At 31.7% G+C, this 144,179-nt stretch overlaps 13 protein-coding genes, 2 long non-coding RNA genes, 2 other non-coding genes and 1 pseudogene across 23 annotated transcripts; 13 read left to right on the forward strand and 5 right to left on the reverse strand.

Moving 5' to 3' along the window:
* The first annotated feature begins 2,268 nt into the window (after positions 1 to 2,268).
* On the forward strand, positions 2,269 to 3,024 carry LOC129307761 (mini zinc finger protein 2-like). The gene is made up of 2 exons (XM_054948637.1): positions 2,269 to 2,295; positions 2,465 to 3,024. Exon 2 carries the CDS (start codon positions 2,516 to 2,518, stop codon positions 2,738 to 2,740), a length of 225 nt encoding a protein of 74 aa, XP_054804612.1. The 5' UTR covers positions 2,269 to 2,295; positions 2,465 to 2,515; the 3' UTR covers positions 2,741 to 3,024.
* A 9,657-nt stretch (positions 3,025 to 12,681) lies between these two features.
* On the forward strand, positions 12,682 to 13,637 carry LOC129309641 (gibberellin-regulated protein 6-like). Its single transcript, XM_054951296.1, has 4 exons — positions 12,682 to 12,828; positions 12,912 to 12,953; positions 13,043 to 13,076; positions 13,181 to 13,637. Exons 1-4 carry the CDS (start codon positions 12,757 to 12,759, stop codon positions 13,360 to 13,362), a joined length of 330 nt encoding a protein of 109 aa, XP_054807271.1. The 5' UTR covers positions 12,682 to 12,756; the 3' UTR covers positions 13,363 to 13,637.
* Positions 13,638 to 20,261: 6,624 nt separating this feature from the next.
* Positions 20,262 to 25,249, forward strand: LOC129309243 (probable arabinosyltransferase ARAD1). 2 transcript variants are annotated; one of them, XM_054950724.1, is made up of 3 exons: positions 20,262 to 22,056; positions 22,470 to 23,010; positions 24,808 to 25,249. In XM_054950724.1, the coding sequence occupies exons 1-2, from the start codon at positions 21,088 to 21,090 to the stop codon at positions 22,989 to 22,991; spliced, it is 1,491 nt and encodes a 496-aa protein (XP_054806699.1). In that variant the 5' UTR covers positions 20,262 to 21,087; the 3' UTR covers positions 22,992 to 23,010; positions 24,808 to 25,249. The 2 variants fall into 2 exon arrangements, with proteins under 2 accessions (XP_054806699.1, XP_054806698.1); XM_054950723.1 differs by lacking the exon at positions 24,808 to 25,249 and adding an exon at positions 23,727 to 24,347.
* Positions 25,250 to 29,864: 4,615 nt separating this feature from the next.
* On the forward strand, positions 29,865 to 32,210 carry LOC129309534 (protein EMBRYO DEFECTIVE 514). The gene is made up of 2 exons (XM_054951140.1): positions 29,865 to 30,337; positions 31,746 to 32,210. The coding sequence occupies exons 1-2, from the start codon at positions 29,948 to 29,950 to the stop codon at positions 32,070 to 32,072; spliced, it is 717 nt and encodes a 238-aa protein (XP_054807115.1). The 5' UTR covers positions 29,865 to 29,947; the 3' UTR covers positions 32,073 to 32,210.
* A 2,213-nt stretch (positions 32,211 to 34,423) lies between these two features.
* Positions 34,424 to 36,901, forward strand: LOC129309450 (pentatricopeptide repeat-containing protein At3g47530). The gene has a single exon (XM_054951032.1). The coding sequence runs from the start codon at positions 34,688 to 34,690 to the stop codon at positions 36,605 to 36,607; it is 1,920 nt and encodes a 639-aa protein (XP_054807007.1). The 5' UTR covers positions 34,424 to 34,687; the 3' UTR covers positions 36,608 to 36,901.
* Positions 36,902 to 39,201: 2,300 nt separating this feature from the next.
* Positions 39,202 to 41,220, forward strand: LOC129309791 (GDSL esterase/lipase At1g74460). The gene is made up of 5 exons (XM_054951508.1): positions 39,202 to 39,489; positions 39,803 to 39,933; positions 40,044 to 40,283; positions 40,374 to 40,623; positions 40,722 to 41,220. The coding sequence occupies exons 1-5, from the start codon at positions 39,252 to 39,254 to the stop codon at positions 40,964 to 40,966; spliced, it is 1,104 nt and encodes a 367-aa protein (XP_054807483.1). The 5' UTR covers positions 39,202 to 39,251; the 3' UTR covers positions 40,967 to 41,220.
* Positions 41,221 to 46,819: 5,599 nt separating this feature from the next.
* LOC129310112 (uncharacterized) lies at positions 46,820 to 47,599 on the reverse strand. The gene is made up of 3 exons (XM_054951966.1): positions 47,441 to 47,599; positions 47,292 to 47,347; positions 46,820 to 47,202 (listed from the first exon to the last, which is right to left on the reverse strand). Exons 1-3 carry the CDS (start codon positions 47,523 to 47,525, stop codon positions 47,077 to 47,079), a joined length of 267 nt encoding a protein of 88 aa, XP_054807941.1. The 5' UTR covers positions 47,526 to 47,599; the 3' UTR covers positions 46,820 to 47,076.
* Positions 47,600 to 59,538: 11,939 nt separating this feature from the next.
* Positions 59,539 to 61,602, forward strand: LOC129309247 (cyclic dof factor 3-like). The gene is made up of 2 exons (XM_054950729.1): positions 59,539 to 59,856; positions 60,449 to 61,602. The coding sequence occupies exons 1-2, from the start codon at positions 59,701 to 59,703 to the stop codon at positions 61,487 to 61,489; spliced, it is 1,197 nt and encodes a 398-aa protein (XP_054806704.1). The 5' UTR covers positions 59,539 to 59,700; the 3' UTR covers positions 61,490 to 61,602.
* Positions 61,603 to 68,996: 7,394 nt separating this feature from the next.
* LOC129307930 (uncharacterized) lies at positions 68,997 to 72,504 on the reverse strand. Of its 3 annotated transcripts, XR_008592512.1 has the most exons (7): positions 72,346 to 72,503; positions 72,047 to 72,240; positions 71,800 to 71,966; positions 71,385 to 71,492; positions 71,081 to 71,175; positions 69,917 to 70,079; positions 68,997 to 69,093 (listed from the first exon to the last, which is right to left on the reverse strand). It is a non-coding gene; the product is annotated as an uncharacterized LOC129307930 (long non-coding RNA). The 3 variants fall into 3 exon arrangements; XR_008592510.1 differs by having other exon boundaries at positions 71,081 to 71,492; positions 72,346 to 72,504; XR_008592511.1 differs by lacking the exon at positions 71,385 to 71,492 and having other exon boundaries at positions 72,346 to 72,500.
* An 11,530-nt stretch (positions 72,505 to 84,034) lies between these two features.
* On the forward strand, positions 84,035 to 89,605 carry LOC129309292 (vacuolar protein sorting 38). Of its 3 annotated transcripts, none has more exons than XM_054950808.1 (6): positions 84,035 to 84,450; positions 85,528 to 85,734; positions 85,877 to 86,057; positions 86,219 to 86,367; positions 88,163 to 88,390; positions 88,861 to 89,117. In XM_054950808.1, exons 1-6 carry the CDS (start codon positions 84,271 to 84,273, stop codon positions 88,888 to 88,890), a joined length of 975 nt encoding a protein of 324 aa, XP_054806783.1. In that variant the 5' UTR covers positions 84,035 to 84,270; the 3' UTR covers positions 88,891 to 89,117. The 3 variants fall into 3 exon arrangements, with proteins under 3 accessions (XP_054806783.1, XP_054806782.1, XP_054806784.1); XM_054950807.1 differs by lacking the exon at positions 88,861 to 89,117 and adding an exon at positions 89,213 to 89,605 and having other exon boundaries at positions 84,038 to 84,450; XM_054950809.1 differs by lacking the exon at positions 88,861 to 89,117 and adding an exon at positions 89,213 to 89,605 and having other exon boundaries at positions 84,309 to 84,450; positions 85,506 to 85,734.
* LOC129309294 (low affinity inorganic phosphate transporter 1-like) lies at positions 86,894 to 88,302 on the forward strand (annotated as a pseudogene).
* Positions 89,606 to 93,460: 3,855 nt separating the features above from the next.
* On the reverse strand, positions 93,461 to 94,644 carry LOC129310100 (chlorophyll a-b binding protein 4, chloroplastic). Its single transcript, XM_054951952.1, has 3 exons — positions 94,367 to 94,644; positions 93,859 to 94,274; positions 93,461 to 93,763 (listed from the first exon to the last, which is right to left on the reverse strand). Exons 1-3 carry the CDS (start codon positions 94,582 to 94,584, stop codon positions 93,627 to 93,629), a joined length of 771 nt encoding a protein of 256 aa, XP_054807927.1. The 5' UTR covers positions 94,585 to 94,644; the 3' UTR covers positions 93,461 to 93,626.
* Positions 94,645 to 98,813: 4,169 nt separating this feature from the next.
* Positions 98,814 to 98,886, reverse strand: TRNAA-AGC (transfer RNA alanine (anticodon AGC)). Its single transcript has one exon. It is a non-coding gene; the product is annotated as a tRNA-Ala (tRNA).
* Positions 98,887 to 99,572: 686 nt separating this feature from the next.
* LOC129310233 (small nucleolar RNA R44/J54/Z268 family) lies at positions 99,573 to 99,658 on the forward strand. The gene has a single exon (XR_008593070.1). It is a non-coding gene; the product is annotated as a small nucleolar RNA R44/J54/Z268 family (small nucleolar RNA).
* Positions 99,659 to 102,592: 2,934 nt separating this feature from the next.
* On the forward strand, positions 102,593 to 103,237 carry LOC129307997 (uncharacterized). Of its 2 annotated transcripts, none has more exons than XR_008592523.1 (2): positions 102,593 to 102,733; positions 102,869 to 103,237. It is a non-coding gene; the product is annotated as an uncharacterized LOC129307997 (long non-coding RNA). The 2 variants fall into 2 exon arrangements; XR_008592524.1 differs by having other exon boundaries at positions 102,884 to 103,237.
* A 2,987-nt stretch (positions 103,238 to 106,224) lies between these two features.
* LOC129309717 (thioredoxin-like 1-2, chloroplastic) lies at positions 106,225 to 108,028 on the reverse strand. Its single transcript, XM_054951400.1, has 4 exons — positions 107,530 to 108,028; positions 107,272 to 107,448; positions 107,000 to 107,164; positions 106,225 to 106,912 (listed from the first exon to the last, which is right to left on the reverse strand). Exons 1-4 carry the CDS (start codon positions 107,761 to 107,763, stop codon positions 106,667 to 106,669), a joined length of 822 nt encoding a protein of 273 aa, XP_054807375.1. The 5' UTR covers positions 107,764 to 108,028; the 3' UTR covers positions 106,225 to 106,666.
* Positions 108,029 to 123,708: 15,680 nt separating this feature from the next.
* LOC129310018 (2-hydroxy-palmitic acid dioxygenase mpo1) lies at positions 123,709 to 126,819 on the forward strand. Its single transcript, XM_054951826.1, is given in 5 exon segments — positions 123,709 to 124,295; positions 126,198 to 126,260; positions 126,349 to 126,382; positions 126,385 to 126,419; positions 126,508 to 126,819. Coding segments are annotated over 5 exon segments (591 nt in total). The 5' UTR covers positions 123,709 to 123,953; the 3' UTR covers positions 126,625 to 126,819.
* A 15,248-nt stretch (positions 126,820 to 142,067) lies between these two features.
* Positions 142,068 to 143,622, forward strand: LOC129309030 (NAC domain-containing protein 100-like). Its single transcript, XM_054950375.1, has 3 exons — positions 142,068 to 142,257; positions 142,343 to 142,620; positions 143,092 to 143,622. Exons 1-3 carry the CDS (start codon positions 142,068 to 142,070, stop codon positions 143,620 to 143,622), a joined length of 999 nt encoding a protein of 332 aa, XP_054806350.1.
* Positions 143,623 to 144,179: the final 557 nt, after the last annotated feature.

Genomic DNA, 144,179 nt, shown 5'->3' on the forward strand with positions numbered 1-144,179 from the left:
CAGTACAGTTTTATTTTCTATCCACAAAAACTAGAGAATGATATCAAATATGCCTTATTTAAACGATCTCTTTTCTTTTCCTTGATCCAATCTATTAATCTGGATCATGTAATAGTATAGAAACTTTAATTAATTAATAGAAAAACATAGCTATTAGTCCTTGTAATTTTATCATATTTTGTTATTGGTTTTTGAACATTTTTTCTTTAATTTTGGTCCCTATAATTTTTTTCTAGTCTTTTTATTTTTATATATATCTAAAGAGATGATGATGCAGAACGAACAATATTAAATTAAGGCATTTGATATATAAGATAAAAGATTTAACCCACAATGACTGCAGTTTACTTTTTGATGCTAACAAGCACATTAGTTTTCGTCAAAAAGCAATGGTCTTTTTTTTTTACCTACTATTAATTCAAATCGTGTTTTAAACATGTTAACATCCTCATTAACATTGTTAGTTATACATTAGATAATTTAACAATGTTATTGGTGCCATATCATTATTCCTCTGAACATATTTAAAATAAAGGGATTAACATTAAACAGAAAAATTAAAGAATTGGAACATCAAAAAAATATAGAAAGACCAATAACAACATGCAATAAAAATATAGGAACCAATAGTTATGTTTTTCCTTAATTAAATCTCACTTTTGAATATGATATTATATATAAACAAAAAATTACACAACGAGTGAATATATAAAATAATTTGTTCTTCTCCCTTCATAATTATATTAAAGACGAGAAATTTTATAATTGAATACACAATTTTCTTTCTCTAAAATTTTAAATGCATGCAGTTAATTAGCTATCAAACTTGCATAGCATATATCTCATCAATATATCAATATACATAATTTATAATATAAGTAACATAATTCACAAATTATAATATATTATAATTTCCCAAGATTTCATGCATTAATATGTGAAAAACTTGTCTATTTTATCTTATTTTATTTTTCTAAAAGAAGTCATGTGGAATATAAAAATGCGAATTGTTTAAAAATGTTTAAAAGCAACCTTCTAGAGATCATAAGCTTATTTTTTATTTGTATTTTATTGTTGAGGCAGGTAAGACATCAATTGTTAAAGACAAATTTCTCACTCATCTCAAGCATGTGCTCATCTAACATAAGATCTGAACCATTTAGATTTTTCTCTGGATGGTCCAGATTACATCTAAATAAAATATTATTATTACATATTATATTTATTAAAAGAAAAATTTATTAAAATTACAAAATAATTTTAATAAATTTTTTTATTTTAACATGATCTAGATTTAATTTAGATAGTCCAATTTAATATTAAAATTTTTATAACTGATGTATATTAATTATTTAGGTGTAATTTGTATTATCCTAAACTATGTAGAGTATATCTGGATAATCAATATACATTAATTATAAACATTTTAATATTAAATTAGACCCTCTAAATTAAATCTAAACCAGATTAAAAATAAAACATGTATTAAAATTATTTTATAATTTTTATAAATTTTTATTTAAATAAATATAATGTAATATAATATAATAATAATCTTTGAGATGAGCATGGAAACTGGACCTGACAAATTCGGGGTTATGGTTCATATACACACACTAATTTGAATCTTTTATATATATGATATTGACTACACAAGTATATTTATGATAGATATATCGAGGTATAAAAAAAGGTAATATATAGAAAAATTGCAAATCATATAAGGGTCATGTTTTTTTGTCCTTTTTAAACCTCTCTAAATACATGATTGTAAAACTGACATACTCTCTCTATTTAAAAATGTAATATATTTTTTGAGGAGTTGAATATTAAAAAATCTAAGACATTTTTAATCTTTTGAAATATAATTATTACTTTTTTTAAAAAAAATGTCCCTATTGATGAATGAATTTATATTTATTGTAAAATGTTTGATAGAGATAATATAAAAAGATAGAGTTAATTTGAAAGTAAGTAACTACTTTATTAAGGGTTGAGATTTAGTTAAAAATGCCTCACATTTTTTAACGGAGGGAGTATGAATTTATTCATGAACATTAATTACTTAAGGAAATTATTATATATTCAATTGAATGGTCTAACTTTAGTATCTACTATGGTTCCATGAGAAAGAGATGAGCAGTTGAGAATTATTAATTCAGAAATCACCACTTCCACAACCTATTGCTGATGTGGCGTGCGATGATTGGGTGATGATAAAACAAAACTACTTTGGAGAGTCGGTGTCCCATTATGCTCCTAAACAACCAGAGAGCACCAAAAAAGGTTGGTAAGGTAATGCTGCTCGATTAATTTCTTCTTCTTCTTCTCTTGGTCATAGCTGGAATTAAAAAGTTTACATGCTAGCTGGGTTAGGGTTAGGGTTAGAGTTAGTCACCAACAAAGCACTGATATGTATATATAAACGATCATTTAAAGAATCCTTATTCAAGTGTTATTTCAGCTGGTAGTACTGCATCATATCGAGACTGTGAGAGAGAGAGAGAGAGAGAGGATGAAGAAGGTGGTGACAAGAGTTGACGACGCAGTGGTTTGGAACATTCGATACGGAGAATGTCAGAAGAATCATGCGGCTTCCATGGGAGGGTATGCTGTGGATGGTTGCAGAGAATTCATGGCTAGCTCCGGCGAGGGCACAAGTGGGGCTCTCACTTGTGCGGCTTGTGGCTGCCACCGCAATTTCCACAGAAGACACGAGCAAGTCGAGGGTCGTCTGTGAGTTATCTCCTTCAATTCTGCCTCTCAACCCAACTAATAAACGCAAACACACCCACTTAATTATTATCTTTATTTATACACGTTTGATATATAGTTGTTATGCCTTCATAAATTTGTGTGTGGGAATTATCTATGTATATTGTTACTTACTGAACTTTAATGGTCCCGATCTTGATCACTTCCTTGGTTTCTGAGTGGGGATTGTACAACAGATTCCATTCTTGATTTCTTGTCAAGAATTAATTGATATATATTATTGGATGCTTCAGAGTTCTCAGAGTTTAATTTGTTTTTGTAATCTTCTTACACACACACACACATATATATATCCAAGTGATCTCTATTCTCTCGTAATTTGCTTTTTCCATAGCTTTCACAGTTTCTTCATCTTCTTCTTCTCTTCTTTCTATTCCCTTTTTTTTTAATTCATGTTTCGCCACAGATACTCGGTGCAAATTAATGTTAGATGATCTTAACTAGCGTGTCATCAATTAATTGGAAACCATACTGGTTTTTTAAATTTCCTGTTTTTTGGGCACTGGATCGATCGAGGAGGGAACCCGTTCATCTTTTAGATAGGGCAAACATATTTCCTTGTAGATAGTGCCCCTCACTCCTTTGATTGGAGAATTATACCCATTATACTATGTAATACAATTATCTTTGTCAAGCTTTTGCGGATACAAGAAGCTAGAAGCTTAGAAGCGCAAGCCAAGAATATAATTTTTTTATCAATATACCGAAATCGGATATATATGTGCGTCTTTCATTTGCATATATTGCATATATACTTGATCATCTAGCGACGTGGATTTTTAACAGTTTGAAACAGGCATGCATTTGAGATAAATTTATATTATATATATATATATATATATGTCAGTGTCAGAAAGATTTCTCAAACCAATTATAACGTTATGGAATGAGCGGCTTTTATAGTTTCACTTCTGCAGGATAGGCATATCCATAGCGTCTTATGTTCTCTCATTGGCAAGAAAACAGGTTAGGGTCTATATATATATGTATGTATGTATACATGTATCTGACGAAGAAGATAATTTATCCTTGTCATAAAATCATTTAGCATTTGATGAAATCTATTATAATTCCAAGCAGCAGGCCCACCTGGATCCCATCATGTCCGGGATGCATATTAGTTACTTATATATTAATTAAAGTTGTCTAAAGGTTGAGCCGAAAATTTTTACATATAGTTGACAAGTAACTGGTCTCTCTTTTTTGGCTGGTCAGTGGTATCAGTTACAAACAGCATTAAATAAATGTTTCATAAAAGACAAAAAGGAGAGCACAATGATGCAGATTCATTAATATATAGTTGGAACTGGAAGTGGCAAGCACCTCCACACAATCTTTTGCCTCATGATGTATGGGCATTTGAATTGATTATTGCTTGTTTGATCGATAAAGCATGCACATAACACACAGTTCAATAAATCAACCCAACTCATCTGTTAATTTTGATTTTGTGGGAGATATATATATATATATACACACAATAATGTCTATGCCGTTGATGAGGAAACTGAGTGAAGTCAGGCCAAACAACAACCAGTGAATGTGGTAGATGGCATTATTTTTCAGATGAGCTCTATTGACTTTTCTTTAGAGTAGTGATCAAGTAGTCTGTACAGGGCGGCCGTCAAGTATATATTTTAGAAGATATTCTTTATAGGGAGTGGACAACATTGATGGCAGACACAAGCAATTAGCAACTTAGTCACCCCACCTTTGTATACGGGGATATATATGTTGTAGGGTCCGTAAAAGATTGAAGTGAGCAAAAGACTGCTAAGTATTGAATCATTCGTGTGCATGATTCATGTGATGAGTCCCCTGATTAGGTATAGAAGCATGGTTGGCCTAAAAATATTTGTCTATGACATGTCTGGGGAAAGATGAGCGTGCTTGTCCTTGTTTTGTTGCTGATTCTCACTTTCTGCTGTACGTTTCAATTTGGCCATTCTGCATGTTCATGAAAAGCACCGGAATACATATGCACCCAAATTCCTTTTGTTGAGCTCTCAGCTGTGTGTTCTCCACTATACATATATATATGTCCCATCGTTTATTTATATTAATTACTCTACAAAATGAACTATATTTAATAAGCAGCCAATTTTCCAGAAGTGAGCAGTACTGCATCGTGGACTATAATTAGCTAGTTAACGAGATATATATTGACACTTCTCTATGATTCTTTACTCTCTAGAGTTATACAGCGATATTGGATGAGAAATTTGAATTAGATGTAAATATATGGATATGATGAGATAGATGGGATCTGTTATTTAAGTTTATTAGAAAAGACAGAATTTTCAGTTCCCATGGAAAAAGAATCTGCAGTAGTGTATGATACATGTGCCATGGAAAAGAAATATTGCTACTACTTGCATTTTGTGTGCGTGTGTAGAGAGAGAGAGAGAGAGAGTTTAAAGATGTTTTTCCTTTGCTTCATCATAAAGTTTTTTTTTTTTTTTGGGTACAATCATAGATTTGTTGCAGTACCTAGCTAGGAGGTTTCAATGTTTTGAGCGCGAATAATATCACCGGTATACATATGCTGATATGAGATTCATCTGTTGCGACACACTCACTGATGAATTAGCTTCAAGGGAAAATGAGGGCGGATTTTAGTTTTGGATTGTTTATCAGTTTTTGCGAATAATATGGGCGGATTAAGTTGTCGATTACTTTCTAATTAATGTCCAGCCCTTTGATTAGTCACACACAGCGATAATTGAAATAAGATGATCATGTTCAAACTTTTTTTTTTTTAACATGTCGCGGCCTTCTTCTCATATTAATAGCAAAGAGTAAAAATTACATCAAAGAAGGAACCCCATGAAATCAACAAGCTAAGTGATAAGCAAAATATTTAAAAGAAAAGAAATCGGAAAAGTAATAAAATGTAAAGCAATGTAACGCACACGCACATTTCCATTTCCTATAACATATATAGTTAATGACATTTACTGATGTGAGCATTAGCTAGTTAGTGTCTTCCTTGCCTTCCCTTCTCTCATGTGGCACTTGACCAGTTGACCTTGATCTCACGTGGGCATGTGCCTAGTAAATTAATTAAGGCAGCTAGCTATTGCCACGTATCATTAATTAATGAAGGTTTGTACAGTGCGGCCAGCCGGCTGGGCCCTAATATTTCGGCTTTCACGTTATCTGATTTTTTTTAAAAAAAAAAAAAAAAATCCGACCTTAGTAGTGACTTGTGAGCTATAAGTACGGGTGATGCATTGCTGAACGTGGGTTTGGCTCCAGAATTGCTGCGCACAAAGCAGGCCTTAATAGGTATGCAATAGCCCCAGCCTAATCATTATTAAAATTGTCAATATAATTAGGGTTTAGTTTAGTTCTGTCTGGTCTTAATTAGGACTATATGAGATCACGCCTTGCTGAAAGCCTTCTTAGAAATGGGACGTAAATTTCTTAATTGGTCTGATATATATTTATAAGGCCTTAAAGCTCATTCTAAGAACTTAACCCGGTTATTTCTACCATATATATATGTATATATAGCTAGACAATCTTAAGGGCTGAAAGATCTTAATAAATTTGAGATATTTTTTTGGGCCATTGCATTAATGTATAATATTTTGAACGTTTGTAAACACATATATAAACTATACACTACAAAAAAATGTTGCTTTTGGGGGTCTTTTCCTGCTTTAGATTAATTTTAAAACACCCCTAAAAGTGATTCCGGGTTTTACTAAAAATACTACCAAAATAGGTGCCGCCACTACTTTGGCAACGTTTTCCTAAAACATCGAAAAACCACAAAAAATGCTTCTTAAAGAGGCTTTTTTTTTTTTTTTACTGAAAAAACCTCTAAAGAAGTCATTAAGCTAAGGAATCTTTAGAAGCGTTTGTTAAAAAAAGCCCCCCTTAAGAGGCATTTATGAGCAAATGTCATAATTCTAAATGAATGTCCATTTTTTGTAAATCCTTCCTTATTTGATATTGATTTTTTGACTTTTCAATCTCATTCAGTAATATAAAGATTAAATTGTCACATACATTTTTTTTTTCAATATGCATGACATATAAATTGTGACGCAACAAATTGTTTGCCCAATATGGTAGATTAAATAAAATACTTTTCTTATGCCATTGTTGAATGTCTTCACTATATGTACCTCAAAACCTTTTGGCTAATGAGCCCGTCACATTATCTTTTTCAAAAACATTATTAATATTATCAATTTGTTTCAAAATATCCATGCCATTTAAAAGAATAAGAGAATCTTTACGCTCATGGCTTCCATCAAATTTAGCTCAAGCTACCCTAAATTTGTAATTATGATCCAAAAATTGACAATGCCCCATAAAATAGCATTTTCAACTATGAGGAAGTCTATAAAAAATTGAATCAAATTTCCAAGACGGGCAAGCTAATCCTATGTGTACATTCCAACCAAATAATGTCCTTAAGCTTAGGAAATCACTAATAGTCCATATCAAAGCCGCACGCAAATTAAAAACTTCCTTAGAGTATGAATCATAAGTATCAAAACCAATGTTCCACATATCTAACAATTATTGAATTAATGGTTGTGAGTAAAAATCAATGTCATTATCAAGTGCTCTGTTTCTAAGAATAATCATCACTAAGATGAAAAAACTTTGTTTCGCACACATCTATAATGGAAGATTATATGGCATGAGAAGCACTGGCCATATAATATAACTTGTACTCAATGTCCCAAATAGATTAAAACCATTTGTAGCCAAAGCTAGCCTAACATTTCTTGTGTCTGCTGCAGATTTTGGGTACAATTTGTTGAAATGCTTCTAGGTCATAGAATCCCTCAAATGTCTTAACATATGATCATCACTTCTTTCATCATAATGCCATCTCATATGTTTGGATGTCTTCGATGACATATACAACCTCTGTAAGCATGGTTTTAATAGAAAATATCTCAAAATTTTTGCAGTTTTTTTCTTTCCTTTTTTCCACTTCTTCAATTTCCATGTGGAAGTGTTGCACTTTTACACACTTCAATGTCTTCATCAGGACTCCTGCATAATATACAATTATTTGGACACATATCAATTTGGACCCCAGTAATTTATTTATCTTTTTCCTTGCTTCATAAAATGATTTTGGAATTTTAGCATTTTTAAATATATCTGCTAATAATTCAAAAATCATGGACATTGCCTTATTATTGATTCCACACAAGCACTTGAAGTGATATAATTTTTTCAAAAAAAAAAAGATGTGTATTTTTCAGACTCATCAAACAAAGGTTGCTCTCCCTCTCTTAAAAAATTCATAAAAATTTCTAGTCTCTTCATCCATTTGATTCAAAAATAATGAATCACCACCAGCTACTTCTTGAAAAATTGCCATTTCTTGTGGCTCTTCAAATGCATCATGAATTATATTAATGATGGGATTTTTCTGTTGCACTGGGGATAACATTTCAATTCTTGCTTTTGAACTTGCTAAGATATCTACACATTCATCTACCCTATTACATGTCTCCCCATGCATTGCCCAGAATGTACATCCTTGAGGAAATTATTTTAACACCAAGTGCTCTCGAACATCATTTCTCTGATGCCATTTTTTAAAATTACATTTTGGACATGAACAAAGAATGAGTTCAACTCCATCTTCATGTGACGTTGCACAATCTAAAAATGTTTCAAGTCCATTTAGATATTTTTTCAAAAGTTTGAGGCATATTAATCTATGATCTATCCATCACTGAAAACATTTAAATTTTATGAGATTTATATCCTGACAACAATAAATTCTACACATTAAAAATATTTATTTATAAACAATATTTTACTTATTTATAACTTAAATTTTTACCTAAATTTAATTTAATATTACATTTAACTAAAATCACTTAAAATTAAAAAATTGAATATCATCAAAAAAAAATAAACACGCATTAACTAAATGTATATTAACTCCATCATCTATTTATTTTGAGCAAGTACATAATAATATTAAAATAAATAACTATATGGATAAAAAATTTAAATTTAATCATAAAAATTTTACTAACATGGACTCACAAGCTTCCTTTACAAATATTTTGAGTAAAATATTTCAATAATCTGCAAATTTTTAATTCAAATAATCAAAAAAACCATATAATAAATAAAAATTTATGAAAAAAGATTCCAACAAAAAAAATTAGGCAAGAAGACATACTTTGCGCAAGTAATTTTCATTTGCCCGCCTTTTATAAGCCAACGAGTAAACACCCGCTTCATACATAGGGGGCGTTTGTAGAAAAATGCCCCCATGGCCGCATTTATGTTTGAAAATGTCCCAAATGTTACAGTTTTTGAGGCGTTTCAGTAAAACACTTTAAACAAAATGTCTCTAAAGTACACCTTTTTTGCAGTGATAGAGCTCTATCTAGTTACTAAAATTGTTTCTTAGAGGATCGACCAAACTTACTATTTAATATGATTGTGTGTGCAGTGTGAGAGAGAGGGGGAAGCGGAGTATGGTCTTTAGATGAGATGTTAAATGGAAGAATATTATTATGATCACAAATTAATTGTTTGGATTAATGCAAAAAATAATAGCGTGCAAAACTCAATAAAATATTAATTACTCTTTCCGTTCAAAAATATAAATTATTTTTTAAGGAGTTAGATGTTAAAAAATATAAAGTATTTTTAATCTTTTAAATTATAATCATTGCATTTTTTTTTTCTAAAAATGCCCTTCTTTAATAAATCATTTTATATTTGTTTTAGGGTCAAACACCTTATTAAATTAAGATAAATATAAAAAAAAGATTAATTTGGAGATAAATAATTATTTTTTTAAGAGATGAGATTTTATTAAAAAATTTTTATATTTTTAAACGGATGGAATATATAATTGTGGCTATTCCCACATTAAATAGAATCAACCATTAAGTTGTAACAACTTGGGAGTGACTCTCATCTTTTTCTTTTACTTAATGGATTCAATATCTGGAACAAAATCAAATAAACTACTTAATGCACTCATATTTTGTCACATATACTCTTATCGTTACAAAAGATCATAGACAATTTTTACACCTAATAAGAGAAACTCTTTTATATTTATGTAAGGTTTAAAATAAGTCGCGGTTTGTGAATGAACAATAAGGCGTCTTCAAAAATTGTGCTAACGTTCATGGGCCAAAGATGGAAGTTTGCTTCAAATAAGGCATTGGACCGTAGAATGAACCACTGGACTGACGAAGAAGCCCATTTACTGATTTGGACTCAGCCTTATTCCTCTGTCGACGTAATTTATAGATGCCATCACAACTATTTGTTTTTTTTTTAAATTTTTTAAAAAGTAAAAAACATCATCATTATTTTCCATTAATAAATATTTGTTTTAATTTCATTTTGTCCCTGTCATTTCTATCCTTTTAACATATGAACATACCCTTGGTGCAATGTTCAGGTATTTCCCGCCTTGTAATTCAAGATAATGCAGATTCCTAATACTCTTAAAAAGAATCAGGCTCATCAGACTGAAATGTATGCAGATTCATCTAATCTAAATCATATATTATAAAACACTTTGAACGTGTTATTTTCTCCGTCAAGCTTAATCAATTTTTTTAGAATTTTGTTTCCGAGGATAACATTTGATCGTTCTATTCTTTTAAAACGATACGATATTACAGCAAAAAGAAAAAGAGCCTAGGAAACAAAAAAAAAAATCTAATTTAAAACTTGAAAGGCAAAACACAAAGAGATCATGAGTTCAAAACACTTTATCATTTCATCCGGATTTTGAATTTCTACTGCAGTAAATAACATTTTACAGTAATTTAATAAAAAAATAGTTAAACAAACTCAGATTATAACATAATTGTAAGAAAATAGGAAAACATAATTATTTATCCCTCTAATTTAAGCATGTTTTAGTATAAATTCTTATATTTTTTTTTTTTTCATTGCCTGAGGTCCTTCTAATTTATTTTATTTGCAACATGAATTCCTCTATTTTTAAACATGATAAAAAAGACCATGATAAGACACAATAATGTTAAATACGGTGACATGCAATTAACGCTGTTAATTTGTGTTCAGTTGAATTATAATTCAGCTTATTAACGCCATTATTTATCCTAGTGTGTATCATGTTTCAAACTGTTGAAACATAATTTTACTTCTACACAAAGATTAATGTTGTTTGTTTCGGGATCATAAATGTGTTTTTCAGAGAAAATATATGAAATATGAAGGAGATAGAAAAGCTGCGTGATGGGATGTCGCTCTCACCGCGTCTCCCGACTCCCGCACATGCCATCCTCTCCCCAATTATTAACTCTTGGAAATTGATATTCTCATGACGCAACAAAAATTATTAACATCATTTTAAGGACCCCGAACTTTAGTAAAAAGTTTCCGTTATCATTAATAAGGAGAAAAGTATAACAGAAATTTTAAGTTTTTTGAAAAAAATAATAGAATATTTAAAATAATTAAAATAGTATTAATTCCTGGTTTAAATGTTTAATAGCTATCGTTTCACAGGCATACCCACTTTATCTTGGAAGAGGGGGCTTTTTTTTTTCATCTCCATCATTCAAATTATATTATTAAATAATTTTTTTAAATAATAAAATTAATAAATGGTGGGAATGAGAGAAGTGGAGGCAAAAAAAAAAATGAAAAGGCTCTCGCTCCCTTTATCTTGTTCCTCAGTGTCATCCTGCGCTCGTTAAAAAACATGAGGTGCTTAATCACAAATCTAGACGGCTCAAGTGAAAATTGAATTATTTTATATTTAATTTTGAATTCGGACTGTAGTAATTAAATTTAAATAATGCATGTCTCACTATAACGATGATCACGTAGTACTTATAGTGGTCATCCGGTAACAAGCCCTGAACGTAGTGGTCGAACCACATTAGGTTAAAGGGTGCATTGGAAAACCTTATAAGTATAGTATGTAAATTTTACAATTTTACAACTTATACTCTTAATATTTTGTGCTTTTATAAAAAAATATTTGGGTTAAAAAAATTTTTTTATATATAATATTTTAATAATTTAAATAATATATGAGAAACATATTTACAACAAAAAACTATATCAACTTGATCGATGTAATTTTTATAAATAAAAAATAATGATCAATCTATTTATATTATTAAAATTTTAATTTTAAGATAATTATTATTTTTAAAAAATTATTAATTTTATATTAAATTTTTTTGTACCCTAACTCAGCTTCAACACTGATTGAATGGGAACTCCTTCCATGTGCTTTTTCCATGGCTTCATGACAGCATCACATGGGTGGCGCCTCAGCAGACAATGAAATAAGGTCCAATCAAAACTCAATACTAGTTTTGGAAAAATAATGAACTCTTGTGGCGCACATGATTCTTTTTGTTATCTCATCCACAAATCGATCATCCATATTTTCTTTGATATTATTTTTTAGTTGGTTCAGATACGAGCATTGTTAAGCGCATCCACAAATCGATTATCCATATTTTCTTTGATATTATTTTTTAGTCGGTTCAGATACGAGCACTGTTAAGCGCAATTGAAGATAAAGCAATTCTCCCAAAAAGGGTTTTTACTATTCATATGAACCTGATCTCAAAGCCGATTGTATTCCTTTCAACTAAAACCAATAAGTACTTGCTTGCTGTTTTCCTATTAACATTGTAATAATTGTTTGTACCTTTAATAAGAGTGAAATATAAAATCAGAGTAAAAAAGAGCACATGGCAATGTCGCGTCCAGTAGATCCTGGCTTGAGACATGAATGTTTTGTCGAAGATGGAGGGCCCCAGCGTGAAGAAAGTGCACATGTCAAGTAGTGCAGTTGCGGGAGCGGGACAAAGATGGGGGGATAAGATGCCCACCACGCGTCCAATTATGGCATTCAAGTCTTAAAATTGCCCCCTTCCTTCACTCAACCACTGATATTTATAGCCCACCCCGCACTCTGTTTCTGCACACTTGATTCACAAAGAGTTTCATAGCTTTCTCTTGCAAATGGCCGTCGCGACCAAGCTTGCGTGCTTACTGTTTCTAGCGCTCCTGGCCATTGTCATGATCCCACCCCAGGTCCATTATTTTTATATGTCTCCATTCTCAGTATTCTCAACACTTAACACAATCTAAGACGGCCTTCTTCCTGATTTGTGCAGGTCATGGCAAACAATGCAGACCAGCCACACGCTTCTCTCACCGTAAGTCCCTTCCTTAATTCCTCACCGAAATTCAATCACACTACTATTCCGATATCTGATACGAGGGGTGATGCATGTATATGTTGCAGGGGAACTACGGACCTGGCAGCCTGAAGAGCTACGGTAAGTAAGCTAGAGCTAGCAACCATATGAATGACACTCACAGTAGTAGCGATGAATGTTAATTAATTTAAGATAGATGAATGGGTGAATTGGTTATTGATTAGAGTGCCCGGGGCAGTGCACGAGAAGGTGCAGCCAGACACAGTACAAGAAGCCATGCATGTTCTTCTGCCAGAAGTGCTGCGCCAAGTGCCTGTGCGTCCCTCCCGGCTTCTACGGCAACAAAGCCCTCTGTCCCTGCTACAACAACTGGAAGACCAAGCGCGGAGGCCCCAAGTGCCCTTGACTTCTTTCATTTCTCCATCTACTCTTGAGCCGTATTTATCACTCGGCCTATCACTACGTCCCCATTTTCTATGTTCACTGTGCTCTAGCCTTTTTCCAAACGCCCCCGGCGTTTTTCTATTCACAAAGGGCCTCAAGTTCTATTCGGGCCGACTCTCACACCCATGGGCTCATGTATTTTACTACACCCACCATCATTTTAGGTCTGTATTCAAATTTCAAAGGGTTAAATATAGTTATTTGGATGGACAATTTTATGTCCTGGGTGTCCTAAAAGACTGCACTGTGATTAGCTCGCTTAAAAATTTAAGTTTATTTACTCCGTTTTTTCCCAACAATTTTACTCACCATGGGTGTCGGTGGTGGTTTTGGATCTTTTTTGGTTTTATTTTCCCTAGTCTCCTGTGTTCTAATTAAAAAAATTTCAAACGCCTAGGAGTGTACGGGATCTTGTTCCGATCCAGTTCCTAGGAATTATAATCGATATCGTGTCCTGGCCATCAAAAAGATCTTTTTTTAAAAAAAATAAAAAATCCATCAATTTCAATAATAATAATAATAATATGAGATATAAAATTTATAACAAGATGTAATATTCACAAGTTACCCACATTGTAACTCATCTTAGACCTCGTGATATTTGAGTTTGAAAATCATCAGTAAAATCTAACCTTTTTTGCCTGCCTTCGTTGGAAAGAGTGGGAAGCCAGGCTAATGAAAAACAAGAAGGGAATCATTTGATGCTCCATGACGTCGCCTTTTGTGCGCGCTAGGTTAATGAAGCTTTGGATCCAATTAGTGAAATAGACATTGTCATTAATACGACTAATCAATATCTAAAAGATAAATAAAAAAGATTCTCCGTTCCAGAAGTTTGCTATTATATAATCTAGCAGTGTGAGACAAAACTCACGGGCTCGTGAATTAGGAAGTAAGAAAGTTCCTAAACATGCTTCCTTTTGACGAGTACTTGCATAAAAAAATCACATACCACAACTCGTAAATATCAAGAAAGGGTCCCCTATGCCTAGCCAACTGATCCCAGTGGATGATGGCCCATAATATCAGATAACGACAAGAAAAGGATTATCGGGTGGCGCGTAAAAATAATATGAACGGTGTTGCTCCCAAAAAAATTGAAAATTTTGTGTGTGTGAACGACGAAATAGGTAAAGACAGCGGGCTAACTGTACAGGTGTTGTGTCCATTTTCTGTGTGAACTAGCTGAAAATATTCAATGTTCAAAACCCATTTATTTATCTTTCCTCAATGGAAGAAATATCAACGGAGAATGGTGCATGGTAACCATTAAAATAGGGCATTGATATTTGACATATAAGTCCTACTAAATGAATTTATTACATTAAAGTTTTTATACATTTTTAATAAGAAAAATGGGTGAAAAGGACCTGGTTAAAACCAAAATTATTCCAAAAGCTAAATGTACTTAAAGGATCAAGTTGAATCTTTCATTCATTTAACAGTGTTATCATTTAACCAAAATGCCTTTATCTTAAACAAAGAAATTTAAAAAAGAAAGCCACCATTTCTTCGCACGATTTAGAGAAACATAAGAGTTAAGAATGTTGTAAAATGGTCCATTGTGAGGACGAACTTGACCGAGCAACAACGATGATATAAGGTTTGAACAAGTCGTGAGTGACAATTTTTCAAAAAAACAATCCCATTGGAGAACCAAACCATCGAAGAACCAGAGAGCCGAAGCGATGGTCAAGTAGTTGTGACGCGTGGTGTCAACAAAGTAGCAAGCAGTGGTGTAAGAGGACTTGGTCGAATGAGGTCAAGAATGACTAGAAAGTAGTGTGCATCTTCTTGATTGCCTCAAAATCAAATATTCTTCATATTGCACCTTTTCTTGAATATTGCGTCTCCTCTTGTTGAATCCACTCTCCATTGTCGAGTTCAAAAACATATTTAAGTTTGTTTAATTATTCTTTATTTACACTTTTTTACTTTATGTGTGAAATAGTGACTAGCTATTTAAACTAACTCTGTTAAGTCTCCTATTCAACGAAAGATGATCTTTTCATAAATACATTTTAAAATATAATCACTTTTTCATTCAATCTTCTAAAGGGATTCCTTAATCAGCATTTTGTTGTAGCTCATTTAAGTTATGAGATGCATGTAAGAGCTTTTTGACTTGAATTTATTTTTTTTCCTCTTTAGAAAAAACCTTATGCTTTGATGTGTATAAAACATTAATGAAAACTAGTGGCCATAACAAGTGGGTCATTCAAGCATTAATACATAATAGAAAAATATCATTTTCGACACATAGATGAAAAGATGGATGTAAATCTCATAAATAACACGAGAACATTAATAACAACCTAAGAACATTAATAACAACTTAAGATTCAACAGGCTCATTTTGAGTGTGTAACATGCTTAAAGTTTACAGATACCTCTTACTTGACATGGCTAAAATACTCATACCTTAATTTAGTCACAAAAGAAAATTAGCAGTGTGAGCATACCCCTAAAACTATCAACTTGAGTGTCTTGTGGAAACCAAAAATCTTTCCTTTACTATCAAATGTAGCCTACCACTTATCTAGCTTAAGCATTATGTCTATGTTTACTTGCTCCATGCAAATTAAATAAGTGATTTTATATATTAGCTAAAAAATGCAGTATTAATGACAATAGATAAACAATAATGTAATTTAGTTTCTATGAAAAACAACGATCCCTTATATCTTGATCAAAAGATGCAGTGAATTCTCCCTTAAATGACCAATGCTTGTATATAAAATTAAGAGGAAGATACAATATGCAATAGCATTAATTTATGAAACAGGGTGCTGGAAAGAAGTTAAAATCAATTTTCAATATCTCAAGTTTTAAAACAACTTATTGTTATAACCCCACATATGAAAGCAATAACATTTTCAAAAGCTAAAAATATGAGATACTAAAATACTATTGAACACTTAAAACTTATAAATAGAGATAATAGAGCTGTTTAATCCCTTTGCATGTCAGATGTAATGCTTTTCTTTTAAAGAGGGCATGTGAAGAGTACCAAATAAAAACCATAAAAATACTTATAAATTCTTAATATTAGAGGCTTTAAATTTTAAAGCCAAACATATGCACTGAACGAGAGTTGCTTTTGCGATATTCATTTGGAAGCATTCATGAAAGTCTCATAATGGTATTGTCATCCACTATTTCCCAACACTATGTTACACATAAAGTAAAAAAGTGCAAATAAAAAATAATTAAATGAACATAAACCTATTTTTGAACTTGACAATTGAGGGTGGATTCAAAGAGAGGAGACCCAATATTTAAGTAAAGGAGTAATATGAAGAATATTTGATTTTGAAAGAATCAAGAAGATGCACACCACTTTCCAGTCGTTCTTAACCTCATCTGACCAAGTCCTTATTCACATTGCTGATTGCTCCTCTGTTGATGCGATCCGTCACCATTACTCAACCAATGCTTTGTCTCTCTAATTCTTCAATCATCTGGTTCTCCAATAGGGTTGTATTTCTCAAAACTTATTACTCACAACTCGCTCATTCCTCATATGGTCATTGTTGCTCTATCAAGTTCGTCCCTCATTACCGACCATTGCACAGCATTCTGAACTCTTATATTTCTCTAAATCGTGCGAAGAAAGGAAGAAGAAAGGGTGGTTTTCTTTTTCAAATTTCTTTATTTAAGATAGGGGCATTTTGGTTAAATAATAACATTGTTAAATGATAAAAGATTTAGCTTGATCCTTTAAGTACATTTGGTTCCTAGGACCAATTTTCATTATAACTAGGTGTTTTTCACCAATTTTTTCTTTTTAATATTAATTTTCTTTACCAAATTACCATATTACCCATAATTTGAAATTACACTGGAACTCAATGACAAGTTGTGTATAAATTTATGATTTTGTTTATGATTGGTGACGATTATAAGTTCAGGAGTCACAACTATTTTTTTCCAAATAACAAATTGGTTTCAAAAATTGGAGCTTAATGACAATTTTAGCATAATAACTAACAACTTTCATTATACGTAATGATAATTACCATCTCATCCGTGATAAATACTTTTAAAAAATTCAACTTATGAATTGTAAGGGTTGGTAGTCATCTAGAATCCAATAACAAGTTTTGTGCAACAATTAACAACTTTTATTATGGCTTAATGGGAAAAACTGCCCAAGAAGTTTTTTGAAATGAACATTGGATATTCTTACCTTTTTAATTGGAGTAATTTTATCTCGAAAGTGTTAATTAAAAGTGAAACAATTTTGTTATTTTTCTAACATTTGACTAACCAAGTATTGAAGACTTTCATGTGGCAGTAAGGGGGGGGGGGGGGAAGCTTTCCCCTAAAGCACATTTGCTTTCTCATGAAGCATCATGAATTTTCCAATCAAGAAAAAGTGAAGCAATCTGAAAAATACATCATTGTGAATTTTTCAATCTCAAAATCGAGTAGGCTATGGATGCCCTCAACTTCGTCATCTCTCATTTTTTTTTGGTGGGATTTTTATCATTAGTTCACCATTGTAATTTTTTCATTAATTGATTGTTCGAATTTTATGTTGGATTGATGCTGGAGCACCGTCATTTCTACGCATCAGACAACGGCATTCCCAAATCTTTTTAAATCAAATAAACATGCAACTACATTCATGCAAAATACAAACAGATTAAAAAAAAAATTCAAGCATCTAAAGGGAGAGCCCAAACGTGACATGGGAAAAAAAAAGTTTACCTTGAAAGCTAATTTGACCATAAATCACACAGAATATCATAAGTAGAAAGAGAGAGTGTAAAGAGAAGAGGTAGCAAGAGGAAGGAGAAGCCTACCTGCGTAAAGTTTTTAGACAAAAGTAAGGTTTAACGATCAACAATTAGTTAGATTAAAGTGAGGCAAAATTTCTCCCTTTCTTTAAATTTTGAAATAAAATTACTCCAATTAAAAAATAAAAATACTTGGTGCTCATTTCAAAAAAAAAACTTTTAAAGCATTTTTATTTTTTTAACCCTTTTATTATTATCAGTGGCGACTATAAGTTTAGCCATGGTATATAATTAATTTTCAGAAATTGAACTTCTTGGTTTAAAGGATATAGAGTCACTTGGAGCTCATTAACAAGATGAGTATAAGGAGTAACAACTTTAATTATAACTAATGATAACTACAAGTTCGGTAATTATAACTATTTTTGGGAACTTAGCAGTGACAACGGTGGACAGTATGATATTTTAACGAGAAAAATTAAAGTTGATTAAAATTTTAATTTTCTAAATATTTTCTTATATTTTTAATTGTGCGCTAAGTGTAACAAATATATATGATTTGATGTATTTAGAGTATTCTCATTAATTACTTAATAAGATAAGGATATAATTTTTAAAAAATATGTAACATATGTTTAATGCCTTATATTTTTAATCAAACAAACTTTTAAAAAATATTTTATATTATAGCTCAGTTAAAGTATCGCCAATGGATTTAAGAACTTCAGTGCACTTAGCTCTTTTGGTGAGATCTATATATCAATAGTGTACATGAGTGGTCTTCATATGTCATTTGTCCAAATGTTAATAAAAAATGCCCATTTACCCAAAAATAAAATAAAATAATGAACGGGTTGATCTTTAATGAATCCTCACGGCGATGGTACGGATTTCACTTCGTCCAATGGCACTCGCTTTTCACTTACCTGCACAATCCTTAATAAGGTAAATCAACAAATTTGACTCTGACACTTGACATCACGTTGCGAAAAACTCTTGAATTAACTTCATAAATTTATTATTTTTATATTTTTAATTTATAAAATTATATTAATTAATTTATAAATTTAGCTTAGATGAAAATTAATTAAACTTAAGGGTTAACTCTTCAAGTTTATAACTTTTATATTTTTAGTTTATGAAATTGTATTAATTTACTCATAAATTAAGACATGATGCAATCTATTAAACTAGCTAAACTTATTAATTTTTAATTTTTAATTGAGTTGAGCAAATTAGGTATATACCATATAGAACTTACTTTATAGAAGCGATAGGGCACAGTTTAAAGAAAAATAAAACTCAAAAAGTAAAAAGTAATATTAATAAAAAATAATAAAAATAAGTTGTCCCATTTTAAAATTTTTATGTTGAGTGTGATAATTTATCAATATAGATAGATTTAATTTTAATAATTTATATTTTAAATATATTTAAATCAAATTATGGTTATATTTTATATTTTAATTATTTAATCATATATTTTTAATGATTATTTATTAATAAAAGTAAACTCTCTTCTACTTATATTTTTATCATAAATTTACTTAAACTCACATATTTGACAACCTTGCTTAACATTATTGGATACGATCCACTCTAGTCTTAAAATTCAAGCTTCTTTTTATTCCTTCCTAGCAAACAACCTAATCAAATTTTATTCCCAACAAGAAAACTTTTTAAATAGATTGAATGCAACACAACATTTATAATATGTTTAATTAAAATTTTTTAAATCACCTAAATAAAATTTTACGTAACATTATTTTAATTAATTTTATTTTTATAATGAAATGCACAAGTCATTTATTACCTTTTCTCTTTCTATTATCATTGATATTATAATTAATTTATATTTAATATAATTTAAATATTATATTTTTATTAAATAAATTATAAATGACATACATTCAATCTATTTCTCTCCCGACAAAAGCATTAAACGGGATTTTCTGCCTTAGAATTAAATTTGAAAATATTACTCTTGCAGCAATTAGCGGAAAGAATTAACTCAGTTATTAAATTAAATTAGTATTTAATTATTTGATAAAAAAAGGAAGGCTAGCGGAGACTAAGATAAATCTCGAATTCAACCACGCGATTGAGTCATCTGTGGGCCTGCACCTTTGTCAGAAAAGTCAATTCCTTTCCTCTTACCGTGTCCCAGAGCACGACGATGGAGTCGCGTGGTTGAAACTGACGATCATATATCTGCTTGCGAGTTGCGAGTTCGTCTTCACCCATTACGTCTGGTGATTAATTAATGAGTACCCAGATGCAAAATTTATGCATTTATCACCTCGTGTTCTCTCTCCCACCTTATTGATGTTTACTTCTGCCCTCTTCAATGTCCCCAGCAACATTTTCTTAGGTTTCCTGTGGGCGTGCATCTCTTCCCCTATATAGAGGGTTTGGACGCTTTTCTAATATTGTTGTAGTTCCAGAGATTGTTAGCTGATTGCGTGCTCACTCCATCTGATAAGTTCTTGCTTTCCAGGTTGCTTCTTCATTTTCTTGTGCACATCTGTTGCTGGTTCCGATGACGCGTCAATGCAGACTGAATAAATTTGAATTTCTGGGTCGTCCTGGTCATTTTTTTAAAACATATATCTGTTTTTTCTCTTAATTAAAATAAGGGACCATTTCCCATTGTGCTATATGTGGCAATTTGTTGTGAATGTGCTGCTAGAAATCGTTGTCACTAAAACATAGAGGGTTTAACCGCTTAAGAGCCATCAATGGTTATGTCGTTTCGTATTTATGAATTGCAATTTAAGAGTTGCTACTGCGAAGCCATCGCCCTCCTCAGTTGAAGCTCCTACGTTGTGTATTCGGTTCGTGCTCTTCATTCACTGTTAGAGAACATAAGATCTAACTATTTTCTGCTGCTTTTTGCCTTGCTCTCTGCTGGAATCCCAGAAACTTACATTCCTTGTTTTTCAAAAATGTCAGAGAAGAACATGGTTCCATCAAGATTAATATTTTGTTTGATTGTGGTTTCTATGTTCCTTTTGGTCATGTCTTCGATTTTCCTCCTTCAGTTTAGTGATCATTCGTTCATACCTAGATCGGTGTTTGAGCTTATTCTGGTCAATAACACATCATTTTACTTCAATCCCAATATCAAGAAGGAGGAAAATATACTTCCTCCCTTCCCTGCTGGAGACAAAAAAATTCAAGCTCAAAGGCCCGGGGATTTGGACTGTCAAATTTCCAAATCAAGCCAGAAACTGAGTTCCATAGAACTACAGAGAATTATGCCATGTGACCCTGCTGGGGCAATTTTGAGAGTGTTCATGTATGACTTGCCTCCTGAATTTCACTTTGGGATATTGGGTTGGAAGGGAAGTGAAAGCCAAACATGGCCATTGGTGGATGACCCGAAACTAGTCCCATCATATCCAGGTGGACTAAATTTACAGCACAGTCCAGAATACTGGCTCACCCTTGATCTCCTGTCATCAAACTTTGCAGAAGTTGTCCGACCTTGCACTGCAGTTAGAGTGCTTAATTCAAGTGAAGCAGATGTAATTTTTGTTCCGTTTTTCTCATCTCTGAGTTACAACCGGCTCTCTAAGATTCAAGGGGATGAGAAAGTTAGCATGAATGAAATGTTGCAAGAAAAGTTGGTACAATTTCTTTTGAGCCGGGAAGAATGGAAGCGTTCAGGAGGAAAAGATCATCTCATTGTAGCTCACCATCCTAATAGCATGCTTGATGCAAGAACAAAGCTGGGCTCGGCCATTCTTGTTCTCGCAGATTTTGGAAGGTATCCTGTTGAAATAGCGAATATAAAGAAAGATATTATAGCACCCTATAAACATGTAGTAGGTACCATACCAAGTGCTGAATCATTTTCATATAAGGAGCGTCCCACTCTCTTGTATTTCCAAGGGGCAATATACAGGAAAGATGTGAGTATTTTCCATATTCTTTTTATCAGTTTAATGCATTATGACTTCATCACAAAAAATCTCTAACATTGACTTTTGTTATTATCTCTTGTCCTGTTTTGGCCAGTAATTGTATCTGGAGTGCAAAAAAGATTTTTAAAAAAGCTTTTGCTCTTTGCATAATTTGGCAGGGAGTGGTCTTTGACATGACATTAAAGCCTCTGTGGCTAAGTAATTGGAGTTTGATCCTTGTCACCTTCATTTCTTGTTTTTTCAACATTATCGCTGTTGAATTATTAATAATTTTATTAATTGTGTTAGTGATGCCGTTTTACCAAATTACTATGCATATCAATTCTATGGTTTACTAATTTTAAATCTGCGTGATAAGAATATATTCAAATTGATTTAATTTTGAAGTGGAAACTCTTCAGGGAGGAATTATTCGCCAAGAACTGTATTATCTTCTCAAAGATGAGAAAGATGTTCATTTTGCATTTGGAACCGTAAGAAGAAATGGTGTACGTGAGGCAAGTCATGGAATGACCTTATCTAAATTCTGCTTGAACATTGCTGGAGATACCCCATCCTCCAATCGTCTCTTCGATGCTATAGCGAGCCACTGTGTTCCTGTGATTATTAGTGACAAAATTGAGCTACCATTCGAAGATATCCTGGATTACTCAGATTTCTGCTTATTTGTCCGTGCCAAGGATGCTGTGAGGAGAGGCTATCTGCTGAATCTGCTTAGATCAATCACACAGGAGAGGTGGACTGAGATGTGGGAAAGATTGAAGGAGATTACGTTGCACTTTGAGTATCAATATCCATCCCAAAATGGGGATGCTGTGAATATGATTTGGCGGGAAGTTGCACACAAGGTTTCTTCCACAAGGTTTGATTTGCACAGGAAGAACAGATACAAGAAATCTCAGCTTCTTGTCAAGACTGACTGAAATACTGAGGTGTTCAAAGGTTGATGCATTTTTTATTTTGGTTTGTCATATTTTCAACCAACATTCCTCCATTTTAACTGTTCTTAGTTGAAGTCCCATTTTTTAGTTGTAACTTTAGTTTTGAGAAAGCAAATAAAAAAATTGGATCATTTTTTTTCCCCTCACAAGGGCGTGGAAGGTGAAAACTTGTGAAACAGGATTATCAGCCATTGTCTTGCAGGCTTTTCATTATTAGTATCGATCATCTTGTATACAAAAAGTCTTAATTTTTAAACCCGTGGAAAAACCTAGTTTGTGATTTTGTTGATAAGCACTGTGTTAGATTGAGATGTTAGCAACTGCCTCATGAAAGAGGTCGACAGAGGCAAGATCATATAAACACACACACACACACAGAGCCTTGTCATTAGAAAAGAAAAGTGCACTATATTTTGTATTTGAGAGCTAACATGATCATTAACTATCCAGCTATTTGTACCTATAATTGGTCTAACACTATCATTATGCTAGCGCAAAGATGGATTTCAGCTAGCTGATAGATTCATGGTAAAAACATTGTAAGAAAAAGAAAACCGTAGAAACCCAACCAACCTCCGTCAGAATCCTTTAAGCAAAGAATGATGTAACTCGCCCGTCATTTCTCTGCATTGTAAAAGACAGCAACAACAGCTTGTCACCATCTGTTATGAATAGGGTCTGACCCTTTCCGAACTGTTCTTTTGTCTGATTGATCAGGATCGAAGGTCATTGAAGGTGCAGGTGCCAATTCCATCTTTGTTTGCAAATGCTCTGTTGCAACACCCTTTAGGCTACGAAAACTTCCAGGAAGCGGTGACTCCTCCTTGTTCCATTTCAATGCAAGATTCTTGCTTGTCAGGCTACAAACTCTGTATGGTTCAGAAGCTAAAATCCCAATACAAAATAAGAGAACCAACCCTCTGAAAGTGAAGAAACTCATCCTTCTGTGAAATGGAAAATGTTGGAGGAACGGAAGCTTTTTTGTTTAAAGCAATAATGGAGAGGAGCTGGATAGCTTGAGTCAAGTGTTATTGCCAATGCCTGTAAGAATAAGCCTGAAGTTTATCTTCTACGGGATTTGGGAGGATAAAAGCATAAAGCAGGAGAATAAGAAGGAGCAGAAGATGTAGGGAAGTTTTAGATTCGCCTCAATCATAAGCATGCTCTGGAAGCTGATATATAAGGCTGTTTTAGTCGACTATGATAGGTTTGAACAAAAGTGTTGATTGGAACAATATCCTTGGGAAGACAAGTATCTTTTCATTCAGTTTCCCTACATTCCTATCATTTGCCTTGCTCTTTTTTACCAAACAAAGACCGAATCCTCCTTCTCTTGAACACTTTATTAGCTTGCCACGTCACTGAACTTGCTGACATGTCCTTGTACCATATCCTTAAGACAGAACCAATAACTCTCTGCATAATGCTTAATTGAACCAGCAGTGCCTCTGGATTTACTATTGACTATTGGGAAAACAATTTTTTTCCTTTTTAACATGATATAAGAAAACTCAACTAGCGTTTTGCAGTCAGTGTCGCGCCTAATACTAGAAGATTCTGACTGGCTAATTCTTGAGAGGCCTCTTGTCTTTACCTTTCTGAGTCCATACAACTATATGAATAAAGGAGAATCTTGAATGTGTTCCATGAAGTTCTCATGACCCACTAAACTCTGTTGTTAAGAAAAGTTCTATAGATCTTGAATTTTTAAGCCGAAACTGTTTCTTTTTTTTTTTTTTTTTGCTGGTTTTGAGGATTGAAAAAGAATAGCAGGGAATTGATATTTTGCTTTATTTAGGTAAGAGGATGAGGCCAAGTATGCGGGTGGTATGGGTAAAAGAAGCAAAAGGGTGTCTATGGGAAGAGAAGAGAGGGAAGGAAGGCATTAAAAGTAGAGAAATAGGGAGAAGGTGGGGAATAAGAAGAACAAAACGAAGCAAGGAGTGGCTTTTGCGTTGCCAGCAGCAGCAGCCAGCACTTTCTTTATGGGTAAACCATCTTTAGAATTCCAAGCTCTACTCTCCATGCAACTAAAATACACTTGTCCTGGTTTCTTGTGCTTAATGGACCTCCTTTATGCTTTTATTTCCTCTCTTTGGATTGCTTAGCCCCAAACCTTCCCCGTTCAAAGTTTGAAACATAATGTTTCTTTTGCTTCCAATTTGGTCTCTAAACTTCGGATTTGAATCCTCTGCAGTGCCTGTATCATACAGTGCTCAAGTGAAGTTTTAAAACTAACACTTTTATTATATGTTTATATTTTTTCTAGTTATGTAATAAAATTATTATTTTCCTGATTAGCTGTGAGCACTGCACAAGTATTACATGGGTGAAGATTGATGATCACTAGTTCACTATTCCCTCCTATCCTAATTATAAGGGAAAGATATTAACTACCATTCTTTAAGAATAATGAAGTAAGTTAATTTTATCTCATAATTAAGACTAGAGAGTGGTAACCTAATACCTACCCCTTCTTTTTTTTGGTTTGTTTTTACAGTCATGGATAGTTCCCATAAACTAGTAAACAGATGTGTGTGTGTGTGTGTGTGTGTGTGTGTGAGAGAGAGAGAGAGAGAGAGAGAGAGAGAGAGAGAGAGATCAAGGGGTAAATCTCATTCTAAGAACAGAAGCATGGACTGGAATAGTCCTTGTGACCTACCACTTTAAGAGCTGTATTAAAGTAAAAGAAATATCTGACTGTTTTCTTTTAAGTTAAAAAAAGTTGAAAATAAAAATGAATGCTGTGTTGCTTTCCCGAAGAACCAACACTGCCAAATCAGTACGATTGAAGAAACTATTGTGTAATGGTCAGGAACGCAGCAATGTTCCAATGATAGCACTGACTATAATGCTGACCAAGAAAAATAGAGACATCTCATTTAGTGTCCATATCATAATGCTAATTAATAATTAAAACAAAAGAAGGCAAAGAAAGTGATGCAGCATGACTTTTATATTTTGTTTAAAAAATAATAAAAATTAATGATGATAAAAACATAATCACAAAAGGATCACTTCTTCACCTTCAAGATAATCATATCTTTTTTATTTTTTTACCAGCTTCAAGATAATTATAACAATCATGTTGTCACAGAGCGTGGTGAAAAATGTCTAATATATGGACTAGCTGCTATGGAACAATTAAAATATTCTCACGAAGCTCCGGCTTGCCATTGTTAAAAAAAAGAAAAAGTTGCCATGGAACATCTTAAATGTGCTAAGCTTATTACAAAAAAAACAAAAAAAAACAAAAACAAAAACAAAAAATCTAAGCTTGTTGTGGACTGAAAAAAAGTCCCAAACCTTACCATTCAAGCCCTTGGGTCCAACGACCAGCTGGCGGGTATCTCTTCAATGGGCCGAATTGTTAATTTATTTTGCTTTTTGACCTATAGTCAAGGATGTTCATAAGACAGGATGAAATCCAGATATCTTTCTCTCATGTCTTATTTTAAAAAATAATTAGGATTAAATTTCAGTCTCATTTTTCATCCTGTCCTGTCTTATTTTGAAAATCATCTCCTCTTATTAGGAATTATGACTAGATCAGAACATTTTGCTAAAGTGAAAAATGTTGGAGAAAGTCCTAAATAACAACATTCATTAAAATATTAAATTATATAGCTCGTTAAGTTTAAAATTAAAATAATACAAGTATACATATCACAATAATTTAAAGTAAATTATTAAATTACATTAAACATGACATCAAGCTTAGAACTTAAAGTTAAATATACATGAGATATAACACATTATGAATTTATGACAGCAATTACAAATGATCTCTAAGCTACAAAAACAACAGTGGACTAGTTAGGTCCAACATCAAGTCATTATTATTCTTCTTTAGTTGAGATATTTAATGTTATTAACTCTTCCAAAAATAAAGTAAAAAATTTGATATAAATAAAAATTATTAAATATATATATAAGAATAAATTATGTCAATATAATTAATATATTATATGAAAAAAGAGAGATTACCTTACACTACTTGCTCTGTGTTATTAAAATTATCAATACTAAGGACTTTTAGTTTCAAATATGAATTGCAAATATTGAAAATATAATTAATGTAATTTACTAGTTATATAATTAATATAAAAATAAACTATGTTAATATAGTTAATATATTTAATGTATAATTTTAAAAGAAAAATAATATATACATCTATAATATTTAGGACGAGATGGAACATCTTGAGGGCAATTATGTGTCTTGTCTTATCCTATTCCATCTTGAATCTCTTTCTCGTCTCATCCCATAAAGTCATGTCCCACTTTTTTAAAGCAAGGATAGACCTTTTTCAATATAATCGAAACAAAACTGGGTTGATCGGGACAAGTTCAAAGTTGAACATCCCTACCTAAAGCAAAGGTTATCTCCCTCAAGTTAATAAAGGAAAATGGTAGATTTTTCTCAATTAAATTACTAAACATATGGGTTGAAATTTAAACATCCAACTACTTGCTTTTAAATGATAAAAATATTTATAACACATGTCAACTTTAATTGATATTTGTCCATCATTTTATTTGCTCTTTGAAATCAATACGTATATGTTAAAAACCAAAGTGTTATAGCTTGTGCAGCACATGAGTTAGGTAGGGTTGAGTTAGGCCCCTATTTGATGCCCAACTCAAAGTATGAACAGGCTATACTTTGCAATTAACTACTTAGCCCTACTCGTGAAATGTCTAAGCATTTTGAGTTGGGCAAAATAGGCTATGCAATATTGAGCAACCCTACTCATCACATGCACAAAAAACTTCACCAAATCAAACTTAATAAACACATAGTAAAAAGATGAGCATTTGGGGAAAAACACACACACACACACACAAATGCCACAAATTAAAAAAGAAAGAAGAAAGAAACCTACTTGTAAAATGGAAGATATAAATAAACATAATGAGGTATTAAATGTAACCGAAACACTAATATGAGCTTTAGAAAAAGTTATCTATATGTGTAATTTTTGTAACAAAACCATAATTTCAACGGGGGGCAAATCTTGCTTCATTAACTAAACACACAATTTAAGATTAACATTTGATATTATATAAAAAAAAAGATTAACATTTGATATATACAAAAAAAAGATTAACATTTGATATATACAAAATAAAGATATTATAAATATATTGTTTGAGTTGGATAGCATATCTTGCTTGTTGCTCAGCTTGACCCGACCCGAATACTAGATCGGTTCAAGCATGTCTAAATCTTTGTGTTGCTTGAACATAATAAAGTATTGAACGTAATTGAAAGATTAATATAAATTTTGAAAAGTATGAGTTATGTATGTAATTGTTTTCAATAAAACCATAATTTTAATGGGAGGAGTTAAGGATTATTTGAATTTATGATAAGTTCTCTCCCATGTCATTGACACATGGTTTAACATTAACCTTTGATATATAAAAAAACAAAGATATTATAAATATATATATATATATTGTTCAAGCACGACAGCATGCCTTGCTTGTTGCCTGGCCAAAATACTGATATGATCTAAAGAAGCCCAAATCCTTTTGGATTACCTTTTTTTGGGCTGAGCTTGGTAAAATCTTATCAGGCTACACTGAGCGTCTCGCGCAACTGAGTTACATGAACAGTCATACATTTTATACTGTTAAACTACTTGTTAAGCTATTGATTTCCCTTTGCTTGTCTTTACAAAATATGCGTCCGCATTTGCTGCTCATCGTTTGTGATGACTCAGGCCAGGAGAAATCCTAGCCTTCTATTTCAGCCTTATTTAATCCCTGCCGTTCATTTAAATTAATTTTTAAATATTTTTAACATTACATTTATTAAAATAAAAAATATAAAAAATTTTAATATTAAATTTGAACTATTTAAAATATATTTAAATGGTTAATTTGTAAAATTTATAAATTTTTTAATATTAAATTAGGTTATCTGTATTATACCTAAACTGTACAGAGTCTATCTGTATAATCAAATTGTAAAAGTATAATTTTTTTAATATTAAATTAGATTATTAGATTAAATCTGTATTGATTAAATTGGTAATAATTAAAATTTTAATTTTTTTTATATTTTTTATATTAATAAATGAAATATTCAAAATATTTAAAATTAATTTAAATGAACGGTAGGGATTAAACAAGACTAAAATAGAAGGCCAAAACTTTTCTTGATCTGATGGGCACCGAATGCGGACGCACAAAATATAGAGCACACACACACATATATATATATCCGTACCGTACAGTGATTCTAGATCTTGAATAAAGCAAGTTATCTTGAAAGTTAAATACCGCACCTGCTCACATTTTGAACTCGTTATTATTAGCACTGTTGTTCATCGTCTTGGACATGCCTATGTTTTTTTAAAATATTTTTACTGATGATATTTGAATTGAGAGACATTTTTTTGATATCTAGCAATAAGTGTTTAAGCTTAAACTTTGTTGCTGAAAAATTATCCAGAACAATCAACTCCATTTCAAGTTAGACAGTACTTAAATATAAATAAGTCAATACTACATGATAAAATATGATTGCAAAAACTAATATAGTACATATTTTATCCTTTTTAAATAAAATGAAATAATATTTTTAAGCTAAAAAATAAAATAAAAAATTAAATTTATAAATCTATAATGCTAGCATGTGATTCTTGTATTTCACACGAAATTTAAAATTTTCCACTATTTTATTGTTTTTTATAAGACCTATTTATTTTTACTGTTTTCATCTATCGATTTTTTGTATTTGTATTTCATTTAAAATTTAAATCCGTTTTCGTCGTCCGACCCGGAAGTGCGCAAAAAACCGAACCTAAAACCAAAATCCCTTAACTGCCCCGCGTTCTCCTCACATCTCGTCCCCACGTCGTTGTGTTCTATTTTCTCAGGGCTCTGACGAACTTATTCTAGGGTTTTACTGTAAACCCTCTTAAGTCATGGCCGAAGCAACTGCAAAGGAAGCTGAGGAGGTCAACACTGCTGCCACCGTAGACATGGAAGTTGAGAACACTGAATCGCCTCAAAACGCGGGGGACAAAGGCGGCTCTGAATCCGATGGCACAGATCCCGTGACAAACGGCGAGTCCAACCTCAAGCGGGACAGGGAAGAGGATGAGTCCCAGGAAGACGACGATGGAGTTTCCAAGAAGCCAAAAATGGAAAAATCAGTCGAAGAAGAAAGGTTGGAGAAGTTGGAAGGTGTCGAGGAGGAGGAGAAATCGGGTCCTGTGAACCTGGGTTACAAGACTTTTGGGTCTTCCGTTGAAATATTTGACTACTTCTACAAGTTTCTTCATCACTGGCCTCCTCATCTGAATGTTAACAAGGTATTAGCAGTTGGCACATGTGTTGTTTCTTCCCCCTGTTTTGGTGATACGAAAGCGCAATATATAGTTATATGCAAAGATGAAAAATTTTTGTATGTTGTCTTTGTTGGCACAACATGCACAGTTAATTTACTAGCGTAAGCATTTGATTAATCGAAGTTATAAGATAGTGACCGGAAAAATTATCCGGATTATGTCGTGCTGCAGTAACTGTGCAAGTTTTGTTCTTTGATGGTAGACTACATGATAATGGGTGCCATTAAATTTGTCAAGTACCTATAGGAAGATGATTTAAAAAAAAAAAAAATCCAAGCTCTTTGAATTGAATATAACGAAGGCGCTTCACCTGCGTTGTTTGGAGAGTTTGGAAGAATCTGTAATGGAGATGTTCTTCCACTGCTCCCCTGTAAATTTGAAGTTCTTTCTTATTATCTTTCACTCCTTTATGATGTCTTTTTAGTTTTCAGGCACTAGTACGAGACGGTTTTTCTTATTTCTATAATTGGGACACTGAAGAACCAGAGTATTTTTCTTGACACTGATTACAACTTGCTCTAGGCATTAAATTAAAATAGTTCTTTAGATAAATAAAAAGGACAATTTTAGTATTGCCAGATGCCAGCCAAAAAAATTAGAGAGCTTCTCGCGGATTAGTGGTTGGAGGAATCCATGGTATTTAGCTTATTGTGTGGCAATTGGGAGAGCTCATAAAAGTGGGAGGAAATGTGGAGGCCGTGACTCGTTATACAAAATTTGTTCTGTTGTTACTTCAAGCTTTTGTTTCCTTTCCTTTCCTTTCCTTTTTTTAAGAGACGTGATATGTTAAATATCTCGATTTTGATCACACTTGCATTTTTATGATACTGATGTATTTATCTGAAATTGTGTACTGAATTTATTATATTGATGACGGTTCTTACATTTTCCGCTAAATGTTGGTTTGAAGAATTCTTGCGCTTCCAGTATCTGAAAACTCTGGCTCTATCCTTATAATCATCTATAACCTCAAAGCCAACCTCCAGCTTCCATTCAATTTGGTGGCATTTTGTGCAATGTTAAACATCCACTGTATTGGGGTTATCCTTTATAGTAGGTGTGGGCATCTGCGAATGCTTTTCTTCTTGTTGCAGAATTCTCAAGTGTTTGCCATCTTTGGTGCATCTATCACAGAGCAGCTTGATTTAGAATTCAAGTTCTTCTCTCTGTGGGAAACGTTTTCTGAGCAACATTTTAAATGGTTGTTTTTAATTTGATGCATGTATTTGCTGAATGCTTTTCAATGTACTGCTGAGTGGCAATTCAGTTTCATTTCATATGTGCATGTCAGGATTGAACTATGGTGCCGTAGCCACTTCCTGAATTCGCTGAGCTTAGCTTACTAATTCTGTGCTTTTTGTGTTGTGGGCAGTATGAACATACAATGCTGCTGGAATTGCTTAAGAAGGGCCATTCAGAACCAGATAAGAAGATTGGTGCAGGGGTCCGCACTTTCCAAGTCCGTAACCATCCTACATGGAAAAGCAGGTGCTTCTTCCTCATCAGGGAGGATGACTCCGTTGATGATTTCAGCTTCCGGAAGTGCGTAGATCATATACTTCCGTTGCCGGAAGAGATGCAACTGAAGTCTCATGTGAACAAGATGTTAGGTGGTGGAGGAGGAAAGGGACGCAGAGGAAGAGGTGGTGGGAAAGGAGGCGGCCGGGGACATGGCAAGGGAGGGAAGTTTAGGCGCTGAGTTGAATAGATGGTAGTCGGAATTGGTTTCCAAGAGTTGAAATGTTTGCTATATTTCCAGCTTGTTTCGTTTTTCCTTCTGATCTCTTTGTTGACTTTCGTAGTTACGCAACTTAAATCCCTGCCCTTTGCAATTTGACTCGTTGCTCCAACTCCAAAGTTCACTCGAGAGCTTCGAATCGGGGGTTTTTATCTCGACAGAACTCAAAACAGAAATAATTGTACAAGTGTATGTGAGGGGGGTTAAACAAAAGGAAGAATTACATTTAAGGACTGTTCAAAAAAAAATTCTTCACAAATAAGGATTAATGATTTTCATTTAAAAAAAAGTCACGTTTATATTTTAATAATAATTTGTTAATTTTATTAATTATTAATTGCAAATAAATTTTTTTAGTGCTTTTAGATGGATTCTCTCACTGAAAAAAGGATGATAAAATACACACGTGATGGAATAATATTCGATTTATGAAACGCCTTCGCCTAAACGTTGAACGTGGGCCACAAGACTTGGCCCAAATGAACAAAAGAAAGAAATTAGAAAGGAGAAATAAGGGACAATAAATTGCCATGAAAATCAGCTTAAGCATGTCAACCATAGTTTGGTCCATCGCATTTTAGGCCCCAGATATGAGTCTCAACAAAAAACAATTCATTCTTTTGTTTTTGGGCTGGGGTGCCGAGAGGGACGTTGATTGGGACTTTGAGACTCTTCACTTCAGATTTTTTTTAAGCTCTATTTGGCAGAAGGTACTGAATTTTAAGGAATTGAGATTGAGGTTGAGAAGAAATTTTAAAATTATGTTTAGTATGTGATAGGATTAAAAAAATGACTCAGATCGAACTAAAAAAGAGAGTTAAAGATTCAACTGCCCTCATTTTCTTCCTTCTACTCTTCCATTCTTCCTTGCTGTCATTGTGAGCTGCATCTCACTTGATTCTTCTCCCTCCTCCTGCATCAATTTTCTCCTTTCAAGAACTCTTTTCCCCGCTACTTTACTGATCGAACCTCTCATTCATTTTCCCTCTCCATGGCAAATGGAAACACTGAAGCCCCCCAAGAAAAATGTGACGCCCGTCGCCATCAATGGAAATGCTAAAGCTCCTGAGAAGAAAAGCATCATGACCCTTGCTGAAAATGGAGACACTAAAAGCTCAAAGAAGAACAGAATCCAGGTTTCCAAAGATCTGGAATAAGAAATGCAAACGAGATCCATGGTGAACAACCCTATTATTTTAATGCCTCAGGAATAACCCATGGTTTTAATGCCTCGCTTTCGATTTCAATTTTGCAATCAACATTTGAATTGATCTCACCCATCACCAGATCCAGAACAAGAAAAGCATATTTTGATTTCGTCTCGCCGTCTCTATTTTGTTCTTGCTCGCATCAAGGTCCATTGTTGCGGGTCTTCGTCTCACCCATCACGTATTTGCTATTGCTTCCGTCGAAGTCGTTACTGGCAAGGGAGGAAGTTGTCGCCAGAGTCATCCATGGTATGGTGAACATGCCGAGCAAATAAGGTGAATGAGAAGGTCAGCTCATATGTGGGCATTTTTTGGAGGACATTTTTGATCATGAAAATTTCAATTTTAAAATTAATTTTACAATACTAAAAAGGCGATAAATTTTGAGTATTTTCACATAAATAGAACTAAACAATCCAAGTATTAATGAATATTTTATACCAAACATGTCAAAGGCATTATTATTTTAACCCAATCCCAGACTTTACCTTCCAGTGATGGTTGCCAAACGGGGCCTCAGAGTCAATTGCTTGGATCATTCCTATTTACACAACTACGTTGCCTTGAGATAAAATTCATTTCCATCTTATAATTTTCTATTTGGCAAATGAGACAAATGTAAAAGAGTAGTCTTATTGTGCTAGTCTTGTGTTAAATTTCTAGCCCAACAATGACAGAAAGGAAACAAAAGTGGTAGCATCTGTGTGCTAAAAAGCCAAAAAAAAAAAAAAAACTGTTTAAAAGTGTATTTTCTGTTATTTGTTTTGAAAAAAAATTAAAAATTATTCTGAAGAACTAAAAATAAAATAATATCTTTTAAATATTTTGTCACTATTTATTATGCAAAACTGGATAAAAGACATAAAATATCATTCTTTTATTAATGACAATTACACTAATAAAATAAATTATTATTTCACTGTTTATTTTACCAATTTATATTTTTTTAAAATAATAATTGAAACAGATATTTTTTTAATTTTTTGTTTCTAAAACTTACTCTAAAAAATTATTTTAAGAACATGAAAACAGAAAACAGAAGCCATCAGGCCCTATATATCCGTCACAATTCACAAAGCATGTGAGATTGAAGGAAGTTAGCTCTGAACCTTCGTGAATTGGGCCATTATTGATGGGCTAACGTCATCCCAAAAGCCTATGAAACATGAGGTCTGGAATTCTCTGGAGCCCACTGTGGCACTGCCCAAGCGTCAAGATGCTTAAAAAACGTTTTATCACAAAAAAAATAAAATGAAATGGAGATGCGTGAAAACGCTGTTGTGTAGAGCAGAACGCGCTTGGAAATTGGAATCGTCCTAAAGGCTAAAACGCCATGAACAAATTTGGCGCCCAATTTCGTCGCCGGCAATGTTACCCAGCCTCCTTCTCTCTCACCGTTTAGTTCCTGCCGTCTCCCACTCCCAACGCCATTTCCTTCACATCTCTCGGCCCCATCAGCTGAACCCACCAAATCCTCCAATCGAAACACCGCCTTATCCTCACCAGAATAAGAATCATCCAAAACCCATCTCAGTCCCTGCCGGTAACTTCCAGAAACACCTCGTGATTTCTGCATTAAAATCTGTCACCCATGAGACCCACTTTCTCCAAATACACGCTCTCATTGTCCGTGCATCCCTCCTTCAAGACCCTGCAATTTCCCTCCCCTTCTTGTCCTGTGTTTCCCTCCGGGGTTTCTTTCCGGATCCCTCGTATTCCCGCCGTTTTTTTGACCGAATTATCAACCCTTCGGTTTCTCACTACAACATCATGATCAGAGCATACTCTATGAGCTGTTCTCCTGAACAAGGCCTCTATTTATATCGAGATATGAAAAGACGTGGCATTCTTCCAGACCCATTGTCCTCTTCTTTTGCTGTCAAGGCTTGCATTAAGATTCTTCATCTTCCTTGGGGGGTTCAGGTTCATGGAAGTATCTTGAAACATGGGCAACGATCAGAGAACCTTTTGCTGACAACTCTCATGGACCTGTATTCTCGCTGTGAGAGACTGGGTGAAGCATGGAAACTGTTTGATGAGATGTCGCAGAGAGATACTGTGGCTTGGAACGTCATGATTTCTTGCTGCATTCGTAATAATCGGGGCCGGGATGCTTTGAGCTTGTTCGATGTTATGCAGGGTGAAAGCCATAGGTGCGAACCCGATGATGTTACGTGCTTACTCCTGCTTCGAGCTTGCGCCCATTTGAATGCTTTGGAATTTGGGGAGCGAATTCACGATTACATTACAGAATATGGCTACGGTGGGTCTCTGCGCTTGTCTAATTCTCTCATATCCATGTATTCTCGATGTGGTTGTTTGGATAAGGCTTATCAGTTATTCAAGACAACAGAAAATAAAAATGTGGTTTCATGGAGTGCGATGATCTCTGGTTTGGCAATGAATGGGTACGGGAAACAAGCTATGGAAGCATTTGAAGAGATGCAGAGAATGGGGATTCGTCCAGATGATCAAACATTCACGGGAGTTCTCTCTGCTTGCAGCCATTCTGGGTTAATCGATGAGGGAATGTCACTTCTTGAGCGTATGAGCATAGAATTCAGAATAACTCCCAACATCCATCATTATGGGTGCATGGTTGATCTCTTGGGGCGTGCCGGTTTACTTGATCAAGCCTATCAGCTTATCATGTCCATGCAGGTAAAACCAGATTCAAAAATATGGAGGACCTTGCTTGGGGCTTGTAGAATTCATGGACATGTTGGTCTAGGCGAGCGGGTAATTGAGCATTTGATTGAACTGAAAGCTCAAGAAGCAGGGGATTATGTTTTGCTACTAAATATCTATTCTTCGGCTGGTCACTGGGAGAAGGTAGCAGAAGTGAGAAAACTAATGAAAGAGAAAGCAATCCAAACCACTCCTGGTTGTAGCACAATCGAAGTGAAAGGACAAGTACACGAGTTCATTGTGGATGATGTTTCACATCCAAGAAAGGCTGAAATTCATAAGATGCTGGGTGAAATCAATCAGCAACTAAAGATTGCAGGGTATGCTGCTGATCTGTCATCTGAGTTACATAAGTTGGATGACAGCGAGAAGGGGTATGTGCTATCTTGCCACAGTGAGAAGTTAGCTGTAGCCTTTGGGGTTCTGGTAACTCCACCAGGCACAAAACTGAGAGTGGCCAACAATCTACGTATATGTGCTGATTGTCACGAGTTTATGAAATATTTTTCTGGAGTTTACAACCGTGATGTGATTGTAAGAGATCGCAGTAGGTTCCATCATTTCGGAGGAGGACACTGCTCCTGTAATGACTATTGGTAAGGACATGCTGAGATATGTGAAACCAATGGTCGACCAATGGAAACTTGGTGGCGGGATAAGATTTATTCCTCATGTTTTCATTCCTTGTGGAAATGCCGACAAGTTGATTCTGGGCAAGCAGCTTATGTCTTTGGTGATGCTCTGAGGATGCATTCCACCGCACGGATACCAACTAGACCAAGTAAATTGTGAAAGGCTCACGATTATCTGAAATATGAGACTTGGTGGCGGCTTTAATTTTTGATAAAGGTTATGTCAAAGATATTTACTTGTTGAAAAATTTTTAAGTGGAGAGATCTATATTTAAAATTAAGTATTTTATAAGCAAAATAAGTATTTTAATACTTTTTCTTATATAAGAAAAAAGATAAAATTATGCACGATATTATTGAAGATTCACGCTTATTTTTAATGATAGAGATCCTCTATGAACCTGAAAAAATCTTCCCGTTGTAGAGTGGAAGTTTGATCACTTCCCGGTGGCCGTAGAAAATTAATTTCATTACTTCATGTTATTTTTTAAATAGAGAAATGCATAACTATATTTAAGAGAGAATTATGCTTGAGTTAAGGATTTACTTTTCAAACCACAATATAAGTCATTTTTTAAAAATTTTGTTTGATTTAAAATATAGATCATTATATAAGTGTTATATACATACATATATATATATATATTCAATTACATCCTTATTGAATAATTAATGAAAGTGTTTTGAATAAGTCAAATATTATATATTAATTACATTCAAAGGTATGATTGTAAAGATGCAAAAAATTTTTAAAAATCAAGATTTTAACTAATTATTTTGATAAATATAAATTAGTTAACAATGACTTATATTTTGATTTGGAAAGAAACTCTTATAAAAAGCTTGGCTGAAATATTTTAAAAATCATGATTAAATTTTAGTAAAACAAGAAAAGTCTCATTTTGCATCTCTACAATCATATGTAAATTTGAATAAAACTTCCATTCAAATAAAATAGTAGCTCGATAACCAAAAAAGTTTGAATTTAGTGAAAAGAATTAGTCCTTCATAATATGATGAATCATTTAAATCCTTGTTGAAAGAAATATCACATTTAGCCCCCCAACCAATAATTTAAAAATAAAATCAAACTGAATGATTAGACTGCCAACCAAAGCTATTAACGTCTTGGTTTGGATCAAAAAATTATTTTCATGATTAAGTAGGATTGGACCGAAGTTAAGCCACTATTAAACTGAAAATCAGAGTTGAATAAGAAATTAAAGTAGTTTTCAGAAAATCAAACAGTTTTAAACATAATATTAAAAAAAAGCTTAAAAATTTAAAAAATAGAAAAAGTAAAAATTAGATCCTACTAAAAGCCAACTTTATTTTTGAACAATTCATATGAATAAAATATGATTTGTGATAATTATATATGCAAATATAAATACTTTTTAGTCTGCTCATATCTAATTTAACCAAGATCTACCTATATTTAATAAGTTATAAAATTATAATTTATAATATTATTAATTTACAATCATGCTATGTCATTTTATTAATATACTGTTATTTTTTTCTTGTATTTATTTCATATATATATATATTTAATATTATTTTTATTTAATTATTATGTTATCAGTTAGACCATTGGTTCAATTCAATTGGACCATGTAAATCGTGAATTTTTAGCCTTTCCAATTCAATATTAGAGCCACTTTTGAAAACATTGCACCGTGTCTTGAATATGATTATTTCTAACAAAAAGATACCTATAAATAAATAACTCAATAAAAAGGACCCCCCACTAAAAAGAATGGTAAAAGAATATAAACGTACAGTGAGTAAGGATTTTGTATTTATATATATTGTATTGTTTATTAGTTTAGGTGATTTTGTAATATTTTTAAAAAGAATTAACAATGATTCTTTAAAATTTTCCATTAAATGTGAGATTAATTTTGATCATTAATAAAAAAAGTAATTTTACAAATTTTAACTAAATTATTATACATATGGGAGGGGGGGCCTTGAAATTTCCCTTGATTTATGTGGGATGGCATATTTTGATGGTAGGAAGAACTAGTGGACGACAAGGTGATATAATAATTTATACTCAAGAAGCGGACGAGTTAGGTGACTTACAATAACAATTCCCCCAAATTGGATTCAACGTTTCTGTTGAGAATTAATCGATTCACCACCTCCTAATTTACCCAATTTCAAATTCTTAAGTTAGAGGTAGTAATCAACATTAATTATAATTTCATTTTCTTAATTTAAGTTGAGGGGTCTCAGGTTTTGTGAAATTAGCTTTTCGCAGTTCAAAACCAAGGTGATTCCCTCAACAATTCAAGTCCTGAAATTAACTTCCTTTTGTTGGTCCAAAAAGATTTGAATTGTCCTCGAGGCTTGATCATGTGCATTCAGGTGCGTCAATGATTTGATATCCAATACTTTTGGAATTTTTCTAAAGAAAAAAAGGAAAATTGTTAGAGTAGTTGCGAGTTGGTTTGACTGCGTATGATAAGTTGGGTCATCAAACGATCTACTTCTCATTGCGTCACTTAATCGTACCCTTTATATGACACATTGAAACCATAACTAGACATTGAAACCAGCAACATCAAGAACCTTTGAGAAGAGCCTGGAGAGATAACTAGACAAATATGAAGCTCAGCGTGGGGCTAGTTTTTGTAGTAATGGCCATTTTAGGAAATGAGCTCGAGGTATGTCACTGCAAGATTGTGCAATTCATATTTGGAGATTCCCTCTCCGATGTTGGAAACAACAGATACCTCTCCAGAAGCCTTGCTCAGGCAAGCCTCCCTTGGTATGGCATTGATTTTGGCAATGGTTTGCCTAATGGCAGATTCTCTAATGGCCGCACTGTTGCTGATATTATAGGTAACCACTTTGCACTTTTTAGCAGCATGTTTGCTACAACTAAAGGAAAGTTGAGTAAATAAAATGTTGCACCTTGGCTAACAGTTCTAACCTTTAATCTATTATAATTAGCACATTTTTGAGTATAAGTGCTAACTCGTTTTGGTTTCAACTTAAGTTCATAAAAAGCGAGAAAATTTACTACTATTTTTACTCATTTTCTGTGTATCAATGAATTACAAATTCATGTATACAGCTACTGCAAGCTCTAGTTTAGTAATAAGGTTGTTACCGAATTCAGATGACCATATTGGCATTGATTCTGTGCATTCAGGTGACAATATGGGACTTCCTAGGCCACCGGCATTCTTGGACCCTTCTTTAACAGAAGATGTTATATTGGAAAATGGAGTGAATTATGCCTCTGGAGGTGGTGGCATCTTGAATGAAACTGGCAGCTATTTTGTAAGCCAAAAAGATAACCTTTTCATATTCTGTGTGTGCTAATACCATTTAACACTATCATTAGAGAACACCACATTGAAACATGTTGGACAAAATGATGGAACTTGCAGATTCAGAGATTTTCTCTCTACAAGCAAATTGAGCTGTTTCAGGGTACCCAGGTGCTAATCAGAAACAAAATTGGAAAAAAAGCAGCAGATGAGTTTTTCCAGGGAGCTCGCTATGTGGTTGCTTTAGGGAGCAATGACTTCATCAACAACTACTTGATGCCTGTTTATACTGATTCATGGACATATAATGATAAAACATTTGTGGACTACTTGATGGGAACATTAGGAGACCAACTCAAGGCTAGTTAATTTTACTTTTTAACAACAAAAATTCTCCTTTTCTTTGTTTCTTGAATGGTTTTAGTACTCATGTCTGTTGTCTCTGTTTAGCTTCTGCATAGCTTAGGAGCAAGACAACTGATGGTGTTTGGGTTGGGACCAATGGGCTGCATTCCCCTCCAGAGAGTGCTCAGTATTTCTGGGAATTGCCAAGGAAAAACAAACAATCTGGCTAAGAGCTTCAACAAAGCTACAAGCAAGTTGGTAGATGACTTGGTTGCTCAACTTCCTAACTCAAGCTATAAATTTGGGGATGCCTATGATGTTGTTGACGATGTTATAAGCAATCCAAGCAAATATGGTCGGTGATCAACATGTCATGCATATTTTTCAGTAAGATTTACCCATGGCATTGTGATACTAAATATTATTGTCATTGGAATTACATTTGAATTGTAGGATTTGAGAATTCAGACTCGCCCTGCTGCTCCTTTGGGAGAATACGACCAGCGCTGACGTGTCTACCGGCGTCGAGGCTGTGCAAAGATAGAAGCAAGTATGTCTTCTGGGATGAGTATCACCCCACAGACAGTGCAAATGAGCTAATTGCAAACGAGCTAATCAAGAAATTTGGATTCTTGCGTGTCGATCAAACAAATGCTCCTTCACCTGCACCTGCTCTTGCTCCTTCTCCTGAAGATTAACAAAAATCACTGTTGTTGCTTGTAATGGAAACAAACTTCTCTCTGTTCCTTGACCTGTTTCTTACCCATAATTTTGTTGTTATGTCTGCGTGGTTATAAAAAATGCAATTTAGTTATACAAGAAACTTGCTTGTAAGTTGTATGTTCAATAATGCTCCCTTGCAATAGCTACATTGAAGTATGACTGTACATGTAACTCTCTGTACTGGGGTGATTCGTGCCCTTTTTGAACCACTTTAGATTTTTCGTGCCTATACTACTTTTTCTAAAACCGAAGAAGCATGAAGCACGTGTTTAGGAGGAGAACTTGTATGATTACACAGAAAATATAAAGTTTTAAAAATTATGGCTGTCATGGATTTATTGGATGGAGAAACGTGCAGCGAAGGAGTCTAGCTAGTGAAGCATATAGTATTAGGGGTGAGCAAAAATGAATGGAACCGAATTGAATTAAAATTTATCTATTTAATTTGGTTTATTTGTCTTTTCAATTTGATTCAGTTTTTTTTAAGAAAAATTTTGGTTGATCGGTTTAATTCCGTTTGAAAATTTTTAAATCAAATAAACCAAATTAATCGGATCATACATATTTTTCCTTTCATATTTTAAAAAATGTGAATAAATTGTTTTATAGGTGAGTAAGGAATGTCTTTCTACCACTTGCAATAGGAGTATTTTTTTTTTGTAATGTGATATTCTAATTTTTGTTTTTATAATTTAATTTTTAATATAATAGTACTGAGTTTTATTAATTTTACATGAATTGGATAAAAAAATTACTATTAAATACAATAGTAAGGCATAAGATTACTATTTTTTTGTTGGCCTTCAATATCAAGAAAAAAATTGGATAAAAAAATATATGAATAATTAGACTTCATAAATCTAAATCAAAGCTAATTAACCAAATAAACTGATCAAATCAAACTATTATAATTTGATTCGGTCATGTATTTCAATTCGATTCGATTCAAATTTTTTATATAATTTAATTGATTGGTTTTAGAAAAATTAGAACTGAATCAACCGAATGCTAGTATGCCAATTGCCAACTTTTACTGTTTTACTGTTCTAAATATTACTCTTTACTTATCATGGCATCAGAGAAAACTATAGACACATTAAAGCTGATGAAGAAAGATTCAGACATAGGCGGGACAAGAGGTTCATTTTGTGAGACTAGGCAATAGGCAATTTCTTTGCTTTGATGTTTGATAAGTTTTTTTAATTCTACCAAACGTGTCAAAGACGCCAACTTTTTGTGGCAAGTGCAATTGATCTTTCCATCTGGCACTTCGCATACGCGCTCAGGTGTCATCAATATTATAAGCTCATTGGACTGCAAAGAAATTGTGAATATCCTGATTAGAATCTGATCAGCTATTAACAAGTACTGTAGCCTTACAGGTGTGCTCTTCCTGTATTTGTACTGCATGCCTTACATTTTGTATCTCCGCAGCATCAAAATCTTCAAGCTTCAGTTGTTCTGATAATCTTATAGACAACAATATAACCATATAACATATGGTTAGATGCATTGTCATTGCGACCAGAAGTTTGGTTTAGTAGAAAAGGCTAATTTTTTACAACATGGTGAATCTAGTTTTTTAAATTTAATATGTGATCCTATTTCAAATAAAATTAGCTCCAATAGGATGACATCCATGTACAAATAAAAAAAAGGAGAATGGCAATGAGGACTCGGAAAAAAAAAAAGAAGAAGAAGCAGTGAGGACTTAAAATAACTAAATGTTCATCTATACACAAGTTTAAGTTTGGTAATTTAGTTGTGCATAAATGAACCTTCAATTGTTTTGAGCTGTCACTGACTTTTTTTACTTCTAGGGGCCCTCATTGCCATTTTTCCTTAAAAAAATATATATTTTACCATTGCTTTAAAACTAATCTTTTATGAGCTGACATATTTTTCACCAAACCGATGATGAAGTAAATTAATGGCGAGAAGTTCGTTGGTAATAACTATAGAAGGCCACTCATTTCATGATATGCCACAATGAACAATAATTTAATGACCTGAAAAGCCAGATACTTAGTATAGGCCACAGGGGTCAGCCAAGCACTATACAAATGTCAATTTTCCACAACTTTGGTAGATTACTTTTCTCAATTCTCCACTCAAACATACAAAATATGTAATTATATATTTGTATGTATCTTCAAAGGGTTCCAATTGGGTAAGCAATAATATGAATGATTACGTTAAACAATTTGGATTAGCTTCTAAAACACTTGGTTTGCAGCACACCTATCAAACTGTGGGTGGACAAATGGCATTTCAGATTTATATTTCATATCTTTTCGGCCCAAAGAAGGGCAAACATCAAAAGCTATTTGTCGGCTTATTGCCAAATGCATCCATCACTTACACACACACACACACACATATATATAAACATCAATTATTGCAAATATTATTTTATTTAAGATCTTTTTAAAGTAACACTGGACATGTGTTTGGCACCATAAATGTCCCATATCTAATCAAATTCCATAGCTTTTGTTTGGAACTGTTAAATATCATCCATGATACTGAAATTTAATTCTATTTTGCGTTTTCAATTTTTCTGCTCCTTTTTCAAAATTAAAATTTGGATATTTTGATATTTTAATAGTTAATGTGTAAGGGGTAAAAAACGTCACCAGTAACAGCAGAGTAAAAATAATGTTGAATTGAGTATATTCTAACACGTAACAAGTTCAGTCCGATGGTGGTTTGTCTTTTTTTTAATAGTTATCAATTATTGTATATTTTGTGTAATCTTACAGTGTGCCAAGGTTATTGTTTGAAGTAAGTAGAAAATGTTACTTTAAAAAGTGGCGAAACCTATTTCACTTCAAAAGATTATATATTCCGGATCTTATTATAAAATTTTATTAATTAATTTACATATATATTAAAAAAGTAATTAAAAGTAGTTCAAAGGAATATGCATGTAGATGCAAGAAAAGCATAATTTAAATAATGACATTCTTTGTTAAAAATAAGATTAAAAAATACGTTAAGGTGCATGGTTAAACGATGATGGAAAAAACCATTTAGTTTGATTGGATATCTAAGGCAAAATCCAAATGTTATTTTTTTTTGGGTAAAAAAAATTCAAATGTTATTTATTAACTCTGTTTAATGGGCAAGATCTGCATAACATTAATGAATAGTGGAAAAGCGGTTTCGAACCAATATACGATAAACATAACAGAAATGATCAAAATGTTATGCCGTGGAAAGTATTTAATGAAATTCTACACTAAAATCATTTAAGTAAAGAATGACTTTATGAAAATTAAGTCATTCAAGTCAAAAACAATTTTATAATTAAAAATTATTTTTTTATTTAATAAAACGTGAGAGGGGAACAATTTCAGTTTTTTTAATTGATGTGACGTTCTATTTATTATCAACTATGAAAATATTTACTTTTAAATCTTGCTTTATTTTTCTCGTGTGATTCATTCAAATATAAGATAAATGGCTATTTATTATTATTAATGCTCCTTTGACACTCAATGAGTTTGATAGAACATCCAAGTACATGAGCGACGCTGTGTGTATGTGAGAAGGGGCAAATGCACCCCTTAAATTTGGAAAAAATTACAAGGAGAATTATATGTTTTATTATTTTTCACCTTTTGATCCAAATATTTTGCACCCCTTGAACTAATTTTAAAGATGTTTGGGTTCCAAAATTTTTTTAAATATGTTCAATTGAAGTTCAAAAATGATGTTGTATCCCCTAATCCAGGGTCTTAGCACCGCCACTATCCGAGTACATGTAATAGTATTAGAGATATATTTGACAAATGGATTCATTGTATTAGTAATGATATTGGATATGCGGCAAGTTTTTTACTTTCTTTCACTAATACTATCTTTTTTCTTTATAAAAAAGTATTGTAATCTAATATCTTATTTTTTATTTTAGGCTGACATAGTAGAGGAGGGATGTATCCACGTTGGGAAAAGAGGGGCAATTGCCCCCATGAAATTTGCAACATTACACTTACTTTTTTGTTTAAATTACACTTGGCCCCACTTTAAAATTGCAATTACTCTCATAAAAAATTCATTGCCCCACATTTTCTTTAAAACTACCATGCATACATTTTTAAAAATATTGTTTATCCTTTTATTTATAATAAAAATAAATTTATGATGTAAGATATATTTTTAAACTTTTCATATAATTTATTTATATATTACTTTAATTATTACTTAAAATTATATTTTTCTAAAAAATATTTATATTTATATTTGGTATAAATATTGCCCTCATTGCTAAATTTTTTTAGATCCATCATTGTATAGACTAATGATTAATTCTCATTTAAAATGCTCTCATTGCATTGATTATTGAGATAGGGTTGTTTAAGACTAATGCAACATCTTACTTGCAATGAGAGAACAATTATTTAACAAGGACCCTTAACCTGCTCCTGCTCCATCAAAAGTTGAGTTGCCTCATCCATAATTCCCTGAGATAAATTGAGCAAGTGATGTGATATCTACTTGTCTACGCAACCACTAATTAAAAATGAAAATGTTAGGGAACAAGAGTCTCAAAAATTTAGTTAATATCATTACATGCTGATCTCATCATTATTATCACCCCCTTCACCTCTGCCTATCCTACTAAATTTGAGTCTCATTACATGCACCCTTATCATCATCCTTTTTTAACTCACTCATTCTTACTCAATGCAACCTTTTTCATTATATGCATTGGGCTTGAGCAACCTTATCTCGATAATCAATGCAATGAGAGCATTTTAGATGAGAATTAATCGTTAGCCTGTATAACTCCTTTACTATGTCAGTCTAAAATAAACAATAAGACATTAGATTATATCATTTTTTTTATAAAGAAAAAAATGGTATTAGTGGAAGAAGGTGAAAAACTTATTGCATACCCAGTATCATTAATAATACGATGGATCTATTGTCAGGTATGTCTTCAATATCATTGCATGCACTCAAATGTTCTATCAAACTCATCGAATGTCGGAGGAACATTAACAATAGTAAGTAACCATCTATCCCATGCCTAAGTTAATCATGTGGAAAAAGCAAAGCAAGAAAGAAAAGTAAATATTTTTGTAGTTTACAGTAAATAAAATGTCATGTCAATAAAAAAAGCTCACTTTTCATTAAATAAAAAATAATTTTTGACTATAAAATGATTCTTGGCCTAAACAAGTTTTTCATAGCCACAAAATTGTTCTCAACTTGAATGATTTTTGGTGTAGTATTTTGATAAATGCTTTTCACGATGTAGCATTTTGATAATTTATTTTATTTTTATCGCACCTTAGTAAAAAAAATTGTGGAAAAGCATACCAATCAATCAATATATAATATAAAATTAATAGTAAGCTCCATTATTATTACATAATAGAAAATATGACTTATTTGAAAGCTCATGCATTTTATGGCGAAATGTATCTCGTTTTGTGTGGGTGTAAAGAAACAATATTTTTAACAGGATTATATATATATATATATATATATATATATTAACTAAGTTAAGTGTAAATATTTGATTTCCGTTTTTTTTAAATTAAGTTTTAGGTTATTCATGCAATGTATTGGCAAGTTACTGAATTTATCTAAATTTAAATGGCAATAGAAGAATTATCTTCTTGGTGAGTGAAATTACATGCATTTGATTAAAGCCTTTACTTTGATAAATATCATCATAAAGCCAAAATGGACATTATCCAAATTACTCGGTCTTGATCTGAAAGATAGTGTTAGAGATAAAAATAATTAGCGCCATGGTAACTTCAGAGATAAGCTGTGAAAAACACAGAGATCCTGAATGATAATGAAAGCAGAAGTTGAACAACCACTAAGGGGTCCAAGTCCCCAGATAAACATTATAAATAATACTACTCTTCATCAATATTGGTCCGATCGAATTCAACTCTAGTAGTAGTTATCTCACTACACATAATCGCTTGCTATCAAGACAGCAGACAATATTGCTAACAACTGCTCTTGACATTATACGATTTGTAGTAGGAAAAGCACGCCTAGGACCAAAAGGAAGTAAGATTATTCAACACAGCATTAATTATTTCACACGCACATATCATCATGGTGCTCTTGGAGTGTGACGGTTATTAGCTCCTGAGGGCGGGTAGTCATGGAGTTCCAAGTCCATCCTCTCAGTGATGGTAGTGCTTGGCTCCGCCAACTCCAAGTTTCTCTCTGTTGTAATCTGCAACAACACAAGTTCCCAGTTAACATGAAACGATCTAGTGTGCAATTTTGCACCACGTATCTTGTGCTTTGGCCTCAAGTTTGTACCTTGTGGGTGTTCTCCAAAACATGAACTTCTGTGTCCTGCATAAGTTTCTCAGTTCCTGCATTTACAAACACACAATCAGTATGATGAAAAACAAGGGGGTGAAGAAGAGCAGGAGCAAGAGAATATGGGGAAGGAATTATTTGTTTACTTGTGATTGGGATTGCTTGCAAAGATAGAAGATGAGAGAGCCCTAGCAGAACCACAAAGAGACGAAAGAGACTAGTGCTTGCCATTTCTGCAATAATAGAGGCCGCTTGCTTAGAAACAAGGTCAGTTCTCTGGTGTGTATGTTGCTTCCCATATGGTGAGTGGTTCTCAGTTTATATAATGCAGGTCTGTGAGACTTTTGTGAATATTTTTTTGAGTATGGCATGTGGGTGATTGGAAAAGCAATCATATTGGCGAGGGTCAAAAAGGTGATAGCAACCCATCATTCCATGGGAGAAACAACGCGTTTTCAGTCTTCGGGCATATTAAAAATAAGGCTACATCATGATGATGATCATGAGAAGATAAAATTGTTGTGGCTTGTGAGTGAGAAAACACAAAACCAGTAGTATCTGTTTAAGTCAAAGATAGATGGTAACAGAAGATGGAGTACACTATGGAAGTGGAAAGATGACACAAGGGATGTTTGCTGGGGCAAAACCAAAGTTGGTACACTAATTGAGGTCAATATGTGGTGGGATTTACCATGAAAGCTTCAGCATATTCATTCCATTTTCCCTACATGAAAAGCAGCCAAACAGTCAACCTGGGTATATCCAAGAAACTCACTGAAAAGCATAGGCACTCACATATTCACAATTCTAGTGCTTCAATTCCATGGTGTATTTTCAACTGAAACATAAAAGCAAACAGGTGATAGGCACCAAATGTGGTAGTGATCTCTCCATCATGGGTATTATCTCTAGCTCATTGTATGGTAATGTCAAAGCAAAATAGTGAGTTGGTTCTTGTGCCCCTACCCCTATAGTGCATGCAGAGATTTCAAAGATGTATTGGCAACGTCACTGTTCTCCACTAAGTCAGACTAATATATACACGACAACATCCTCTCTAGATCTCTCTCTGCAAATGAAAATAAAAGAAAAAAAACTTTTGTAATGAATATAAGATGTAGATTAAAGGTTTTTTAAAGTAGAAGGGAGATCAAGCTTGGAAATTTCAATGAAAAAGGTTATGCTTACCGTAAGCAGAAAGATAAGTTTTTAGTTTTACTTGAGTAGTAGCTCTCTTTAAAACTATCCATTCAAGAAGCAGACGAATTTGGCAGTAACTATCATGTTGCAATACAGTGCTATAAAATATATATATATATATATATGAACGTGATTGACTTTGGAATCAAAAGGGCTTTTCAGTTTTCACATGGTGGGCATCATAATTTCCTTAATGACAAAATGGATTTGTTGAAGATGAATAATAATTAATAACCAGACAGTAAAGTAGAAATGTTATGCAAAGCCATTACAAAAAAAGGTTGTTAAACCAGATAAGACGGAGACAAAATGAACATATAGAGAGAGAATGGTATTATATAGATGTACGTGCGTGAGTGATCTGTGAATATTGGCATAGAAAAACGGTCCTCAAAAGTTCAAAAGCACATGCAACATGTAAAAGCCTAAATACTAGCTGAGCTGCTAAACCCACTTCATATTGCTTTCTGCAATTCTGATACTTTTCGTGTTCATTAATCCTTGGAAGGAAAGCTAATACTCAACTTCGGGGAAATTCTCCATCTTCAGTTTGTTCACATTGGCTTTTGAAAATAATTAAATAGGGAAGAAACAAAATAAAGATATGAATTGAAAGTAATGCTCACTATTCGCTTGCTCATTTGAATCTGCTACGTCCCTTGCTTTCAACGCACCACTAATCCAAGAGAGTGACAGCCAACTTTTAACTAAAGCATTAATTATGTAGACTTTAATGTTAATGGTGGTGTGTTTTTATACCAACACTATTAAAAAAATAAAATTTAATGTCATTTTACTTTACTAAATTACATTTAAGTGAGAGATTTTGTCTCTCACTAAATTCATAATTAAAAAAGAGCTTATTAAATTTAGCGAGAGATCGTATTCCCCTCATTAATTAGCAAGGGATGTGGTCCTCGCTAAAAATTAGCGAGAGATTGAATCTCTCATTATTACTATTCAAAATTTAATAACTTTAACGAGAAATAATGCTATATCACTTATTTCTTATCATATCATATATTTATTATATTTATGCCAATGTCTTATGCTTTTAAAGTCTTATAATCTCCTTCTTTCTCAGTTGAACTTTTTCATCTATAATCATTATATCAAAAATTAAATATATATTATTTAATTGTATAAATATATCAAGTAATATATTATAAAAATACACACATATATACATATTAAATTTTCTTTTTAGTTATTAATGTGTTAAAAATATTAATATTTTATTTAAATTATTCTTTATATTATATTTTTAATAAAATATTATTTTAGTAGTGAAAATCAACTTGAAATAAAGAAAATATTAAATAATTTTATTATGAATATTTTAGTTAATTTTAAAATTTAAATTTTATTTTTAAATAAAAATAATTAAATCGAGTTATAAAATTAATATCCTTCATTAATTTAATATTTTAAAAAGAAATAGATAATTTTTTATTAATTTATTTTTTTTTAATGGTGCAAGCACTAAGAGAGGTGTATGTTTACTGATAAGGTCAGAATTGGATACTATTAATAGATGAATTGACAAAACCTGGTCCAATCCGCAATGCTTATCAAACACGACCATGGGATGTATGTGTACTGATAGGGTCAGAATTGGATACTATTAATAGATGAATTGACGAAGCTTGCTCCAATCCGAAATCCTTTCAAAACTGCTATAATTAAAAATTGGTCAAAAACTAATAACATTAGAAAAACCAATGAAAAATAGTAAAAATATTTTGTAGGACTTGATAAAAAAATATAAATCAATTTAATTATGACAGCTGATTGTTTATTGGCCAAAAAAGGCATATGACTCATTGGGGGCTTGCGCGTATTGCAAGGAAAGAGATGTTTTAATACTTGGTCTCATGAGACAAGTGTCCCCAAGCTTGTCTCTTCTTGCATCCAATTTTCTCTACATTATTGTAACTCAAGGTTTGTTGTTGTTGTAACCGTATAAGTATAGTGTGAGTTTACTATGGACTGTTTTTCATAATTACTCGTTACCTTCTTTCTTGGGAGAATTCCACCGGCGGATCTTAGAAGCATATTTGCATCAAAAAGACCAAACAAAGGAAAAATGATAATTAGAAACCTTAAAAAGATATTAATGATAATTGAAGGCTTTAAGATGTTGAAATGTTAGAAAAAAGGTCATGATGTTTATCGGCAATTAAAATATTTTTAATTATCAAAATAATTAATAGCAAGTTACTTTGGAGTTTGAGAAAAGTTGGTTGCAAATTTAAAAGAATATATAAAAAAGTTGGTCACAGAACCTCGCATCACGGCATCTCAATGTCTCTTTAGTTAAAATATATATATATATATATATATATAGCTTCTAAATTATCAATACCTCTTTTAGTTTTGTAATGCAAAATATAGCCACTAAATCTAGTTTCTAAACGAATTATTTGTCAAAAGTCAAGTGAAGTGAAGTGGCATCTCAATGTCCCATTCTTGTCATTCTTTCTTCTCCTTTCTCTTCTTTTCTGGGATCCAAATGTAGTTTCTCTTAGTGTGAGTTTAGTTTTTTTGTTAAAAATTTATTTGACAAAAATTAATTTAATAACAATTAGTTACTATAACAAAATTTATGTTTAGATATATATATTTTTAAAAGCTAATTTATAAAAGTAGAAGTTGTTTGAATGATATGTATAATTATTAAAAAAAGATATGGATTTTATGATATGTAATTTTTGTGATGTAAAACTTGATTTGTTAAAAAATATATAACTAATATAAAAATTGATATGGTAAAAAATATATATAATAAAAGAATGTATAAATAATATAAAATTCAAATTATATCACGATCAAAATTAATTGTGAAATAAAAAAAATCAGATTTACAATATATTAACTATTGAAGACATCTGTAATTATATTCTTAAAAAAACAAAATAAAATTCATATTATACTATTTGTGCACTTATTTTGAAAAAGGTGGACGAGAAGAAAGTTTGTGATCAGCCATGGGAAGAAAATAGAATTCGCTACAAGACAAGGGGCAGCGAATGAATTAAGTGCGCTCATTACGCAAATTGAAATGTACTCCCACGGTTTTGGAAAAACTATGACTCTGAGTTTAATTTTTTTTATAAAAATAAAATTACATTTTTTTAATAAATATTTATTAAAAACTATGTAAATTATCTCTATAATTTTATCATTTATAGTTATAATAAATAATTAATGAAGACTTGATTAACATAATTAATAAAGAATATTATAGTTTAATTTTTTTATTTACAGAAATAATTAATATATTTAATAATTTTTTAAAACTGTATAATATAATTTTTTTTATAAAAAAAAAACAGAGTGAGTAAAAGCCACTCGCAACAACGTTAGTAAACGGACTTTTGATAATTTTTAGAATGAATTTTTTGAAAATTTTATTAAAACCAAGCAACTTCCCACATTTTAAAAGTGGAAAAGTACTCTCCAAGAGTGGGAAGTTGTTTAACCCAGCAGACCTTAATCAAATATGGTTTCCTTGGATAGAAAAGAATTGGATTCCAACTATACAAAGAGAAAAAGGGCCCAAACTTGAAAGTAATTACTTGCCACGACTTTTTTTTTTAAAAAAAAACATTGGAGACGTTATTTGTGAAAAAAAAAATAAATATCATGTTCAAATTTGAACTCAAAATTGTTAAAGTCAGAAAGAAACTGAAATCAACGATATGTTAAAGAACCAAAGGACCATGGTTCTCCTATCAAGAGCGTGTGTGTAGGGCATCGTAAAGAAAATCATCAACATACGAATATATAAAGTGTAAAATATATAGTGAGTTGATTTATTGATCAGTGATTATTTGTGAGAAACTGGAGGGACTAGGGAGGGACCAAAATGGTGTGCAGCTAATAAATAATAAGAGGGAGGCTTATAAAAAAAATAAATAATAAAAGGGAGAATCACATAATGATTATTCAAACAAATAATTCACAGATGAGGACCAGTATCAAATGAATTGTAGTTAAAATAAAAACGTGAACTGTTTTTTTAAATAAAATTTATTATTAATCCTTATATGTAAATAATTTATTTGAATAGTCATTGAATGTGATTTCTCTATATATAATAAAATGACAAGTGCGGGCTATGAGATACAGCATTAAGTGAAACTGTAGTGGCTCACGGTTTAGTTTTTGGGCCCATGATACTACACCGTCCATGTTCCTCCTTCTTTTGGGCCAATAATGCCTCGGCTTTCAGAGTCGAATCACTGATAACAAGAAAAAATAAGAGGAAGATAACAAGTAGGGAAAATTTCAGTGAGAACCCTTAACTTAATTTCAATTAAGGCCTCTACAATTTTAAAATTTTACTGTATATGTACGGGATTGAAATGAAATTAAAAAACTTTTATTAAAATTAAATTGAGTGAAGAGGTCCTTTTCCTAACAAATATTTACCTTCATGCTCGGATCTAGTTAAAAAAGGTTAGCCTCTCATATTAGAATCTTCAGTAGGAGATATGTTTATGTTTAGTATCCAACCCGATCTCTAATATAAAGACATCTTTTTAAAATAAAACAAAAAATATTTTTTAAAAAATTATCTGGAACCAAGTCCTCATTTACAAATGAAAAGGAAGGAATTGTTTCAGCAACATCTTTAGCGAGTAGGTGATAACTTTGAATAATGTAGCCTCGATAAATGATTATACAACAAACTCATTCCGTTCGAAGCAGTTAAGTATCTCTACCAAGGCAGTGGCGATTTCTTTTTCCTTACAGGCACTGTACATATAAAATAAAACACTTAAACCAAAAGTGAAAATGATCCCCTCTTTCATGACCAGTGGAGGAAAATTAACTTGTGCGGAGAATAAATGATCAGAGTGTCGACAAGGCGCAAAGTGACACGTGACCAGGAGATTCTGTTTGTTTATTAACCAAATAGTACTTCGACCTCCACCGTATCTTAATTCTTAAATCCTTGGAGTTTAGTATAATCTATACTGTGGTGATCAAAGTAGAACGTGAATCATGGTGTCTGAGTCAGAAGAGCTTACGTGGAGCTCCCTTGCTGGATCTGGAGAAGCAACTTAGAGTGGAGGAAAAGACTAATCATGGTTGGATTATCTGCTACTATCTTAATGTCAATGTGAAGTCGATGAGTGAGATTCGAGCAATGAGGTTTGATTTAATGGGGCGATTAAACTAAACATGGTGCCAAAACCACTTCCAACTCCGAACCGACAACGCGTTGCGTCGTTTACTTTTTGTAAAAGGGGGTAACTTTTGTGGACACGTGTGCCCTAACTGAGAGCTGCTGACCCAGAGCTTCTTGGCTGTCCAGCACGCATGTAAATCCGATTCAGCTTACTTTAATTTTTAATATCTCAACCCTTTTTTCATTTTTCAAAAAGCCATGTCTTCCTTTTCTATGCTTTTTATTATCCCTTAATTTTAAATTTAACTAAAATCTAAAAGATTAGTTAAATTGTTCATGATTTATCAGAAGTAATACAACTTGTCATAAATTTTAGGAAAAATACTATTTTTGATCCTTGCAATTTGTTCGAATTTTAGCATAAATTCCCATACTGTTTTTTTTAATATTTTAAGTTTTTATATTTTTCTTCATTTGCAATGTTAATTCCTGCGCCTTTATAAGGATATTGACATAGCACAAACAATATTAATAATGTTGATTTATCAATTAACAATATTAATTTTGTGCTGACATGTCAAATTGATGTTAATATAAATTTTAAATTGGCAAAAAAATTTTTAAAAAAAACCTACATTAGATGAAATAAGATATTAACATGAAATTTTTTATTAATTTTTTTAAATCCCACATCAAATGAAATAAAGATGTTGACATAAATTTTTTAATCAGCAAAATTTTTTTTTAAAAAAGCCAACATTAGATTAAATAAAGATATTGACATGGGTTTTTTAATAAGCAAAAATTTAAGGAGTCCAAGTTATCCTTTTTATTTTATCTGATGAAGGTTGTTTTTATAAATTTTTGCTTATTAAAAAATTCATGTCAGTATCAATGTATAAGCATAAAATTAATGGTGATAATTGACATATCAACATTATTAATACCATTTGCATCATGTCGATATCCCTCTAAAAATATAGAGACTAATGTTGTAGATGGAAAAAATTGTAGAAGCTTAAAATATAAAAAAAAAATAAGGACCCACATTAAAATTTAAGTAAAATGTAGGGATCAAAAATAGTGTTTTTTCACAAATGTTGACATATAGATTGGTGTTCTAAACTTTAATTAAGAATTTAATTGATTTCAGATTTATATGTTATTTTTTATTGTTAATCCTAATTTTAGACATTAATTTTTTTACCATCATATGTTATATATCCAGCATGTTATTTTATCATGTTCGATAATTGTGAGATCTATTAAGATTTAAGAGCAGTTTTTCAACGTTATTTGTTTCATTCGTAGAGTTTGAGTCCTTGACCGCATATCTTATAGTTCCTTTTTTTTTTTTTGGAAACATGTTATAGTTTATTTTTATCTCACAATTTCAATATTTGTAACTTAATCATCGCTAATTTTAGTTTTTGGTAGAATGACGTTGAATTGAAACATGTAACAAAAAAATTTCTGGAACCCATCCTTAAAATTATATTAAATTGTTAAAATTTAAAGAAAGATATAACTTTAAATTCTTACGCTTTACTCAAGTTTTGCTAAAAGTTTCTACATTTTTTTTGATATTCTAGGTAATTCTATACTTTTGTTCTTCAGCATTTTAGGTCCTTATAATATTGCTTGTAGAGTGACCTAAAATGTTAAAAAATAAAAGTGTAGAGACTTAAAATAATAAAAAAGTGCAGGGACATATAAAAAAAACTAAAGCAAAGTGCAAGAGTTTAAAATTATGTTTTACCAAATTTAAAATGCAAAATATAAATAATATTTAAAACCATGAATTAATGTTTAATTTTGCCCCTATATTTATTTTTTAGGAGCACTGGGCATCCTATACTCTTAAGTAGGGTAATTTTATCCCTGAACTATTTTTTGAAAAAGCAAAAACTGTCTTTCGTTAATCAATCATTAATTTTCTACTGACGTGGCATGTATGTAGGGCCACGTATAGTAACATGTAAAACGTGGCATGTCCTTTAGTGATAATTTGCCTTTGAACTCTATTTTTAGGAACGCTAAGTACCCTGAAATTTTTTTCGTCAGGTTGCACAAAAGACAAGATGGCACTGGATTTCACCCTAACCCGAAATCCAGTCGTTTTCAAGAAAAAGACTGGGTTAGGCAACCCGTAGTCTAATCTTATCTAGTGATAACCTGAAAATTAACAATACTGAACTTGGTCTATAAAACTGGGAGACTTTTCCTGTCAGTTCAGCATTCATTTAATTTTTTCTCCCTTTTTATTCCATGAGAGGCAATAATCCATTTCAACATAATAAACTCAATTAAGATAGTAAAAACACTTATAATAATAATAATAATAATAATAAATCCATAATAATTTCCAACAATAAAAAAATATCTCTATTATAGTTCAAATGATTTAAATTTATAATTTTATCAAAAACAGCACACAATAAAATTTAACAACACTGCATTACAATAATAATTTATAAACAAATTCAACAAATCTTCACACAATCATCTCCTTAGCATCAATTTCATTTCAAACATTTGTCAAAAATAAATTAATTATAATTATAATAAAAAAATTAATAGGACTAGACTAGACCAAGTGGTCCGAATGCCTTGTCTCTTGTCTAGTCCAACCTGAAGAAATAGTCTGGTCTTTTCAATCTTTTTGATCTTGAAAGACTAATGTCTATACGAACCGAACAAGATTGAAACCATCTCGAGTTGGACTGAATCAGACAAGATTGAAAGATTTTTGCACAGTCCTACTTTTTCTCATAATATTGGGTACCTTGAAGTCTTGTTAAAATAAAATTAAATAAATATTATTAAAATACTAAATATTTTAATATTTAATAATTTAAATATTATTATTTAAAACATTACAGCACCCAATTTAATATTTTTTATATTTAAATATTATTTTTGCTAGCATTTTATAAATTTATATATGAATTTTTATTTTTTTAGATATTGATGTTTGATCTTCTCTCCGATACAGTAGCCAGATCTAAACCACTATGACAACAAAAATATTTATTTAAAAAATATTTCTAATTCTATTAATATGTTACAAAAAAAAAAGTTACTTAACAAGAGAAAAATGGAGAGCTGAGGAGAAAATTTTTTTTCATTAACTTGGAAGTTCATTCACTTCATTTTTAATACAAAATTACAAAATATTAAAATATTAAATTGGGTAGTATAATATTTTAAATAGAAATATTTAAATTATTGAATATTAAAATACTTAATATTTTAATAATATTTATTAAATTTTATTTTAACAGGATTTCAGGATATTTAGCGCTCCTAAAAAAAATTCAAGGATAAATTAATATCAAAAGATATGGTCAAAGTCTTACATGTCACTATATGTGTGTTCCATGCATATGACACGTCAACAAAAAATAAAAAAATTAACGGTTGATTAACGAAAAAGGATTTTTGCTCATTCAAAAAATAGTTTAATGATAAAATTGTCTTACTTAAGAGTAGAAGATGCCCAACACTCCTAAAAAATAAATACAGGAGGTAAAATTGAACTTTAATCCTAAAAACATTAAATGATTTAATTATGATTAAAAAAATGTTGAAAAGTAGTGACAAATAGACTTTAGACATTTTTAACATTAATGTGATGAGAAATGAAATTTTTAACGTTGGAGAATATAATTAATTAATGATTGAATTTAGAGCACTCTGATCATTCAGGTAATATTAAGAGATAAAAATAATTCTTAACTCTAATATCTAACTAGGTAAAAGATGAACAAAGCATTGGCTCGGTGTCCAGCTCAAAATAGCTTAAAGTGATTGTTATTAATTTGAAAGCATAATTGAGCCATATATTTTGCTTTTGATTATATTAAATTTGAATATCTCTGTTGTAAAAACAAATTTTAAATCGATGACAATTCAATTGCAATGTAGTATTTTTTTTAAAAAAAGGATAATTAATTGATGTCATAGATTTTTTTTAAGCATCGGATTGTTTAAATCAAGGTGAGAAACACATGCTGACGTCATTTTCTTCATTTAAGTTTCTGTTTCCTCTGAATCAACGGTCATTTTCCCGGGAAGGATCATTGAATGCGATGATGTATCAAACGGCGAGAATTTAGACGAAGCTTCCCTTATTTTGAAGGAATATAAATCTCTCTCCATACCAAATTATAAAATATTTTTAAATAAAATTTTATATATCAATAAATTATATTAAACACACTTAATAACTTTATTTTTTAAAAATAAAAATATAAATTTTTAAAAATATTCATCATTTAATATATTAAAAAAAGATCAAAATTAATTATAGAGCAAAAAAGGATGCTATTAAAAGTGATATACTTAATAAAATTTTAATACATTCAAAGTTTCTTGTATTTTAAAATAGATAAAATTTTTTAAAATTGTATTATAATTTGAGATGTATGGAGTACTTCCTCCATTCCAAATTATAAGATATTTTTAAATAAAATTCATATATCAAGAAAATTCATTAAATATACTTTACAACCTTACTTTTTCAAGACAAAAAATAAAATTTTAAAAATACTTTTCATTTAATATTTCATTAATAAAATAATAATGAAGAGATATAATATATGAGAAGGGTAATATTAAAAAGTATAATTAATAAAATTTTATTTTTATTAAAATGTTTTATATTTTGAGACGCTAAATTTTTTTTACAAGTATCTTATAATTTAAAATAAAGGGAGTATTGTATAACTAAATCCTTGTCAAATAAAAATGATAGCATTCATAATGACCTAAAATAAGCTTTTTCACTTTACATATCACCGCCAAGCCAAGTCAAACCAAATTGAAGAGTGTTTTATGTGAATGAGAGGGCCGGGGACATTCTTTAATTTCAAATTTTATATTAATTACCATTTATCAAGATCAAATAATATGATATTCTCCCTCCATTAAAAAACATAAAATATTTTATAAGAGATTTAAATATTAAAAAAATATAAGATATTATTAATATTTTAAGATGTAATCATTGTCCTTTTTTAAAGTACATATAATAAATAAATTATTTTATATTTATTTTAGAATAAAATATTTTATTAAATAAGGATAAATATAAAAAGATAATATTAATTTAAATACAAGTAACTTTTTTCTGTGAAATTTAATTAAAAATAATTTATATTTTTAAACAAACAAAGTATGATATAAAGGGCATCAAAATTCACACACCTTTAACTATTTGTTGTGTTTATTGTCTTCTCGCTTGCACTTGATGTTAATTGCACTTTCGCTTCATGTTTCAATTTGCAATCTAGGAATCAAAATTGCTTGCCCCACCCTCGTGTGTTGGTTAAGAAAAGTCGTAGGTTTCCAATCGTCGCTTTCGTTTTCATTCCCATTACTTTTATTCCTGCCAATCATCTTCCGCCACGTTACATTCAGTCGCCAACACCTCGATGCCCTCTGGATGGGGACTCCACCTGTTTTTCGACCAAGAACCACACGCAATTTACGCACTGAGAATTTTAAGATATCTCAATTACCTCATTTCAAGGGGACAAACAGAAATAATTATACATACAAATAAAAAAAATCTTATTGTATACCTTTTTTTCCCGATAGATATGATGTTTAAGTGATCATAATTCTTCTTACTAAAATCAACCTGCTAATAAATTAGCTTTTTTTTTTTATTTCAATCTCGTCCCTTAAACAATACGAGTTATTTTAAAACTACTTAATATTATTCACATATTCAATTATTAAAAATATTAGTAGTATATACTACTTAATGTTATTCGTATATTCAACGCTTTTCAAGTGTCATTAACTCATTTTATATCTGGAAGAAAATCTGTCAAAGGCCAACAAAACTTGTGGCCAGTAATGAACCCCATCCTGCTGACGTGGCATCCAACTCTGCTTAAAACGGATCAAAATCTCATTCCTGGTTTCTCCACTGCTACTCGAGATCAAAAGCTTGAAACTTCACACAACTCAGACCCCAAACCCAGCTTTAAGGTACAATCAGGAAAAAAGAAATATCCTGCCTGTTCATAACAAGCTCAGAGCCATCTGCTTGCCCAGAAAATGCAGGAAAGCAAAGACCCTGCAATTAAGCTCTTTGGGAAGAAGATTCCATTGCAGGGTGAAGGCGACGATTCTTTAGCTTCACAGGTGGCCATTGATGTCGAGAAAGGAGGAGGAGTGCAAAAACCAGAAGAGGAAGGGGATGAAGCAGACAAGGTACAAGTTAGTTGGTGGTAGAGTGAATCAGAACATGATCAAGAGATCAGTAGCGTTTTTGTGAAATATAGAAATTGGAGGATGACTGTTTAACTACTTAAAGAAATCGTGGGTCGGCTTTACCTTTCCACTTTTCTTTTTATAGGATTGGATATGGTAAGCTCCTAGCGCAAATTTTTTTCCTGGTTTTGAAAAACTGTTCTGACTATGGAGCTTGCTTGAATCTTCAGTATTTACCAAGTTGTTCAAGTCGTTTTCTGAAACCGAACGCCATATCTTGTCTTTCCGATCCCATATTATCAGCATGTCTACCCTTTCCAATTGTGAAATTCAGGGCTCATTTATTTTTCTGGTGATGTTTGTCATTTTCAGTATCTGGACCTGAAAAACAGAGTTATGGAGATTGCAGATTTTGGCATTAGAACTTCTGAAAGTGAGAATTAAAATACTTAAACATAAAACACCTCAATCGAAAATCTTGAAGCAAATAATCTGGCTGAGAAAACTGATTATTTCCCCTTTTACTTCATTCATGTTACCTTTTAATCATTTTTATTATCGACTGAAACACAAAACTCACTGGAATTTCCAGGAATCACAATCTGGAAAAGTCACGGAGGGCACTGAACACCTTCCAGACACAAGCATAAACCCGAAAACACTTTCGATGGACGAAGAAACTGCAAAAACTTCAGAGAATGATGATGGAATCAACTCGGAGGAAAAAACACTGAAGAAGCCAGATCAAGTGCTTCCATGTCCTCGCTGCAATAGTATGGACACGAAGTTCTGTTACTACAACAACTACAACATCAATCAGCCTCGCCATCTCTGCAAATCCTGTCAAAGATACTGGACAGAAGGTGGCACCATGAGGAATGTTCCAGTAGGTGCAGGACGACGAAAAACCAAGAATACCTCTCATTATCGCTACGTCGCCATTAATGAGGCTCTTCGAGTAGCCCGAATTGTTGCTCCTAATGGAACTCATGGAAAAGTTCTCAGCTTTGGATCAGGTGCACACACGTGTTCTGTCCTGAATCTTGCAGGTAACAAAAGCGTTTCTAAAAGTACCCGAAATCGGTTCCACAATCATATCTCCGAGAATCAGAGAAATACATCTTCCATTGAAGAAATCAAGAAAAACACCCTTCAAAACCCATGTCTTCCTGATGTTCCCTGGCCGCACCCTCCAGGTTTTCCTCCCCTGTCATCCAATCATCCTGCAGCTTTTTGGAATGTAAATCTTCCTTGGTTTTCCGCAAACTCATCTTCTGCAATCTTAAAGTCATCGGGATGTGGTCCGAATTCTCTGATATTGGGAAAGCACGCAAGGGACGGGGACATGCTTGGACCAGGGTATCAGCAGAAAGAACCACCGAAACAGAGAAATGGCTCTGTTTTGGTGCCTAAAACATTGAGAATTGATGGGCCGAGTGAGGCTGCCAAGAGTTCAATATGGGCAACTTTAGGAATAAAGAACGAATCACTGAGTGGTGGAAGCATGTTCGAGGCGTTTCTTTCGAGGAAAGATGGGAAGAATCATAGACACCACAGAGTTGAAACCTCTTCGGTGTTAAGGGCCAACCCAGCAGCCTTGTCTAGATCCGTTTATTTTCATGAGAACGCGTGAATTAGTAGTTGGTGACAGACATGCTAGTAATTTTCTTGGTTATTGAATTACTGGAAAGTAGCCTTAAGTGAAGTGGAGATAAACAAATAAAATTACATATAGGTTTTACATAATCCATTTTTTTTGTGTTTGCCTCTCTCTTCTGTTCATTTGAAATTATTTCAAGATATCCAAATTAGCAGGAGAGGGACCGTGACCGTCCTTCATGTGTAGCAGAATTCGCTCAGTAGAAGCAAAAGATAGGTAGTCTCTCTGACTTTTCAATGCTAGTTTGCAGAGTTTGAGCGTGTTAGGATAATAATAATAATAATAATAATAAGATATGTGGAATGCATTTCAGTCCAGCATTTGAACACAGTTTGATAAACATTCAACATAATCAACGTTTAACATGTTTTCGATGTTAACTTTTGTCAAAACATTGCCTAACTCATGTTAAATTGAGTTTTAACCTGCTGACTTTTGCCTTTATAGTTCCTTGCTGGATTTTGAAGTGCTTGGCCACAGATTAAAATGATGGTAGGCAAAAGGAAATAAGGATATGTAACTAATGAAGTTTATTGATTTTTTTAATATATAATCTTTTTAATGTGCACAGATGTGTTATTTATGTTCTTAATATGCACATGAATGGAAAATCCTAAAACAAAACACGTAATTGTTTGAAGTTTAGTTTATGTACAGATAACACATAAATTTAAAATTTTAATTTATAAAAATAAAATTTTATTTTGAAATAACAGCTTGTAATAGTAGAACGGGTTGTTGTTTAAATTTTGACTTTTGTGATAATAGCACAGTCTATAACAAGTCATTGTTCATAGTTGTTATAGGTGGCAACAAAATGTAAAATATTTGTGTGAAAATAAAATAAAAGTTACAGAGTTATTGACTTCTAAATTATAGATCCAGAATGTTTGTGTCTTTAAATTCGTTTTTTGGACAATATTTCCTTCAACTTTAAAAATGGTACAATATAATCTCTATTTTATTATTAATAAAAGTTAATTTTAATTATCAATTGACTAAAAAATGATTAAGAAAAATGTAAATAAGGATTATAAACCAAAAATTAAAAAAGGACAAAAAATTACAAAAAAGGTCAATAAGATTATGCAATTTTCAAGATATTTTTCTATCAATTTTTTTATTAACTAATAGTCAAAGTAAATTTTTATTAATGATAGTGATTATACTATACTATTTTTAAAAGTTGAGAAAAACATTACATAAAAAATAAGTTTAAAATTTTAGATATTCCTATATTTATAGTTTAGAGGTTAAATTTCTATTTAACCCATAAAATAAATTGTTGTTCATATTCCTATTATGTATGAGATAGCAAATTATTATCTATTATTATTAAGGTATTGAAACTTGAACCAATTGTTAAAATGGTCAAGGTTAGGGATTCAATTGAGAGTCAAATTGGAGTCAAATTGATAATGATAAAATAATATAATTTAAATAAAAATACATTAATTCTTAATACATTTATTCATATCCAAATCTTAATATCTTATACAACATACAATAATAATCTACGCATATATAAAAGTAAAATCGCAAGTACATCCTGAAAATGATATGAGTTCTTAATACAATTTTGATTTATTTAATTTTTTAAATTTTAAATATAAATAAAATACCTCCCCCGAATATCTCTATATTATCTCAATTTTTCATTAGCTTATTTATTTATAATATAATAATTTTTAATCTTAAAATAATAATAAAGTTTTCTATACCTTCTCATCTCCAAAATTCCTCCATTGTCCATGCCTTAAAACTTCTTACTTATAATTTAAAATTTTAATTTCAAAATTTCTGTTTTAAAAATTATGCAAAATTTGACATTTTAATTTTAAATTTTCTTGAAATTATGACTAAATTTAAATTTTAAAAATATTAGTAGAACCACAAGGACATGTCTTCCCGATATAATTTTGTTTTATTTAATTTTTAATTCTTAAATATAAATAAAACTACCTCACCTCCCAAATATCTCTATATTATCTCAACTTTTCATTAATTAATTTATTTATAATTTTAAATTTCTAATATATAGTAATAATGAAATTATGAATATCCTCCTCGTCTCCAAAAATTATCTCCACTATCTAACTGACCTGCTTCTTATCCATAATTTTAAATTTTAATTTTAAAAATTTTGATTTTTAATTTTTTGATGAAATTTTAATTTTAATTTTAAAATTTCACGAAATTACTCACAATTTAAAATTTAAAATTTCAAAATCTTAGTATAATTTTAATTTTGATTTTAATTACTCATAATTTAAAATAAATATAAAACTAACTTACCCTTAAAAATATTTACATTATCACAACTTGTCAAGCCACATTAGTTTTAAATTTAAAGTTAAATTTTAATTTTTTAATTAACATTAACTTGTCTAACATAGGTAGTGTGTTCTAGTCTCCTTCCTTTTTAGGACCATGAATGAAGACCAGCTATCTTCTACATATTCAAAGGTAAAATTTTTTAGTTGAATTCTCAAAATTCTCTCTCATTTCTCAAAATTTCTCTCTCATTTTTAAAGTTTATTATGAGATCTTGTACTACCACAAAAATTAAACTAAAGACACTAAAGTTATCCCTTCTCAAACTTTATTATGAATTTCTGCCATTTCCCCTGAAATCTATACAAAAATTTTCTAATTATAGTTATTGTTAATACAATAAAGCTGGAGATAAAGATGAGAAGAAGTGCCCAGGCTCTCCATCACATGAGCATGAGTCTATTATTCTATGATTTTGGTTTTGTTTTCATTCAATTATGAGTTTGAATATATGGACTTGAATTAAATTATTCTTACCAACTGTATTCATGTGCTTATTTTGTTAAGTTACATGATATTCAATAATTGTTTGCTTCGTGTTTTGGTCGTTGAGATAAAAACAAATGAAAAAATTTACATATTTTGCCATAAATAGAAATAAATAAATGGATTGTTTTGTATTAGAAATATGTATTCTACTTTATTGTCCCTTTTTAAGTTCATTTTTAAATATTGCCTATTGTATCCATTCCTTCAAATTCATTCCTTTAAATTCATCAACCATCTATAATTACTTTTTCACAATCGCATGTCAATGTTTGTCATTTCCTTTTCTTTAGGTTCAAATTCAATGCCAACTCATTGATGCATTTGGATATATGTAATTTGATTGTTTTTTTTTATCGTGAAATCTCTAACTTGATGAAATGTAATGCTACTTGAGTTAAATGATGTGTACCCTTATGTAATGTATGATTTTTAATTTTTATTGAAAAGTATTAAGCAACATTGAATATGATAATGTAATATTTTTTAATATCAATTGAAATGTCAATACACCTTTAGAGTCCACACACACACACATATAAAGTTTGTAGTAAAGAAACCATTGTTTTTTTTTTAACCTAGGTAAGGAAACAATTATTCAATGTAGCCTTTTTGAGAGAGGCTATTTCATCAGACCTTGTAATTAATATGAACATTCTCTATAATGTTCTCATCAACCTTTCTTTTAACTATTGAATAATTGATTCACTATATCTCAACTAAATTACTCTTTTGATGATCCATTTCTTAATTACAATATGCCAAGCCATGTATGTTAGCGGCCTATTAGTTGTAGGTTCTCATGAATTAATAACACATGACTTTGATTATGAACAAACAACGCCATTCCTACTTACTAATCTCTTATCTTTTAATTATGTTCAGATATTATCTTGCTTCATGATATCCTCCTTTTTTTTAAGTTAAATTTTTCATATGCTTTAAAATGTGTAATACTTGGGAGTTTTGCGTATCGAATTTGAAGGTGAAAATTTTTTTAGCTTTTATCAAGTGACAAGCATGGATACGCCATCCCATTTGAGGAAAATGAACACGCATTTGCCGCAATTGATATTTCCACCAATGGTAAAGGCAATTTAGATTGAGTTAGTGGATTAGTAATGTGTATCTATGTTTCCATGTTTTTGTATTTCTACTAATATTTCTTTGTTTCTAGGAATTTAGAATTAAAGTTTAAGATTCAAACCTTTTCTTTATTTATGGTTTGTCGCTAACATGTGTAAATTATTTTTTTTATAATATATTTATAATGATGTTCTTCCTTACTTTGGCCAATCATTTCCATATTATGCAATGGTCATGAAAAATCCAATTTACTCCTTTTTTTTTTAAATTGCAAGCTGTTTCATTAGAACATGAGGTGTACATTTTCATTTCAAACATCAATAAAGTTACAACACTTTCTCTAAAAAAATTATTTATATTATTAATAAGTTTTAATTAATTTATGAGTTTTAAATATTAAGGGTTCCACCTTCTCCTCCCTCTCAAAAAGGTCATACTAAAAACAATTAGTGGGAGTAAAGTAACAATAAAGAACCTACAACAACCTTAGCATTTTGTATAGTATATATATTAAAAACTATTTAGACATTAGTAAAAAAAAATTATTTTCACTTAATAACATTTTAGATTTTTAATTATTATTATTTATTTAAATTATTTTTAATTTTTTCACATCCTGTACATCGCATAGGTTACATATTAGTTGTAACAATAATAAAACAACAACATTTTCATAGCTTTTAAAATAAGGTTATTAAATGATTTGTCCCAAAAAAAGATTAATTAAATAATAAAATAAGTTTTAATGAGCTAAAATAACAGAAATAAAAATCTATTTTGAAATAAAAAAAATAAAAATAAAAGTGGTTTATTTTAAAATCATTTAATTAAGTAATTCAAATAAAAAAGTAATACAATATGGGATATATCTATACTCGGTGCATGCCATCTCCTCATCTGACATCTTCATGTTCATAGCTATCACTCTTCCCATGCTTATGGCCCCTTCTGTCCTGTGCAAATTAATTATATGAGGAAAGATGGAAATATCCAATGGGTTTCATGTATAACATTCACTTTTACCGCATCACTGGCCTTCACTTTTGTGGTGTTCTGTTGTCTTTCTTTCTTGTTCATCTTCTTCTTTCTTCATCGTCTTCTTCCATTTTCTTCTACAGAGTGAAGCAGAGTCGCCGTCGACACCGGAACTTGACTGAATGCGAGTGCGAGAGGGCTCGTCTGAGGGCAAGAGCGAGAGTGAGAAGGCCAGGGAGAAGATTTGCTTGCCATAAGGTCTCTGAATCTCTAGTTTGAATCTAATTTTTATTTTTATTTTATTTTTAAAATTCCAAAATGATATCTTTTTGAGTTTAGAAATTTTAAAAAATATAATCTTTCCAACCCACTTGACCCATGGGGTTGGCAGGTTAATCTCAAGTCATTTGAGTTAATTAGTGTCACTTCAAAACACAAAACCAAATTGGACATACGACAAGGTCATCAATTTGATCAACTGCTGTGATCAAGTTTAAAAACAACTAGCATTTACTATCCTATATTGCATAGTAGCATTTCCTCACATGTAATACCTTTAAAGTATTAAATATATTTTTTTTAGAGTGTTTATACAATAAAAAAATGAACTTCATGAATTCCATTTGATGTAATTATACTGCGATTAACATATACAAAAATGTTATCAATAATGTCTGAAATTTATTGACTAAGGAATAAACATGACAGTAACTAATAAAATTATAGGATAATATAATTCCTAATCAGTAATTTCCATCCCACTTTTCTTATACATTCTGAAATATTTCTGGATACACCACATTAATTAGTATATTTTTTCCGGGTTTTTTATGGTCAAATAGAAGTAACTTTAACCCATCAATGCTCTTGACTCTAGACAAAGAGCAACCCATTGCTTTTAACTCAATCCATGATACAATTTATTCAAGTTTATTGTGCTTGAAATCGAACCCCCAATATTTCAAATAGGGATACTATTCAAGCAAGCCTCCCATGAATGTATAGGTTAACTGGTTAAGTAGATTTAATAATGATAAAAAATATTTTACATTTGTCTAATTTTAAATGTCATAACAAATTACAATAATCACAACTACCAAAGAAATAAGTAATCCAATAAGCTTGCAATGATGTAGGCGATCAAGGAACCAAAAATAATAAGCAAACAAGCTATTATACAATATAACTTGAATGGAAATTTAAAAAAAAATCCATTACGTGTGACATATTTATGTAAAAAATAACATATAATTATTACAAAGGATTCATCGCTCCCATGCATAGGCTTGTCAATATCAAAAGTAATTTGCCTAATTTGTAAAAAACACGTCATCCCATTTATTGAACGAAGTATCTTTTAGCTTTGTTGAGCCTTTGTCGCCCTAACATTATTATTGTTGCTGCAGTATTGCATATATAAAGCCTTTCTCGTTGGGTTGGACTTGTCATTTGCCTCATATATGCAGTTCCTTTTCTTTAAAATGATTTACTTTCTAAGCGCATTACAATCTAAAAGCTTTATTGATATTTAACCAAGATGAGATAAAATAAGTTATTTGGAGATAAAAGAAACTCATTGTTACTAATATTTAGAGAACTTTTCGACAATTATTTGTAATCAACTACTTATACTTTATTTTTAGTATGGTATTGCCCACTTTTTAATCTTAATTCACAAACTTCGTGTCAATTCATATAATTTTAGTATGGATACATTATGACAATTACAATGAACTAAAATAATACAATAATCTTATGATAACAAATCTTCTACCATTTGTTGCATCAATTATAAAAGATCGACTCTTAACATGACCAATACCAACCTTTTGCCCAGAGAATCCTTTCCTATTAGGCTATTAGCTTCTAATCATCGTTTTTTGCTTGTGTGAACTTTTTTTTTTTTTAAAACACGTTTGTGTGAACTTAATATGTTATTTTAACTTCTAATAGAAATCTGAAATATCTATTACGAAAAAAAAAAAACCCTCAAATATCTACAACTAAAGGGAGGGAGGGAATGTATGTTTTGACTTTTGAACATAGGCAATCACTTTGACCATCATGTAATGGTCCTTCAAAAGTTACAAAAGAATTCTATCATAGTATAGTCTTATTATCCCTTTTTTTCTACCAAAAAAAAAATTATTATCCCTTTTTGCAATCTAATTTTCTGAACACGGATGCCATAGTTCAGACCCATTTTCTAATAATGGGGTGTAACCATTTGTTACTTATTAATGTCCTTGTGCCATCTGTCATGCGCACAAGACATGTAAATAGTCTAAGTATGTGCATGAGATACTGCAAAGTGCACAGAGAAGCAAAAGAAAAGTGATACTGTATTTTTCTAGCATGACCTAGTTCAATTTGAATTTAGTTACAAATGGCACAAAGGAATTGTGCTTCTTCTACAACCATATTTAAATTCTGACATACATGACACAAAATAAAAATCAGAATCTCTAATGAACATTAAATACAACCAGATGGGTACATTAGATGATACACGAATTCAATAGGTCAAAGATAGCAAGCAGGTAAACCCATTTTCCGATAGTATGCTACCTTAACATATTTTAGATCTCTCTCTTTTATTTTCATTCTAGTCTATTAGAATTTAGCAGTATAGCAACCTTGGGGTTATAGCTGAAGGCGTCTACATAGATTGAGGCCCTGCCAAAGTTCTTGCATACCTAAAAATGTATATGAAGATTGGATTAGAGTAAGGCTAATGCTCCAATAATGAAACAAACGGTGTGTCATTACTTAAACTTATAATAAGGTGGGGTTGACTTTATTGTGTAGTATATTTGCAAGACATGTTGACTATATAAGAACACACCATGCATTCATTTTGTATGCTGCCAATGCACCTTTTCATACTCAATGAATGGGATGATTTCACAAAGTAGGCGAAGTTACTTTTGCTGTTGACACATCTGACAAGTGAGAGAAAAAGGCTATGCACTTCCCTTGAATGCTTAGTATGCATGCAGACAAATGTTCCATATCATGATTTAAAACATACATACTATGTCAAATCCCAACTGCCTGTCTAAAACCCAGCCAAAATGTTTATTGATGTTTAATTCTATGTCCAAATCCATATTAGATTTAAATAAGTAAAAAAATTTGAACACCCGTGCGATATGATATATTTTTTTCCAAAACTTGAACAACAACTTCAATTTCTACCAGAGATAAATAAGGTGCCATTGATTAATAGTACCTCAGTCACAAAAACTTGACTAATAGCTATGAAATCATAAGTAAGGTATTTCTCTCCTATTTTTGTATACGTGGATCCATGTCAATTATCATATTGCCATGAAGTAATGCAGAGTGTTCATTCCTTTCCGGTGTACCCTTGAATGGGTTATGTTAAAAAACATACATTAGGAGTCGCTGATTAAAAACCCAAAATAGAACTTGATGATGAGCAGCCACATTAATTTCCTTATGTCCAGGTGTAAATACCTGCTTAGGAACGACTTTGAATAAAACAGAAATACATACCCCACTCAAAAATCTGCATGGAAACCAAATATGGACCTTTTGAAACTGAAATTTTCGGTCAATCAAATGACGTTCATTGCAGGTGATTGACATCATATAACGTGTCCCATTAGCCTTCTATGTGGCATAGCAATACGGCTGTTTTAAAAGTTGTAGATTGTCCCTGAAAAAGTGCAAAATACAAATTGTTATCCTAATTGACAAGACCAAAGCTAAAGATCTCTGCTGAAGTGTTACTGTTACTCATATCAGGAGAAAAAATATATTAGATCTCAAAATTGAACATAATAGATCGCTTTTATGATATGCAGGCTTCATAAGAACATAGACATGCATTCATTTTTTATGCTGCCAATGCACCTTTTCATACACAACGAATGGGATGATGTGTTCTTCACAAAGTAGGCAAATTTCTTTTGTTGTGGACAGGTCTGACAAGTGAAGAAAAAGGCTATATACTTTCCCTAAATTCTCAGTATGCATGTAGGCAAATGTCCATGTCATGATTTACGCTATCAAGGGTTTCATTCCATTTTGGGGTGTATAAAAACTGATACACTTACTTAGTTATTGTTAATCACAAATATAGAAATGAATTTGACTTGATATATTTGCCTCAACTGCTCATGGTCATGGGCTCCATAAATTGACCCCTTTTAGCTTATCATTGTATGTCGGGGGGAAAAAACAGATTAATCCAAACTAAGCAAACTATACATGGTGATAAGCCATGGAAAAGTCCATCTATTCACCACAATATGAGGCATTTTATATTAGATAGATTTTTTAATAAAATTTTAGACAAATTAATATTTAATCAAAGATAATTTCTCAAGTATCCATATCCATATGTATTAAATAACCAATTCCATTTGATTGATACTATGATAAAACTGTAACTGGCTAGTTAAATGTCATTGACATGCATATCTACACTTCATAATAAGTACAAAAAAAGTTTTTCATGATAGCAGTATTCGGCATCCATGAGAAGACAATATCATAAAGTACAAATAAATATAATTAATTCAACATCACTTGAGATCTATAAGCTTCTTCCCCAAAAAAAATCTGTCATCTCTTAACCATTTTTCTTTATTTCATTCAAAAAGAAGATAGATTCAAAAATCCTGACAGGAGAAATCTTTGAAGGAGAAGACCTACCACACCACTGGCCTCTCATGAATCAACATTAGTTCTAGAAAACACATGAACACCCTCATGACAACTTACCACACTACTGGCCTCAAAAACGCAGGCTGCAAAAATAGAGACAATTGCATTTATAAAAAGCTTTGGCATGTGAGATAGATGGGTAGGAAAAGTAAATGAAGGTCAGTAGAAAGATTAGAAAAACCATGATGCAAGTTGTTGTAAATGTCAAAACAAAAACTAAAAGAAAAATAAGCCTGCAGCAGTAGCAGCCAATGAATTAAAGAAAATATGTATCAAGAAAAACCAAATCTACGTTGTTAAGATCAAATCCAATCCTTCTAGTAATAAGCTTCCAAACCCACTCCTTTGAAGACACTGGTCACTCTGTCACGTTGATCAATTGCTCACAAATGAAGAAAATCTAGAAACCACAAAAGAAACATAAATTCGAATAAAAATAAGAATGCAGAACCGATAACCGATAATAAAAAGTAGAAAAACTAAATTTAATACAAAAAAATCCATGAGAAATCATTTAGCAAATACTGAATTTAGCAAATTTAACACAAAACGCGATGCAAAAAACTGTTTGGTCTTCTAGCCGAAAACACATATCTGTTCAGGTTAGTTCATGGTTCTATTACTTTAAAAATTTGCATGCAGAGGTCTTCAAAACATGTTGAATACAGTCAAAAAATTAAGTCAAATAACAGTTCTGATGATACTACTTTCTTGAACTTATGCTTCATAAGATCCCTGCTATGTTCATTGTCGCATCTTCGTCGCTTCTAATTAGCACCATCATTGCCATCCTCATCATCCTTTTCGTCGCTTCTTCATTGTCATCATGGTCGCCAGATCTTATAACCTCCTCACAGTTTAAGAATAGGGAAGCCTAGAAAAAGTGTGATTTTTTAAAGGCTGGGGTAATTTAGGAAGAAGGTCAAAAAAAAAAAAATGGAGTCATCTACTTACCTAGATGGCGTGGTGGTTCTTGAAGCTAACGTTTTCCTTTTCCTTTTTGGAACTATATTCAACATAGAGGACACTGATTATATAAGCCATCTAGCTTCCGATTAGGCCGCGTAAAATACTTGCAGCAATATGCCCCAAACATATCCAGTTAGGAGAAGAGAAGGATAGGGAAGCATCAAGAGCACTTGAGCTATCTGTAAACGGCAAGATTTGGTCAATAATTTGAGAATTTAAAAACGTAGAAGAGTAAAGTGACTATTGAGGGGGGAAAACAAAAGGAAGCCGCAAAGGAGAGAGACTTTCTTCTGTGATTGATTTCTGCAGAGCTTGGGAGAGAGAGAGAGGGGCAATCAGCAAGAGTGGGCTTGAAAAAGTAAGCCGTGAGGGAGAGAAGCCTCCTTTTGCAACTGCGTCCTACAGTGGAAGTAGGAAGAGAGAGCGATTTGTGGGAGGAGCTAAAGATGCTGAGACTGATTGTTTTTGAGACCAAAATGCTGAGAGACTGATTAAAAAAAAAAGAATCAAAAAAATTTAATTATGAAAAAATCAATTTTATTAAGACATCTCTTTTATAAGAATTTTATCAAAGTATCTTTGAAACTGACAATGCATAGAAAAATGAGGCTTTTTCAAAAAGTCCAAAAATAAACTATCATTGCACGAAGTTCAGTAAATAACTTTGGGCTGCATGAACAGTAAATTGAATCAGTGGGGCTTGGTGGATATATTGATGATTGATAATTAGTAGTGTGGCTTGGAAACTTATAGAAAGCATTTTAGGAAAATGATTTATTTGTCTTAGTGGCTATTATGTATATTGGGAAATTACTCCTTTAATTAGGAAAATGACTAAAATGAACAGTAAAATGTTTTATTTCTTTTTTGCAATTTTATTTATCAATCAAGTGCATTAAAATAGTTATTTTTAGAAATAAAATAATCATTTAAAAAAAATAATCATTTTCTACTACATTTATAAAGAGACTTTTGCAAGTATAATTCATACTGTAAAATCAAATTAAGTAAACAGTTTAATATTTTTTATAGTTTATATTATGACTAGTTTATTACATTTGTTAATGATATATTGTTGTATATTAATGATAAATTTTTTAAAATTTTTAATAATAAATTTTTTGTATATTAATATAAACTGGCCACACTACAATACGTGTAGGCTTGTTTTAATTAAATCAAATCCCGTCCATTGTATCGATACTAATTAAACCACATTACAATATCAATTATAATAAATAAAATGCCAAACATTTATGTTCGTTGGAGCAGGTAAAAATGAACATTAGAAGTTAATATAAAATGTCATGCATAAGCATTCTTGATTATAGTTTACAAAATTAAAACTCCAAAGATTTCAATTATTTTCAATTATAATAAGCCATGCATATTATTTGAATTTTTAACAATTTCAAAGATTCGTTAAAAAAATGGTTGAACAATTAGATAATATATTTTACGTATCTATTCTTAAAATTTGTATTATTGGTAATAGTTTTATAATTAATAATGCCATATAGAAAGATAGTAAAGAAGATGAGAATTTGTCTCAACTTTCAACTTATTTGTATTTATAAAGGTGCATAGAAAATATTTATTCTTTTAAAAAAGAAGACATTGATAATAAGCAGTTCTCCTTCAATTTTGTCATAATTCAAACCTTAAAAAAAGAAAAACATTATTCAAATCCCGTGCGTTGCATTATTAGACGGATGATAAATAATTTAAATGAAATCATCAATTTTGATTAAAATAATGATAATGTATTATTTTCTCCGTCTCTATGTATTAGATATTTTTAACTGAATAATACAAACTAATAAAAATTAATTATTTAATTAAAAGTATAGTAACATTTTAATTTTACCCTTAATTATTGTAAATAAAAAATAAATATTTTTTAAAGTAAATTAATGAAATTACTTATCTTTTTTTCTTTTTAATTTAATAAAGATATAATGATTCATTCATTAAAAAAAAAAATATACCAACAATTTCTTATATTTAAAAAAATTTTAAAAAAAATTTTATATATAAAGACGGAGGGAGTATTTGACATTAAATATATTGATGTAAAGATGTCAAATTTTCCTAGAAATATAAAATACCAAATAGATCATGCATATTCTTAATTTAGATTATTAAATAATGTTTATGACTAAATTTACTTCAAATGTTAATTTGCAGTACTTATTTTTCATGCAATTGTAGTCATGCCAATAAGTATGTAATTCATGTTTATAAAATAATAATGAATTCAAAATTTACGTTACTTCATGGATCTATGTGAAACAAAATTCCATTAAATGTAATTCTGGTAAATAGGAAACCTTTCAACATTCTAATTGAATTAATACTTTTTAATGGCGAAATGACTATTATATTGTTTTAAAAGAATTTAGACAATTTTCATAAATATAAGGGGCTAGCAAAGGCTGTGGCTCCCATGCTTCAGAATTTCTTTTATACATTGTTTTTCAATGAAAAATGCTGAAATCACTTTTAGCCTCGATTTTTAAATAAAACTTAAGTTATGGCCCCATAAAAGAATTTCAAGATTCATCCCCACAGACAATGCAATCACATTTTAGAGGAAGATAATAGACAATGAAGGTAACTTTTAATTTCTTTAGATCTATTGTAATTCTTTCATCGAAAGACTCCAATTAGAGTTTATCCTATATATTGCATAAACGATATATTTATTTCAACTTGGCCAAATCCCTTGAATGTTTTACATATGAAATAATTGCTTTTTAAAGGTTTACAATTACATATTCATCCGTATGGGGGTCTACATCAAACTTAAAACACATGGGGAAACTTCTACTGTTTTAATTACAAAAAACAAAAGGACAATAAACATTAATTTTTATAAATTATAATGGAGCCTAGTAGAGATTTCCTTCCTTCTCTGGGCAGTAGTACAGTAGTTCATCACCATTGGTGGCGGTATCAATGGCATGGAGTTCTGGATTATGCGCCTGGTGCTTCCATTTGAATTATACATCAAATTAATGCAATCATGTATCAACTTTAAGTTTGTATATCAAAATCTGTGAACGATAAGTTGAGTTTGTTTGCATAATGAAAATTTCTCCAGTAGCCATTAAACTAAGTTAAAGCTATCAATACTCTCTTCTCATAAGTATGGAATTAGAGAAGGAATGTTTGCAGGAACTTCAAATACAGTCATGGAAATTCATTTCCCCCATAATATCTTGAAGCAACTCCAAATTTATTGGTTGAGAATACTACTCTCGAGATTCACGTAAAAACTTCTCCACAACATTACTTGCGCATTTATTGCAGGAAAGCTGGGAAAATCACCCTCGAAGCATTGGTTATGTTCATGCAGTTCTTAATTTACTACGAACAGACCCAATTGGCATTGAATTATGGCACCCAATTTCTAAAATTGAACGCCAAAATCTGGCCAATGGGATGAGTTTTACAAGATTTGTATTCATACTTGAGAAATTAAGGGGAAAATATAATGACTACGAAAATAGTTGTATTCTATCACTACCCTCAACATCCAAGTCTCCACATCCCACCGTTTGTCGATCTCTAGCAAGTTCTTGCATCTTTTCATGGGTTTCTGACAGAATTTTGAGATATTGAAGCCTCAAAGTTAAGTACAGATAACATCAATATTAGCATACTGGCTAATTTAAGGTCTCTGTGATACACCTTTGCTACAATTAAGGATAATTCATAAAAGATGTTGAATGAGAAGAAGTTATAATAATTCACTACAGCATGATTAACATAGTGATTATAGAGTACAAATTGTAGTCTTCCAGTTATAACTATAATTCGAACAAACTTCAGTTTTTGTAACTACTCCATAAGACCATAACTAATATTACACTCTTCACATATAACCTGCATAAGTAATTATATTTCATTGGTAAAAATTTGGCTGCTTTGCATCAACAAAATGTTACGAGAAGGTAAGACACACACACACACACACACACACACACACACACACACACTAAGATCTTTAAATTCTGCTGAACTTAGTTACAACTTATAAAGAATACTTCTATAGTTGACCTTGTAGTAGTCTTTTTGCAGGAGCTTTTAGTTCCAGAACTGCTCCTTTTAGGAGGTGGAATATGTGATGTTCCATTGGCTGCTACTCCTGATATGGATCTTCTTTATGCTCAAATGGCTATGAAGAAACATGGAGTCAATCAAGTTTCAGTTGCTGGAAAGCCCTATGAAAAGGTATATCCAGTTGGGCTCCCTTCTGGTTCCATCACCAAATTTTAACCAAATCCAGGCTCTACAACAATAATAAGTAAATCCATAATCAATATAAATATCTGAGTCTACAATCAATATAAAAAACAATAACATTTCATGAAAAACAAAAATCAAGGTCAAATCTTGAAAATAAACTCACTACGAATGAGCCTTTTACAACCTTGTGACGAGCACAAGCCTAAAGGGATAACTCATCCCAAAAAATTAACCTGTTAGATGGGAGAGCCCCTCACACATATAAACCCCATAATACTTGTGAGGCTCCCCAATGTGGGACTTGTGACAATGCCACCCCGTCAAGAGCCAATGTCCACGGCGGCTTCACTCCACGGCACTTCACTTGGCCTTCGATCGGTCAGAACCCTCCGTGGGTAACCCTTTCCGTGACACCAGGCTCTCAATGAAAGCACCAATGTGACGAGCACAAACCCAAAAGGAGAACCCATCCCAAAAGACTAGCTTGTTAGGTGGAAGAGCTCCTCACATTTATAAACCCCATAATACTTGTGAGGTTCCCCAATGTGGGACTCGTGACAAACCTCGACAACATCATTCTTGAATAAGAATGATGTGGTAGAAGTATCTGAAAGAGCCTGTGTTAATAATGATGATGATGATGTTTAAAAAATGGAAAGCAAATAGCAGAAGAATTCGATGAATAAATAAATGATATAATATGAATACAATTGAATCAAGAAAATGATATCCTATTCAGAAACAACATCCTAAGTCACAAATACCTGAAAACAAACCACCCCTTTTGCCTTCACGTTCATCCATCGTAGACAATCTAACCTACAAAAACAACACAAGTAGATCAACAAACTACTAACAACTCAAACCATAAATCCAAAATGCACTACATACAAAGCAGATGCTCAATTTACCATAAACTATTTAGAGTCTAACTGTCAATTTTTAGTTCTAGTACAAGCAGCAGCAGCAATATAGATAGCTCATAATGAATCCCTAAATCTGTATTTCTTTATATTTGAATGCAATAAAAATCAATAAAATACTAACCTAAAGGTAGGACGTATGTTAATAATTCCTAATAATATTTTAAAAAAAAAAGAAAACCTAAATTTGTAGACGCAGAAGCTGAAGCAAATTGGTGGGCTGAACTGCCAGACCTAGCAATACTTCCAGCACTTCTCAATCATTCTAGAACTAACACAGGTTCACTTCTTTACATAACGAACACTGAACATTACCAGAATTATCACAAAAAGCTTGTGCACTATCTTCGTGCCCCCAGCTCTTGTACAGAACTATTGTGCTTCTATGCTAAACTAATGGATCCAATTATAACACCTAACCTCTGGCATGCCAATAGAAGATAACTTGCCTGATCCTAAATGTTTCAAGAAAAATAGATATAGCAGCATGACTAATAAAAAAGAGAAGATGGGATTAAAAAATGAGATATTAAAATAAATTAACCAATGAGAAAACAGAATTCACCTTAGATTAAAGTAATCTGACCAATGAGCAGATGGGATTAAAGTAAAAAGAAATAAAGCTTTATTTTCAACTGAATGTTATCATCAGGACTTTAGACACCTAAAAGGGAGAAAATATAAATATATCTAAATCACAGGCTTGAAGTCATAATCATGCAATCGATCCATGACCTCAGGCGCCATCCTGTGATCAAAATATTATACTCTTTGTTTCCAACGCTCTTGATCATAGATAAGCCATTATATAACATTCAAAAAGAAGAAATAACACGAGATTGAATGCATATATATATATTTACTACATAAAAATTTTGCAAACCCATGGATATAATCTGAGAGTGCATCAAGCTCCAGCAGTTTGACAGAATCATTTTGAGTATCAAAAGATCAAAGAACAGAGAAATGAGCAAAAAAATATAAAATTGAAAAAAGATGAAGAGATAATGGCATACTGAAATAATTTCAATTCATCCTTCACTCCCTCAACCCTTTTTGCCTTTTTCACTTTTATCATGCAAAAGATTTGGAGGGTCCAAATTCAATTTCTGAGCTAATGAAAGAATTGAAACGGATAGAAGTCACCTGAGGGAGGCACTTGCAACGGTAGCACACGTGTCCATGACATCCGAGAACCAAACTCTGGTGAGATAAGATGTTCGTTGTAAAATTGTTAGTTACATTCGAGAGTTTGAGCTTATTACATTTTAAATAATAAGGCCAACCAATATAGCACGAGGATCCTAGCAAGTAAAAGTAGACAGCAACAGGAAGTCAGAATCAAGTCAGATTGATCATTCAACAATATGATGCAGTTCTAAAACATAATTGATTAGTCGAAACAAACACATGAAATCCAATCGAATGGATACGAGCGTTGATGCATTACTTTTGTTATTTTACTTTGAATTATGATAACATTAACAATCTCATCTTTATGATGAAAAGAAAAAGAAAACAATCCGTGACAGTAATCACTGATTACTGTCCCAGGCATAAGCATCTACCTGTCATCTCCAAGACCCTGAGGTAGTACTAGTCGAGAAGAGAGAATCATCAATGAAGCTTCAATCTTCTCCACTTCGCTCACGACCTCTCGTATCTGGTCGAAACTCAAGGAACCTGTCGGTGCAATGCATGGAAATATCAGCATCCAGGAAGAGAACCTCTCTGCACAGGACATGTGACCTTCACGGAGCTCTGACAGAGCATAAATCCGATCAATCGTCAGATCTTAAAAATAAGAAAGATGAAAGAGAAAAAAGAGAAACGATTTAGAGGAGATGACGTTAAATTAAAAATTAAAATAATAAAATAGTTGATACACAATATAAACAACCCATATATCTTGCAATTAACAAAAGCGTGAGCTGGAAGAGGTGAAACGATTTAGAAACTCAGGTGGTGAGAGAGCGATTAGTATCATGGACATCTCGGAAGCCGATGAGAGAAATGGAATAAATATCAGAGGATGGAACATCTTGAAGATTTGGACCGGTCGCCGTGCGAGTGAGTGAGTGCACCGAGAACCTGAGGGTAGAGAGAGACCCGCAACGAGTCTCACTTCCGAGCAGTGCAAGTCAAAGTGACAGATGCGAGAGGAGAGAGAGAGAGAGACTGCAGGGAAAGCGATTTGTAATGAGAGATTGCGGCGAAATGAGAAAAATGTAGAGAATGATAGTAGAGAATCATACATGGAGACGATGCAGAGAGAAATCAAAATTTTGAATTTTGAATCACCTCGGAAAAAAGTACAAAACCGGATGAGTTAAAGCAGTATGTCAGAACCTCTGTTCAAAAAGAGAAGAAAGTATGAGGTTAGGTGCTTTCGGAGACGTCCAAAACAATGCAGCAATTTCAAAAGAGGTCAGAACGTTCAAAAAAAATTTAACATGTTCTAAAATATTTTAGAAGTATCTAAATCAATTTAAAAATATTTAAAAAAATTTAAAAATTTTTAAAAAGTTATAAAAACTCATAAAAAATATAAAAATATTTAAAATATTTTAAAATATTTTACACATATTTTAAATTTTAATTTCTAAAAACATCCTTGTAAATATATATATATATATATATATATTTGTTATAAATATTTTTATGAAACACTCTAAAAAATGAATATAAATTATAGGATTGAATTAATCTTCACTGTCTATTAAGGAAGTAAGAAAACTCTAAAATAAGAAGAACATTTATAAATATCCTCTCATCCTCATTTGTAAATAACAAGCAAACCAAGTAAAGTTTTAAATTTTTAAATTTTTTCATTCAAGCTCTCTTTTTTCTTGTGTTTAAATTTTTTAATTCCTTTACCTTTACATTCTGAGAATTTGACTGTCTTAACAAAGATTAAAAGGTTAATTATGCAAAGACTGACGTGGTTAGAGGAGTACCATGGCCGTGACAAATAGCCATGAATGTGTATAAGTAGGGAGAGAGAAGGGGATACATTTTATTCCATCCCATTCCATCATGATCTTAATAGTAAATGAATCTAGCCAATGAGAGAAGAGAAATGACCTTAGGAAATTACATCCTAGCCAATAAGGGAACACCAAAATTTGGCTAATGGGATGAGTTTTATAAGATTTGTATAATTATACCAATGAGGGAACACCAAATTCTGGCCAATGAGACGAGTAAACTTTTACAAAATTTGTATAATAAGGTTGAGTTGATCCTTTATTTGCAGCTTACATAAATTGTGCCCACCGCACCTACCCTCACTGACACGTATGGGGAGGGTGCACTCTATCTCTCTCTCTCTTTCTATTTATTTTTTTTTAAAATTAATTATTTAATTTTTATAATTTTATGGAATTTGTACCCTGTGTTTTTATTTGTAAAAAAAATTATCACTTTTTTATATAAGTAAAATCATCTATTTTAATAAATATTTATTATACTTTTTTAAATTACTCTTAATATTAACGAAAAATAATTAATGCATACTTATATTAATTAATATAGAGAATTTTACTCTCATTTTTTATTTTTAGACATTATTATTATGGTTAATTAATTTTTTAAAATTGTATGATATAATTTTTTTTATATATAAAAATGGAGAGAGTAGTTCAATCATTATACTTTAACCCCGCCATTCCATCCTTATACTTTTCTCAATTATCTCCATCCTTCCCTCTGTTTCAAAAAATATCTAAGTCCTAAAAACTCATCTTATGTGGCACTAGCAGCAATTAACGATGTTAAAAATTGCTGAGTTGGTAGCCAGATCAAGGCCACGTAAGATAAGATGAGTTGAGAGTGAGTATTTAAATTGTCGAAAAAAATTATAAGAAAAGCCTCAAGGTCCTCTAAAACTAGACGAAATAGAAGAATTCAGAGAGAAGATAATTGCGAATCTAGAAAGTGCTGAACGAAAGACAGCATCGAAAGAAGAGGAGGAAGGTTTTTAACAATTGGGAACTGGATAACATAGTACACGGCGATTCTCCAAGAAAGCTCATTCGTGAGAGAGAGAGCTTTTATTTGCAGAGGATAATAATTTAATTTCATGAATTCTAAATGGAGCACACCATATCAAGCCAAATGTCTGCAAGGAATTGGCCAAGATTTAGGACTCATTTAATTTTTTTTATATTTTATGTTTAGAAAGTGAAATTTTATTTTTAAACTATTGAAAGTTGTTTGGATAAAATATATTGTAGGAAAGCATATTCTGAAAATACATATAAATAGTGGTTAAAAATTAAATTTGAAAAACATAACTTAAAAAGTAAATTTAAAAAATAGGATGTTATTTGATCATACTATTTTAAGTTTAATCTCTTATTTTTTTATTTAAAAAATAGTTAATTCATTAAAAATATAATTATTATTTCAATAATAATAATTATTATATATCAATTTTTTAGCATTATAAATTGAATAATTAATCATGTTAATTTTTAGCATCAATGTATAATAAAAATTATAAATTTTTATCATATTTTTTAAAATTATAAATTAAAAAAGCACAAATAACTAGATATCAAGTTTTTAGCATTGCAGATTAAATTTTATGTCATTTAAAATATTTATCATATTTTTTTAAATATTTTAAATATATTATATTTATATAATAAAAATTATAAATTATTATAAATTAATCTCCTTTTTAATAATTGTATATTCAAAAGTACATTTTACCATCATAATTCAATTAATTTTTGGTATACTAAACTGACTTTTAAAAAAATATATTTAAATATAAATTTTATTACAATAACTGAATTTTATTAAATTAATTTTTATCAAATGAATTTTCATCAAATAAATTTTTGATAAATTAAAAACTAAACACACACTTAGTTTTTATTCTCTGTTTAAATTGCAAATTGCATAACAAAAGACAAAATACTCTTCCTCAGAAAAAAAATTTTGCATAAGGAAGCATCTAAGAGCAAAACAAATGAAAAAACATATAAAAGGGTATCTAATTCAAGATCCAACCCTCTTCATGAAACATTCAAATAGCATACTCAACTTATGAAAAACAAATCTGAAACAGAGTTCTATAAAATTCTCCCTAAAAATTTACCTCCTGTGAAATCAAATAGTATGCCCCACTTATAAACAAAACACAAACAGGACAATAAATGTTGCAGTTTGAAAGTGAGATTTCTTTCTGATTTGTGAAGACGTAGCGTTAGTAGAGACTGTCATTTTGCTTTCTGATTTCATTCCTATTCAAAATCGTATTTGTCTATCTCTGGTTTCTCGCCTTCCATGATTTGAAATCCTCTGTCTTGAAGTCATGTTTGGTACATTAAAATTAAATTTAAGAGAAATAAAATTAAAATTGAAATCATGTTTTCACTTGTTTGGTATGCATGAATCCAATTCCTTATGAATTTCAATTTTATCAAAATACCTAGAATTTAATTTCATCTTCATCATGATGGAATTGCCACAATTTCATAAAATTATCATAAGTGCCCCACATACACACTCCATCATGATGGTTGAGTTTTTTATTTTTTTATAAGGACATTTTGGTCTTTATTTATTTTAAATACATATATTTATTAATATTATATTCAGATTCCATCTTCATACCAAACATACATTTATAACTCAATTCTATTCTGATTCCAATTCCGATTCCAATTCCAATTCCGATTCCGATTCCATCAAAAACTCTTCCATCATACCAAACAAGGCCTGACTTTTCTCACCTGTGTCTCCGTTGTCTTTCCCAAGAATTTAATTCGCGTTTGTTTAAATTTTAATTGAGTATAATAAATTATAAAAATAATTAATTAAATAATAAATTTTAATCATAATTAATTATATTATAATGTAACCTGTTTGAATATTATTTTTTAAAATTAATTTTAATAAAATTAAAAAAATTTGAATAATTTAATCATAATTAATTTTAATTATATAAATTTCTATATAATTTAATTCTTAAATATCAAATATTAATTTTTTAAGAATATAAAATTTAAATTTTATTAAAAAAAGTAAAGAGAAGAGAGTTTGATTTTATTTTTATTTAATATTATGTCTTTTCTATAATTTTTTTAGACTTTTTTTATAATTTTTTTCAATATTTTTAATCAATTTTTTGCATAAAACTAATGGAGAGAGCTTACAGAAAAACGCACATTTTACCTCATAATTAATTTTTGATTTTTTAATTATTTGGATAAATTGATTCAGAAAATTAATTTTAAAATAAAAAATTAATTTTTTTTTATCCAAACACACACTTTAATGTTGCACTGATTTGATTACAAACTCACTTACGACAAGTTATAAGAGGCTCAGTTATTTTTTGAAACAAGGGGATGGATGGAGATTACTACAAAAAATATTAAGATTCAATCATGATGAATTAAATTATAAAAATTAAATAATTAATTTTTTTTTATCAAAAACATATTTTTAATATTTTAATTTTATATAAAATTTTAATTTAATCTCATAAATTTATAAAATATATTTTTAATTCTTTAAATTTGACGTCATTATTTTTAAATGATTATTGTTTACATTAAATATTATTATTTTTTTAAAAAATGAATTTAATATATTAATATTTGAAAGTGTTTTGTGAATATTTAAAAATTAATAATTAAATATTTTTTATAAAAATTAAAAAATAAAAATAAAATTTTATATAGAGTTAAAAAATTTAAGACACACTTTGTTGGGGGTGATGCGAGCCGTGAGTGATGGTGCTTTGCCGGTCGACTCAGCGGGAGGTAAATGTAAATCTAATACCACCGCCAGTTGCTTTCTGTGTTTTACCCGTCCCAAACAGAATATCTGTCTTTGCTTCGTCATCTTCAAATCGGGTCCTGGCCAATCTTTCCCAACGATTCAAACAAATTTTCCGACAAAATTTGGATCCTCGGGGAGGTGGGTCGATGAGCTGATTAATTATTTACTCCAGGACGATGAGATCGATCCCTTCCCTCTTCTTGGATTCCCGCGTCTTTCGTTCTACTCACAGTCTTGATGGAACAAAATAGAAATTTATCCCCTGCCGCCGATGCACCCGATCGAGATAATGCCAAAGTGATAGAATGGGAGGACTTCGAGCATCACCTTGCGAGGCTGGTGAGTCTTTCTTCTGCCCTTTATGAAGCGAAGCAGAAGAAGCGATGTCTTCAACAGAAGCTCGACCACCTTATTCAGGTAGAGTTTTGGTGTGTTTCAAGAAATTTGTTCTTTCTCCTACTTCTCATTCAGGTCTCCGTGTTGATGGGTAAATTGAGAGAACTTTTGAGTACAAGAAACTAAGTAGCGCTGCCGAGGAGTAAATGAGATGAGGCATAGGGTTTCTTCATTTTGGTTTTAGCTGTGAAATAGAGTTATGATACAATATTTTATGGACAATGCATTGACCATGGGAAATTCGTGCGGATTAATTCGCAAATTGTACATGGTTGAGTTAAAATTGACTTAATTTATCACAAAATTAGAAGAATACTGCTCGCTCGCTTCTTCTTCTTCTTCTTTTTAAACTATGCTTCCCTGGGATTTTAATGGTTGTGCCTGAGTTTGTTTTTACGAGGCTAGGGGTGCTTTATAAATTATACCGTGGGCGTGGGCTGAGGCGAAGGATTTTTCATGTAAATTTATTAAATCTTTTATGATAGGACAATCCCTTTAAACAAAAAGATTAATGAAAGACGAGGAATACAAAATGTTAAAAATGTTCCTAAGCGCAGAAATAGAGGCGAGCCTTCATATTGCATGAACTGTTTCATATATCAATGTTCATTTAATCATACCGTGACTTATCTACCAAAGTGCGGGGTTTGGCAACACTGTTTGTCGTTGCTTGTTTCATCTGTTTGTTTAAAGCTTGAGGGAAAAATGTATGATTATGCTTTGCTGTTTCTTTTAGCTTTCTATCTCTGTTTGCTCGGGCATGCATGTGTATGTAACAGTTAGACAAAGATAGAAGGAAAAGTTACATGTCTTTCCAACTTTATCTAGGTCAGTTACAAATTTTGCGCACAAGGTTTGATATTTTTAATCTGGTCGATGGTGATGTTGAGTAATCTTGAATTTTGTCATCTACATCTTGCATCACGTACCTGTTTTCCTGTTTTCTTTTTCATTCCGTCCTTTTCTATTGGGTCCTATTTATGAGTTTCTGTTGAGACAACGTTCAGGATTGTTTTATTTCAATTGTTATTTTATTCTAAATAAATGTGGCCTTAATCAATGAGCCCGCATATTAGCGGGCGGTAATTTCATGAGCAGGTCAAGGGTGAGTCATTGAGTAGGTCATATGAACTTGAGGAGATGCGTCAGAAACTTGAATCAAGGAAAGCAATGGTGGAGAATGTGTCAATGCATTCCAGGATTGCAAAGGAGGATGCCACCAAGAAGAAAGAGCAGCTTGGTGTTGAAGTTGAATCATTATTGGTGGCAGGAACATCTCTTTCTGTATCTAGAAGAAGGCTTCAGGTGATCTTACATTTATTCTAATACCTAGTAGGTTTTTAATTCAAAAATTGTCTCACAATTTCTTTCTATGATTAAAGAGTGTCACCTTTTTCTGTGTACATTTGTGGTTGTTATTTAAAAGCTGATTATGCTGTCAATGTAGGAATCAAATAGGATACTGTTTGAAGAAAAAGGTTATGTTCAACTGAGAAATTTGCAAAAGATGTTAAGACTGAGGCAACAATATATGGCATTTCAAATATCAATGCTATATCCTGTGAAGTTCTCGGTTGGACCTGCGCAAGAGCAAGAACTTGAAGCATATCCTGCTGGCAGCCTAGCGGGTAAGAGTTAATTGAATAAATCTTCTTATTCTATTTATGCAAACAATACATGTGCCAAGTTATCATTATGTTGAAAATAATTGGATGTCAAGTCATCATGTCTAGTTAGATGATAAATATTTTGAAAATAATTTTAATATTGTCATTATTTGTGTACCCAGGTAATTCTGCTGAACTTAAACCTGTTAATCAAGGATCCTTAACAATTCTGGGTCTGCATTTGACTATGTTGTCTTTTAAGAAGATGAGCTTTTTTACTGATAAAAAGGAAATTCAAAAGTCTGCAACTGCCCTAGGATATGTTGCGCACGTAAGTTCTGATGCCTCAAAATAATCTTTTAATGCTTCCTTTTCTATCATGTGACTATTAATAATCCACACCTGCACGATGTGATATTATTTTCTGATATTTTATGTATACATATGCCAAAGTCAATTGATTGTCATTTCCTTTTCTCGTTATGGTTATGGTATTAAATTTTTGTGTCTATAAATACGGCATTATTTTAGGTTTAATATGAAATTTGAACCTAGATGTATAGATCTAGAGGTGATTTGAACCCTATACTTGTAATAGGTATATTTTAAACCTTGAACAGTTAAAGTTGGTGCATCTTTGCCCCCATCGTTAATCTGAAACTAATGGCTGTTAGCTTCTAAATATAATGGCGCCCACATTCTAACCTTCTCTATTTGCGTCCCTGGCTCTCTCCTCCCTCTCTCTCACCTCTCTTCACTATTGACCTCCATCTCCATTATCAACTATAGCCAAATATGGGCAAGCATGGTGAAGGCCATGGCTATGTTGCCGACATTGCTCAACTTGTGCAATGAAGGCAAACCTTTCAAAAAGAGAGAACATAGAAGGAAATATGGGGCGAGTACATACATTCATCATGGGGAAGCAACAAATTCAAGTGTTGAATGTGTTAGACGTGGTAAAAACACAAAGGTACCATTTCACTACAATCATCATAGCTGAAATGGGCTTTTTCACAGATTCGTCCAACCTCTTTGCAATTTTCCTCATCACCAAACTGTACAGTCATATTAACCACTAGGAGCCGAATTCTCTCAAACTTGGGACACTACCTCCCAACGTGTAGGCTGCAGTTAATGATGTGGCCTTCTGCGACACTCTTTGGGCAACTCTTCTTTGGTTGGCTGGGTGACAAGCTCAGCTGAAAAACTATATGTGGAATGACTTTGTTGATGATGATCGTCTGTGGCCTTGGCTCTAGCCTTTCCTTCAGAGACGCTCCTAAATCTGTCATCACAACTCTCTGCTTCCACTTCTGGCTTGGCTTTGGCATTGGCGGAGACTACCCACTTTTTGCCACCATCATGTTTGAATACTCTAACAAGAAGACTCGTGGTGCTTTCATTGCAATCATTTTTGCAATGCAGGGTTTGGGGATTTTGACCAGTGGCTTGTTTGCAATCAGCTGCATTTAAGTTGATGTTTGATGCTCCTCCTTACCAGATTGATCCAGCTGGTCAACATTTCTTGAAGTAGACTTTGTTTGGCGGATAATTCTAATGGCAGGATCGGTGCTGGCTGTATTGACTTATTATTGGAGGATGAAGATGCCAGAGACTGCTCATTACATTGCACTTGTTGCCCAGAACGTAGAGAGAGCAATGGCTGATATGTCGAACGTTTTGCAGGTGGAGATTCAAGCTGATCATGAGAAGGTTGAGCTCAAACTCCTCATCACCGATGTCGGACACAGCCATGGCTGTTGCAGCTGTCAATGATGTTGCCACTTGGATTCACCTTCATGGGAGAAGGGCATGTCGGAGGAGTGGGAGGAGAGAGATGCTGTGAGAGGGGGAGAGAGGAGGGAGATGTTAGATGCCTAATGGGCCCCACTGCTCAAGTTAATGGATGTTCAGTCTAAATTATCGTTGGGGGCCAAATTACTACCAATGTAATTGTTTAGGGGTTAAAATGCACCAAATATGAGTTTATGGTTCAAATCGTCCTAAGCCAATAGTTTTGGGTCCAAATCTCCATTTAACTTTTTTTTTTCTTTTTTTAATTTTGCATGGCTCTTGACCTATTAACTGTTGAGATATACTTTATCAGGCTAATTTTTTGGCAGGCTGTATCACTTATAGCGTCTTACTTGCAAGTTCCTTTGCGATATCCTGTACGATTGGGTGGTTCTCGTTCATATATTATTGACAATGCACCTTCAAAGGATCTAGCATTTTCAGATTCTTCATCAAGTACAATGCCTATTACAAACAGTAAGCACATGTCATTCCCTCTTTTTTTAGAGGGTCAAGACACAACAAGAGCAGCTTATGCTGTATTCTTGTTAAACAAGGTATATCTTTTTCAAAATGTTATTTTTTTCACTTTTATTAAAAGGGGAAAAAGACAGAAAAATTTGCTTTAGTATTCAAGTTATTATGCAAACTGTTATCTTGAGGGTAAATGTTTTAACATCGAAGGCATGGCCTTCCTCTAGTTTGTTGTTTTGCTTTATAAATCATTGACTGAACACTAGCTATTCACTGATATTTTCTGCTCCATTTTCCCATTTTTGTTCAATATATGTTTTTGTTTGTGTATTTTTTTTTTTAAAATGTGTGTATTATATGGTATTTTGTTTTTATTCAATCCCTTTTGCGAAAAGAGCTCTGAAACACATTTTATATGCACATGAAGTTCGTTCCAGGCTTCCAGCATTCATTTGCTGGGTTGATTAAAAAAAAGGTCTTGTTCATATTTTTTAACTTCCGAGTGAAGATATAGATGTTAGACGTTCCCTTACGTTGCGTTGTTGGCTGCCAGGAGAAATTATACTTTGAAGAATTTCCCTAACCCCAGTTTCACTTGGAAGACCGAGAGTTTCTTCCCTGGATTTTTCATGTATGAGTGGAAATAATGATTTATACTTTCAGGACTGATGGTCTTGCATCTTGATTAGTTATTGTTTGATAACCTTTTAGCTCAGGCTTTTTTGTGTTTATGATACATCAGATATTATGCAGGACTGTCTTAACACTAACAGTGGGCCCTTCTCGCTAGTTTAGTTGTTTTTTCAAGTATGAGTTGTGTGCGTGATCACTACTGTTACTGTTCGTAACTATCTATTCCAGCTAAACTTGACTTCTTGCCCCTTCCTCGCTTTTTCTGATTTTAGGATTTAGAGCAGCTCTTGAATTCCATTGGTGCTAGGAGTTTGGGACCAAGTCATGTTTTGGCTAATTTGAGGGAGCTTTTAAGGATCATTCAGTCTTCAACATTTATAGACAGCATGATCTAGTGTTTTTGTTTCAACCGCCGACAACGCTGTAAATTAATTTTCCATATTCTTACCCTGGTGCAATTTTCTAGGTGCACCTTCACATGTAGCATTGTTAGATATGAAAATTGAAACAAACCACGTGTAATTGATTCGGTATTCTTTCGAAAGGATTCAAACAAAATTTTTGTGAAGGACATAAAGCTAGATTCATTCCTGCTGGGATGAGATTGCACTTTGTTTAGACACTTTTTTTCTCGTCTTAAATGAGAGAGTTGTACTATTCATAAACGTTTTCTTCCAAATTCTTTGTACATTTTATTCTTTTGATATTTTTCACACATTATCAGGCTTCATGTAATTTTATTTTTTAAATCATTTAATATTTTTTTCACAGAGGTTAAAAATTAAAATAGACTCAATTTTCTTGAAAAAAATAAATTATTATTTTTTCATTTATATATAAAAATTGCATGGGAAAATATCTATAGTTTGAATATGAAAAAGAAGTGACTAAAAGGGGAAGAAAGGATGCACGTGCCAATACCTCCATCTCCTTATATCCATAATCACTGCACATTGGCGTTCATCTTCACTCACCAAAAGTTCGCAAATCAATGATCATGTTGGCTGTCCAACTTTGAATATAGTAATTGGATTTTTGGTCTGATTATCGCAGTAAAGACTTGAATGATCTATTATGGCAAAAGCAGGGCGGGTGCCTCCAATTGTCATTTCAGTCAATACTTTCACATTTTAAACAGGTTAGAATTGCAGGTATCTATCTCTTCTGCGGAATACCCATTGAGCTGATAAGGTGATGTCAAACAGGAAGGGAAAAGGGGGCGCGAGAGAAGAGAAAGGGGGAAGTGAGAGAAAGATAGGAAAAGGCCCAAATTTTCAGCAACTCTTATTTAATAATATTAAAAATTGAACATAAATAAAAAATATAATTTTATTTATAAAACTCTAAAAATAATAAAATAATAATAATTTAAATTTAAATCTAATATTTATGATAACAATAAAGAAAATGAAAAATCTTGACTTTAACGGATAAATATCCTTTTTTAAATATTCTTAATAGATAATCTTAATATTTCAGATAAAGTTTAATTATCCTAATTAATTATTATTTCATATTTCATAATAAGGACTCGACTATATCTTATAAAAAGGGATGTTCGAGTCTTGTTGGTGGTGTAAAAACTTTATCAATGGGTAGGTAATTACAAGACTGCAAGTATATTTGTAAGGGCCATTCGATTGGTGGATCTCACATTGACGCGTGTAAGCTCTCAAATTGGCAGGCAGGAAAGAGATGCGTTCTCAAGAGATATTGCATTTTCACACACTCACAAAAACATTGAGATATTTGGGAGCTCTTAATGAAGGGGAGGCCACGCTTTGATTTTATTCATGTGGAGGTCTGGCTGGCCTGTGCCAAGCATTAGTCAATCAATTAATATAATTATGGGGCGTTGAAAAAGAAACAAATATAATTGCAAGCAGGCATCACAGTTAATTACACGTAACTCTACTTTCCCTTTTCACTCGTAGGGTTTCCCCAATGGAAGTGGGTCGTTGCAAGGGGCCCTCCAAAGATGTGCTCTGCCAGGGTGTCCTCATTCAAAGGGTTCTCCATGCGATGGCTAATGCCCTGTTTGGTGGCAAGGAATTAAGGGGAGGGAAGTGGAAGTAGATGTGGAACTCAATTTTGTGTGTTTGGTATGAATGAAGAGACTTCTTGAAAAATTGGGTTCCATCAAATTCGAAGGAACTGAGTTCCACCGCCATACCTAAGGAGCCCGGTTCCTCTTCTTTGGATCTGCACTTTCTGACCATTTTGTCCCGAGACCCTCCCTCACTGAACAATCGAAGAATGACGGTGCAGATGTTGGTGGCCCGCGTTCGACAGCATGCTCTAGACCTTCGATGGTGATAGTACCCGTCGATGACCAATCTTCTGACGTCAACATCAATCTTCCAATCTTCCATTAAAGTCTACTCCCATTTTTACTTTTATTTCCACTAAAATCATTTCTTTATACAAAACCAGCCATAAGTGATTGACGGGCCTCTTTTCTTGGATATTTTCAGGCGCGAGCGAGTGGCAAGCTTGGTTTGATGTGTGTGTGGGTCTGGGTGCGTGAATGGTGGATATCGACCTGTGAGGGTGAAAACTTAAGGTGTGTTTAATTGGAAGAGAGGGAAGAGGAGGGGAGCTGAGGGTGAAAACTTAAAATGTGTTTGATCGGAGAAGAGGGGAGTGAAGGGGAAGGGCTCCTCCCCTCTAAATTGAGGGGAGTTCCCCTCCTCTCCTCTTCCTCTCCCTTCCCTCCTCTCTCCTCACCTTTCCTTTTCTCTCCTCTCCTTCCTCTGAATCAAACATACCCTTAAGATGTGTTTAGTTGAAGAGAAGGGCGCCCCTCTCCTCCTCTCCTTTGATTAGGAGGATAGAAGGAAAAATTTGTCCCCTCCAAATTAGGGGTAGCTCCCCTCTCCCTCCCTTCCCTCACCTCCCTTCTCCTCTTTTTAAATCAAATAAATCCTTAAGGGCATTGAGGAATTTTATATCGAAGGCAGTGGGTGATTATCAAAGTTGGCATCAATTGTTTGCTAGGGTTAATTTGTGTTTGAATAAAGTTCAGTGGTGCCTAATTTGCAAGAGAATGGCAAATAATTTTTATATTGATGGATACAAATGTGTTACACTGTATATATTTTATCAAAGGGTGCATATAAGTATCTATACATTTAATTTTAAGTAATAAAATGACATTTATCAATGTATATTTATATTTATATTTTAGAGAAATTGTGTTAATTAAGGAGAGATCTATAGGAGCAATCTATGTCCTCCTAATTCGGGGTTAGATCACCACATTCTCACAAATTAGGGCAGAAATATGAAGTCTAATTGGATGCACTTTAGATCACCATCTTATATATCATCTATTGTACATCATATCATCTTAACTCAGATTATAAAATGACATCTTTTCCCTTTGAACACATCCAAATCCAATAAGTATTCAGAAGAAACAGAATGGAGAGATAAAAATGGTCGGACACCATGCTCAGTGATCCACCTTTTCTGCTACTCAATCCCGGCAATAGCGTCGTTAAGTTTTTTTTTTAATTAAGAAAATGACAATTATCAATATATGCATGTAAAAACCGGATAGCATATACATCTATGATTGAAGTTCTAGAATAGCATGCATAAAATCTTCAATAATTTATAGCAGCCATATTCTTATGGTATCAAAGCACTCGGTGTCCAAAGTCACATTGAAGTCCGATTTATTTGAATTCGAGTCGAATCAGGCTCGAATGGAAAATTAAAGGACTATCACTCTTTCTACTAAAACTAACTGTGGCTGGTCAAATATAATAGTTGTATTCTAATAATGGTTTATTTTGTATTCATTGATAAAGCCTACGCGATGCTGAGTTTAGAATATCAAGAACACTACTAAGCACTTTAAATCCCATAACCCCAATGCCTCCTACAAGTTTGTGAGACGGGGTATCTTGGACCTCATTTCTAACAAACCTCAAGCGACAACAATAACTTCTAAAATCTGATGAATCTGTTATCACATTACCTCCTCCAATTATTCAATCATTACCCACCTCAAACATTTCATTCTCTCATTCACACCACCAGTTACTAATTCAGCTTCACTATTTCCCAACTACTAACCAATTCCCAAGTCCTAACTGACTTCTGCGAGACAATCCTTCCATCTCAATGATGGATAGCAGTGGGTAAAGTGGAAATTTCAGGAATTTTTTTTTTTGTTGTATTTGACTTTCAGCTTTTTTCTGGGTGACTTCGGAGACTTCAACTTCATGTTCTTGTACCTAGTTCGTGCTTAGCTTCACAGATATGTACCTTCAAGCACCTCACAACAAGAATTTGGAGAAACAGCACGGGACGTCTTCTTTTGCTGAACATACCAATTCGTTTTATTTACCCATAAAACAGTGTTGGAGGTAGAAAGATTGACTATGTTCCGAGTTCGCATGTGGCTTGTGGCTTACGCATTTTTTCAATGGACTTTTGGATTTAAATCTTGAGTTATATCTGCATTGAAAGCTAGTTTCTTTGCATATAAAATTAACCGATGAGCAACAGAGTTAAATAACAAGATAAAACCATCTTAAGTTCCTCTGTACATAGAAAATAATTGTTTTCTGAGTTGCTCCTTTGCAACGGATGGCCCAAATCTCTCTCAAAATTCGTTTACTCTGTTTCACAAGAGAATACTAATGACAAGTTTGAATGCCATGGCCAACAATCTAATCAGTTGCCCCTCAGAGTCTGAACAATCGTGTTGTGCCATGGGTCTGATAGATGCTGCAACAGGTTGTCAAATGGTCCTTGCCCAGTCACATTGTGTTGAACCACAAACCCCAAAAATGCCAACATCGCCAATCTCCCTGCACACACACTCACGAAAATCCAAACACAGTTAGCTTTCTATGCCTAACACAAATGTTATCATATCATTCATGTATGCTCAGATGGAACTCACCATTAGCAAGTTCCTTCTCTTTGGCCTCAAGTGTGGGAGCAAAGTTGAGGGGATTGAAGATGCCACCTGGGTATCCAACTTCATTGGGGGGTAAGCTGTATTGCTTGAAGATGGGATCTTGGTTGACACTTCCAGGGTTCTTAATGTCTTGCCATCTTCTGATCTCCACGTAATGGAACAAGATGAACTCAATCACGAACAAGGTGGATGATGATGCAAAGTACTCCTCTTTCCCAGCATCGTACCACTTAGGAACGTTGAGGATCCCAATCTTTGTGAACACCTCTGGAAGAAGCATCCCTGCAACACCCAACATGGCCCACCTTCCGTTCACCAGCTCAGCTTGAACGAACCACCTCAAGTTCTCTGGGTCCTCTGCTAGCCCCAAAGGGTCAAATCCATTGTCACCAGGAAGACTATTATAACAACACATCAAAACACAAACATGTTTTAGTCACTGTTGATGGTGATGCATTTAAGGGACTGTTCGTGTATAATAAGCACGTACCTTCCATTGAGGTAAGCTGGTGAGGCCAAACCAGGAAGCCACTCTCCCTTCTTGGCTTGAACCTTGAAAGAGGAGGAAGAGGCAGAGGAAGGAGGCGCCACGGTTCTGAAACCAACTTGCCTGTGTAGTTTACCGGAGGACCCGGTGAGAAATCCGGATCTGGAGGAGCATGACGGCCGGAAGATGGCAGCGGAAGCCTGGGTGGTGACGGTGGCCATGGGTTATTTCCGGCGAAGGCAGATAAAGAGAGGAGTGGGTAGATGAAAATGTCGGGATGGTGGGAGCGGCTTTGTATTTCATTTGACAAGCATTCTTGTGGTCGTTGTGCGTCATGGGTGGTGGACGGTTGATATTGGCAATATTTGGGATCGGACGGTGGAGAATGCGCTGTGGCTTATCCTTTTATCTGGGAGTCCTATCCGCAAATCTATATCTTCCTTGTCGTTGGCTCAAGCTGAATACTGTGGGACCACTGGTGCCACGTCGGAGGATTTTTAGAGGAAATCTGATGGTTGATGGTGAGATTGTCATCCAATCATTGGTGAAAACGTGGCTGGGTCAGCAGAGTTTTTTGGATAACTGTGCCAAATTGGCCATTATTCTATTTTTCTTTGGAAGGACAGCTTGGGAATGAGGGTACATTCACAAATTTAGGACCTGTTTAGTTTTTGTTATTATTTTTTATTTTTAGAATTTTTTTATAATACGTTTTTAAAAATGATTTTTAAAAAAATAAAATAAAAATTTATTTGATTATGTTAATTAAAAAATATTTTTAAAATTTAAAAAATAGACTGATAGTGATAATTATAGACAGTTAATAATGATGATTAATAATATAAATTAGTCAAGGTAAGTATAATTTTTAATAATAAAATATAATATATTTTAAAAATAAAAAAAATAAAGTAAAAATAATTTAAAGTTATTTATATTTCTTTGTTGTTAAAAAATAAAAAATAAAAATAATTTTAAAAATAATTGAATGAAAAATATTTATCCAAACAAAATTTTAAATTTTTCTGTTTTTAAAAATAAAAATAATTTTAAAAATAGAAAAAACCTGCCCGTAAAAAACTTAAACTTCTGTAGCCTAAGACGCAGAATAATAATAATAAAAAAAAAAGACAGAACACGAAAGCTAGAATGTAAAAAATGAAAAATAAAATGCAGATTTATTTATTTTTTCTTTTTTTATAATTCAGAAAAAACTTGGTTAGAAATCTGCATTTTTTTTTCGTACTCAGCACTTTTTTTCTTCATATTTTTTTTGTTATAGAATTCTTGATCCATTTTTTCAAATATCTTTTCATTGATCCTTAATCTCAATCCCCACCTCCAATGAATCCATCCTCAACAAAATTGTATATTGAAGCCATTAAAATTTAATGTGGCAACCATGTGGAGTTTGAGTAATTAACAAAATGTCAAGCCCAAACGTTAATTTACAAAATTTGCTAAAATATGTACTCCCCTGGGTTTCTAGTCCTAAATATAAGTGACTTCCTAGAAAAAATTTGTGGTCGTAAATAGTAAAATAAGTCATTTTGCATGAATTATTGGACTATTTAATATATATTTTTTTAAAAATAGCCGTCAATGAAGACTAAAGAGGAGAGAATGAGTATTTGACTTTTAAATTAATAATATTAATGAGGATAGAAAACTTATTCAATTTTAAGATCAATTTAATAAAGTGACTAACTTTCATTAGTTTTGGTGGAAAAAATTAAAAGTAGCTTAAACTATACTTCCTCAAATATTTATTACGAGATATCTCTAATCATTTAATTAAAAAAATAGTTAAATCCTTAAATTTTTTTGAATACAGAAGTAATTTCTAAATTTATCCACATCTAAAAGCATTTGCATTCCAAGGAGTCCAATTGAAAAATTGCAATTGCATCAAACTTTACACTGTGACAATATTAAAAAAATGTAATAAATAATTCACTTAATTATTATAATAAGGACTCTCCATTTTTTTTTTTAAATGTATCTTGTAATAAAGACATTGCTGCGTTTGTTTCAAGGGAGGCAGATGCATATGGGTGTTTGTTTAACATCTTGTCCTCCCCTTTTTTTTTGAAAAAAAAAAAAAAAAAACTTTGCACCCCTATGGTTCTCTAGAGAGGATTTACTAGTTTTAAGATTTGATTGAGAGAGAAAAAAAAAATCAATCTTTGAAGAAGATGAGAGCTTAAGTCAATTATTTGGGAGAGAATTGTGAAAAACCAAGCCACAGGAGAGGTGGGACTCAATTTTTAATACAGAGATTGAAGAAGAGAGAGAGTGAAAGTACATGGGTGAGACTAGGAGTGTTCAGTTTATACTTGTCTCAATTGGCTCAGTATCGTTCAAACTCAAAAACAATTGAGATAGGATAAGAAAGGGATGGGACACGGGATTACCATCAAGACGTCCCGTCTCGTCCCGAATATTATATATATATTATTTTTTATTTTAAAAATATACATTAAATATATTAATTATATCAATTATAATTTTAATACTTGCAATTTTTATATAAAACTAAAATTTTTTGTATTAATGATTTTAATCACATAGAGTAAATATGGCTATATCTTTCTTTATAATATATTAATTATATTAATATAATTTATTCTTATATCTATTTATTTAATAACTTTTATTTATATTGTATTTCTTATTTTATTTTTGAATGAGTAATTAGTTTAGCACATCGCAACTAAAGTAAAAAAAATAATGATTTGATGTTGTGCTTGGCTTGCCCATTGTTGCTGCTCTTATAACCTAGAGATTACTTGTAATTGCTATTATAATATGCAGTTGTGATTAATGTAATTCAATAATTAACTTTAAATTGTTGTGATTTATGCACTTGTGTTGTTTTAATTGTAGACTTAATAAATTATAAGATTTAAAATTTTAATAAATATTATTATCTATATATTTTTCTAACATTGTTCAATTTATCGAGATGGTGAGATGTCCTAATCTCGTCCCGATCTTATCTCAATTCTTAACGAAACGGGACATTAGACTAAAATTTAGTCTCGATCTTTTTTTTCGAGACAAGAATGTCTCAATCCCGTCCCGTCTCATAACACCCCTAAGTGAGACATGTGCAAGTGGGACACAATTTTTTTTCTTCGTTTTTTTAAACATTTTAAATGTGATATTTGTAAAAAACATTGAGAAAAAAACATTTCTTATGTTATTTTTAAACTCAAGAGTTGTAAGATATATAAAATTACCATTGACCACATTTTGCACGAGAAGGCCAATGACGTTGTGTGTGGTGACACTGTTAACCCGCACGGACGATGACATACCCTAATCCAACATTCCAGTAAGTGAGAATGAGCGCTAATGCTATCTGCAATACTCGTGATTTTCATGAACCTTGCCATTCAATCTCCCTCAAATTGGGGCAGAAGACACAAGGTAGGACAACCCCATATCTGCAATAATCATATCAGAAGAATTGATCAAACTTGAACTCCATTGCAATCACTTGTCCGCCCCAAGTCCTCCTGTTCATGATAAAGCAATCCCTCTGAAGTGTTGACTTTTCTCAGACTTCCTTTTTGGTGGGGATCGAGGGGGTAAGCAGCAAACTTTTAATGACTTTAAAGCATTAAAGCATGTCTATGATTATGTTAAAGGAATGAAAGGATCAATTACATATAGGATACTTGATTTAACCAAAGCTACACAAGTACACTACCTCCAGCATGCATTAAGTCATGCCACAATTACTTATAGCTGGTAGTTCAACTCGATCAGGATATTATTATCAATTCCCCGACCTCAAGTAATTCTATATTTAGAAGGATAAAACACAATGAACAGAAACTGATTGGCGTAAACCAATAACACAAGTATGGAGGGGAGAGTTGCGAGCACTGCCATCACTATGGATCTAAATGAAACAGTAAAGCAATGTATAAGCCCTATAGAAAGGACCAGGCAGGAGGACAATATGGCTGTTAGAGGCTTTGTCGATCCGAGGCCAGTGGGTTGTGGCAGTGGCTTTCATGGAAACTGCTTTCACATCCGCCGCTCCCCGAACGTCGGTGATCAGTGCTGCTATTTCCGTTCCAGACACTTCACTGGATAAGTTTCCATGCCCACAAACTATTCAGTCATTTATGTATGACTTGAGCGAGAAACATTGAGCACTATACATTCTAATAACTAATGAATCGGTCCAGCATTCATTACATGACGTCTTTGATATATTCCTAAATGAAAACAAGAAAAGCAACCAGAAAGGAGTTATTTTGAGGAAATATATATTTTATATTGTAAACACCTGACGACTGACGTGTATTATTGTGCTACGTGGAGGGTTTGAGACGGAAAGAAGCAGCCTACTTGAAGGCATTGCCTTCTGCTATGTGTTGGCCCTTTACTTGTTGCCTCTCGGCTGTCGGAATGAAAAGATCAAAAACATAAATCATGGAGATGCGGGGTATCGATCCCCGTACCTCTCGCATGCTAAGCGAGCGCTCTACCATCTGAGCTACATCCCCTTGTTGGACTCAAAGCCTGATTATCTTTAAATATTCTATCTTGGAAAATGAACAGTAAAATCCAACTTTGAACATTTTATAATTTTTTTAATAAGCTTAAAAAAATAGATCATAAACTAAAATACTCATCAACTGGTTGTGGAAAAAATTTGTACGGGTAGACTTGAACTTCGCATTGGTAAGCAGGCTCATATGAAAATAGTCCTGGATTCGCTGAAGAGAAGGGGCTTAATGGTTGGGCTTATAATACTATATGAATCCATAATTCAATATTCAATTTTTTTGGGGCGCTCTGGCTCTGTAAAATGGGTGCTCCCTGGCGGCAGAAACCCTAATACCCATGGCTGAACTATGGGGTTTAAGTCGCGTACGATCCTCCCATTCTAGCATTGGCTTAATCTGCGTTTCCGGTTTATCTTATTTTCTTTGGTGTGATTGGATTTCTTTTCTTCCTTTGACGTCTTTCTGTGCCCATGATGGCTATATAAATTTACTCCGAGAGAGTTGATTTCTATGATATAAAACACTATCTAAGGCACAGAGAGGAACGACCTCTTCAAATATTCTCTTATTCTGTTTCATTTGCAATTGGTTTTTATGATGTTAGACGCTTGAATGAATCGACACACCAGTGGTGTAAATGCATGTATATTTACAAATAAATGCGTGCGCGAAAGGGCTTCTGATGTGCAAATGATGACAAAATAGACAGGGACATCAGCACCCTCAGGAGATTGATGACTTCATCTATTCGGAATCTCTCTGATGCACTGACATTGAATCTTTTCGTACTCGCGTTTTTGTCTTCAAATGTCGAGTTGCGTCAAGTGTTTGTTATGACTGGTGCATTTCATTTTGGAATTGATTGCTTAATTGTTTGTTCTTCGCTTTCTTCACCTGTCACTGGTGCAAATAGAGTCTTGAAGAAAGTTTAGCTGTGTGTAACTTTGATGATGAATTGATGTTATTGCCTGCGCATGAATTTCCGGTATGATGGTTTCCAGTAGCAGAATCTGTTTCCTCTAAATTACAAGCCACAAGGCTTTAAAATCCTCTTTTTCTCTCTATTTAAGTTGACTTCTGTGATGTACTCGTTTAGTGGAATTATTAATTAGTAGAGTATATATGTTAGTGATGAAAATCTCATGATCATGATATGTTTATGATGATATTGACTAATCTCTATCGGGTTACCGCCCCCTCGTAATCTGGCTGGCTATGGTATGCGCATCTCTTTAAGTATGACATATTGATATTTACTTATTTGTGGAATTAATTTCCCCTCTCACCCTAAAGATGAGTACTTTGAAATGAGATTTAAATTATTTAGATTTTGATTCAAATTTAAAGTATTATTATATTATTATTATATATTATATTTATTTAAATAAAATTTTATAAAAATTATAAAATAATTTTAATAAATTTTTTATTTTTTAATTTGGTGTAAATTTAATTTAAAAAGTCTAATTTAATATTAAAATTTTTTATAATTGATATGCATTTATTATCCAAATATACTCTACACAGTTTAAAATTGTACATAATACATCTGAATAATTAAAATACGTCAATTATAAAAATTTTAATATTAAATTGAACCGTCTAAATTAAATCTAAATTATATTAAAAATAAAAAATTGTTAAAATTATTTTATAATTTTTATATTTTTTAATGTAATAAATATAAAATATAATAATTCTTTATTTAGATTTAATCAGAATAGTCTAGATCTCATTTTAAAAATGGTGCTCATCTTTAAGATGTGCATGGAAACTAAACCCTTATTTGTTTGGTATGTGATAATCTCCAGGAGCAGGCAGATTTGCAAGTAATGTTGGATTTCTGTGGTTACGATTTATAAAATTTTATCAAAGCATTCAAGTTTCCAAGGGTTTGAGGTAAATAAAATAAAAATTAGTTTCCCGGGAGTCAGGGACAAAAAAAGCCATGCTTGGGAAAATCATGCTTTTTCTTGTAATTGGCTTTTCGGTTAGCTTGAATAGGGGTTAAAAAAAACAAAAAAAAAAACATTTGACTGAGCTTGTTGGTGTTTGGGCTTGGCTTACTCAAATACCCGAATGTCTTTTCTTTTGAGGATGATGAGACTTAGCAGAGAAAGAGTTGAGAGGAGCAAAACAAATTTATTAACGTGGTTATCTACACATCATCAATAGATTTAACTCAAGAATGAAATTTAAAAGGACTAAGAACAACAGCAAAAAAAAGTATCAAAGTTAAAAATATAGAGACTGATAGCTGTATATTACAAAAAAGAAATAAAGATAAAAAATAGTGGAATCTAACTGTGCTGATGTTAGAAAAATAAAAATTCATTGGACTGGTGATTAATGAGCTGAATTTTAATTCAACTCAAAACTCTAGCAGTAAACTGTGTATATCTCACATTTAAGACACTGATTTATTGACAGAAATATAAATCTTGTTTTAGCGGTATAGTAGGTGATCCGAATCTCTAACTGTAAGCTTAATTTCGTTTTCAATAATATTAACATTCACCTTAGCTTCATGAAGGCAAATAATACTGGTTCATTTGAGATAATATCACGGATTTACGGAGCAAAAATTGGCGCTAATTTGACCATGAAACTTTACACCAAATCTCATAGTCAAGTGGAAGAAAAAAACTACTGAAGTTAAATGAAATCGGATGCAATTTTTAACAATAAATTTATGGTCAATGAAAAAAAAAAGTGAAGACAAAATTATTAACCAAAGTGGCTATTTTTTTTCATAACTAAAAGTTTTGGCAACTCATAGCACCGTCTTATTTATATTATGCATCTTGTAAATATGGATGCTTCTCGTAACTTCTATAAATATATTAGTGTTGATATTGATGTGAATGTTAATCTGCATTTGATTACACTTCTTTGGGTCCTAAAGCATGAGCTAGTTAAGGAGCTTATTTTAGACATATTAATAAAACCTCAAACTTCTTTGCCTATCTTCTTAATTAATTTTCGTTAAATTGCCTCTATTTTTCGCTCAGTTTTTTCACTAAGAAGAGTATTTTGGGAAAAGCATCACGCATGTTCATATATGAAATGTAAATAGCTAATTTAACTTTTTTTTTCTTTTTTTTTTTTAGCAAAACTTTTTTTTTCTTAATCTACAAAAAACTAGGTAACAAACTATTATAATTAGGACAAAGGTAATATTGACATTTTGAGGGACGGAATCCATCCCTACCACACAATAAAAATTGTGAATGAAGAGAACATAGCTAGAGATAGGAAGCAATTCCATTTTGCATGAGCAATTTTGTTAGTAAAAGGGAAACAAAGACTAAACAACAGTACTAATATCTTGTACTAAAATTACACTTAAACCTAGGGAAAGGGAGAATAAAGGATAAAAACTAGTAACACAAGCGCCATTTTGGCAAGCATATCAATAGCTTCATTGGCATCTCCCTTTTAATGTTCAAGTAACTCCATTCCATTTTGAATCCAAATTTATAGTTGAAATCACACCAAAAACACTAATTGATCTCCTCTGACTACATACCACATACTTCTCACTTATTTATACTTAATTATTTAATTATCAGGAGTTTAATTTGTGGGGTGTTACATAATTGTTTTATTGGGCCCATTGAAAGCCTGGTATCATCCTTATTCATATTCTCCTTCCCTCGCAAAGAATCATGTTCAGCGATTTCTTTTTGTCTCACTCGAGCCCATGCCTTTTGGTTATTAATTTCTTTCCAAAAGCATCGATCTCCTAGTTGACCTCTATGAATCCGCTATTTACTCCCAGATTTGCGGAATGCAGGCTCAGATTTACTGGTTCCTCCATCGCTCTTCTCTTTCGCTTACCCAGGTAAGTAGCACACTTTATCAGGTGAAATCCTCTCATCATCTTTAATTAATTCTTTGCCAATTCTTTGTTTCCCTTCTAAAGCTTTCTCATTTGAGCGCTTACTTTCTTTCTGATCACGATTAATTATTCCTCTAGATTTTCCTTTCTCAGGGACGTGCGAGCAATTCACTTAACTACCATGATTCAAGAATGACTCAACGCGCCTTCGGACTGGTCCTTTGACAAGGTTCCTCGAGCCAAATTTTGGCGACGGTGATGGCAGCACCCTAACCGAATTCTAGTCCTGTTCTTGCAATAGCTCGCGTGACCTTATTCTAGCCTCTTCAACGCACTCCACTGTTTTATTGGATTTCCTGTCTGATTCGCATCCTTCTCCTTGATTGTGTCTTTTGTAGAATTAGTTACAGTGGGAATTATCCATGTCTCCTCCTACAGTATCTGTATCGTGGTTCCCCTGCACAAGTTCAGGACATAAATCCTTATGATTTCCATGACTCATCTAAATTCAATTTTAATTACCTAAATTTAGAATGCTTTATTAATAATAATAAAATGAAAATTTTATTTTTTAAAACAAATAATATTTAAGAGATTATCTTCATTTCAAATTAATGTGCCTATAAAAAGTACATATGCTTCAACAAAATTGGAGGGTGAACGTGATGTGGGTTGATAAGGGGGCTAATGGGACTCCTAATTTCTTCATTAAAAGAGCATTGTCATTAATGCTTAGAATGCATTTAAACCTCATCTGATATGATGGAAGAATTTTTATAAATTGAAATACAATTGAGTTATAAAAATATACTTGGTATGAAAATGAAATTTTAATAAATATATGTATTTAATAAAAAAAATAGGATTTTTGACTTTGAAACACAGTGATCTCACAGAGGGAGGGAGGGAGGGAGGGAGGGACTTGTGTGCAACAGAGAGAGAGAGAAAGAGAAGGAGCGTCTCTGGTAAAAGTGTTACACAAAGAGCCAATATATAGACCATTGGATGATTTCTGTTTAGATTTGAGATCCATCATCATTTAGAGCAAAGACGGCGAGCTTGTTGCTGCTCCTGCCGAGCTCACTGCAAAGGATTACGACATCGAATTATGTCACGCAAAGAGCCCATTGCACGGATTCTATTTCTATGTCCGAATCCCTATCCTTCTTATTGATTCCAAGGTACCAAATGGAGCCTCAGTTCCTGGTACTCTCGTGGGACAAATTCTTCACCAGGATGATGTCACTTAGTGTAGAATTTTACTTCGTTTTTTGAGTCTTCGTTTTTGTGATTTCCGTTGTGTGCAAAAAAAAAAAAAAATTATAGATTAATGGGCAAATGCAAAGCACATGGACATATGGGGGGTTCGGTGGATATGGCAAATGAAATGATTAGAAATCAGAAATGCAGGCGCTGCCTGACTTGGATTGCCATTCGCTGTGCTGTGTATTCCTCGTCACCCCCACGCCTTCCTGACTCACCAACCTTAATCCCTTCTTATCTTTCATTGGACCCCACATCATCACATCCATTTCATCATTTCATTTTTATATATGCTCGCAGTTTTCTTTTCCCAGAAAAATGTTTTGATCAACAATTTATTGTATACCACTTTGGTTTTTGAGTCTTTTTATCAGTTAAGATGAGAAGAATTCTTTTCATTACTTACGCATATCGTACTATTTAAAATAAGGTCACGCACTAAATTCTTTCAGTCAAACTTCTTAAACATATCATTATTTTTTATTATAATTTTTCCCTCTTATCCTATATATTAATTATTAAAATAAATATATTTAATAAATATTAAAATTTATTAAAATTTTAGAAATAGTTAAATGAATTTTAAAATTTTTCTTCATTCAGGTCAAGTATATTAAAAATGACTTACAAATAAATAAAATCAAGGAGTAAATATAATGGGATATTTTATCTTTTTTTTTTAGGAGAATGATAGAAATAACTCCCAAATAAATGACTTACAAATAAATAGAATTAAGGAGTAAATATCATGGGATATTTTATCCTTTTATTTTTAGGAGAATGATAGAAATAACTCCCAAATAAACAAATAACAATAAAGCAGTATGAGTTGTATTATTTATGTCTCAAGTTATAGCACATTTTTTAAAAATTTTTTATTTTAAAATATAAGACACTTTGAATAAATTAAAATTTTATTAAATACATCAATTTTAATATTATTTTTTTTCTCTATATAATTAATTTTTTTTATTTTTTTTACTATATTAAATGATGAATATTTTTAAAATTTTATATTTTTATTTTTAAAAAAATTATTAAATATATTTAATGAGATTTATTAATATATAAATTTTTATTTAAAAGTATTTTAAATTTTGAAATGGAGGGAGTATTAATTATTCTGAAGTTACAAGGTTGGTCAAAAAATTATGAAGTTCCAACGGACTTTTTCGGCATGAATTTTTTTTTTACAAAATTACTTTTTTAACCTTATGATTAATAAGGGGGCAAAAAAAAACACGCCCAACCCATCGATTTTGTGCTTCCCTCATCCTTGCGTGCCCACGATGCTTCTGGCTCTCATTTGCAGAACCCATGTTTCTTCGAGTGAGGACTATGCTTATCGCATCGCCAAGAACTCACTTAATGGGCAGCCATGTGAAGCCTCGTTAAGCTAGAATTATATATCTCGATGGTCAAGATTTCGCTTGCTTCAGCTAGCACCCTCACGGATGGCTCCGACCCCATACCCAATTCGAACAGAAGTGTCGTTTGTTGTCGATGTCTCAGCCATCATGGCGTCACTAAATTCCTCAAGATCAATTTCCCTCCTTTTACAGTTTTAGAATCTTGCTCTTCAAGGTTTTGCATCTATGTTTTTCTTTTATTTTTCAGTTTTGGGACTTCCAGAGGAGAGAGGAAGCCGACGCCGACGATCAAAGAGGTGCTGAAAAGAAGGTCATTTCTGTTAAGAGAAAGGGAAAGGATTGCACTTTTTGTTCATAAAATCGAAAGTGAAGGATCCAGGACGATTGGTGGCTTGTCCTTTGTTAAGTATCTCAAAAGCTCTTAATTTAACAACAGACCCTCCGATCTTTACACCAACAATGAAGCTTGTAATTGGACCAACTCTAAAGCGTGCAATTGCATTGTTGAAATGGAATATCCAAAATATGCCATCTTCTTTGCTTGAAGAAACTTGGGTTCTGTAAATGGAAGCCAAAAGCAGCTATGCGAGGAGGAACAAGGAGAGCACAAAATCAGTAATCTAAGTGTCTCTGTTATTAATCATAAGGTTAAAAAAATAATTTTGTATAAAAATTCATACCAAAAAAGTCCTTTGGGACTTCATAATAATTAATACAATTCATAGTATTTTATTTGTCTGTTTGGGAGATACTTTTCTATCATTCTCCATTTTTTTCTGGGCAAGAATATTTTATCCATACTCATCCGAATTTAAACAGAACGAAATAGAATTCAAGTGATGACCAACTCAAGAAAGGGGGAAGAAGGTCTAGAGTGCATATTTGATTTAGACTCTGAACCATATTTCATGATGCATGACCTCAGTCCATGAAAGATATCCAATTCATGGAGGCATGCGTGACTAACTGTAAATTAAGCGAAAGTGAACATATAATAAATTTCAAAAACAACACATACAATACTCATCTCCCATAACATGTTTTAGGATCTCATTTTCAACCCCCGCCCAAAAAAAAAACATTAGCGAGATCTCCCAACAAACTACCCCTATAAGGCTACAACTACAACTACTAGAATTTACAATTCAAAGCTCTAAAATTTCTAATTAGGAAGCAAAAGAACCCCAAAAAATTAAAATAAAAAAAAAATGGGACCTGGTCCACTCTTTCTCCATCCTCAACCTTGATAGTTGAATCCAGGTCAAAAGAAAAAAAAAAACCTTGATAGCTGAAAAAACGATGATCAGCACATAACCGCTTGCTCAAGTTCCCTGTTATTACTTCCCTCGCTTCCGACAAGTGAAAAATCATCACTTTCCATGACTAAATTCTCCATTTTCCTCGTTCTGGAGTACAACAATGGCGAATCGGCGGGTATCTCACCAATTGCCGCCAACTTTCCCAACTCCGTCTCTTCCAAACCTTTCGCTGGACCAAAACTACATGGTTCAGTCCCATATTTCGCCAACGCATCCTTCAATTTCTTGATCTGTAGCACAACAAATCCACATCAGAGACAAGACAAACCAGATGGATAATCTAAGACTTTAGAATCTGTGTTGGCTAAGATTCTTACAGTAGCAATGGTACAGCTGAAGCTACAGACTCGACCCTCCGATCCTCTGTAGAATCTAAAGAATGGCAACACATGAATGTGCAGACTATGACACAAGGGTTTTAACTTCTCGTGATCAACTTGAAGGAACTTTGCGTTTGGGTACATCTCAGCAATTTGACAGATCTGAAACAAACAAAGAAATTGCAGATTACAGATTTAGATGTTTTCCCCACATTGGGGATTTTCTTCTGCCTTTTTTTTTTTGAATTAACAAAAAAAAAGGAGGATACCTTGGGATGAAGGGCTTTGCAACCTCCACAACCGGGTGAGTAGAAGTCGACCACGACAAGTGAATCACCAGCTTCAAGCAAAGAACGGACCAGTTCTTGAGCCGAATGGATCTGAATCATATTAGGCGCCTTGGTCTTCTCCCACCATCTAAGGGCTCGGCTCACACAAGCTGATGCCTGCGTTTGATGCCAAAGATTTAATCCTTGTAAGTGGAATAATGAAACCAGAGAGTAAAACGCTTTTAAGTTTTAACATACCTGAACAGAGAAATTAGGATGGGTTTTCAAACTGCAATCCCACGAGCCTTTTCCTATAATGGGTTTCCCCATGATTTCATTGTTTAAAGCAGAGAAGACTCCCGAGTTTGCATCTCCGGATGTTGAGAAACAAACAGAGGAGGCGCAAATCCCCGAATCAGCCTTCGTTTTCGAGCCACGCAGATTCTCGTTCAACCCAAAAACACAGAAAACGCTCTTCAAGGAACAAGCCATTGATGGTGGTCAAACTGTGAGATTTAACAGGGCTTACTGGCTTAGATAATGAACAGTGGTAATACCCGGTTCGGCTTCCGACTCAAAAACCCGACCTTTTCTTTCCGGGAGTCGAAAAAGCTCGCTGCGACGAGGGAGAGAAGGATTTGTAGGTCTGTGAATCGACTCTTCAACGAAAGGTGAGAGGTTTGAACAAAACTGTGGTCTGCTTCAATGGTTACTGGTTTGGTGGGAGAAAGATTGTTTTTTTGTTTTTTTAATGTTGTACCAAACACCAGCAGAAAAGAGGAAAAGAGAAATGTGGCGAGTGGGGTCTGTGGTGATTTGGATTTAACTTTATGCATTAAATATTAAATATCCTGGTAAAAAGGAAAAAAGATTGTCCATTTATTATTTTCGCAGATAGAAAAAGAGAAGAGATATCCAAACTTTATCCACATGCCCGATATTTTTGGTATTTATTTTCGTTTTCCATTGGTCGAGCAAGCGGGGGCGTGTCACTCTTCCCCATGTGACGTCTTAACCACATATTATAAGAGATTGCGACCATCCCATTATTTTTATATTTTATTTTGGCCGTCGAATAGATGAAAACATTTATTTGATTTCATAGGTTTTTGTGCTTTGAATTTATTTGGTAGAGTCGTCCCGTATGTCGTTGTGTAATGTTGTGGTATGTCGTGTCCCTGGATTTGAAAGGTTTGACCGCGATGCTTTATCGTAAATCGGAATAATTAACCGTAACATTGAAAAAAATTCAAATAAATGTAATTTCTTTTTTATATAAAATATTAATTTTTTTCTTGCATTTAACAAAATTCTCTCCTCACATTCTACTTCACCCTTATTACTTAACAGAAAATCTATATTTTGTGTTGTCTGATTCAATAATGGATCCTAAAAATGTGTAAGGAATCTTCATCTGTGAATCTTTCTCTTGAACAGTTGAGTTGAGACTAAAAAAATTATTGAATTTTATTAGAGAACAAAACTAATCTTAGCTAAAAATACGTATATATTTTGTGTTATTTAATCCGAGAATAGATCCAAAAATGAGTATGGAATGTTCATTACTTTTTTTATTATTTACAAATATTTTTTTATTAAAAGCAATCTCATTCAAAATATGGCAAGGCATAAGGCATTAAATTTAGGCAACTTTTTCAATAAAAAATTTAAACATTAATTCACTTACTTGTGAAAAGCTAACCATTTTTGCTAAACCCAATATTTATTGAATTTATCACTAAATTTACATAGAAGAAACAAGTGGGAGATCCATGTTTATTAAATTTTATTTTAAATATTTTAACATTTAATATTTCGATGGATATAAAGTATAAAAATAAATTTTTAATTATTATTCTAACTATAATTCTAACTTAATAATAAGAAGAACAATCTAAATTCCAGTCCTTTAAATTAAATTTCGATTATTTCAGTTGATCAAAAATTAAATTTTGACTATTTAAATGCATTTTAAGATTAAACATCAAACCCCTATCTTGTGCCCCGTAAAAACTCGATGAAATAAATGAATAATGTACTCCCTCTGTCCCTTGTTAGTTGTTACAGGTTTTAATTTTTCAAAACACGCATAATAAATCAATACTAAAATCCAAGGGCTTGTTTAATATGATAGAAAAGGAAGATATAGATATGAAAATGAAATTAAAAAAAAAATTGATGGAATCACAATAAAATTCAAGTTTTCAAATATCATTTTTTTACCCTTCCCTCTCTCGATCTTCTGTCTTCGACTTCTCCGCCTCATCTTCGCAACCACCGCTGCCGAGCTTCTCGGCGATGACAACCTCCAACCTCCGGTACCCAGCGATGGCGACTTCCGTCTTGCAACTCCTCGTCAGATCTGGTAACAATGATATTCACATCTTTAACCAAGGACTTCTGGCTCCAACAACCGCGACAATGAAGGTTCTAGGTTGACGGCTCCATCTTCAACCTTCGCCGTCTGCATTTACTGATAGTCCATTTTTCACTCTTCCACCTTCATTGTAGCTAGCGAGAGCCCTATTGAAGAAAATGTTTTTGTATCTCTGACCCATATCTAAATATATGGAATCCCTGCATCTCTTCACTTTTCGGAGGGAAGTGAATCCCAAAAACATGATAGCTAATAAAGTTTTTTCTTTTTTTCCTTGACATGGAAAAGAAGTGGACGATGGTTCAGATTGTTGGAGGTGGATGACAGTTCTGGAAGGTTGATTGTTATTCTGAGTTCGCAGATACTTTTTTGGTTGTTGGGTATTCTAGTCATTTCATATATATATAATAAATACAGATTTTATACCATCTGCATGATTATACCAAATATATTTTTAAATTTTATATCTATCTCTCTATCTATGTTCATCTCCATCTTTATATTTATTTCTATCAAAAAAATTTCAGTTGTACCAAATGAGCCATGAGTGTTGTGTGAAAATGTGATTTTTCTTTCTTTCTTGTTTTTACCTTCAATCAAATGCTACACTATTTCAAATATATAAGAAGAAAATAGTTAATTTTGATATTCTTTAAATGATATTTTCAGAAACGTACTTTAATTATACGTAGAAATTTGTATCAAGACTTGTTCCCAAGCAACACCGTGTAAGGTACTTTATTTTATTATATTTATAAATTATTTTTAATATGTTTCACTAAAATAATCTTAAAAACTTATCTGAAAATTTAATAAGTTATCAATTTTAATCATGTTAAATTACATATTTTATTTCATCGTCATTTAATGGCATAAAAGATGAGACTTGTAATAAGAATTTAATAACATAATTTATGCATAAGATAAAAAAATTCTATCTCTATTTTATTAATAGAATTGGAGGCTTGGGAGAACATTTTCTGTAAGATATTGTTGGTCCAAAATTTACAATTGTTTGTAACTTCAAAAAAAAAAATCTTTATGTTCTTGCTCCTATGTTTGTTCGTGTGTGCTGAGTAATTATGTAAGAAAAATCTTGGGTGTTGGTTTTAAACAGTCTTACAAACTGGAAAAATAAAAAAAAAATCATAAGATATAGAAAAAATTGATTTTTTGTTTAATACACCATGATGAATGTTGGAATTGTTCGATATATTTTGGATCAACCAGAGTGCTCCTGCTGCTTGTTATTATAAAAGAAACTACCATGTATTTTGTTGTTTTTCATAAACAAAAATACAAATTTAAAAAAGAAACATTTATTACATTTTTCTTTCAAATTGCCCTCCTAAATAGATAGTATTATTTAGGAGGAAAAGTAAACATTAATTATAAACACATTTTAGTTGAATTCTAGACATATTTATTAGGATTGACCGGCTTTTTTAAATTGTGTTAGTTTATTATTTTTCTCTTATATTAGTATTTAAAAACTATGGCAAATTATAAGGTACCTTTTTGAGGCAAAAAAATGATCACATACTTAGTAGCACCTGGATGCTTGACTTAAATTAAATATGGATGGTGCTTTCTCTAAGACACAAAACATTACAAGGTGCGGTGGCTTGTTTTGGGAATCATGTGGTGAGTTCAAAGCCCGGTACATATTCAGTATATATGAATGGTGATGATTCGTTGCCTACTGCACTCTATGTTTGCACATGAGATCTAAAAATGACTTGGGACCTTGGGTATCAAGAATTGATTCTTGAATCAGATCGTCAAACTTCTCATTGATGTAGAGTATTCTTCCCATCCAAATAGGGAAGTTATTTACTTCCACTGGCTAAGTTTTGAATTGTGAATGTACTTACTTCATTTTTATTTGTAAAAAAAATATCATTTTTATTTATTTTTTTATATAAAAAAATCACCTATTTCAATAAATATTTATTACATATTTACTAAATCATTCTTCATAATTTAATTAACAAAAAACTAATTCATATATTATGTTTATGTTGATTAACATAAGTCTTTTAGTTCAATTATTTTATTTTTAAATATAGTTATTATAATTAATTAATTTTTTTAAATTATGTGATACAATTTTTTTATATAAAAAATATAAAAAATGAAGTGAGTATCTCACAACTCGAGGTGACTTGCTAAATAGGTTTTGTCCAACATTGTTGGTTTTTATTCCTTTTTTCTCTCCCTCCTCCCGATTTTGTTCTTGTGTTGCAGGACGGTACTACTATTTAGATGCTTTTCTCAATTGTTATTAAAAAAAAAAAACTGAGCATGGCAAAATAAATTTTAAAAGTGAGACTTGGGCGGACAACTTCATCTGAATTCAAGAATTCCTAATGGTTAGATCAAGAATTTTATGCACCATTAATGATAATAATAACTAAGATCTGATAAAATTCTGGCATCAATAATTGAACCTAGTATGGCGCATTCAGTTTAATAATTCAATACAGTTGGTAGGATCGCTGGCCAAAGATACATTTGGTTGAAAAAAAGCACCCAAAAAAAAAAAAAAATGATTCAACAATCAAGAGTATATTGATCACCTCAACGGGAACTGGTGTAATTAATTAATTAATCAATCAATCCCTATAAAAATCCTAAAAGACCACGACCCTATATACAAGTATGAGGAAATTAATCATTTTTTTCAATTCTTGAATTTTAACTTATTTTAATTCACTCCATTTTTTTTTCACTCCATATATTTTTAATTATTTAAAGTTCTTGTCATTATATTTTAAAAAATAAAATTATAAAGACTAAATTTATTTTTTAAAACTTAGATACTAACGTTTTAAATTGTTGGAATTATAATATTTCATCCATTTTCAAATATAAGAGAAATTAATAAATTATCATGTACATATTTTTTATAATATATCTCTTTACTAAAATTTTTATAATTTTTATTAAATTAATTTTTGTTATTATATTTTTTATTTTAATGTATTTCTTTGTTTCTATTTACAAGCAAAGCTACAAATTTCAAGAAGCATTTATTGCATTTTTTTAAATTGTCCTCCATAAAGTAATGTTTAGTCTCACTAAATAAATTTATTTTATTAATTAAAAAGATAATTTAATCCAAATTTATTTTCTCTAATTTAATCCAAATTTATTTTCTCTTATATTTGAAAAGTACAGCTTAAATTGTAATGAGTTAAAATTTAAAAAATAAATTTAACTCTTAACTAATTTAAAACTTTAGGAATTAAATTATATTGAGTTAAAAATGATTGGTGCTGTAATGTCAAAACCAAACCAATAGCTCTGGATTGAGTTTGTGAAAATATAAAATTTATATTAAAAAAACACTCCTTATAGTACTATTTATAAATTATAAATATCTGTTAACATGTTTTACTGAAACCTAGAAAGACCTCAAGTTTAATTAAATGTATTATAAAATTTAATAATTTTTTACTTCTAATCCTAATAGGATAGGAAAAAAATATTTTTAATATTTTTTATAGCATTTAATAAAGTATAAAGTAAATATGAATATAGAAAATAATTATAAATAAAACCAATATTAATCTTCTAACTCTGTTCTATAGATAAAATCAGAGGAGTATACTATATACTTCATTTGATCCTATATACCCCCCTTGGGTCACAAATTTCAAAATTTATTTTCATTAAATATACATATTTTAAAAATAAAGCATCATAGCATTTGCTAATTATTTTAATATTTAATAGGAATAAAGGTAAAGATGGACACAATAATTATTTAGATGCCATATAAATAGTACCAATATAAATACTCTTCCTACCCTATAAACAAGGACAATAGGAGTATAATATAAATAACTTCTAATTGCGCTGCTACAACTAGTGAAAAGTAATTAAATTATTAATGTTGTCTGGAAAAAAAATTCAGTTTACCCTTATTTAATGTATCATTTTTAAAAATATTTTATCTTTCATATATATAACATTTTATTCTACTTATAAAAATGATGAAAGGGTAAAATTAAGAAAAAACTAATTAATTATCCATGTTTTCATACAAGGTAACTCGCAAAAAGCATAATCAATTCTTTTCAAAAAGTAAATTATATATAGGGCTGTAGGGCTTAAGCCACAAAGAGAATTCTTCATCGGGTCCAATTGTATTTATATGTAATATTAGTTTCTCTCTATTTAAAAAAAACTAAAGTTTTATTAAAATCATAAAAAGACCCAAGCTAAAAAACTTGACTTAATTAAATTATAATACATGACTAAACATATGAAGGCACAAGCAAATAGCAGCGCATGGAAGTAAAATCCAAGCTGCAATTGTTAATGTCGGCCCTCATTGAGACTTGCATCTCGAAAGATACCATGCATGAAAAATTGTCACTGAACACCAATCTTAGAATGGCGGGCATGAAGGTTCGGATCGGTTTTGGACAAAAGTAAAACTCAACCAAACCAATCAATTTAATTAAATCTGGGACTTATTCAATTCTTTAATTAATAAATATAATTTAGTTTTCTCAACAATTTAGTTCGGTTTGATTTAAGTACGGATTACACTTGAATGATATTTTAAAATTTTTTAGGGTTATTTTTTCTAAAATTTATATGAGGCATGCTTATTGATAATTTTTAATTATTAATTAGTATAATCAATTAAAAAGAATTATTGAGAAAAAGTGAAAAAATATCTCAATATAATTGCATGAGTGATGATATTTTTATACCATAAAGTTGAAGGAGAAGGGAGCATTAAAATAATTTAAGCAATAAATTTTTAGAAAACTTATTTTGTTTCTAGGCCTTTGGGTTTTGACATTTGGGATGGTTGAGTGAGAGAGCTTGGGCTTCTTTTAAAATGCTTAAATTAAATCGAGACTTATTTTGGATGATATTAAATAATATGAAAATTAAGAAGGCTCAGATTGGTTCATGATTTTTGCAACATTCAATTTTTATTTAGAGATTTAATTGTGAAATTATGGATTGATTGAGGATCTAAATTATTATTATTATTATTATTATTATTTTGAGGTTTAATTAGTGAATTAATTCATGATTGAAGTTATTTGAGGTTAATCAATTTAGGCTATAACATCTTCAAGAATTTAACCCCTAATTAGTTGAAAAATGAATATTTGTTAAGCAAATTAGTATTATGTGTGGTTACAAAAAGCTAATGGGTGTTATGGGTTGTGGTTTCAGCCCTAGGATTGAGTCCGGAGCAAAGTAGGGCCAGTCAACCATCAAAAAGTGAGAACAAAATAAAGAGAAAGGGCTCTGTGTCACATGTCACGGTGTGTGCACAAGATGCCATAGCACACGGGCCATTAGAGCATGAAGACCTTTCTCTACACCACATGCCGCATGCCGCTGCACACAATACGTTTTTTGCATAAATAAGACGCGAATCAGATAGAAAAGCATAGGAGAAGAAAAGGAGAAAACAAAGAGCACTTGCTAAGCTTTGCTAAGGGTTACTTCCTTGGAGGTTTGGGAGTATTTCAAGCTAGAGAATACCCAAGGTAAGGTTCCAAAATTTGAGTGTTTATGAGAGTTATTAAGAGTGTTTAATGGCTATTAATGATGGATTGTTTCTTTAATGACAATGTGGGTTATTAAAACTTAGTAAATCTAATGGGTATGATTAGGAGTAAAAGTGTGATTTTAGTAAAAAAGATATTGTTGAATCAAAGGGGTAGAGAATATTCAAATAAGGAATAATGATGATATCCTTGTAATTTCATTGTAAATTGACTTAACTTGGCAATGGCACCATTCAAGCTTTGTCAAAGCTTTGGGAGTGTGCATTCGAAAGGTAAAACTTTTTACCTCTCAAAGGTTTAAAGTAACCAGGGGAACTCTTTCTTATACTTTTATGTGTTAATTGATTTATTAAATTAAATGTTAAAATTGAAGTATGTGAAGTTACTAAAATGCAAGCGTGGTATAAATTATTTATAAATCAAATATTATGAATTTATGGTGTTCAATGGCATAATTTGTGTAAAGTGCAATCATATAGTTTGTAAAATTCAATGATGTGTGTGTAATATGGAGTTGATGAATGTGAAAATATGAAGTTCCATGAATATTTGTATAGTGGAGTTCAATGATGTGATAGTTATGGAGTTCAGTGAAATGTATAGTTGAGGAGTTCAACGAGATAAAGTAAAGTAGAGTTCAATAATTTGATTATACGTATTTATGTGATATTCATGTATGAGTTGAGTACAATGATGATGTTGTGTGTGCCTAAACTTTGAGTAATTGCATGCCCTAAAATGTTGCATTATTATGCATCATATGATCATAAGAGGTGGTAGTTTGCCTAAAAAGAAGAATAGTAAGTTAAAATCCATGTGGTAAGGCATCTATGAGAGCTTAATGGTTTTCCTGTATTGCTTATATTATCATCCCACTTGTTCAATGAGAGACTATTCCTCTTGTTCAATGAGTGACTTGATCCTAACTAGTTTTTCACTTGTTTGATGAGGAAGCTAGTTTAGGAAAAATGACACCTTACAGTATGAGATTTGATGAAAATCGTGAACTATTAGTGAGATATATGACATTGGTCAGGTAGCCTCTCATGTGTGAAAGGCTAGGGTAGTCTCAATTTCATAGACGATCTTAATGTGTTATAGCCCACAATTTTATGTCAGAAGTATAAGTAGGATATAAGAGAGGTGTAATCATGTATATAGTGATAAAATGGCACATGGTTGTCTATATTATGACCTTAGTGATGAAAATCATGTGATTAGTCTTATATCCATGTGAAATTGTGTTATCAAGTCATTATCTCGTGGAGTATATACTATTATGAATGAAAAATATGAATAGTATTCTTAAACATGTTAAATAATTTAAGAATGACATCTTTGCCACTTGCATTTAAATTGATTAACATGAATTAGTATAACTTAGATAAATTTTATTATTGAGTGGTTGTATTCACTCCATTATCTTCAATATTACAAGAGCTAGCTCGTCGAGACAAGACTGAGCAAAATGATCTGAGGCTTAAGACATTATCCTAACTTGTATGCCTCAAATATTTTTAAGAATTTATGTATATAATATACTATGATATTGCCAATTAGGATAAACTATGTTTACTTACTTGCACTATGTGTTTTGTTAGGGTTAAAATTGTATATTTTGGCCCCTATGATGAGGTTATGTATGAATTGTGAAATCTATAACAAAGCGAAAATATTAGTGCAAGTAAGGGATGGGCATGGCATGTGATTGATGATGATCAATTAACGAATATGTGATTGAAACTCCCCTTTTTATTTTTAAAATCAAGGGATTGAGCAGTGAAAATATGTTGTATTTGTTATTTAAGAGATGTGGCGTATTGCACAAGTTTATTTTGGTCTTTTAAGTGTGATCTAGGGTGTATATTTGGTTTCTGGCACTTGAAATGTGAATTGGGCACTTAAATTGTATAGTAAGATTGAAAAAGAGTGATTTTTTGAAATGGGTGTCTAAATTTTAACTAAAAAATGTTATGATTGTGAAATCAGTACCATTACTTGGAGCTAAAAGAAATCTCTTTATAGACCCTAGATTACATCAATCAAACATTGGATGAAAAAATGGAGCATGTCGTAAGTTCGCGCCTCTTACTGTCAAATGACAATAGTAATATTGTCTAATACGTATAATGTGCCATAACGCATGGCACATAGGCATATAAGTCACAACACATGTTGCTTTTTTGCACAATTTTTGTTGGTTTCATATTTTATGCAAATGTTTTAATTTATAAGCAATCCCATGCTTCTACATATATCAAATTGCTTTGATTTGAATTGTAAATATTTATTGTAATGTTTTAATTTTGAAAAACTTAGAATCCCCACTTTGTAAAACTTATACACTTAGTAAACTTTTTAGGATAATTCCTTAATTACCATGAAATTGGAGAATAGAAAAGGAAATTTTACATAGGCACTTATGCTTAAAATTGAGCACAAAATTATGTAATAGATTTAATTAGGGTCTAAACTGGGTATTAGGCTAGATCTGGCCTAACAATATGAGCTAAGTGAAGTGCATCATTTTGCACCATCTGCCATAACACATAGTGCATTTATTGTGGCAAACAATGCAAAATCTGCAGAAGTGTTTTTACTCAAAACAAAAATGAATAAGAGTGCTTTAGAAAGCTTTAAGTGCAAACAAATGTTGGCTTTGCTAGGGTTTTAGTGTTCTTCCATTAAGATTTGAATTTTTGCAAAGGCTTGAGGTAATGATTCTAACCCTTCCTCCACCTACTAAACTTTATTTCTAGTTAAGTTTATAGAGTGTTTAGCTAGGATTTTTTTATGTTTAGTGATCCCTAGCCTTTGGGTTTGATTTTAATGGTTGTTATAAGATTATATAAGCAGTGGTTAAGTAGTTTAAGTGATGATTAAGCCATAGGGTTGTCAAAGTTCAAAACCCTAGACTAAATATATGATGATTAGTGATAATTAGAGTATTTAGAGGTTAAATTGATGTTTTAGAGGTGTAATGAGGATATGTATAACTATGTTTGAGAATTAAAGTGTATGAAAATGTATTAAGGTTATGAGATTAATTAACCTAACTTTAAAGTTAGGGTATAGTTAGTGTAAGCACTTTAATTAGCTATACTTAGCATTGTATTAATGATAATTAATACAATATTATATGTAGATTGTGGTACTAACGCCATAAAAGGTGGTAATTAGCTTGTTTAAGAAAGTAAAGATAAAATTTATTAATGTATGGTAGTGTGTGTTTGTTGTGATTAATTATGTGTACTTTGTTGATAAAGATTGTTGTTTGAAAAGTATATTGTTTGGAAATGTATATTTATTGTTTGGAAATTGACACTGCCAAGTGGGTTTTAAATACTGCATGTGACTATGTTAATATATAAATAATTGTTAGAAAGTTTGTTTGCAATTATTCAGATTTATTATTTGGAAAATACCATTTGCATGACTTTATTCGTGTTTAAAAATACGTTGTTGGGGATTTCTTGTTTGGTTTGTTTGGATGCCATATGACATGTTCTTATTGAACTAAATGGGTGACTTGTAGCTTGAATTAGCTTACCTTTAACCGGGTGAGATGGATGTCAGGCATAGACTTCAATCCTAAAATAAGGAAGGTTATAAAGTGTAGTCAATGCTTTACCGTCTTTCCATATATCTACTATTTAAGGATAGGATTGCTTGTCTCCATTGTGATTGCCTTCCATTCATTCATTTCTTTTATATGAAATTTAATTTTTAATTTTTTCCTAACCCAGCTAACCTTTTCAAAGGAAGGGAACATATATGAAACACTTATTTGCCTACCTAGTACACAACACCACTAACTAACCAACACACTCCGCTCTAACCTGAGCTCCACCCATTTTTGAACTTATGGGATATAGAACTAACAACACCTTGTATCAAAGTGAAAGGCTTATGCCACTAAACCAAATAATTCCTGGCTTGTAAGAAATTTAATTGCTTCTAGTTGCACATGCCTCACATCCTAGAGCTGGAAAAACGGACTAGCTCGGCTCTAAAGGGTCGTGCAACATCTTAATTTTTAATATTAAATTAATTATGAGAATCGAGGTTTTATTGGAGGACAATTAATTAAGGATTTATTTTTATTACCTAGGTATTATTTGAGTTATTATGAATTGGGTTGATCATGCTTAGAGGTTTAATTTCGAAGGATAAATTCTAACTAAGGTTATTTCAGGATAATCATATAATTAAACTTCAAATTATGGTTTAAATTTGGCTTAAAATGATATAATAGGGTTAAATAGGATCCTAAATAGGTATTGGACCAGACTAGCCTGGATTATAGGCTTAAGTAAGGTGCAGCAATTTTGCACCATCTGCAACGGGTGGATGATGCAAAATCTACATAAAAGTTTTTGTTCAAAAATAAAATGCAAAGGGAAAACTTTGAGGATTTAGAGTGCTATTTTTTAGAGGTTTGCTAAGGTTTCCAAGTTCCTAAGTCTAGGGCATATTTTTTGGACTCAAATCACTTAAGACAAGCTATCTAATCTCATTTCTAGCTCATACTCCTCTTATTTAGCTTTTTTATATGGTTTATGAGGTTATGGTTCTAATTTTTGAATGACTTAACCCTTAAGTTTGAATAAAATGGTTGTTTTAAGGATAAATAAGTATAGTTTAAATTGTTTTGATATTGTTTATGATAATGTGGGTGTCAAATTTGAAACTCTAGGCATTGTTAGGTGAATTTAATGATGATTTGAGTTATGTAAAGGTGAAATAAGTGTTTATGAAGTATAGTGATGATGGATTTGAGTAAGCATAAGGGTTTAAGTAGTTATAACATATTTGGATTAATAAAGTTAATTAACTTACTTTTAGGATTAGGGTTTGATTAGTGTGTTAACACTATAATGAGTGTTAATTAGTATCTCATTAACATTGTTAGCATTGCATTATATCTAGATTATAGTAGAGACATTGAAGAAAGTGAAAGTGATCTTATGTAGGGAGCTTTGTTAGCAGGAAGTAAGGTAATCACTATTAATATGTGATAGGGTGTGTGTGTGTAATTGGTTGTGTGAAATTTTGTTGTTTGGAATATTAACATTGTTTGAAAATAATATGTTTTTGTTCAGAAACCTATTTACCGAGTGGGTTTTGAAATTGAATATGAATACTATGTTGATATAAACTATTGTTTAGAAGAATGATAAATTGTTCAATTATATTTTTGTCCGATTTTGAAAATAAGCATAACTTGTCAGTTGTTTGAAATATTGAGTTGTTGGGATTTTGTCTAGAAAATTATTACTACATAGTAAGCTCTCATTGAGCCTAATGAGTAGCTTGTAGTTTGATCCAACTCACTTGTGGTTGGGTGATTTGACTTTCAGGCATGTAGTATGAAGGGATATAAGGTGTAGTCATGTGACTTAAAAATTGTCAAGATTGTTTGGAAATACTTTTTTAGAAATGTTTGATATGTCCACTTAGCAAACACATGACTAGTTACATCACATGCATCTTTGCATAATTTTGGTTACTAAGATCTTTGTGTCTCCCTCCTTTTAATTAACATTTTTATCAAAAATAGTTTAGTTGAAGAAGCACTGGAAGCATACTTGGTGTAAGTAAACACCACTCAGTCATGTCGGCCATTTTTTATTTAGATATATGTGTACTTGCCAAACATAAGGCGTTGTTTTGGTACTTATGAGCATGTGACTCTATGTTTTTGCAAACTTGTAATTAGTTGCTAAAAATTAGTTTTTATGACATTCCTAGTCTTTCAAGTTATGATTTATAAATATCAAGTAATTAGAATGGAAGATATCTTGGATTGCTTATAATATTATACTTCTTATATATAACTGTGTTAGGTAGTTGTAACCTAACTATAAGAGTTGAATATGCATATGTTAGTTTAATATTAAAAAGTTATTGTTTGAAATGTGTGTGAGTCAATTAAGTGTCCCATACTATGGTTTGAAGCTTTGGCTTGGGTTTAGAAACATGTTTGGTGCTTGGAAATAGTGTTTTGCTCAAAACAAGTTTTTGGGAATAAAATTTTCATTTGGAAGAATTTTTGTACCAAATTCAAGTCATTAGCTAAATTTTAAAATAAATTTTGTGTGGATACCTGAATCATTTAAATTGAAGTTATGTGTAAAGAGTTAGGTAAGTTTAAAGTTTGGATGCTATTAAATTACTGTCACTATTGTTAATATGTCACAATACAGGACACTTTGGCCGCGATGCATGGCCATTAATGAGGGCCAAGCCCTCTATTTAATCCACCACAGTGGGTCCCATTGTGAGTCACATTGGACATGCCCAAGTTTCTAAAAATGCCCTTGTTTTAAAATAGATTTTTCATATTAGTCCTTTTACTATGTTACCTTTCTTTAAAAGTTATTTTTGGACAAATTAGCCATTAGAAACCATGTTTCACATATAAATACTCTTGTTGTTATTCTATTGTTTCTTAATTTGTGACATTTAATGGGATCCCATTAGATATCCTTAATTGATACTGATTTCATTAATAATTAATTATTTAAAATATTTATTTCCAAAATTACCATGGCAAGTTTATTTTCTCATGTATCAACCTTTTCTATCATGATAGATCATTTTTGGAAAAATATCAATTAAGGACTACTGGTGGAAATTTAAATCATTCAAAAATTACTTGTTATCAAAACTCGAATAGATATTTATCGATTCAAGTTAGTCTTTTATAAATAACTATCTATTCAGGTTTTAATAACAATTTATTCTAAATTAACAACAGTTCGTTCGGGCTTTTTTCATTAGATATGACAACAACTAGTATTTAAATGATATAAATTTCCTCCAGTAGTTCTTCATCTCTATTTTCCCATCATTTTCCATCATGATAGTTTGTTTTGTGAACTATTTCATTGTAAGAAAAGTTCTTTCCAACATGATAAACTTCTCAAAATGATTGGACTGTTAATTACTATGGTAGTTCCTTCTCTACTATTATAGGTTTTGAAAATAATATCGAAAGTTCTTTCTACCATGGTTAACCATTATATACCATGGTAGTATTTTGAAAAAAAAGAAAAAATATTGATTTTACTCTTTATTATCATTGTAAACACTTTTCTATTATGGTAAGTGTCTTAATAGTTAAGATTTAAATATTAAATTGCATTTTCATGAAAGATTGGTGTGCAAATTTAGATTGTTACAGGTTAGCCCTTAACGGGCTTGAGCCAAAAAAGGTTGGGCTTGAAAAGCTCGTATTCACTCTAAAACCTTGATTTGTAGAGCTAGGTCATAGAGCTTGTGGACTAACCCTACGAGTTTTAAGTCCTTTTAATTTTTTAAATTTTTTCTTTGAATTAAATTTATGAAAATAAAATAAATTAGATAAAAATATTAAATATCAATACATTAAAATACAAAATAATTGTACAAAGGGAAATTATTAAATAGACCAAGTATGTCACATTATTTATGATTTATCTAATAAAAATATAACATTCAAATGACATTAAATATATTTTAATTCTGATATTAATGATAATAAAGAAAGAAAATGCAAGAAATTAAATTTGTTATAAGAATAAAATCATTAAAATAATGACATATAAGATTTTATTTAGATAAATTGAGACATTTTAATTAAATAGATCACAAATGACATGGTACACTCGATCTATTTAAAAATTTCTCTTGTTGAGATACCCAAAATCAAACCAAATAAAGCTAAATAAATTAAACAAGTCTTCTCTAAATATTAATAAAACAATAACACAAGAATTATTAAAAGTATCATAATAATGATCATTGTCACTATGATCTTTAATATCAATAACATTTGGTTGTACTTCATTATGAGTTAGCTTTTTTGTGGCAAAAATATGAAGATTTTCATTTGGGCTTGGATTTTTTTTAAAATATTTTTTCATATTTAAATCTTACTCAATATTAATAAATTTTTCATATAAAGGAATATAAACAAACTTAAAACAGGTTGATCCTCAGCCACAGAGGGCTGACTCCTTTAATCTTGAACCCATTAAAGTCGACCCATTTAAGCATTGATGAACTTAAAATGCAAACATTATCCTACACTTAAACAGGCTCAAACAAACTAGCCTGACAACCTTAATTTTTTTTTTGGTCTCGACCAAAATGGACACCGGTAAAAGGCCTCATGAATCGGCCCCTTACAACACCTCACAGATTTGCTCCATTCAAATCATCAGCCCATTGGCTACTTTCCATTCTTTTATCATAATAATAATAATAATAATAATAATACTATTACATTACATATTATGTCAATTATAATTATAATCATATTTTATTTATATTTTATTTTATATTAATAATCTGTAAATACTGTCATAATGTCTTCAAAATCGAACGGAAAACATAAAAAGAGAATGGATCATTAATTGATGTATTTATGCAAATGGCAGCATTATGAACCCTAATTAACAATTCATTCCATGGTCCCACTAGCCACAAGTTACTATGTACATGATCTCTTGGATTTCTTTTCGGCCATATCCTCATGGGTAGGATTGAACAAAGCTGACGTATTATCGGCCGCCAATCGTCTTGTTTATGACGCGCGAGCGTGGAGTACATGAAACTACAATTATTTAGGCGTCGCACGCGGGATTTCCACCGCCCAACGGCTTTATAAGGTCATTGAATTTTTCTCCGGGAATCAATTTCTCCCCACTCACCTGTCCCTGTAAGATTTTTTTTTTTTTTGGTTAGTGAAGTCTGCAAGATTTTCATCTAACCCAATGGGGAGGATTGGATTGTTCGATCTGGAGAAGCACTTTGCCTTCTATGGTGCATACCACAGCAATCCAATTAATATTGCCATCCACACCTTGTTTGTATGGCCAATCTTCTTCACTTCCCTGGTTTTTCTGTACTTCACGCCTCCCCTTTTCAAAGCCCCTGAACTAGTGCTCGGTTATGGCCTCGTCTTTAATTACGGGTTCTTGCTTGCTGCTGTCTATGCCTTCTTCTACGTCTCCTTGGATTACAAAGCCGGCTCTTTTGCGGCTTTGATCTGTTTGTTCTGTTGGGTGGGATCTAGCATTCTTGCTCAAAGGCTCGGCTTTTCTCTCGCGTGGAAGGTATGGATTACCTTTTTACCCCAGTAAAGTCTATGCTTTATACACCCTTATGTTAGTGCCTGGCAAATACTGTAAAACGACAGATTTTGCTTGGAATTATTGGTTGTGAGTCTTGTCACATCAGTTTTGCTTTATAATCTTCTGTTCAGACGAATCATTGATTATTTTTCCTGTCATCCCGTGGATGATGGCTATGTTTGATAGCAATAATACTTGATACGGCTTTAGTTGCTACCTTGTAGTGAGTACTGGAAGCAAGTCTTTCCTTCGGACCTTTCTTGTGAAGCTTGTGAAGTCAACCCTTTGGCTTAATTGTTCTTTCATTTCGTTGATTACTTGATATTCATGAATTTGTGATCGTTATGCATAAAATCTTATAAGCTGATTAGCTTTAGACATTACAACAGCTCACGGTCCCATAACTTGATTCAACCCATCTATCGCTTTCGTTCTCCTCTATCTTTCTTTACGTATATACTTCATTGAGCATATTACTCACACCTAGGTAATGTTTCTCCATGTTTTCCTTATTATGCTAGTTTTTGAGTGAATCGCTGCCAAAATCTTTCTAGTTGCTTGCACCAATTTTGCTTTTATGAGGTTTTTGAAACTTAACATGCATTTGGCAACAAGCTTTCAGAGAGACATGGGTGATGGCTCTGAAAGGGCAAGATGGATTGGTTCCTACTCTCTTATTTTTTTGACTGGAGTTCCTACTCTCTTTTTTCAAATAACCAAATATTTCTGGCGTCTATTTTCCGCCTTTTCGATGACTAATCTTTTCTGTGGTGTCCGGTAAACAAGACATCTTGACTGTTAACTTCACCCTTGTATTCTCTCCTTTTGTCTAATGCTTACCCCCCTCTATTCTTCAACAGTTAATCTCTTTTTTTCCTTATATAGTTGGAATTGTGTTTCTACAACATCTTATTTCCTAGCTGTATTATTTTTGCTTTTAGCAGATCAAACTAAAACCCTTACGCTCCCTATGTTTGAACTAAATCTGGATTTATTGTGTAGATTGCATAGCTGAGGATTTATTCATTTATCACTAAATATTCATCACATGTTGCCTTCCTAATTTCTAATTTGCTGCTTTCCTTTCCTTTCCTTATATTCATTTATGACTAGGATGTATTGTGCAATAGCATCTTAAGGGCGGGAATAGTAAGAATGAGCACAGATTTATGATAAATTTGAATTCGTTCTGTCATCTTGTTAATTTATTCTCTCATAAGACTCCATCGAGTTACAAGAATTTTCATTGATGACAAAGTGACTAAACTGGTGGTTGTTATTTCGCCGCGGAGATCTCTAGAGATTAATTGCTTGAGCCTTCATGTAATGATTTCTCTACTTCATCCTAGTTTGTAGTTACCTATGACAATGTTGAGATCTGAGCCATTGTTTACTTCAACAAGAATGGTTGAATATTGGCAATTCTTTTGCTTGCTATAGAAAAATGGAAAAGTGAGAAGTGATACAAGAGTGATAAGAAAAGAAGAACTATTGTCAGTAGCTCTTTAACTTCCATGATATCGTGCATTATTTTTAACTGAGAGAACTAAAAGCAAGAGCCTACTACCCTGTTTGTCCTTGTACAATAAGAATTGCAATTGCTGAAAACCACTGTGGTTGTTTTCCATAGAGATCAATGACTACTACTCACTAGTTTTTTTTAAGGCTACACTACACACCTGTATCCGAGAATGAAAGGCACGGGGCTAGAACTATCATATCAAGTGATTGTTGAGCATTCATTTCTTCAATGTTGAGGCATTTTCTTTCGTTTTCATAAAGTTAAGGGAATAACAGCCTCCCGAAGATAAACAAGTGGCATAGTGAAAGCTGTTCTTTCCTTTGAACAAAATTGTGACTCCATACCTGATATCTATCTTTCAGGTTGTGCTTGCATCTCAGCTGTTTTGTTGGACCGGACAGTTTGTTGGTCATGGCGTGTTTGAGGTGATGACTTGTTTTATTGCTAATAAAGCTTGATTCAGGGCTTGCAGACTGCAATTATGTTAACATTTTTCGATCATTTTTATGTTAGAAACGTGCACCGGCTCTCTTGGACAATCTTACTCAAGCTTTCTAATGGCCCCTTTCTTTGTGTTGCTCGAGGTATTTGTTTGTCGAAATCTTTCAAATCAATCCTTTTGATCTGTGAGAGGAATCAACAAAGTGGATTTACTGTTATTCACTGTTACAGGTCTTCCAATCACTTTTTAAATATGAGCCCTACCCAGGGTTTCATAAAAGGGTGAAGGCAAAAATAGGAGCTGAGATCAAGGAATGGCAGGACAAGAAAGAAAAGAAACTTTCTTAGCTTTAGCAATTGATTTACTGATGTCATTATTGTGTATACCCTCTGTAAACTACAGAAAAAATATATTTTGTAGTTGTGTTGTAACTTAATATTCGCAGTGTGGTGGGGCATTGTCTAATGTTTGTCGTTGTAAACGACCTTTCTTCAATTGACGACCTCTTACTCAATTTATGATGATTCGTACTTGCAAAGTGATCCATTTGAGCCATCTTCTTCATATTCTTCTCTTTTTGCTTCTTCCTTTTTCAATTGGATTGGTACGCGGAATGGTTATTTCTTTCAAGGTTAGTGATGTATGTCATGAGTGTAAGTTCAAAAGAAGAATTTATTTTGAAAGATTAATTTGTTAGATGGAAAAGTTTATTAAACATACAAATCATACTTCACTTATAAGGCTTTCCAAGCTAACGTTTCTAGCAGCCCCACTTCATTACATTCAACACAGTTTCTTATTAGTAAAAATCTTTTGTGGGTAGTTTTTTTTTTTTTTGGGTGATACTAGACTTTCAATCAAAGCATCATTTGTGATGAGGAAAAGTTTAAAAAGAGAGCTTATTTTAACCAATAGTCACTTAAAATTGGAAGGAGGTCACTAGATTAACAAGACTTTTGTATTTCCCAAATACCTATGATTAACATGAGGTTTACGACTGTCATGAGGTTCCCAACCAACCCAAATAAGTGACAAGTGGCTGTATTTGAAGTGGAGAACGAAGCTACTTAGCTAGGCTTTCCCTTGTCTGTAAAAACCATAATGCGGGCCTCGCCACTTTATTCTTCAAAATGGTTCTCTTTTCTACTTTTGGAAAATTCTTTTTATTGCTAGGTAGTTTTTACCCGTTCCATTAGGAGCCTCTTTGATCTATTTATCCGAGTTTAAAACGAAAGGGTGCTGCAAGCAAGCAGAAAGGATATAGTTTTGTGCTCTTCTAGGGGTTTGAGTTCTCTCCATTTCTTTTTATCCATCATTTTTTATCAATTTTGAAAGAGATAGTTAAAATATGAGAATGGTCTATCAAGCAAGTTCTGCATATTTGAATATAACTAATTGTTTATGTATATTTTATGTGTTTTGTATTCATTTCCCTTCAAATTTAATTAAAAACCCCCGTTATTATTCTAGACTAGTTGGGACCATTGGAGGCGTAGAGTATACACACGCTTGTTAAATCTTAAATTGAGTGGTGATTATGGATATGTGTGACCCCATGGTTATTAATCTTATCATTTTTTAAGTGACCGCTCAAGTAAGGATAGAGGGTTGCGGGAGATGCAAGAGACGTGAGTCTCATGTTAGGCTCCAGTTTATTGTTCCTCTCGCCGCCCAGGTCCTTTCGTTCAACTATATCGATACCTATTGCCGTTGACCCAGGAATCTTTCCATTAAATCCATGGCTTTTGAAACTGCGTAACTTGTGGGCCTTAACGTTTGCAATGAATACTTACTAATACTTTTTTGATTTCGTTCAAAATTGTCAGTGAGGTCCAATAGCAAATCTTTGAGGATTCGACTCAATTTGAATGATATTGTTAATCTCGAGTGTTTGAATTGCATATAGGCTTTCGTGGTTGAGTCGATACATTTTTCACCTCAAAGTGCGTTAAGCCCACTTACACGTCTAAGGGCAGGTTTGGTTTGTGCCTCTTTATATCATTAAAAAAGTGCTTTTCCACTTTCAAACAATGAAATATTATTTGAATAAAATGTTTTCAAATCAAAAGTATATTCGAAATGTCTTGAAAGTCCATTTAACCAATGTAACACAAAATTTCTCTTAGCTTTAATCAAATGGACTTTGACTTTGCTAGTGGACAAAATTGGACATCTGACTTTAAAGCCCTAGGTATTCATTTAATTCTTAGCAAATGCTTTTTTCTTGGGTGCAAATGTTTGGAAATTACCATTTAAAAAAATGATTTGATTTTTATCATGAAAATAATTTAATTTCTAATATATATAAATTCTTATTATATATTGTTCACAATATCAAATTTTATATTATTTAGATTTTTATAAAAAAAATAAGTTTAATATAAAACAATTACATGTCATAAAACACTTAAGTAATTATGCATTTAAAAGTACTTTTCATGATATATCATGCAAATGATTAATTTCAGTTTACTAAAATATCTTTTTAAAAAATATGTCCAAACATAAATCAATCAATCAACTTATTATTTATACAAAACTCGTAGAATCACTCTGATTGGCCACAAATTCCTTATCTCTCATAACAACTTTGGTTATCAGTAAATACCACTATCTCATTGGTCCATTTTCTTTTAATATATGAGTCTCCGAATCAAATCTTCATGTCATTCGTGTGGGAACGGCAAAGAAAAGCTCCCTTTTTCAAAATGTAATTTCCGAATTTGTCCGCTCTTCAAGGAAGCCAGATCGTGTTCATCCGTTTCCTCTTCAGAAGTGGGCTTCTCTCTTTCATTCTTCCATTTCTTATTCTTGGAGTTATTATTTTCTTCTCCCTACCAGTTTCGATTTCTAAGATCCTTCTGTTCCCTCTCCTCTGTTTAAGGTTGTATTCCTTTGTGTCATCCTAATCAACGGGTTTTTCTCTGTTCCTCTCATTTTTTCCATTTACATTATATCCCCTAAAGTTTTCCTTTTTGTGTTTTCTATTCTGATCTCTCATCCAAAGGCTTTTAAACTTCAGATGGATCTCGACTGTTTTACTCCTCTCAAGATCTCTTCATGTAGTTTATGTTTCGTCTAACCTTGGGTTCTCCAAACATATCCTCCTATTTAGCATCACTCGTTCTTTTCTTCTTCCATATTTTGTATTGAATAAAATTTTAGACAACTTCCGTGTTGCATTACGGTATGCCACTCATGTTGCGCTACTTCAAAAATTTAAGGCATCCAAGTATAGTCCAATTTCTAGGTGCTGTAACACATAGCACCCGGATGATGATTTTTACAAAATATTTAACATTCTAATTTTTTTTAAATAATTAACTCAATTATGATAAAAAAGTCTTTACTATGATAAACAAAAATCAATTAATTTTATTTTTCTTTTGAAATAATTATGTAACTTAAAACGTTATTGTGATAAAAATGATAAAACATAATTTTATAAAATATTTTATTTTTTAAAATACTACTACGGTAGAAAAGATTAAACTAAATAAATAAATGTTATTATGATAAATAAAATTTAAACTTCTTAAATTGTCATTTCCAAAACTAAAAATCCCAAGCATTTAAAAAAATATAAAATAAGTGTGAAAGATTCAAAAAATGCCTTTAAAATTGAGAACATGATAAACAAAATAGAATAAAAAGATAAAAAGAATTGTGCATTTTAAAATCTTATAACCATCTATAAACCTTTCCAAATAACACAAAACAATGTTTGGTACTACTAATATACATCAACAACTATAGTTGGGTTATAGCCATTCGGTAAAAATTTATATCAATAAATACAATATAAAAAATCTAAAAATTGGCTTAGGCTTATACAATGCAACATCTCAAATAAATTTTAATCTCCCACATGCCATTAGTCCAAAATTTCATTTTTTTTAACTTTATGCGTTCAGCAAGTGCAAACCATAAATCAGTAACTAAAATAGACAACTAAATTATTTTCAAAAACAGTTAGTTTATATGACCTTATAATCATGTGTCATTTCAAACCATTTAAAATAAGCAAGACATTAAAGTTACAGTAATTTAAAGTGTAAAAAAAGAAATAATTTGAAGGGCATGATCATATCATTACATTCACACAATAATAATAAACAAAAACCATAGCATTGGCTAACATCATTAAAAGTCATAAATTAAAAATATCCAAAAGAAACAGTAAATTTCACCACTAAGCCTCAAGGGCTCCAGCATGCGTCACTTATGGCTCCTCTCTTAAAAATTTTTAACCACATAATGAGACTTAAAAGTCTTAATAATTAATGTCAACTTATGATAATGTATGCAAACAGTTATAAGTGTGCTTGCTAAATGGGAAAACAATAATAATATCGTTCCAACAAAAATACAATAAAAGTCTTAATAATTAATGTCAACTTATGATAATGTATGCAAACAGTTATAAGTGTGCTTGCTAAATGGGAAAACAATAATAATATCGTTCCAACAAAATACAATAGATATTATAATGTATGACAAATAACTATTCTTATCTTTTTTTTCATTAATCTCGAGTTGTAGCCCACGTACCACGTGGTACAAAATACAACAACAACAAAGTCTTCCAATACCTCATATAAAAGTTGAATAATTACATATCAACAATGTACAAATATACAACATTACAATCTTCTAATTTTCAACAATATAAAACATAACACTCGCTTGACAAAAACATTTCAAAAATGCATGTTCACAATTCTACAAACTTTTCACAACATAACAAAAATAATTTATCAACAATAATTTACAGATTTTCTCAATAATCACACAATAATGGTAGGTAACATTAATTACAAATTAAAGTATGATTACCTCATAATTTTATCAATAAATTATTCATTACAACTTCTTTCCACTACAACCTTTACCAAACAACATAATTTAAACATAATATATATTTATAACTATTAGTTTCAATTATTGAAACCAATAAAATAACTCTAATCATAGAGTTAGGAAGTATAATATAATTTTTAATCCCATTATAAATACAAATTTAGAATTAGTACTCTCAAATAAAATTATAACTCCTCTTTTAATCATCAATAAACAACAATAAGCTAAAATCAACCTCTAAATTAATTTCTATTATCAAAATTTTCTTTTTTATTTCACAAATTACACCTAAAAATATTAAAAAAATTATAAACTTAGTCTCAAGCCTAGAATCATCATTCTATAACTATAATAATCTATTTTTCATCTCTAATAATCAGCTAAACATTAACAAAATAACTTATATTTTTAGATTTACCAAAATATATCCATAGGAGTCTAAGGTTTAACTCATAAGTCTCAAATTCAAATTCTATCAACAAAATATTCCTTCTGTCTCAAATTATAAGGCACTTTTAAAGGAGTTTCTCCATCCCAAAATATAAAATACTTTCTACAGATTAATATTTCATTAAATGCATCAATTTTAATTTTATCCTGTCTCTCTTTATAATTAATTCATATCCCTTCTCTTTTCAATATATTAAATGATGGATATTTTTGAAAGTTTATATTTTTGTTTAAAAAGATAAGGTTGTTAAGTGTATTAATAAGGTTTATTGATATATAAAATTTTATCTAAAAGTGTCTTATAATTTAGGATGGAGGGAGTAATACTCTAAAATATTTATTATACAACTAATAATTTTAACAATCATATTTATTTATTATAAATTCATCACTCGTTTGAAATTTAAATTTTTTACTATCACAAAATCAAAAATTAAAAAAGATAGATGATTAAAAAAATATTTTAAGAATTCAAATTTCACGCAAAATATTTTATTATGAAGCTTTACTATAAAAAATCTCCTGGAACTCTTCCCCTCTCGCGCGAGCTCACAGTGTTGGTGCGAAGTAGAGGAAGGAAACGGAAATGGGAAAATGAAATAGGGTGTTTTTTTTAAATAGGGTTTGAGCCCCCTCTTCTCTCTCCCTCTTCTTACATTCTTTCCGTCCTTTTTTCCCCCTAATTTATTTTCACCTACACACGCAACCAACGGTTAAAAATCCGTTCCCCACCCTCCTTTTTTTTTTTTTATATTCCTTCCCCCTTTTTTTAATCTTATTTTTTATTTATATTCCATCTCCCTTTTTTTTAATAAAACAACAATAATAGTAGTAATAATAATTATATTTTCTAAGAATCTTAACATAAAATTTTATCATAAATCAAATTCAATAATTATATCCTAATTAATTTACTTACCTCTAAATATTTTTTAAAATTTGTATTAACCTAGACTAACTATTAAAATTTAAATTGAGATATTACAGAATATTTACCTCAAGTTCTTTAACTATTTTTGCCTTTGATGTTCTTATTCACTCTCATACATTTTACCTTTATTTTTTATTTGCAGATACTATTTAAAAATACTCACTATCACAATTTGAGTGTCCTTCTCTTGTGTGCAGTTTTTTTTTTTTTTTTTTACCAGTCACTTGTGTGCAGCTTGCTCGTGACTTTAGTTTTATCCATGGAAAAAAGCCACAGACAACTTCAGGGTGATGGTTTCTTCACACAAACTTTCATAATACTCCATCATATGAGACCATTCAAAATGTAGTAGCATTTGAGATAACAAGTTGTGCTCGAATGCTAGGCAATATAATATATCAGTTGAAGATCTACTTGTTGCTTAGTGCTTTCATGAGTTTTTGTTTAAGATTTTTTTATTAATATAATTTCTTTTTGGAATTGAGAAAATAACAATGAAAGACTGCTAGAGAAAATTTATATCAAATAAATGAAAAAAAATTTCAATAGATTGTTGTTAATTTAAAATATATTATTGTTAAAACTTGAATGGATGTTTGTTGATAAAAGACTAATTAAAAATTAACAAATATTCATTCGAGTTTTGATAATAAGTAATTCTTTTTTGATATAGATTTCCTCCAACAATCCTTGATTAATATTTTCCCACTACTACAGAAAAGGGTATATAAAACTGTTTAATATATGCAAATATTCAACAGTTCTAAACAAAATCATTGAATATTATTCTAGATTTAGTCACATTGTTAAATGATTTTCTCAAATAACCATTTAATATTGTGACCAAATTTTGTTAAATATGTAGGCTGCATTTCTAACAATTCCCCACATTGAACATTTATAAAATATAATTCTAGCACCCAAAACAAAATTTCAACAAACAACAATAATTATATACATAAAATTTACATTATAATTCCTGCAGAAATTATATAAAATTTGATATTGCTTAACTTAAGCCAATTAATGGCCAAAATAAAGCTCAAAATCCCAAAAATTGGCCAAATATACCTGTATCTATGTCAACTTTAAATATATACCTATATGATGTATTTCTTCATCATTACTAGTTATTATAGCTAAACCACACTTGAAAAATACTACGTGCTAGCTTTTTAAGGACTTCTTCCATTTGAGCCTCAATGTATACATCACAGTATGCGTCCTCATAGTACTAATCAATGCATAAACAAAAACAACAAATTAAAGTCATGTTAATTAATAAAAATAATATAATGATGAGAATGTTGACAATATATATACATTGTCTAGAAGAGTTCTAATAGGAGCATGTTGGATTATATCCTTCATAAATTTCATGACAACATACCCATAATCCCTGGCTTTATCATGTTCTTACAGGTACTACAATTACACAATAGATTAAAAAAACTAATCAGTGACATCACATGACTTATAATTATGTTACTAACATAATTAATGATAATTAAATACATATACTTTGATAACTGTCCATGATGTCACCATATCAAAGTGACCGCTACCCTTTATTAGTTGTTAGAATTGCTAATTGATCTCAGTACGATACATAACAATGACCTTAACATGCAATATAAAAGTTGATATAAGAAATATTCACACAAAAAGCATGAGTTACGTGTGTGTGTGTGTGTGTGGTGTGTAAAACTTAGTAAACTTACTGATTAATCATCTTTACTATATGCAGCATGTTGTTGGGATCGTCACTACTAATAGGGTAGAGGTACAATACTCTTTCTATAGTTGGATTGATCACAAGTAATATCTAGTGCTTCCTATAAAAATGATCACAATTAAGAATTGTTATAATTTAATTTTGGAAAAAAATGAAGTGTCATAAAGTGACTTATCCTTCACAATAAAGTGTTATGACTATTGTGTTCTTATCAACACCACATTGCTTGAAGTACTTGGAAAGCTTATGAGCTATTTCTAATCCTTATTTAGGAGTCATTGTCTCATGTCCATGAGGAAAGACCAGGTGGGGACTGACGAGTATAACCCTTTGCACTACATCGCCTCTCCCAACAAACATGGTGATGTATAGGTTCCTTAAATGTCAAAATAAGTGAATTAATAAATAAAGTATATATATAACTAAACATTTAATTTAAGGTTTAGAAACATGCCTTATATATAAGTTACACAAGGTAGTAGTAGCCTATGCATGATTGATTAAATCCATCAATACCTCATTGTTGACTTGATCTACAAACTTTGGATTTGTGTACATCTCTATAGGGAAGGGGAGCATCACCCTTTCTTGTGTCTTTGCATGAGTCCTAAGAAACTTTCAATATTTGTCAAGTGCGACTATTACACACTAAGGTGTTGACTGGGAGGCTTTAGGTGGAGAGAGAGCCTCTGATGCCTTCTTGGTAAATATGATGGACTCCTTAGATTTTTCAGCAAAGTTCTTATCATTTTTCTTCTTTCACTTATTTTCTGGTGCTTTCATAGGTTCCAATACTTTCTTAACCTCAAGTGCTTTCTCAACCTCTAATACTTTCTTTCCCACATGCTTATCAACAGGCTAGTTTTTTCACATACAGATAATTAGAGATCAACTACAAATACATGCAAGATGAAAGTTAAATTTCAGTTATGAGTTTAATTGTTTTGCCTTTAGAGGGAGCTAAAATACGCATGAGATGAACTGGCTATGCTATAAAACTTTTGATTGTACCTACTACTTTCCTTATGTCTTTAGTGGGGTAAGGCAGGTCATAATTAGACTTCTCAGCTATCTTTAAATTGACTTTCATTGTCCCTTCAAGGATAGGCTTATTGTGAAGCATGATAGCCATCTTCTCAGTGGTTTTAGGGAGGGGAAGAGATTTTTAAATTACAATATTTAACCATTATGTTAAAAGAACCATTGAATATTGTATATAAATAGGCTTCTAGATAGAAATCATTTAGCATTACAACAAAGTACTAAAATCAATGTACATATTGATGACATAATTATAGACACATACTAAACAATTTTTTTTTAATATAACCATTAGATTTTCATTTATTTATACAATATTTAGTTTGTGTAACAGTTGAATATTTGTTTTCAAAAACCCCACCTCTTTTATTAAACGTTTTTTCAAATAACCGTTAATAAATAGCATTATATATATAATATTTTATAGTAGTGTCCTTTTGGAATTTGAAGAATTTATAAGACAATATTATTCTATTAATAATATTCCTCTTTTCCTTTTGTTTTCCTATTCCAAAGCTTGAGCAAGATTAGAAGTCAATGATCATAAGAGCAAGTGATATGATTGGGAAGGAATGCATCAACGTGCTAATGTGATTATGTTGTTTGCATCTACTTTTAGTCTTTCATCTTTTTTGAATGACTAAATTAGTCAACATCCAGAGTACATTTTTATTTTGATGTTGAAGGCTTTAAATTAGTGTTGTTGCTTTTACGTGTGTCTTCTCTTGGTTCATCAGAGATTATAATAAAATCATTTACAAGCCTTCATTAAATAATCTAATCCTTTGATTTAAAATGTTCCTTGACTTGGTACTAGAGCCTTTGTGACCAAGTTGTCAAGGGTTTGCTTTTGGCTACCCTTAATCCTCTAATTAAAATTATGTTTGAGCATGAACTGTGATGGGAGCATGCCTTCTTTATTCTTAAAGCTTCATGTGAGGGAGCATATTAGATATTATGATATAATTATTCATGGGGCTCCACTTCATGGGTTGAATCCTAGAGACGGCTATTGAATATTGCTTAATTGATTTGCATATGTCTATGCAATTTGATTCTCTTTTTGGGTTTGCTCTTGCTACCATTTGCAAATGGTTCATTAACAACAATTGATAAGAAGGGGTTGGAGACAAATTGTACATTGCATGGAGTGATGAATATGGATTTCTCAAGGATTTTGTTCCCCATCAACTTAGACTTTGGAGTTCTTGAAAAAAAACTTTATTACATTGCCCAACGTGATAGCAGAAAAATTTCTGATCAAATTACTCCCTATACTATGGCAGCACACAAGACAAGTTAGTTGGGGTCCTGGTGTTAATGGTCACCCAAGTTACTTGCAAGAATTATTACACTTCAAATAACATCTTTCATATTCTATTGGACTCACTTCTAAATTCTGATAGATATGATTCTACAATTTTTTAATTATATGTAACGTTTATTCAAATTTTCTCAAGAATTTGGGTATAAACATACATTTGAATTATTTGATACAATTCCAATTGAATATCTTCTAATAACCTATTAGAAGACATTACTATCACTTGTGTGTCAACATTTCCCCCCCAACATTACATGAAATACTTCTTCCACATTGTAACATGAGTTATGACCAAAAAATTTATTATTCCTTAACATATTCAATTTTTTAACAAAGCAACGTTCATTCATTTTTTTTAACCTTAGAATTGGATATATATGTAAACAAATCTTCATTTTGTCTAACAAGACAACATTATTACTTAAATTAGAATTTTGTAAATGTTACTATCTATATTACTTCTTATAAGTTTCTTATATCAAACCCTTACAACGCACAAGATCTAGTCTAGTTTTATTACAATAACTAACTTTTATTAAATTAACTTTTAACAATAAACTTTTAGCGAATAGAAAACCAAATTGGGCTTTAGTTTATGTTTGGGTTTCCAAAGTAAGTTGTTGAATTGGCTATCATATGGATGCATATAGACTCGTAGCATTTGCACTATATTATAGAAATCTAAGTCAACCCTCCTGATTGAATTATTAAACTATTAAACCCTAGTGTTTTGACTAGTATAATAAAATTATTTGTTTATAACTAGTTTGATCATATTATAACTATATTTTTGACCATTAACTCTTGAATTAGTGTCTTGACTTGTCTAATTTTTAATACATTGATTTGCAAACATCCATTGATAATTTTTTTACTATATGTTGACTAGTTTTACATAGACATGCAGATGACGTAATGCCATGTGTGCTTCTTGTGTGTGCATTAATAGTCATATTGGGGTGTTTGACCTTAGTTAGATTTAACCCAGTACCATAAGGCCATATAATTTTCTAATATTGGTGACACCATCACAATGAGAAAAATGTTTGAAACCACATATGGATTTATTTGATTTCATGTTAATGCTATATTACACCCATTTTGACATTCCAATGGTCTTAGTTAAGAATTTATTCCTTTAGTTAGTCAAATTATTGTCCCATCTTATTGTTCACCATTTTTTATGTATGTATATTAGATCAAACAAAAGAAGGCAATCACAGTTGACTTTTCCCAATCTCAAGTAGAAATATTAGGGTTGTAGCTATCTAAATAATTAACATGAATAGGAAAGAACAAAAAAAAAGAAATTAAATTATTTTAGATAATATTCGATTGATCTGAATTTGAATTTTAGATTTAAAAATTGCATTTCAAATCTCAAATTTAAAATTTGTGTATTTAAAATTAATTGTTTAATAGATAGTTTACAAAATTTCTAATAAAAAGATAATGAGTTGAGATTTGAAATGAAAGTGTTAAATCAAGAATCACGAGCTTATTTCTATTTTTGAATTGACAAGGACAAGAATAAGATGAGAAAAATACAAGAGTCACAAAAGTATTAATAGTGAAAATATGAAAAGAACATGATGTTTGAAATCACTGAAATTTTAAATGATTAAAGTGCAGAATAAATTTGAAATTACAATATAATTGTAATAATGAATGGATTTAGTGAAATATCTCTCTTACCTAATCACATTAAACACTTAAGTCTAAGGTAATCTTTAGATTAACCCAAATTAGATTATCAAATTTATAATTTGTAGAAATGAGATCTCAAGTTTTTATAATTTAAAATAAATCAAAATTATTTATTAAATTTTTAATCATAGTAAAATAATGTTTTTGAAAGTATGAGATACTTTAGAGGAGTGAAAAGATTCAAAACAATTAAAAAAAATTAAGGAATGCAAAATAGAGAAATGAGCCACAACATATGCGCATCCACCGCAATGGTTTGTTTTTTGTGCCATGCACCATAGCATGTTGCACGTTTTCAAACAGCATTAAATGACAGCAAATTCAAGCAACTTCTAACAACCATATTTCTCCATTTGATATTCAAATAAGGTGCTCTTGGTGTTTACGAAAAGCTCTTTTTATAGGCTAATCAATGGCACAGGCTTTACTTTCAAATTAAATTACACAAGAAAGTTGGATACTCAAACATATTTTTATATATTTTCTCACTTTTTACAAATCAAGGGTGTTCAAAATCCTACACATGTGCCAAAAAAAATTCCTTACACATAGAAACACTCAATGGACTTTAGAACTACCTATACAATACATCACACGCACATAATCTCAACCATATTAAATTTTTATTCCTCAGCCCCTTTAATATCAAAAAAAAAGAGGGGGAGGTTTTAGCATCATATTTTACAATCAACATCCACAATTAAAATAAAATAAAAAACCCTTCATTTGCACTAGTATTTTGGTACTATTAAATACTTAAACAACTTACAAACAACATTTCAGAGCCCAAAATACATTCCAAAAATCATAAACATTAATAAGTACAAGTATATGTAAAATATAATCTAATTGGCAATATATCAAATACTACACAAAACTAATTGGATTTAAAATGCTATATAGTAGGAATCCTATATTTCTAAGTCTTGGGAGCCTTTTCCTTATTTGCATCGGAGCTAGAGTTTATAAAATGTTGAAATAGAGGGGTGAGTCTAGCTACTTAATGATTAAGGTATACCTACCCTCTGGAGTTGTATATCAATTAATTCAAACACATAAAAATGAGTTCTTATAGGTATCAAATTACATATGACACAAGTTATAATTTCATAATTTAATTTATTTTCATATTTCTCATCTCAGTCATAGAGTATATTGCCACAAGACATACAGACATGTGACAATAACCCAATTCATTTGTTTCCTACTCATTGTCACAATATATACAATTATGTGATAATGGTACATTCACTATCATGACTTGCCAAAAACTTAACAATTATGTGACACGTCGAATAAATGCAAATGCATGATTAATTTCTTCTTATACCCTCCTTATATCATCTGACTGAAACTCTGGGTTATAATATCAATTAAGGCTCTATTTATGTAACTAAACTATCCAAGCTTACTAATTGTGAGATGTAACTTAGTCAAAGATCACAACACTCACTCAAAGACCATGGCTTCCCCCACTCTCGAATCTCTAGGGTGTCATGTAAGCTAACCTCCTTGACAAACAGGCAGAGATAGCTAAGTTTTAGTCTCTCGACAAACTATGGGACAGTTTCTCAACAAATAGTGAGATAAGGCTTAGCCTTCATGCATCGAAAGATATCCATAAATACCATATGGATTTTCTACTCCTCTCCCTAGGTGAACTACCGCTAAAAGATCATACAATCTATGATGCTCACTCATTTCGTAATTTCATTTACTTAGTATCAATACATTAGGCTTTATGGTATCATATTACCCAAGTAAACATCATGTTTATTTTCACAAGCTCTCTTTACTTCAATTTCCAATTTTATAACATGATTCACTTGCTCATTTAACCACACATATCATAATCACATATTAATGTAACCACATTATCATCACATTGCACATCAAGCAATTCTCATTCTAGCACATAGTATAGCTTTGAAAATCACTTTAGATTCAAATAAGATTTCATACAATATCATATGGCCTATGGCTACTTAAATAATTACAATTTCAATCAAGCATGCAAATAAACACATTTTTACTTTAAAACTCAATTAACAAACAATTACCCAAAGTAAGTTCCCCCAATTACCTCAAACTTATGAGAGATCAAAGGTTTACCCCTCAATGTCTCACTTCTAAGCTTGCTTTCCAATCTCAAAATGGTGCCCAAACGATTAATCCACAATTAATTAAGTCTAAACTTAATTAATATTATGAAAACAAATTTCCAACTCTCATTTTCCACTTTTAAAATATTTAATACCCTTATTTCTCATATTTAGGCTTACCCATTGGGTATATTAAATCACTTTAACTTTCAATAGCTTCGTTATACTCTCACATTGTCATTAATGGCTTAACAACCTTCTTAATTTCATATTTAATGCCCATTTTTGGACATAAATGGCATTCGCCAACCAACAAGCTTTAAAACCATTAATACTAGATTTAAATACTCTAAATAACTCCCATTAACTTTATTTTAGTAATGTGTTCAGACCCAAAACTCAAATGGTCCTAAAATTACTTTCCTTATTCAAATCCTAACTCAAATCTTAAAAAAAAAAAATAAAACAGAAAAGGATGAAAGAAGTGTAAGACACTTACCTTAGGTATTCTCTAACTTCAAAGTACTCCCAAACCTTTATGTTGTAAGTCCTAGCAAAGAAACCTCGAGTCTTTCATTTTCTCCTTCTCTTCCTCTCTAGTTTTTTTAACAGACAATAATCGATTTAAGCATAAATCTAACCACGCACTACACAAAGAGGTTCTCCCTCATTGCTTGCCTTCTGTGCGCCGCGGCAAAATGACACAAAGATTTCTTCTTTGGCTATTTTCACTTTTTAATGTTTGAGTGACCTAACTTTACTTCGAACCTATAATTAAAGTTGAAATCACAACCAAATACACTTATTAGATATCTCTGGCCACATGCCACATCAAATTACTTAATTATCATAATTAAGATTAGTTAATTAGGGTTGCATTTCCCTAGTATGTTACATTTAGCTTTGAACAAATCCAAATTTATAAAAAAAATTTATATATTCAAATGAGATATTTGTACAAAATTCAAATCCTCATCAATCTAAACGCAACATTAATGCTTTTGATCTCCCAATCCAATCATCTAGCAATTGAATTGGGAGATTCATGAATTCATGAATGTAATCCACCCAATTAATGGATTGTAAAATAAATTACAAAACGACAATTATAAAATCTCCCAACATAAATGTATTGCGTGTTCGGAATGCAAGTACAATTAGAGTTTACCTGTATATTATTTTTTATTTATCTTAAAACGAAATAGCTATGTAAAATATGAAAAATCACACAAATAAAATGCTTGATTATTTCCATATTTAAAAAAGCAATAAAAAAATATTTTAAAATTGAGATCCGTGAATTTATATAAAGTTTTTTTTTCTATTTTTCTATTCTATTACTTCTTATAAAACATAAAATTTTCTTCCTCTTTTTTAAAAAGACATTCTTCATGAAATTCATGAATTTTCAGATGATTCATCCCAAAACAATGAACTAAATCCAAACTCATTATGACACAAAAGTTAAAGTGGGCTTATAAAGGCCAGCCAAAACAACTTACATTCCACGCTCTCCCTACAAAATTCTCCATAGAACACCATCTTCAACCATCCTTCAAGTTCCCTACTCTTCACTCTCGTCTTCATTGAAAGAGTTTCTGAATTGGAACAGTTTCATTAAGACAAGTAGAGGGCTTTAGATGGAAAACGCTTACGTGCAGTCAAACAAGGGAGAAGATCAGATGAACTTGCCTCCTGGCTTTCGGTTTTACCCGACAGATGAAGAGCTAATCACTCATTACCTGTTCAAGAAGGTCACTCAAACCAACTTCTCTGCTATAGCCATTGGAGAAGTGGATATGCACAAGTCTGATCCTTGGGATTTGCCGTGTAAGTAAACTCATCTGAACCCATTCCATCTGATTCTCCTGAGAATTTGGATGCTTTGATCTGATCATATGCGTATTGTCTGTAGGGAAAGCGAAAATGGGCGAGGAAGAGTGGTATTTTTTCTGCTTGAGAGACAGAAAATACCAGACTGGTTTGAGAAGCAACAGAGCCACTGAAAAAGGGTACTGGAAGTCCACAGGGAAAGATGGGGAGATTTACATAGGAAGATGGCTGGTGGGGATGAAGAAAACTCTGGTTTTCTACAAAGGAAGAGCACCAAAGGGAGAAAAAACCAACTGGGTCATGCATGAATACAGGTTAGATGGAAAATTGTCTGTCCACAACTCCAACGGAACTGCAAAGGTACCAACTTTATAGTGCATATTAGGTATAGGAAAAAAAAATAGTTTTTTAGAATTCTATTTTTTTTCAAGACATATTTTTATTTTTTTCTTTCTAGAAATCATTTTTTTTTCTTACATGAGATATCCAATTATTTTCCCCTATTTACCAGGGTTCTCTTTAAATGTCCCAATTTCTTAATTATTTTTTTCTTAATTCTTTTGATTAAAAGAGAGACATTTTGATATCTTACAATAATAAAATGGTATAATTTTATAATTTTTAAGAAAATCCTAAAATTGTGCTATTTTAATTTATTTTCTTTAAAAAATATAAATGGTATAAAATATAAAAGATATATTTTATTTCATGTGAAATTTGACGAACAAAAAACGCAAAAGAAAAAACAAATAGTAAAGTCGAGAAAGTACTCCATGCCCTAGTTCGATGGCGTCAATTCTCTTTTTAACTGAGTTTGGTATGAATTTGCAGGAGGAGTGGGTTGTTTGCAGGGTGTTTCGGAAGACTTCAGGGGGCAAGAAGACCCACATTTCTGTTGTAAAGAGGTTGGAATGCATTGGAAATGGACTGGATTCTTCACTTTCACCACCTGTCTTTGGTTCTTCTCCTTATTACATTGGCTTAACTGAACCTCCGATGATGAGTGCTGATTCGGGACTCGTGCCCTGCTTCTCCACCCCATTTAATTATGAAAATGAGCAAGCAGGGATTCTTAATTCTCTAGGAAACCCAGAAATTCTGCCAACAATCCCTCTCCACGCCTCATTGTATTCTGCTGAACCATCCCTTCAAGTAGGTCCAGTGAATTTGTCTCTACCACTCTCTGCTTTTACTGTGCAGGAACGGTGCTTCCTTGATGCTGCTTTCATGAACCATAATGGATCGAGATTGAGAAATGGTTTTGTATCAGAGACGGAACAAATGGTGAGTGTCTCGCATGAAGCCAGTCTCACCACTGGCATGCATGAATCCGGAGATCTCTTCAGTGATATCAAGTTTTGATAATCAGCAAAACCCGTCTGCTTCTTCCGCAACAGCTGTGCACCTTTATAACATGTGGAATTACTAAGACCAGATCATAGGACATTACATGTATTTTCTCTGTTTCTTTCTTTATAATTAACCCAAAAAAGTAAATCCTTGCTAAATAAGTCCATCCCAAATATACATCCACCATGACTGAGGTAGTTATCACTTGTGACACACAAGTGTATACATATGCATGTAATGTAATGGGATATATATATATATATTCAAGCTATGAATGAAACAGGAAATAAATGTACTCATCAATTGTTTGGAACCTTGCTTTATATATTGCTTAATGTCATTTTTTCTCCTCACTAAAATGATAAAATGGGTATCGATTTTGATGGGAGGTGTTATAGTAACTTAAAAATTAAAAAGGTTTCGAATTCAAGTTTATATTAAAATAAAAAGAAAGAGAAAATAAATATCTTTCATTATTTTCCATCAATATCCATCTAAATTAAATATTTCAAGAGCGCTCTCACACACGTAGAAACTCTAAAATAATTAGATATAAATCTAGTTAAAAA

This window comes from Prosopis cineraria, unplaced genomic scaffold (genome assembly GCF_029017545.1).
Source record: "Prosopis cineraria cultivar Desert tree isolate PC_DT_omini unplaced genomic scaffold, ASM2901754v1 PC4, whole genome shotgun sequence".
Lineage (NCBI taxonomy): Eukaryota > Viridiplantae > Streptophyta > Magnoliopsida > Fabales > Fabaceae > Prosopis > Prosopis cineraria.

Coding starts and splice junctions, on each gene's coding strand:
- LOC129309791 (XM_054951508.1), top strand. CDS start 39,252: ATGAAGCTCAGCGTGGGGCTAGTTTTTGTAGTAATGGCCATTTTAGGA. Junction 39,934..40,043: donor ATGAAACTGGCAGCTATTTT/GTAAGCCAAAAA, acceptor TGGAACTTGCAG/ATTCAGAGATTTTCTCTCTA. Junction 40,624..40,721: donor AAGCAATCCAAGCAAATATG/GTCGGTGATCAA, acceptor TTTGAATTGTAG/GATTTGAGAATTCAGACTCG.
- LOC129309292 (XM_054950807.1), top strand. CDS start 84,271: ATGGAACAAAATAGAAATTTATCCCCTGCCGCCGATGCACCCGATCGA. Junction 86,058..86,218: donor TCCTGCTGGCAGCCTAGCGG/GTAAGAGTTAAT, acceptor TTGTGTACCCAG/GTAATTCTGCTGAACTTAAA. Junction 86,368..88,162: donor CCCTAGGATATGTTGCGCAC/GTAAGTTCTGAT, acceptor ATTTTTTGGCAG/GCTGTATCACTTATAGCGTC.
- LOC129310100 (XM_054951952.1), bottom strand. CDS start 94,584: ATGGCCACCGTCACCACCCAGGCTTCCGCTGCCATCTTCCGGCCGTCA. Junction 94,275..94,366: donor CCAGCTTACCTCAATGGAAG/GTACGTGCTTAT, acceptor TTGTTATAATAG/TCTTCCTGGTGACAATGGAT. Junction 93,764..93,858: donor AGAGAAGGAACTTGCTAATG/GTGAGTTCCATC, acceptor GTGTGTGTGCAG/GGAGATTGGCGATGTTGGCA.
- LOC129310112 (XM_054951966.1), bottom strand. CDS start 47,525: ATGGCAAGCACTAGTCTCTTTCGTCTCTTTGTGGTTCTGCTAGGGCTC. Junction 47,348..47,440: donor GCAAGCAATCCCAATCACAA/GTAAACAAATAA, acceptor TTGTAAATGCAG/GAACTGAGAAACTTATGCAG. Junction 47,203..47,291: donor TTTTGGAGAACACCCACAAG/GTACAAACTTGA, acceptor GTGTTGTTGCAG/ATTACAACAGAGAGAAACTT.
- LOC129309717 (XM_054951400.1), bottom strand. CDS start 107,763: ATGGCTTGTTCCTTGAAGAGCGTTTTCTGTGTTTTTGGGTTGAACGAG. Junction 107,165..107,271: donor GCAAAGCCCTTCATCCCAAG/GTATCCTCCTTT, acceptor TGTTTGTTTCAG/ATCTGTCAAATTGCTGAGAT. Junction 106,913..106,999: donor TCAGCTGTACCATTGCTACT/GTAAGAATCTTA, acceptor GTTGTGCTACAG/ATCAAGAAATTGAAGGATGC.
- LOC129307761 (XM_054948637.1), top strand. CDS start 2,516: ATGAAGAAGGTGGTGACAAGAGTTGACGACGCAGTGGTTTGGAACATT.
- LOC129309534 (XM_054951140.1), top strand. CDS start 29,948: ATGGCCGAAGCAACTGCAAAGGAAGCTGAGGAGGTCAACACTGCTGCC. Junction 30,338..31,745: donor CTCATCTGAATGTTAACAAG/GTATTAGCAGTT, acceptor TGTTGTGGGCAG/TATGAACATACAATGCTGCT.
- LOC129309641 (XM_054951296.1), top strand. CDS start 12,757: ATGGCCGTCGCGACCAAGCTTGCGTGCTTACTGTTTCTAGCGCTCCTG. Junction 12,829..12,911: donor TTGTCATGATCCCACCCCAG/GTCCATTATTTT, acceptor TGATTTGTGCAG/GTCATGGCAAACAATGCAGA. Junction 12,954..13,042: donor AGCCACACGCTTCTCTCACC/GTAAGTCCCTTC, acceptor TATATGTTGCAG/GGGAACTACGGACCTGGCAG.
- LOC129309243 (XM_054950724.1), top strand. CDS start 21,088: ATGTCAGAGAAGAACATGGTTCCATCAAGATTAATATTTTGTTTGATT. Junction 22,057..22,469: donor GGGCAATATACAGGAAAGAT/GTGAGTATTTTC, acceptor GAAACTCTTCAG/GGAGGAATTATTCGCCAAGA.
- LOC129309450 (XM_054951032.1), top strand. CDS start 34,688: ATGTTACCCAGCCTCCTTCTCTCTCACCGTTTAGTTCCTGCCGTCTCC.
- LOC129309030 (XM_054950375.1), top strand. CDS start 142,068: ATGGAAAACGCTTACGTGCAGTCAAACAAGGGAGAAGATCAGATGAAC. Junction 142,258..142,342: donor TGATCCTTGGGATTTGCCGT/GTAAGTAAACTC, acceptor TATTGTCTGTAG/GGAAAGCGAAAATGGGCGAG. Junction 142,621..143,091: donor ACTCCAACGGAACTGCAAAG/GTACCAACTTTA, acceptor ATGAATTTGCAG/GAGGAGTGGGTTGTTTGCAG.
- LOC129309247 (XM_054950729.1), top strand. CDS start 59,701: ATGCAGGAAAGCAAAGACCCTGCAATTAAGCTCTTTGGGAAGAAGATT. Junction 59,857..60,448: donor AAGGGGATGAAGCAGACAAG/GTACAAGTTAGT, acceptor TGGAATTTCCAG/GAATCACAATCTGGAAAAGT.